General features: G+C 18.8%; 18 protein-coding genes and 5 pseudogenes across 18 annotated transcripts, besides 5 other annotated features; 19 read left to right on the forward strand and 4 right to left on the reverse strand.

The window, feature by feature from the left end:
• Window positions 1-4,505: 4,505 nt before the first annotated feature.
• On the forward strand, window positions 4,506-6,405 carry PmUG01_08061800 (PIR protein; the record flags this gene model as incomplete). Its single annotated transcript, XM_029004772.1, has 3 exons — window positions 4,506-4,529; window positions 4,674-6,113; window positions 6,244-6,405. 3 exons carry the CDS (start codon window positions 4,506-4,508, stop codon window positions 6,403-6,405), a joined length of 1,626 nt encoding a protein of 541 aa, XP_028861428.1.
• A 3,544-nt stretch (window positions 6,406-9,949) lies between these two features.
• On the forward strand, window positions 9,950-10,798 carry PmUG01_08061900 (Plasmodium exported protein, unknown function; the record flags this gene model as incomplete). Its single annotated transcript, XM_029004773.1, has 2 exons — window positions 9,950-10,036; window positions 10,157-10,798. 2 exons carry the CDS (start codon window positions 9,950-9,952, stop codon window positions 10,796-10,798), a joined length of 729 nt encoding a protein of 242 aa, XP_028861429.1.
• Window positions 10,799-12,413: 1,615 nt separating this feature from the next.
• PmUG01_08062000 lies at window positions 12,414-13,144 on the forward strand (annotated as a pseudogene).
• Window positions 12,414-13,144: a sequence feature (fam-m protein, pseudogene).
• A 4,288-nt stretch (window positions 13,145-17,432) lies between these two features.
• PmUG01_08062100 (fam-l protein) lies at window positions 17,433-18,403 on the forward strand (the record flags this gene model as incomplete). The annotated part of the gene is made up of 2 exons (XM_029004774.1): window positions 17,433-17,519; window positions 17,648-18,403. The coding sequence occupies 2 exons, from the start codon at window positions 17,433-17,435 to the stop codon at window positions 18,401-18,403; spliced, it is 843 nt and encodes a 280-aa protein (XP_028861430.1).
• Window positions 18,404-22,330: 3,927 nt separating this feature from the next.
• PmUG01_08062200 (STP1 protein) lies at window positions 22,331-24,933 on the reverse strand (the record flags this gene model as incomplete). Its single annotated transcript, XM_029004775.1, has 3 exons — window positions 22,331-23,448; window positions 23,714-24,767; window positions 24,913-24,933. The coding sequence occupies 3 exons, from the start codon at window positions 24,931-24,933 to the stop codon at window positions 22,331-22,333; spliced, it is 2,193 nt and encodes a 730-aa protein (XP_028861431.1).
• A 6,265-nt stretch (window positions 24,934-31,198) lies between these two features.
• On the forward strand, window positions 31,199-32,035 carry PmUG01_08062300 (Plasmodium exported protein, unknown function; the record flags this gene model as incomplete). The annotated part of the gene is made up of 2 exons (XM_029004776.1): window positions 31,199-31,285; window positions 31,412-32,035. The coding sequence occupies 2 exons, from the start codon at window positions 31,199-31,201 to the stop codon at window positions 32,033-32,035; spliced, it is 711 nt and encodes a 236-aa protein (XP_028861432.1).
• Window positions 32,036-38,095: 6,060 nt separating this feature from the next.
• PmUG01_08062400 (STP1 protein) lies at window positions 38,096-40,681 on the forward strand (the record flags this gene model as incomplete). Its single annotated transcript, XM_029004778.1, has 3 exons — window positions 38,096-38,116; window positions 38,245-39,333; window positions 39,551-40,681. 3 exons carry the CDS (start codon window positions 38,096-38,098, stop codon window positions 40,679-40,681), a joined length of 2,241 nt encoding a protein of 746 aa, XP_028861433.1.
• Window positions 40,682-43,020: 2,339 nt separating this feature from the next.
• On the reverse strand, window positions 43,021-44,870 carry PmUG01_08062500 (PIR protein; the record flags this gene model as incomplete). The annotated part of the gene is made up of 3 exons (XM_029004779.1): window positions 43,021-43,221; window positions 43,351-44,712; window positions 44,853-44,870. 3 exons carry the CDS (start codon window positions 44,868-44,870, stop codon window positions 43,021-43,023), a joined length of 1,581 nt encoding a protein of 526 aa, XP_028861434.1.
• A 5,067-nt stretch (window positions 44,871-49,937) lies between these two features.
• Window positions 49,938-50,757, reverse strand: PmUG01_08062600 (Plasmodium exported protein, unknown function; the record flags this gene model as incomplete). The annotated part of the gene is made up of 2 exons (XM_029004780.1): window positions 49,938-50,555; window positions 50,689-50,757. The coding sequence occupies 2 exons, from the start codon at window positions 50,755-50,757 to the stop codon at window positions 49,938-49,940; spliced, it is 687 nt and encodes a 228-aa protein (XP_028861435.1).
• Window positions 50,758-57,936: 7,179 nt separating this feature from the next.
• On the forward strand, window positions 57,937-58,980 carry PmUG01_08062700 (annotated as a pseudogene).
• Window positions 57,937-58,980: a sequence feature (fam-l protein, pseudogene).
• A 2,890-nt stretch (window positions 58,981-61,870) lies between these two features.
• PmUG01_08062800 (Plasmodium exported protein, unknown function) lies at window positions 61,871-62,681 on the forward strand (the record flags this gene model as incomplete). The annotated part of the gene is made up of 2 exons (XM_029004781.1): window positions 61,871-61,957; window positions 62,085-62,681. The coding sequence occupies 2 exons, from the start codon at window positions 61,871-61,873 to the stop codon at window positions 62,679-62,681; spliced, it is 684 nt and encodes a 227-aa protein (XP_028861436.1).
• Window positions 62,682-68,750: 6,069 nt separating this feature from the next.
• On the forward strand, window positions 68,751-69,709 carry PmUG01_08062900 (fam-l protein; the record flags this gene model as incomplete). The annotated part of the gene is made up of 2 exons (XM_029004782.1): window positions 68,751-68,837; window positions 68,966-69,709. The coding sequence occupies 2 exons, from the start codon at window positions 68,751-68,753 to the stop codon at window positions 69,707-69,709; spliced, it is 831 nt and encodes a 276-aa protein (XP_028861437.1).
• Window positions 69,710-74,029: 4,320 nt separating this feature from the next.
• On the forward strand, window positions 74,030-74,799 carry PmUG01_08063000 (Plasmodium exported protein, unknown function; the record flags this gene model as incomplete). The annotated part of the gene is made up of 2 exons (XM_029004783.1): window positions 74,030-74,116; window positions 74,254-74,799. 2 exons carry the CDS (start codon window positions 74,030-74,032, stop codon window positions 74,797-74,799), a joined length of 633 nt encoding a protein of 210 aa, XP_028861438.1.
• Window positions 74,800-78,483: 3,684 nt separating this feature from the next.
• On the forward strand, window positions 78,484-79,295 carry PmUG01_08063100 (annotated as a pseudogene).
• Window positions 78,484-79,295: a sequence feature (Plasmodium exported protein, unknown function, pseudogene).
• A 1,674-nt stretch (window positions 79,296-80,969) lies between these two features.
• On the forward strand, window positions 80,970-81,857 carry PmUG01_08063200 (annotated as a pseudogene).
• Window positions 80,970-81,857: a sequence feature (Plasmodium exported protein, unknown function, pseudogene).
• Window positions 81,858-84,934: 3,077 nt separating this feature from the next.
• Window positions 84,935-85,907, forward strand: PmUG01_08063300 (fam-l protein; the record flags this gene model as incomplete). The annotated part of the gene is made up of 2 exons (XM_029004784.1): window positions 84,935-85,021; window positions 85,149-85,907. The coding sequence occupies 2 exons, from the start codon at window positions 84,935-84,937 to the stop codon at window positions 85,905-85,907; spliced, it is 846 nt and encodes a 281-aa protein (XP_028861439.1).
• Window positions 85,908-88,580: 2,673 nt separating this feature from the next.
• Window positions 88,581-89,468, forward strand: PmUG01_08063400 (fam-m protein; the record flags this gene model as incomplete). The annotated part of the gene is made up of 2 exons (XM_029004785.1): window positions 88,581-88,642; window positions 88,805-89,468. 2 exons carry the CDS (start codon window positions 88,581-88,583, stop codon window positions 89,466-89,468), a joined length of 726 nt encoding a protein of 241 aa, XP_028861440.1.
• A 989-nt stretch (window positions 89,469-90,457) lies between these two features.
• On the reverse strand, window positions 90,458-91,259 carry PmUG01_08063500 (Plasmodium exported protein, unknown function; the record flags this gene model as incomplete). Its single annotated transcript, XM_029004786.1, has 2 exons — window positions 90,458-91,057; window positions 91,191-91,259. 2 exons carry the CDS (start codon window positions 91,257-91,259, stop codon window positions 90,458-90,460), a joined length of 669 nt encoding a protein of 222 aa, XP_028861441.1.
• Window positions 91,260-100,685: 9,426 nt separating this feature from the next.
• Window positions 100,686-101,615, forward strand: PmUG01_08063600 (fam-m protein; the record flags this gene model as incomplete). The annotated part of the gene is made up of 2 exons (XM_029004787.1): window positions 100,686-100,781; window positions 100,920-101,615. 2 exons carry the CDS (start codon window positions 100,686-100,688, stop codon window positions 101,613-101,615), a joined length of 792 nt encoding a protein of 263 aa, XP_028861442.1.
• Window positions 101,616-104,154: 2,539 nt separating this feature from the next.
• Window positions 104,155-105,128, forward strand: PmUG01_08063700 (fam-l protein; the record flags this gene model as incomplete). Its single annotated transcript, XM_029004789.1, has 2 exons — window positions 104,155-104,244; window positions 104,373-105,128. The coding sequence occupies 2 exons, from the start codon at window positions 104,155-104,157 to the stop codon at window positions 105,126-105,128; spliced, it is 846 nt and encodes a 281-aa protein (XP_028861443.1).
• Window positions 105,129-116,258: 11,130 nt separating this feature from the next.
• PmUG01_08063800 (fam-l protein) lies at window positions 116,259-117,301 on the forward strand (the record flags this gene model as incomplete). Its single annotated transcript, XM_029004790.1, has 2 exons — window positions 116,259-116,345; window positions 116,474-117,301. 2 exons carry the CDS (start codon window positions 116,259-116,261, stop codon window positions 117,299-117,301), a joined length of 915 nt encoding a protein of 304 aa, XP_028861444.1.
• A 3,447-nt stretch (window positions 117,302-120,748) lies between these two features.
• PmUG01_08063900 (fam-m protein) lies at window positions 120,749-121,643 on the forward strand (the record flags this gene model as incomplete). Its single annotated transcript, XM_029004791.1, has 2 exons — window positions 120,749-120,844; window positions 120,972-121,643. 2 exons carry the CDS (start codon window positions 120,749-120,751, stop codon window positions 121,641-121,643), a joined length of 768 nt encoding a protein of 255 aa, XP_028861445.1.
• An 11,077-nt stretch (window positions 121,644-132,720) lies between these two features.
• PmUG01_08064000 lies at window positions 132,721-133,536 on the forward strand (annotated as a pseudogene).
• Window positions 132,721-133,536: a sequence feature (fam-m protein, pseudogene).
• Window positions 133,537-136,266: the final 2,730 nt, after the last annotated feature.

Genomic DNA, 136,266 nt, shown 5'->3' on the forward strand with positions numbered 1-136,266 from the left:
TTTTATATATATATGAATGTAAAATTATAAATATATAATGAAATGATGTACTTTTTTATAAATGGATTACTTATAAATACTTAGAGAAATGAGGATTTTAAATCGCTAAAATTAAAGGAAATTTTTAAACCAACTGTTATCTTATTTTTGTATCTAATTGTAGTATTTCTTAAATAATTCACACATTACTTAAATATAAATTATATTGAAAATTATATTTAAATAATTTATATATTTTATATATCATTAAAGGAATATATTAATGGACATAAATAAATAAAACATTAATATATATTTTGTTGGATTTCTTTCTTAATGTCATATATTTTGAATTAAATAATGGAATGTTTATATAGCATTTCATAACATAATATATGCTATTACTTATGTATTTCACTAATAATTACATTATATATAATAGATAATTTAATTCATAGGCTCTGACACAATTATCGAAATGAAGACAGTATAAGAATTATTTTATCAATAATATATATTATCTATTTTGTTTTTATGTATAATTTTATTTAAGTTTTTTTTTAATATAATTTTGGGTTGTATTAATTAATAAACTTATAATAAGTGTATGGGGGCTTATATTTTACTAACTACTAAACATACATATTAGATAATACATATTAAAAGAAATATTTATATCCTATTATGAATTCATCTATTATTAAAATGTTTTATTATACTATTAATTTTTATGAATATACTAAATTTTTATATTTCCTAATAATATATATTCAATATACTAGCTAATTAGTAAATATATTGGAATGTTTTCCTTAGGTTAATTTTAATTTTGTTTAATTTATGAAGTATTGAATTCTAAACTTTACATTATGGAATATATATATATTTTTAATGTAACACTAGCATGTGGATTAAATATTTAACTAAATATTTATAGATTCCTATTGTTGGCAATATATTCCATGTAAAGCACTGAAAGTAAAATATGTTATATTAAGGATATTCTAAAAAATAAAAAATTAATAAATTTTATGTTTTATGTTTGTATATAATATATCTATATATATTATTTTATTTACAGGAAGCTAGAAACTATAATATATGTGGCTTATAATTCCGATTAAATTGTGTAAAAATATATATTAGATATATAATGAGAAACTCAGTATTGTCGAATATATAACAAAATATAATAGAAAAAATATTTTTTTATATAAGATTAGGACAAATATAAAAATGTTATATATTTAATAAATTTTTTTACATTTTTAACTAATAATGTTATTTTATTCGTTTATCTTTTTAACTAACCAAAAACATATGATTATAATTTTATGAACACGTTTATTGAATTATCTAGTAGAAATTTAACCATAAATATTGTATTTAATTATTCTATACATATAGATATATACATGGAAGAGGTTTATATAAATGTATAACATATTTAAGAATGTGGAAGAAGCTGATTTATGAAGTAAATAAGTTCCTTTAATAAACTACCCTTAATTCATTAATATAATTTTTAAATGAAACAATTTTTCGCATTATGATAATACATTCTATTGAATATATGCGACTTATTTATATTTCTAATAAAAATTCATAATTCAATAAACCGCATCTACTGTATATGCATTTATTCTTTTATATCTATGATATGTAGCTCTTAAGATACTTAAGTTATTATAAAAGTTTGTACCCGTAATATATAAAAGAAAAATAACGAGAAATTACTTTTATGACGATAAAAATAAATTGAGAAAAATAGTTTTATATGATAAGAATTTTGCATATATTTTAATAAAACATAAAAATGAAGTATACATTAGTATTTTGTTAACATATAATTTCTGTATTATTTAAAATATTTCATTAGATTTAGAAAAAAAAAATATATATTTTTTTTTTTTTTTAACATTATGTTTCAGTATTAATCTATTTCATATTACATAAATAATATTATACTTCAACACCTCTAAATATAATTATTATTTTAACTGTTATCTAAAAATATATTATAACAATTTCGTTTTCAAGGATATCTCAACATATGTAAATAAACTAAATATAAACAAAAACTTTAGATATTAAAAATGGATTTTTTTTGCTTTTAGTATATTACATTACAAAAAAAATTATTATCAGCAATAATTTATAACATATGATAAAGAAGTATCAAATTTCTTGCAAATATATTAAATTGGAGTATTTTCTAAATGTATTGTCTTGTTAATAAAATAAATTATACTTTAGTATATAAAATATATTTTATTATTACTAAAAATTCTCTTCTATTTTTAAAAGCAAATCAATATTATTAGAATTATATATCAAAAGACAAAAATATTCTTGTAATTTTACTAAAGTCCTTAGTTCCAATTTAAAAATAAAGTTTTTTATCGTAAACATTAGTATGATAAGCATTATTTATTGAAACATAACAAATTTAAAATAATAAATAAAAACAAATAAAGGTTATAAAGCAATTATACATATATTAGCTATTTTAAATTTAATATGAATACTAATTATCAAAAGAATAATTTTATAAATGTACAAAATGTGTATTCCCGTATGATAAAACAAAAATAATATATAAAAAGAAAAAAAATTGAAGATTAACTCTGAGAAAAAATATTACAAACAAAATAACTAAAATATTTTATTAGAATTATGTTTATGTTTATTAAAGCATAGTTATATTATTATGTATGATTACACTAATTACATTAAAAATACACTGAATAAGTAAAATTATTAAATCTTCATTTTAAAGAAAATATAAAACATAATAAATAAATATAATAAATGAAAATTAACAAATAAATAACCTTTAAAAAATTATTTAATTTTTTAATTTTTTTTGATTTCTGGCAAAATAATATATTAATTATTCTATATTTTTGCTTATTGAAGATACATAAAAAAATGATAAATTTATGCATATATATATTATGAAAGAAATAAATAATAATCAAAAAAAAAAAAAAGAAAAAAAAGTAACGTTATATTTCCAAATTAAAATAATGCATATTATATGTATCAATGAAGTAAGAAGAAAAAAAAAATAAATAAACAAATAAATAATATAAAATATTTCATTTTGCTTATGCTTAATTCACAATGAAATATACTTTCAATATATATATTAATCGAAGTAAATATTCCTTTTTTTCACGTTTTATATATTTATTTTACGAGATAATTTCCTAATGCTGATATTACAATAATTTTTACGAATAAATGTTTAAATTACTGCAATTCAAAGGCGTAATAGCATATTCATAATAAAATATTTTTTATTACATTCTTAATTTATTGATGTAATAAGTTATGCTTTAGTCTATTTATTATTAGAGAGAAGAAAATTATAAGAAATATTGGAGAACACATATAAATTTTTCCATATAATATTGTTACTTATAGATATAGTTTTAGTAACTATGATAAATTAAATAGATACTGTAAATATATGTTGCAAATTTAGAACATAATATTCAGATTATTTTAGGAAATTTTTAGTTAAACTTGAAATAAAATTTTCATTGTACAGCACAAATAAAAAAATGTTTTTATATTGTTTTCCATTACATTGAGTATTACTGAGTTTATCTTAAAATGCTTTACTAAAAATAACTCTCGTTTTATTAATATATATATATATATAGTCGAATTACAGAATGTAAACTTTGGGAACTGGAATATAGAATTAAAAATAAAAACTTGACTTATATTTTAAAATAGCTATTAAAGGAATGGAACAATCTGTAGTCAACTAAAAAATGCTACTTAAAAAAATATCATATAACAGTTATAATAAATATAATATAAGAAATATTATTATCATATGAAAAATCATTTATTATATATTTTTCACTGGCACTTTTTTGTTATATTCTTCTTTTATTTATATATTTTTAATTATAGTAATAAGTGTTTGGTTAATGATTATAATGCATGTATGATTATTGTAATACCCACAATATTACTGAAATATAGTTTTAATGGAATAATTGCTTCAACAAAAGGTATATTTCGTAATTCGGTTATGTGGCCATTATTTGCAATATAAAAAATATATAATAGTTAAAAAATACTTGAAAAAATATAAAGCATTAAAAATAAAAATTTTAACTTTTTATATTACATATATTATTATCGATTATAAAAACACATGCTAATAATGAATAATTACATATATGTATGTATATATTATAAAGTTGCACTATATTATATTTCTTATTTTTTACAGTTTCTTATTATACTTAATGAACGCCAAAGTTATTTACGTTTCAGTTAAAATTATTTACGTAATAAAATCTATATAATTATAATTTATTTTGTTAAATAAATTAGGTTATTCTTCTGATTGAGAAATGTGTATATATATGTAAATACCAACATAAAAAAGCAGAAATAATTCCATTTGTAAATAATTTTTCATTATTTATACATTAATATTTATATATGTACAGTTTAAATCATTAAATCTACTACATACTTTGTCAAGTTGAAGGGCAATTATGGAAATGAATGAAGAAGTTTATGTATAATTTTATTTTTCATATTACGAATAATATGATATGATTTATTTTAATAAAGTTTATCTGATATAACAACATGAATGTATATACTCTTTATAAGGTATTTACATTTATTTTAATACGTCCTTTTATTAATTCTATTTTCAGGATGAAATTTTAAAAAGTTTACCCTCATATAAAATATATGAAGAATATGGCTCTAAGGTCAGTGAAGAATCATACGGAATTAATTGTAATATATTCAATTCAGTAAAAAAAGAATACAAAAATAAATGTATTAATCTTTGTAATAAAGTTGTAAGAAATTTAGAAAATTTTCCAGAAAAAGGTAAATCCGGAAACTATAAAGACTACTGTACACATTATATATACTGGATATATAAAGAAATAAGAGAAATGTTTAAAAAAGGTGTGAATGATAATGATATAGCAGATGTCATTTCTAAATTTATTGAATTACAATCTACTATTACTGAAACTTATCGGATATATAACTGTAGTTATAAATTTGTTCATAAAAATTTAAACGAATTAAATCAGAAAAAGGAAGAGAAATACTTATATGAATATTTTACAAATTACGATATTATTAAAAGTAGAGATATTTGTACTTCTGTTGACATTAATAATTATAAAAAGTATCTTAGTTCTATTCGTGATTTATATAATAAAAAAAAGCGTGAATGTTGTGAGAAAAAAATATCAACATGCCCAGACTATTTTTTGCACTGTGGTGATGAGGTTGATCCAAAGAATCTCCTTTCTGTATTGGATTCCACAAATAACGGAGGATGTAGTGGACTAAAAAGTATTGCACCTAAAATATTTGAAAAAAATCCTGATTCTACACCATTTAATCAAGAATTTATGAAATCAATATATTTTACTGGATGTCCTGTTCTGAAAAGTGACGGATCTTCATCAAATAATGGTAGTATGTCATGTAATTTATTCCGAGCAAATGTCAATCCACGTCGTAGTATAACTGAAAATGGAAAAACGGCACAAGATATTCCTGGAGGTTTATCTTCGCAAGTACAGGTGACAACATCGAAAACATATTTAGCAGACATTCCATCTGAAAAAAATAAAAAACAAGAAGTTCCTAGTAGTCAAGGAGAAATAAATAAAACGAAATCTGAAGAAATCATAAATAATGAATTTAGATGGAATTTTGGAAAAGGAGAATTACGTTGTCCACCCAATAAACCAGAAGACGATGAATATGGAATGTGTGATTATATGGAAGAATTGGTTGAAGATAATTTTTTTGCAAAAATAAAAGATTCTAAGGATTACAAATTTAAAAGGGGCCCGTCATGGAAACACGAATACTTAGCAAGTGTAACTAGAAATAAACGACATGAAAATTTAGGTAAATCGAGTTCATTAAATTTAAAGGATTATAGACATTTACAAGCTATAGTCCATAAAAGGGCAGAAGCATTTTATGCTTCAAATTCAAGCGGAAAAGCAATTCCTGAAAAATATACAAAATATAATATTTTGCAGAACACTTTTGTTCGTATTTCCATTGTGAGTACTTTGGTAATGGGAATAATTTTTGTCTTTTTCCTTTATTTTAAAGTAAATAATAAATTTCGTTTTATATGATAAGTAAATAATAAGTTTCCTTTAATAATAAATTTATTTTAAAATGTTTTAATTGTAATATAATCAAACATTATGTGTTTTACATATTTGATTTGTTTATTAGTTTACTCCCTTTGGATCACATATAGGTAAAATTAAAAAAAGGAAAAAAAGATATAGGACTAATTTCGCTGAATTAAATACGGAAAGAATACCAAGGAGATTTATAAAACGTACTTATAGGAATTCTGAAAGAAGGAGATTTAGTGTAGTAAATATAGAATAATGAACTTCATTTCATTAATGTTATAGAGAATATCAAATAATTTAGTTTAAATATATTATAACGAGAACAAAATTGAGTTAAATATACATTTCTATTAAATAGACATATTTAAAAAAAGGCAAGAAAGAATGCACTATAGTTAAAATATATTACATTTAGTTTTTAACGTTTTATATGTATTTTGTTATATACACTTTAATAATATTATTATTAGAAATTTTTTATAATACCTTTTTTTTTATTAAATTTTTTTTTATTGAATAACTATAATTTTAGCAAATACTAATATCATTTCTACGTGTAAAAAATATATTTAATTCTGATTTTCTGTACTTATTTAAGTCTCCATTAAAGTATGAGTTGCAGATGCCTATTGGTAAAATGTTGTTGTTTGTTTTAATTACACTCAAAAATAGTTTATTAAATTAATTTTATACTTGGTTAAAGAGTTGAACATAAGTAATATGTTATAGTTATATTTGATATAAAAATAAATTTGAATTCATATATATAATGAATAAGTTCAGAACAAGTAAATTAACAAATAAAATAGGAGCTTTATGAACTTCTCAAAATGTAATATTCATGTAAAGCATCAAATAGTAATTCTTATGTAAATTCATTTTTATAAGAATCGATAAATAGAAAATTAAGTTTAAAGACTATGTTATCATATATGTGCAAATGTTTTGTATTCCTAATAAGAATTATATTTTCTTATTTTATCTTAATTTTTTGGTAAAATAATATTTCACCTGAAGAACACTGCTTTTATATATATAAATAGATGAAGTTAATGAATAATATGAACTCTGTACCATATGAGATTTTTATTATATATATCCTTAATTAATGTTGAATACTAAAGATATTAATTTATGCTTTCATTAATATATGTTATTAATAAGGGAAATATATAATAAATATACATGACAAAATGAATTAAAATAAGTTCCGTATTACAAATATTGGTATCAAAAAAAAAAAGGAAAAAGGATAAAGTAAGAATTATATATAGAAATTAAACAGTGTCCTTAAAAAATTATATATTACTGTTGTTCGGTAAAATAATTATAGATATATTTTTAAATGAAGTTCTATCAGAAATTATTATATGAAAAAACATATATTATTAAATCTTCCAATATTAATAAAATTTTTTAATTTATAATTAAAAAAAAATAATCTATAAAATAAAAAGAAAGCGCTTATAAAAAAATTTAATGAAAAAATTTAAAAAATATAATAAACAGTCAATTAAGTGTCAATCTGCAGAAAAATAAAATTTTACTTGTCAGTGATATATATAAAAAATTTTAATAGCTTTGTTTAACTTAAATAAATTATGTAATTTTATTTAACATATATGTTGCGTATATAATTTTTAGTGTTTTAAAAGAAATTATTAAATACCATTACTTTGATTTATTACATACTGTTTTAATATATTTTTGTTTTGGGTTTTTGTAAATTTTGATTTAATAATTTAATATATTTTATATAATATGTTTTTTATAAAATTTGTTTATTAAGTTATTCAAAATTACATTACAAGATTATAGGAGTTATTAATAATTTTATATTAGTTTATTTTATTATAGTTCATAATAATTTTCTAAGTAAATATTTTTGTTAACCAGATTATATTTTTGTAATATATAAAATATATTTTATGTTTTCAAAAACGATGCATAAATATTATGTGTAATAAACTTATAAATGGAAAACAATATTTAGTTATAATGAAAAAAAAATATATTAATAATTTATTTTATGCAATAATTCACTTGTTATATTATTATTCATTCATTAAATAAATTTTGTATGCTAATTACAAACTAATTCTCAATGTACGAAAAATGATATTATGAAAAAAAAGAAAAAACAATACATTATTGCAGTTGACAGTTATAAGTGAATTATATTTATTTTAAAAAATTATATATATAAAGTATTACAAGTATTCATCAGGATTTTTATTTTGTATTTTTTTCTTTTATATTGAAGATAGTTTACAAATTTTATAATTAATAAAAAAATGTATGTTTCTAATTTTGGCGCATAAGTAAAAATTCGTACATATAAGACTACTAAAATATTACAGCTAACTTTCTAATATGATTTAGTATTACAATATTGTATATAGAAATAACAGTTAATATTTTTAATATTTTACAAAAATATTAATATAAATATGAAAAAAACACAAAAGTACTATATCTATTTATCAGATAGTGAATGTTAATTATAAAAATTATCTATGGATTGATATTTTATAATTTCCATATAATTGTATATAACTGAATTATTTCAGAACTATTTGTATTAACTCTATAACTCCTTAATTTTACTTACTCTATAATATACATTATAGTAATTATATTTAAATTGTAAGAATTTTAATATATTTTTTCTTATAAAATATGCATTTATGAGTTATTAAAATAATTATTTGTTTAATTATTTAATTTCAAATAATTATAAGAATTTAAAAGTAATGTTTTATTAGACAGATAAGTATAAAAAATAGTTAATTTATTTTATATATATCAATTTACTATCATATAAAAGAATATAAACTACATTATAAACTTAAAAAAATACAATTATATTTTTTATTAGATAGGGAAATTAAAGTTTAAAACAACATATTAAAGATATATGACAAATTTTTTTATTATTATATTATCATTACTTCAATATATATATATCTTTAAAAAAAAAAAAAAAAAAAAATTGAGTTTAAAAATATTTATCTAGTAATAAATGCATAAATAATGATAATTAAAAATTAAACTTGCAACAGTTGTGTTACAAAAGTAAAAGTACCTTCTCAATTTACAATTTAAATGTATATTTTTTCTTAAACAAGTTAGTGTGCTATATATTTGATTTTTTTAAATATAATATGGGCTATGGAACAGTTCAAATATTATTTTTTAATTAATGCAATGCTGTAAATCATATGACAGAAATAGTTTTAGAAATTATATTTTTTTCTGCATTATTCATATTATTATGTGGTTATTATATCATCACAAGAACTTTTCCCATAATTTAATGTTAATAATTTAATAATTATTGATAATAAATAATCGTTAATATTATTTATAGTTTTCTTAATATAAAGTACAACAGAATATCTATATTATCTATGTTCTATATACTCCATAAATACTATATATAGAAATGTTGAGAAATCATATTTTTTTTTTTTTTTTTGAAATGGCTTAAAAATAAAATTATTTGATTACTCTAATATATTTAATTATATATTTATGAATAAATTAAAATTGTATTATTTTTATTAAGATTAGTTTTTTTGTAATTATTCTTTAAATATAAATAACATAATTCATATATAATCTAATTTTTCTGCGTAAATGTTATAAAAAAAATTATGGATATATTCATTTTATTAAGTTCATATAAAAATATAAAAAATTATAATAAATAAATAAAAAGTCCTTAATCATTAGGAGCATATAATATGACTGTTAATTTTTTAGGTATTAATTATATTTAAATTTTAAAGATCTGTAAAATGGAACAAACGATTATGTTACCATATTATATTAGGATTTGTTTGTTTATCCTATTGAGTTGCATATCTCATTTTCATCATGATATGGTATTATGATTTTATTTAGAGATATTTTTATTATTCACATTTTTTTAGTTTTATTTTTATTAATACTTGTGTTACCATAAAATTAGATATTCTTTTGAATAATAAATATTTGTTTTTTAGAGTACCTTTAATAAATATTTGGCTGGGAGAAAAAATATTGATGAAACATTAGATACAATAACTTATCGATTACTAGCAAAATATAAGCATGAAAAGGGTCCAATTATTGCACGGTTGAAAAAAGATATACCAACTATCAATGAATACTCAAAAATGTGTGTTTCAAACAATGGAAAAGTAGAAAAAGGAAAAAATAAAAGAACAAATCAATGTTTATTAAATAATATAGTAGAACATGGCCATACTAATATAAATAAATCTTCGGTATACAGTAGAAGAAATTCACATTTTGAAAAAAGGATGTTAGATAAAATATACTATAAAAATAAAGTTAGGCATTTTACAAATGCTGATTTTTTGTTTTTAAAAAATGATATAAAAGTAAACAAATCTTTTATCTGTGCTGTAACTATCTACCATTTATTTGTTTCAATAATAGGAGCTGTTTTAGTAGTATGTAAATATATAAAATTAGAATCAAATTTTACATTAGATTGGGGTCTTGGATTAGGTATATTAGGGTGTATATGCGTGTTCATAGTTATTCTAATAATGATTTATCTCCATAGACAAATTTTAAAATATGGCAAGATAAGACATATAAAGAGTGAATTGCATAATACGGCATATCCTTCTCACTGAATAGTAGTCTTTTATAACAATAAGTTTCAATAAATTTTTAAATATTATTGCCAAATAACAAACATACATATAATTACATAAATATGGCAAATCCACATGAATTTGTATTGTAAATTTGATCCTCAACAGTATAAATGTACACTTTTATTTTTATTGGTCAATTTAAAAGATTTATTTCTTTTCTCATCGTGTTTGAGAGAATTCATCAGGTTAAAACAATATTATGGTTGATATATATACTTCTATATTAATCAAAATTTTTTAGAAAAATATATATATGAACCTTAAAATTAATGTATAAAAAGACGAAATTCATATGATTTTATTGATATACTGTTCCACCTTGTATTTATTACCTTAAAAATTTGTTTTATTTTTATATTTTTGTATAGGCATAATATATTTTTTTATGTAAAGATAAAATAATAACTTATTCGTTTAATATTAAAAATGAATGTATATTATTTACAATATGATGAAAGATATGGAATGTATTTTTTTATATCCATATGTATATATATATATATACTTAAAAAGACTTAATACTCATTTTATGCGTTTTATTAAAAATATGTTATAATATGAAGTTATTGTAAAAAAATTACCTTATATATGTTTTCTTTTTTTTTTATAAGAAATAAATGTGATGTTGTAAATATATATAAAAATAATGACCATTATAAATATGAAATATTTATAATATTGTGCTAAATTGGGTATTCTGAACACTTAGAATTTAATGAAGAGTTAAAAACATATATAGATTTATTATTCCGCATAAATTTTATTTTATAAAGGTATGATGTTTCATTAACTGGGACAATAATTCTATATTTATAATTTGAACAATAATAACTAAAAACTGTATTATTTGAATATTTCATTATTCTTGGAAAAAAAAAAATATTAATAAAAATTTTATTTCTTTATTTGGTTACTATAAATTTTATTCTAATTTTTACTATTACGTTGCAATTTTTTTTCTTAAAAACAAAAATTTATTTGTAAGAACAATAGATACATATAATTACGAAAGTTACGTTTATTTAGATGCAATGGCGGATAGTTTTTTTTCTTATCATTTTATCATTGATATGAAATATTTAAATTTTATAGACAAAATCTTTCACTTTTATAATACATGTGAGAGACGTAATACTTATAAAATAGGGAATAGATTGCAGGACGAATATATAAAAATATTTAAATAAGATGTATTAGCATTGTTCTAAAAATTGGTAAATACGCAAAATGATTATAATACATATATATCTAAAAACAATATATAATATATTAACAATTATGAATTGTGAAATAATTAAAAAGTAATATTTCCTTAGGAATATTTTTACATTTTTTGTTTGATAGAATACCTTGTAGTGGTAAAAAATGTATTAACTCAGATAAGTATATTATATTATTGCAAATTATGTTCTTTTTAAATAAGATAAAATATTAAATATTTATATAATAGATAAAAAAATTAAGACAACTATATTAATTAAAACAGCTTCTTATATCATTCTAACATAGACATACAATTTTAATAGTTATGTAAGACAATAATATCATATACGTAATTTTTTATTATATATATTTTTCAAATTTTACTTTTATTATTATATATTTTAGCGTTAGTTTATTCATATTAAAAATAAATAATTTGTGTTTTTAGTGTATATTTATCAAATAAGTAAATGGAAACTTTAACTCTGGCAGAATATTAGATACAAGATATATAGGTTATTAGCAAAGTATGAACAATATAAGGATAGAAGCAATGTATGGTTAAAAGAAAAGTTTCCAAATAATAAAGTCAAACAACGGGAAAATATATCTAATAATGAAAAAGGAACTAAAAGTGAAAACAAATAATCAAATGAAACTTTATTAAATAAGGCAAACTATTTTATAGAAATTATAGATTATAATAATGGAATGATTGACGGACAACATTTCCTTTTTAAAATAATTGGATCTAAAAAAAAGTCTATGATAATTTTTACTGATAAAAACAGGAGAATTAGTAATATATCTTTAAAATAAATTAAATTTAGAAGTTACGCATTTGGAGTTTTCCTATTTTTTAATTTGTTCTTGTTAGATATAGCAATATCCTCGTTAGAAGAATAAAAACAATTGAATATTTCTTAAAGTGAAATTGAAAAAAACGAATTTTACAAGAATTTTGCGGAAGTCTCAGCAAACACATATCCAGAGGTAATATAACCATGTATAAATATTATATTAATTAGCATAATTATGGTTATATTATCAGTTATACATATAGTAGCTATTTGTATGATTTTATAAAATATTGAAAAATATAAAAGAATTATTTTAATGACTAACTAAAATGAGTAATAATGAATATATATCTTTCTGTAAGGAACTCTCATATAGGAAGTGATATCTATAATGTTTTCAGCGATATACATAAAAAGTATACATTTAATTCTAAAATGATATAAATACAAGTGTATAAGTGGTCTCTTTTATATACATTAATAAAATTATATATCCCTCTTTTTTTTGTAAATTCAAATTTGTTTATTTCATTATAATTTGTATTTTAAATTATTGTTTTTTAATTAAATGTTATGGTATAATATATACATTTGTGTATTAAAATATATTTCTATAAATATATATTTAGTCATTAAAATTAATATATTATAACAGTATACATATAATTTTATTGAACACTGATAATATATATTTATATCAAAGTGTTTTTTTTTTTATTTTTCATATTGTTCTTATCTAAAATTATTATATGAAAAGGTTCTCAGGAAAATATATTTTTGATTTAATGTTATAAATAAATGTCTTTTTTTGTATTACATGAAAAGAATTGAATGTAATTCTGTAAATTTACATACATATATATATATGTATGTCATTTACTAAAATAACGATTTAATACAGATAAATTAATTAAATTTTATTATAAGTGTCCTAAAAAACATATTTACTGTATATATCATTTTGTCAAATTTTATTTTTTTTGCATTGGCATATATGTGAAGTTCATTATATATAATAAAATGACATACATATTTAATTATCGATTATTTATAAGTGATAACTTGAAAATTATAAATTTTTAAAATATAATGATCGTTAAAAACATTTATTGTTTTATCATTATTCTTTGTAATATAATTAGTTAATTTTTGTAAAAATTACTTAAATATATATAATACAGAACAATTTTATGTTAATAAGCTATCTATATTATTTGTTCTTTAAATCATCATAAGATAAAAATAATTAATGAAGTTGAATATGGCATAAATAAGTTATTAAGTTTAATTTTTTTTTTTTTATAAATATTATTTATTTATCTGTTGTAATTTAAATTCGCTCTATTTTTGTAATTGGTACAAATTTTAAAATATTGTTGATTGTTATTAATATTTTTCAAAATAAATTTATAGGAATTATTTTATTATATTGTCAATAAAAAAATTTATGCTGTTATAATGTTTTAATAAATGAACATGATTTTATTTGTAACGAACGTATTTGTATTATACATGTCTCTTCTTCGAATACCATGATTTAGTAATTTAATAACTACAAGATATTCCTTTTCTATTATGCAAGAACATTAAGAAATATTCCAATGCAATACAAAATTTATATTTTAAAGCTTTTTAGAAATTAAATTATATTTTTTTTTAATTATATATTAATTCATTTTTCCGTTTGTTTAATGTGAGTGTTGGTATTCTTTGAATAGGACAACACAGTTGTTTTTGTACACTATAAATTAGAATAGTTGTTACTTCTTATTTTATTAATTATTTTTATTTTATTAATAATTTTATTTATTTCAATTTAAATATATGAACTCTACATTTTACATATTTTTGTTTCATTTATTCTGAATTTTTCATCAGTTTACATTTTTATGCAAAAGTTCTATTATTTTCGTTTAGTTTCTTCATTAAAGTGTAGTGCTACAATGTACAAATATATTTTACATACTTTGAGGAATATTAAGCGTATATTTGATGACATAATACAGAATATTTTTATGATATTTTATTGAGCATACATTTTAATATGTTACAAACAAAGTAGAAAGTTCTATGTCTATTTCTCTTTAAATTTGGAATTCAAAAATTTAAGGTATAGCTTATAATTTTGAATTTAGTTAAACAAAATTATATACATATTAAAAATTCTTTAATTTATATTATAATACAGCTTTTATGTAACATTTAGTTTACTCTTTTGGTACATATCTAATTATATTAATTCTAATGATTGTTTAAAAAGAAAATAAAATATTTTTATTTTTGAATATGTAATGAAAAAGTATTAAAAGAAATATATCTGTTTGCACTATTAACAATAGAAACAAAGGAATACAATAATTCTACTAGATATTATCATCTTTTACATAATGTTATTCGTGATTTAATATTTTACATCAAGTGCCCTTCTATATAAAATTTCATCAGATGTTTTTGAGAATATCAATTATATTTATAAATATTTAAGTATATAGAGTAAAAGTTTTTTTCTCAGATTACTGTAACAATATGTATTATATGGCGAAAAATCATAATAAGATATATCGTGAAATATACATATATAAATAAAAGTTATAATTATAAAAAGAAGTTAAAAGGATTGCAGTATATATATTTATTTTCCTCATGTTATTATACATAAGTATTATAATATTTAAAATTTTTTTTTTTCTTCGTTTAACTAAATGTACAAATAAAAAATGTTCTAACTAAATTATCCCATTTAAATTAAGATTATATCCAATTATAGTAATTATTGTATAAATAAGTAACGTTTAATAGTTTTTTATATTTTTTTGTTTTATTGTTGGATTTTCTACAAAAATACATTTTTATGTAATTAGATGTGTATATAAAAAAAATAATAAAAATAAATTTTGTATGCTACTTATAGTACATAAAGATTATAATATTGAATAAATCTAAATGGACGCAAAGCATAACATATTATTTGAGGAAGTAGAGTAAAAAGAAGGAATATAGAAAATGTAATAGAAATATATATAAGAAAAAAATAAAAAGAAAAATAACATATGTGAAAAAATTTATATGAAAACTTATATTAAATTTAGTAAATGTTATAATTATATATAAAAACAAATTATTCATAATAACATATAGTTTTATGAATTATTTTTTTTACTTTTTGCGCATATTTACTTTTTATTTTCTTTTAAGTTCATGTTACTTCCTAGATTTATAGTATCATTTTTAAAATATTTGCTCTGTTTTTAGTAATTTATAACATATTTTGTTTTTATATTTAGTGATTTATCTTATTAATTCTTTAAAATCGTGTTTTTCTCTTAACACTTGTTTGAATGAAATGTACAATATCTATAAAAATTAAGTTATCATATTATAAATAATGAGAAATGCCGTTATATATTAGAGTGTCAGGTTAAGATTATTCATGAAAAATGGTTCATTTTCATTGGTAGAAAATTGTTTTATGTAAGAATTGTATGATTAAGATCGTTAAAATTACGTATTATAACTATTTGCAATAAAATTAAAGTATAGTTATATTTATTATATTATTATTACAATTATGTAATTTTTATTCATTTCCATTATATAAAAATTACTTGAATACCTATGTTATAATAAATTAATAGTAACAAATAATATGAGTATGCATAATTATTGAAAGTTTAGACATGTGAATTTATAAAACAAAATTATCTTATAACATTATATTTGATAGAGGAACAACTACTTTTTATTATTATTTTTTCTTTTATTATATTATGAGATCATTTCTTTTAATTATATATAAATAAGTAAGAACAAAATTGAGAAAATTAAGTAGAATTATTTTAAAACATTAAAATTATAAATAAAAATAATGAGTGATAATTTATTTACCTTTAAAATATATAACGTTTTATATAATTTCTATTTATATTTTTTAAATATATTATAGACTATTGTAAGGAAGAATGCTATAATTAATATATCATAATATGCTTAATAATGTATTTCTTCATTAATTTACCAACACCGTTACTTTAATATTATAATAATTAATATTTATTAAGAATAATAACCAATTTTTCCAAAATATAATGTTTTAAAAATTATATTAACAGAATACATTGTTAAATTTTTTTACAATTATCTCATTATATAGTACAATATATTCTCTGTATTATCTGTATCCTATATTCTACCTATTCTATACGAGATTAATATTTAAAAATATTAATAATCATTATATTTACTTTTTATTTTATTTCAAAAAGAGTTGATAGAATTACAATTTAACTACATTTCCATTCTAAAAAAATCAAAATAATTTATATATTTAAATATTCATTAGTCAAATCATTTTAAATTATTTAAGTGTAAATTAGTTTTATATAAATAATTTTAATATATTACTTTTTTAATATTTTTTTATTGTCTTTTTCTCTGTCCCTTTTGTAAAAACCATTATACTTATATGCATTTTATTTACATATAAAAAAAAAAAAAAAACGAAAAAATAAATGAAAAATACATTATTATATATCTTAGGAAAATATTTTTTTAATTTTAATTTTAATATTTTGTTTAATGAATATATTAAAATATTAAAAATATATATAATGGAGCAAAAAATTAAGTTAATTTTATTTATTAAAATTTTTTTATTTGTATTTTTATCTTGGATGTGCCATCTTAACAGTGATCTGGTATGATTATATTATTCAAAAATATTTTAATTATTAATATTAAATGTATTCTATTTTTATTAATTCTGTTTTTTGGCATGATATTAAATATTTTTATAATAATAATTATATAAAAATTGTTTTTTTAGAGAGGGTTTGAAAGATTTTTTAATGAGAGATACATGGTTTATAGAAAATTACGTACAGGAACTTATCGATTTTTAGCAAATTGTAAGAACAATATAGAAAAAAGTATTACAGGGTTAAAAGAAGATGTAACAAATTATGGAATAAAAGAAAAAAATAATATCTACAATACTGAAAAAGGAACCAACGCAAAGAACATACATTCACATGGATTGTTATCAGAAAATGCATCGGATCGTAGAAAAGCTATGAAAAATAAGTCTTGTATATTTGAAACAGAAAAGTATTCACATTTTGAAAAAAAAATATTCAAAGAACTTGATTATCAGAATTTTCTTGAGAAAAACAAGATAATTAGTGATAAGTTGTACAAAACAATAATACGTAAAAAATACGGATTACGATTTTTTATACCTTCATTATTGTTTTTGTTGTTGTCATTAGGGCTCATATTAGATTTATCTGTTGGTTATGGGTTATTAAATGGGTTTTATTATATAATGGGTCTTATATGTTCAAAGGAATGGACAACAAATTTACGGAATTTATTGAAGCATGGATCTGTTTCTGTTTTTTTCCAGCCTATGGAACAAATAACTGAAAGTAATAAAAATTATTATATTTATACACGAGGTTTTTTTGGTACGCTAATATATTTCACATCTTTTTTTATTCTTGGAGTTACAATTATATCAGGTATTATTTATTACCATAAAAAAGTTAAAAAATATGAAAAAATTAAACTCAAAACAAGGTAAAATGAATAATAAGTATATTTGTTATGTATGTAAGCCTTTAATATAAGGTAATAACTGTATCACCTTTACATATGTACTTATTGTATATATATTTCTTTTTTTTTATAATTACGCATACCGATGTATAATCTTTCTGATGCATAAAAGAAAAAAATATATGTTTCTAGTTTGTGGTTATCAATGTTTTAATATTTCATAATTTGTATTATAAAATGATACTTATACTAAACATAATCATATGGTTTAGTATGTACATCATTGCATTTAAATAGAATTTCATTAAAAATAAATTTATATATATTAAATTAATGTATAATAGGAAAATTAGTGGAATTTTATTAATGGGTGATAATTCATAACTGAATTAAACTACTATAATTTTTGTTTTTATACATTGTTAATATAAAAATATTATTTTGGGGATTAATAGCAAAATGTGTTATTTATTTTTTTGTTAACAATAAATGTGTTTTTTTTTTTTTATTACCTATATTGTTTTTATTATAGCATATAAAATATTATATTAGCAATATATGGATGTTTTTTATCTAAAATATGATTTACAATATTAGAGTAAAAAAGGTCACATTATAAAAATAAGGATAATAAAATTATCTTATACTGTTGTTCCAGATAAAATATATTACTGAAGACATACAGAATAAAAAAAAAAAAGAACGTCTTATTTACACAAGTATATATATTCTTCTTGTACACAAATATATATAAAAAATTAATAAAAAGAATAAAATTGATAATTGAGGTATTATAAAAAACAAATGAATAATTATGCATCTTTTAGAAAATTATTTACTGAGAATATAATCATATATTTATAAAAAAGAAAAAAGAAATATATGATACTTAAAATATGTATATCACTACTAATTAAACATATAATATATTAACATTGTATACTGTTATGGAATATAAAAAACAAAAAGACCTTAGACACGGAATAACAAAATAAATTAAATAAAATTTTGAATTCACGTAAATATGTATAATTAATAAATGAAAATTAAATATCATTTAAATTTATAATATGCAAAAAGTAATTTCCAGGTGTATTTATTTTACCAGTGACCAAAAAATATTATCTGGCGAAATTAAAATTTTCAAATAAAGAATAGTGTTTTATAGGAATAATATTATAGATTTAATTTTATATCTAAAACACTTCAATTTTCAGAATAATACTTTTATTAATGGAAAATTATTCTAATTTATATGTGACTAATGTTTGTTTACATTCAGTTAATATATTATAGCAAATAGGACAAATTATAGATATAATAATATTTTTTCTTTGAAAATTTACGTAATATATTGAAATAAAAATAAAAACAAAGATACATATAGCAAAAAAAAAAATTCCGTAAAAAATGTTGTAAAAATATAAATTTGAACAAAAAAAAATTTATTTATAAAATTCTCTTGATTTATATAAAAGATATACTTTAAAAAAAAAAAAATTAACAAAAATATTATAAATATTAAAATTGTTGTAAAGAATTATATATACATAATTATTTGACAGTTTAATGTGACTTTAACTTTAAATTATTGATTATTTTGCATTATAATAAGAAAACATATGTAAAGCATATAAAAAATGAGTTAACTAAAATACATTAGAACAAAGATATCAAGATTATGGACTATAAAAAATGAAATGATAATTCGAAATAGTGAAGAAATTATTAGATAAAATCAAATATATTGTTTTTATAAAATAATACTATAAAGTTATTAATTTTTTTGGCAATTATTTATGTACTGTAATTCAATCATATAACATAATATATTATAAATATATTTCCGATTTATATAATTCTTCTGATATATGAAGTATCAATAGCGGATGATATAAAATGTCGTCTTATACATTTATTGAGTTTATATTAATCGCACATTACTACGTTTATTTAAGTTTTTCGTTTATATATATAAATATAGCTTGGTAAAAAAAATTCTATTTATATATTTAGCTGATTAAATATGTATTAATTGATATTTTTGAAGTATTTTACTTATTTTATTATATATATTTATTAAATATATAATAAATTCACATTTAAAATAATATACCTTTTTTTTTATGAATAAATTCTGGATATAGTTTGACTATGCATATATATAAATTTATAGGAAGTATTTTTCATATTTAAAAATCAAATAATAAATAACTTCATAATATTTTTGTTTTAAATTCTGTGTTTCTGTGTACTTCCTTATAAATAGATAGCATATTATTATATGAATAAAGAGTTTTTATTTTTTTAAAACAATAAAATTACTATGTAAGAAAAATAAATTTTCATAAATTTCACTAACGATAAAGTTGTTAATTATTAAAAAACATTTATACTTATGTGAATTATTAATTGACATTACTCAGTTCATTTCCTAATATCACAAAATGATCCTTAACCTGGTTCCAATAAAATAATTCATTAATGTGAACAAGAAATAACACATAGAAGTTCCCTTTTTTTTTAATTTTGTATATAACATATGAATTACTAGGTTCATTATGTGAAAAAAGTTATTTAACTGATTGCAAATTTTTATTCATGATACATTTTGAATATAATAAGTGGGAAATTAATAAATGATCAAATTATCTTTATGTGATAAAAATTTTTTAGATTACTACTCTTAAAAAAAAAAAATTATATATATATATATACATATATACGAATTCATAAATATACAATTATAAGTGTTAAAACTATCAAATTTTTTATAAAAATCTTTTTAAATTAGTTTAGAAACAATATTTATACTTTGAAGTTATCCAAAATATTATAATCTTTCGCTTTAGGTAACAGAATATCTTAGATGCGCAAAATAATTAACGAAAAAACGAAGAACATATATATTTTCCTTTTTTTTTTTTTTATTTTTGTAAACATAAAGTACCTAAAATAAAGAATGTAATATACTATTGCTATATGTGTTATATAACTGCATTATATATTTAATTTTTAAAAATGCATTATTTCCATATTACCTATTAATAAAAAAATAACTATATTTTTAAATTTCATTTAGGTTAATAAAAAATTGATTAATCTTTATATTATATTGTTTGTATCAATATATGCCTTTCAGCATAAGGTGCAACTGTGTATTTAACGTGAAACCAAATAAAATTATAAAAGAATTGTGATCATTCTTTTTTATTGTAGAGTAATATAAATGTTATTATTATTAAACATAATAAAAATTAATTCCTCTTAAGAAATACATAATATTATATTGTCGTGAATTATAAAATCTAATTAATAAATATAAGTTTAAACAAATTAATAATATAGGAAAACTGAGAAAAACTTAAAAAATAAAATAATAAATATGTAATAAAATGCTCATATAGGGTTATAATCTACTTTACAATGTTACATTTGTGAGAACCTGGTTCAGAGCATAAAAATATGTATTATTCTGAAAAATACCAAAAAATTTATGCAATTTAAAAATATAACATATAAATTTCAATATATATATTAATATATTATTGTAAGAAATTATTTATTAAGGAAAAAAATAAAAGAACTTTGCTTTAAATATCATTAATAAATGTTCTTCCATTTAATATATTAGAATTTTGCGCATATATATATATATATATATATATTAATTCCTTATTTTATTGAATCTGCTGTAATACAACATTATTAAATATATGCATAAAAAAACAAAGAAGCTATATGTCATTGAAATATTTTTAATATAAATGCATTCCCTACTTTATATTTTATGACTTATTTTCTTTTTTACATTATTCGTTACTTTACATTCTTCTTATACGTTATTTACTTTTGGTATGAAAAAATTCAGTAAGATTGTTTTATAGATATCAGATTTATCTTAAGAAACTATCGAATATATTCGTATCAATTTCTAGGATGAACTATCATGCTATTTGTCAATATTACTTACACATTCTATGGAATTTACATAAGTTACTTCTTCTCCTATCCAATCGTTCATCTCTTCCATAAAGAAGTTCTCCTCTATATTATTATGAATATTGCTATTTTTGTTATTTTCATAAACGTTACTATACTTTTCAATAAATTTATCTGAAATTTCTGGTATTTTTTCTGAATTTTTTTTAGTTTTCCTTTCATTTATGGAAGTATCTAAATGTAATTCTCTATCTTCTATATACTCCTCTTTTTTGCATTCTTCTAATATTGTCATAAGTACTAATATACAAAGTTTTGATAGTAATTTTGTTTTTATATATTTATATAATTCTTCATAATTTTTTCCGTGTTCCAATTCTTCTATATTTATTAGTAACATATCATTTACTTTTTCTTCATTTTTGTATTCATCTAACATATTCTGGTTAACATCTGATGATTCTTTAAACCAATTTTGATCAATATATTGTTTTAGAATCTTTCCCTTTTCTGATATCCACCTCCTCCATACATCTTTCTCTCTTTGCAAGAACAGAATATTTTTATATTCATTCGATGACTTATTTTTTAATTCTACCATTCCTTTTATGTATGATTTTTCTTTTTTCCAATCATTTTTCAAATTATTAAACCAGTCCACTTTTTTAAATTTATCAGAAATATTTTTATGTTTTTCTATCCACTTGTTCCATAAGATTTTTTGTTTTTCAATATGACCGCAACTTTTAACGTTTTTCATTATTAGATCATCATTTGTTAAATTAGAATGAGTTCCATATCTTTCTTTTTTTAATACATCTAGACATATTTCTAAAAATTCTCCTTTTTTGCATTCCCATTCTTCTTTTCTGTACGCTTCAAGTACTTCCAAATGTACTTCTATGATAGTTTTAGTCCTTTCATTTTTTTGCTTCTTCTCTTGTAAATTTTTTATCACGTTATTTTCAAATATTTTTATTTTTTTAGTAATTTCTTCATCATCATAACATGGGTGCTCCAAATGATTATGAGTTAAAAATTCTCTTTTTCTGCCCGAATGTGAAGGTATTAGTATTTTAAGAAATTTTGTTTGTCTTCTTTTTATCTTTTTTTTTTTTTTTAACTGTCCTATTAATGTGTACTTTCATATAAAAAATACATATTCATGAAATATATTATTGCTAAAAACTAATGATTATCATGTTTTTAATACTTAAGATTTATTTTACTTTAATAAAAAGAGAAAATACGATAATAATTAGAAAGCTTATTAAAATAGATGATATGTATTTATTAGATGAATTTCCTACTGAATCTGTAATATCATTTTAAATATATATGTCATATTTTGTTGTTAATTCAAAATTAGAAAAATAAGATGCATTACAGTCACCTGAAGTTACAGAGGGTATAGTTGAAACAAAAGAGCTTGAAGAGGATTTTGATATTGGAGAAGATAGTGTTCTTTCGGAAGGATTTTCTGGTTTTGTATCTAGCGGAACTGAAGCAGGAGATACAGATTTACCTGATACTTCTGAGGATGGTTGGGAATTTGAGAGAAGTGATGGTGTCTGAGACTGTAAAGAATTTTCAGAATTAGCTTCAACTTCCTTAGAAGGAGATTCAAGTGATGATAAATAAGTTTTTGTTTGGAGACCAGGTGGAGATTCAGATTCCTGTTTATTTATCTCCTCATGGTGATTTTGTTTTGTATCTTGATCTATATGATTACGGGTAGCTCCCTCTGTAGGTTCAGTTTGTTCGGCTTGTTTGGGTGAATCGTGTGATATAGGTGATTCTCCGTTTTTTTCTTTATCTTGTGTTTGTGAACCTATTTCTTCCTTTTCAGATTGACCTTCACGAGGTTGTAATTTATCTACTAGGGGGCAGTCAGTAAGTTTTTTGAAAGTTTGATTGTTCATTAAGTCGCATATAACTTCTGAACTTCCTTTTTTTTTTTTCTTTTTATCTTTTTTTTGGTAGCATATTCCAAAAAGGCTTCTCTTTTCCTCAAAATAGTTTTTCATTTTATCAATCCACTCATTATATTCATTACATTTGCTTGAATAACTATCAGAATTCTTTGATTTTTTACTTAAACGTTTTATTTCTTCTAGATATTCATTTTTCATTTCACAGAAATCTTCTTCATCATAGTTTAATTCTAAAATTTGTTTATCTTTTTCCTCTAAAATTAAAGGACATCGTCCATATTTGATTAGATTTTTATAGTAACCTTTTAACCAATAATTTAGTGTTCCCTTCCACGTAACTTTAAAATTTTCATAATATTTTGGTGGATTATTATTTTTAATTAGATAATCAGCCAAATATCTGCATCCCTCCCTAAATTTATTTTTATCATGCTCGTTAATTAAGGAACTGGTTTTTTGTCTTATTATATTTTCAATATTTTTAAACGTTGGTAATCGACGGACAGCGTAATTCTGTGAACCTAGGGAATCATAATACTGTTTTCAAAGGAATTATTATAATTTATTTATTAATTTTCTAGTTAGTTTTGATTATTATTTTTTTATAATAAATAAATTATGCATAAATTAAATCGTATTAAAAATCATTAAATTTTACCTTGGGAAAACAATTATCCATGGTGATTGTACCTTAATACTATAGAGCGTTATAAATAACAATCTAAGAGAAAAATACTAATTTAGTTATTTCTATTTACGAATAGGGTAATTTTAAATCATTATATCGTAATAAATGAAATTATAAAATGTTTAATTACATAAATATTTATATATGAACTATATATTAATGTAATACATTTCTATATATTTTGTAGGTTTCTAATCTTCTTTTACTTTATGAAAATATATCATAACTACAGATATATTATAATCATATTTTAATATTTATTCGGATTTATGTATATATTTTTATGTAAAAATAATATACTCATTATAAATAAACAACCAAAATATTAACAATAAAATAAATAAATATAAGTTACATGAACATGCAATATAAAAGTTAATTTGTGCAATGTTCTTTAATCTATATGTTGCTGTATTTTATTTTGTCTTAACGCAAACGCATATATATAGATATTATTTTCTATATTGATGTAGATCATTCCTTTTATTCTTACGTTTTTCCTAAAACAAATTATCTATAAAACAAATCATTATTCAAACTGATATTATGTTTTTATTTATTATTTTTTTTTTTTTAGTTTATTATAGATATAGCCTATTATAGTTTTATTATTTTGTTAAAACATTTTTTTAATTACTGCATTATATGGACGAATGAGAATTAATAATATATAAATTATACAGATTTGTAGCTATATTTGTGAATCATTCTTATTATTAAAATATACTTGTGCTAATTAATACTATACTTATATCTATTACCTAATAACTCCATACATGTGATATATATTATTCGATTGAACCGTCTTAATATGTTATATTTTATTATACAGCTATTTTCTATTGTATATGCATATTAGTCTTTTATATATGAATTTTTTTATTTGGACAAACGTTTAAATAATTAAAAGTATATTTAATTATATTTATTATTGAAAAAACGTTTGGATATTTATACAAGATATGGAAAAATGGTAAGAAATAATTATAGCTCATTTATACCAAATAGTTGAAAAAAATATAAAAATAATTATAATTGCGAAATTAAATATAATTACATAATTATGAAAGGAAAAAGAATAATAAATTAAAGTAGAAAAAATAAAAAATATTGAACATTTTTAATTACTTTTCTGTAATTTTTGATAGATATATTCTAATAAGTAGATTAAAAATACATTACTTATATTTCTTGTTGTTTTTGCATTTAATTGTAAGGAAATATGTTTTTAATACTAATATATATTTATTTAATACGCAAAATGAAAAGGATCATGAATTATTTATGATTCCCTTAAGACGTAAACAACTAAATGAAAATGTAGAACAATTTAAACTTATAACAATAAACTTAGGTTATCATATAATAGTGTAAATATATTATTATTTCTTTTAATGTTTCATCTGAAACAAGTATATGTGAGATAGAGGATGGTCAAAAAATTAAAGAATAATATACTAATAATAAATGTTTGCAACTAATTACTTAACGTATAAAATTACGATATTAGGTTATTTTTAATAAATCATTTATTTTTAAGAATTATATTTTAATTTTTTATTTTTTATGTTTTAATTTATTTATATAAAATATCTATATTCATTGTTCTACGCTTTTTACTTCAATATCTTATATACTATTCCACTTTTTAATTCTAAATATGTTACTTAATAACAATATACACCAGATTATATATAAAAATACTTTATAATGCTTTAAAATATATTTTATTTATATTTTTTTATTTGAATGTATTATATAGATAAATATAAGCATAATTTATATAATGAACATATAATTGTGGAGTAACATGTATAAAAAAAAAGCAAAATATGATTTTCTGAAATATTTTAACTCTTTTGAAAAAAACTAAGTAAAATTCGTCATAAAATATTCATAAAAATTTATTTTTTTTATTATTTTATAAATATATTAAAATTTTTTTTTTGATTTTTAATGTATTTGTAATCATCTTTTTTAATATTTTATCAGAATTTTCATATAATTCTGCAGTTTGTGTTATTTTTTTTTTTTTTTACGTAAAGATAATATCAAAATAATAACAATTTATTTGAACTATTGAGGTATCCTTCATAATACTATAAATATACTATTTACCTTTTTATTTAAAAAGATAATATTTAACATAATAATAGATAAATTTTTATGTATAATGTTAATATGATGAAAGATAATGTAAATGCTCTATGCATAAAAAGTATTACATCACGAAGACAGAAAAATACTTAAAGGTAAATTTAAGGTAGTGTATTTATTTAAATAACAAATTATAATTTTTTCTTATTTAATATGTATAAAAAAGCATCGTAAAAAGTGTGGCATATATCATTATAAAATGGCATTTATATATTTAAATTTATAGTTCATGTTATTCAAAATAATATTCACAATTATTTACATATATTTTTAGTGTAAACAGCCTTAAATAATAACATATTTTAAAAAATAAAATAAAATTTTTTAATTTCATGACAAGTACGTCATAATTTTACTAGTATTCTATTAGTTATACCAATAAATATTTAGTCGTATCATATTGTAAAAGGAACTTTTTTTTTTAAGTATTTTCAAAAGTAGATCAATAAATTATATATGTGAAGATTATTGTAATGTAAAATCTGTTATATTATTTTCATATTTTAGCTAGTAGGAATTTATCTTATTGAATTAAATAGGAACATTTTATGTATAATTTATTATTTATAAAATCGTATTGTTCTCGTGTGTTATATTTAAAATTTTGAGGTTCCTAATATATAGAATTTTTAATAATTTTATTTTATTACTATAAAAATCATTATTCATTTATTAAACCTAAATACATATATGGAATATCTTAAGTATTACTAATTTTTAATTAATTTAATTATTTTCTGTTTATCCAATACTGAAAGAAAGATCGTTATAATTATTCAATTATTAATATCCCCTTTTACTACAATATCAATTTATATATATTATATGGATTAATTCTATTTAATAAATATTATTTACACCATATTCACGTTGAATAGTAATATGGTTATTAGTTATCCAATATAATTTTTTTTTATAATTCTGTTTTTGTGTTATAATTCTACATAAAATATTCATCTTTCTATTTCATGTTTTTGCTTCTTTTTTACTTTTTTAGACTTCTTATCTTGGTCTTTATATATGAACATTTTATTGTTCTATTAGAACCATAGTAATATTATATTTGCTCTGTTATTAAAAAAAATAATACTAAGCTTATTTTTTTATTCATTGTAATATACATTTCAATTAAATTGTTCGGGAATCTATTTTATATGTAAAAAGATTTATATTATTAAACATTTATAAATTATAATTTTGTACAGTGTACGTTATATAATACCTGGTATCGGCCGAAAATGTTTGTTCTTCTATAGAAAAGTTTATCTGCATTGGGGCGTTATGTTCATATCATTAATTTTACTTTTTCTTATTGAATATTAGAGCAATTACAAATGATGTAAACTATCATTAAATAAATTGCATATTTGTATATACAATAATATTGAAACAGTAATTTCTTGTAGTAACATATATAGGGAATGTATAGAAAATTCACATTTTTGAGTAAATTAATTTATAGTTCTGAAAGAAATGAAACATGGAAAAAACTACAATATGTTTTTATGTACTAAATAAAAATAAAAAGATAAATTCATATACAGTAGCTTAAGAATGTTCTACTTGTGCCAGTAAACCAACAAAAAAGAATTCTGCTAGAACAGTTAAGTTTAAGATTCAATACCTGCATTCAGTTAGTTAATATACTTTATAAACTGTACCCTTATGAGCTTAATCATATGATATTTACGAGAGAGAGATCCATTTTTAATGTTTACTAATTGTACTCAAAAATTATTGCATTTAGTGTAAAATATCTTCTTATATAACTATTATATAAAGAATTATAATTTTCACCATAGTCATCAAGGCTATATATATAACCGAATTATAAGAACATTTTAGAAATAGTAAAACAGACAATTTATATGTTATATTATAAAAAGGGGGAAAAAGTCAAACATATCTTTTTTCTAGAAAAACAAAATATTGAATTGATTATTAAATTATGTATGAAACCATATAAAGAATATATTATTATGGATAAAAATTAAATACGTTAAAGAATACTTCATTTTTTGTAGTTACAGTATTATGCAGTTAGTACAAACATGAAAATTTTATTGTGGAACTGGAAATTTAATATCTTATTTTGATTAGCGTGCGTTATTATTAGGAAATAATAATATAATATGTTAAATATAAAAAAGATATGCTGCCAAAGTAGGTAATTATTATTGAGATATATAAATAAACGAAAAGTGCACTTATAATATATAAACGTAATAATGAAAAAAAATATATTTTACTAGGATATTAATCTATTTGTATATGACTTCCAAAATTGGGAAAAATATAAATACTTTGTACAAATAAATGTTTACTTTTTAAAAAAAAAAACTTACCAGAATATTTATAAATAACTAATGTAGTTAAAATTGATAAATCCTATTCATAAGTAAATATCTTGGATGATTTTATTATACAGTTAGTTCAATTTTGTAATATATTTTATAATTTATATGTATATAATGTTGAATACATAAAATTTTTTAGAGAATAACATATATAAAAGTACTAACTGTACTTTAAAATATGGTATTGCTATATTACAAAAAAAACTAAAAAGGAACTAAATAAGAATCTCATTACATGATTTTACGACAATAATACATATATGTATGTATATATTAAAAAAATAAAATACATTAGTGTTAATTTAAATAATTTTTTTTTTTGGAAAATTAAAAATACTATTTTAAATTTCTCTATTTTTTAATTTTTTTTTTAATACTTTTAATTGTATAGATTGAAGAATAATATTTCTTAAAGTAAAAAATAATACATAATTTTATATCGTATTATTACATTATGTTACTTATGGTATATTCATTATTGTAACACCCAATAATACAACACATAAAGTATAAAAATATTAAGTAATTATATATTTTTTTGCTAAAGTTACATTTATCAATATATTATTTATTTATATAAATTGTTTAATATGTATCTATAGAATTTATCCCTGATATTACTGATTTTGAATAGTATATAAAAAAATATATATTCTATTTAAAATTATCAGAAAAATATTACTAGAAAACATACTTTATTAAAATATACTTATCCTTACTTATAATGTACATATTATATCCCGTAAATTATTCCTATTTTCAAATGTGTTCCATTTGATATATCTTTGAGCTAAGAAAATTATATTAAATATTTTTAAGAAAATTTTACTACTTTATTTTTTTCTCCTTATATTTTGTTATATTTATATTTCTTCTATATAAATATTTTTAATTAAAAAAATGCAAAAATAAATTAATTCCTTTACAATTATTTCGTTCACTAGTAATGATATATATTAAAATTATTTAAAATTTATTATTTTCAAAATTATGCTACGAATATGAATAATTTTTTTTTTTTTTTTTAATTAACTCTGAAATATGTATTTTTTTATATATTATTGGGTATCTTATTAATATCATTTTTTAAATATATTATATATCATAATGAATTCAATTTTTATAATTAATATAATACATAATTTTTTCAAAACTTCTGTTCTATTAAATGCTATTAATACTATTATATTGTTACGATTATAAATATATTTCTACAATAATAAATATTCGTTCAATAATGTAATATTTACAAAATTATCATTATTAATAAGAAATAATTATTAAAATTAGAAATTATTTTGTTAGTATATAGTATAATCTATAATCTATATTCTATACTTTATAAGTTTAAATATATTTAATAATTTGTAATATTAAAATATCATGTATATAATTGTTTTTTCTTGTTTTTTTTTGAAAAGAATTATATAAAAAATATTTAATTACTGTACTATATTAAATTATACATTTTGGACATTTATGAATAGATACAAATTATATTATTTTTATTATAATTAATTTCTTATAAATAACATCAAGATATAAATTATGTAATACATCTTTAAATTTTTCATTGTTTGTATTTTGTGTAAAAAACGTTTTAATTATATATATGTAATTACATTATTAAAAATAAATAGAAAATTAATAAAATAAATATAGTAAACAATATAATTAGAAAATATTACATTATAGTTTGTTTTTTTCCTACTGAATATAGTACAATATTAAAATTATATATCATGGAACAAAATATTAAGTCAATCTATTTTATTAAATGTGGAGTGTTAATCCTTTTAAATTGGTTATATTATTTCTGCAATGAAGAGGTACGATAAAGTTATTTAGGAAAATTTTTATTTGTTTTTTATCCGGTTTTTATTTTTATCAAATCTAATTTTCATTTTGAGATTAATTATTCTTTTAATTAATATACATATTTTTTTTTTTATTAGTGTACTTTTAATATATCAAAGAAAGAGCATAAGTATTATATGAAATTAGATATAAAAAATGTTCGATTACTGGAAGAATGCGAAGGAAAAAATTATTCAAATTTTATAGAAACAGAAGAAGAGATAACTAACGATGAAGAGTACGATAAAAAGGCTACAAACAACAAAAGAAAGGGGATTAAAAAAACAGACATACAATCAAAAAGATGTTCATTATATAAAAAAGAATTTGATAAGCAATATAAGAAACAAAAAAAATTAATTTATAGAGGAAACAAATTATCTCACTTTGAAAGAAATTTTTTCAAGAACCTTGATTACATAGATTTTATTAAAAAAAGGCCGTCGATTAGCAATAAGACATACCAAAAGTTAGTATGTAAAAAGATTGGACATAAAATGTTTTTACCTACTTTAGTAATCTCGTGGATATTATTAGTGTCATTAGGAGCTATAATTTATGGTTTTTTTGATGAAAAGAATGTTACAGCAGATGTAAAATCTTATGATGTTACATTATTTCTCATATTATTGTGCATATTAGTTGTCATATTGATGTTAGGACTTGCTTTTACCTGTATTAAATTTAGAAAACATAAAAGAATTATGAAAAGAAAATGTTAGAATAGATAAAGTAAATATTTTTATTTATATAAATTACGAATTAATATGATTAAATAAATGTAGCATAGTTAGTTTTATATATTATAAACATATGTAGAACTGCATAAATTGTATAAATGTACGTATGAATAGCCAGAAATTTTTGACACACAAGATTAAATAAATATTTTATTACTATATTTGTAAATTTGAATTTTTGAGCGTTTTTAAATATATAATATAGAGTATTATTTCAATTTAATTAAAAAGTATGGGGTGATATATAGTCGTATATTTAAATAGATTCTTATGAAAATGTATATATGTAGGTAAAAAGTAATATATAATTGTACTGTTCATACAATTTTTTTTGTAATATTATGATTTGTATTTGATTTAAAAGCATCTCGTTTAAATTTGTTTTTTTTTCTTTGTACTAAACTAATATGATTATTTGTTGACGCAATTCCAGTAAGAAAATTATTATTTTTAAAACAAAATAAATGTAAATTTCTTAATATCTAACGTAACGAATTAAAAGTATTTTATTATATTTATATATATGTATTTATTTATGTAAAGAACACTCAATATTTAATCTATAAAAAAGTTCTATAGAATATATGTGAAATATTGTATTTAGCATAACAATCTTTTTAGCCGTATTCTGCTATTTGTTAATCATATATTTATAAATCTATGAATATATAATGGAAAAATACCTTTTTTAATTGAAAATAATTTATAACAATTAGTCACGATATATTATGTCTTTATAATTAAGTGAAACATTAATATCATTTATAATTTTATTATTGTTACTAGCTGTAGCGTTAATTAAACGTTTTATAAATTGTTTAAATATATATTATATTGAAAATTTATAATTATATATATTGTGTATCATTCAACAATTGCATCAAGGAATTAAATTTAGTAAGATATTTATCTATATTATAGAGAAAAATGTTTCTTTTATATTTTAATTGTAAATTTCAGAGAATGAGTTATATATCTATTAAAAGCTATATAATATTAGGAGAAATTAAAAAATATATATAATTTTTACAATACTTTAATAATGCCTAAGTATTTGTTTATAAGTTATTAATACTTTTCATAGTGTCTACAAATATATTAAGTAATATTTTAATATTATTTTATTAATATATAAAAATAATTATAGCTTATACTGATGATTTCTAATTCTTTCATATTTATACCTTCATTTTTTTAATAATATAAAAATAGAAGTTATATTTCTTTTTTCTCTATATAATTCATAATACAGATTCAAAATTTAAGTTATTTCTAAGAGATATTCTATAATTATTACAGAAATGTGAGTTGTAATAGAATTGTTATATACGTTATTATTTATTGTTTTAGTTATTATTCTCTTTCAATAAATGCGAGTATTAAAATTGTTTTATTTTTATTATAACACATATGTGAATTTTGAATAAATTACTCTTTATGGAATGTAAATGCGTATGTAAGATGATACATGTTTACAGCTAAAAAAAGATTTGTATTTTTCTATCGGAAAATATATGGAATTCTCCGTATTCATAAAATCTGTTTCATCATCCTTTTAGATATTTTTAATTTTTTCGATATGTGACATTTTTGCTTGTAATTTTTTATGGCTATAAATAATTTTGAGTATCAATAAATTTTGCATGCGTTTCATGTCTTTTTTATATTTAATAAATAATGTTATTATTATATAATACATATAAATAAATAAAGATAAATATAAAATAATATTGAATATCAATTTTCAAAACATTACTTCTTATTTAAAATAATTATATATTTCAATAACTAAAAAAATTGGAATACTAATTAAGAGGTTCAATTTTTAGAGAAGGAAATGTATAGTTTACATGATTTCATGTAAAATTATCTCAAATATGTATATACTTTTGTTTTCCTACAAAGAAATATTACTTGAAAAGATTTTTTTCTATATATATTTATAATATATTTTACTTGTATTACTATTCCTTAAAATATACCATATTTAAATTAATTCATGTAGTCTTTGTGTATATTCTTAGAATTAACGTTTATAATGTAATAATTTTATATAATGATATATTGCACACAATGGCAATAATTGTTGTATGAATTGCAATATTTTTAAAAGAATTTAAATACTAACAAATAAATTATGATTAAAAGCAATGTTGTATCATTCGTAAAATTTATTAATTATGTGTATAAGTTTTCTCATACTAAATAAATCCCATTTTCCTTAAAATTTTAACTGAGGCAATTACAGTGACGAGAAAAATTATTATCATGTTAATGGGTATGAATTTATTTATTTATTCTTAATAATTACTATAAAATTTGTTCCAATATTTTTCATATTTTTTATTGAGGAAAACTACAATATGTTCCATTTAGAAATATGAATCTTCTTGTACAACCTTATAATCCATTAGAACAAGAAATTATTGTTGTAAAAGTGTTGTTTTTACAAATATGTAATTTTTATAATAATGGTTTACGCTATTTGGACTTTTTTGTTATCTTGAATAGGAAAAAATAAAAATATATTGAAATATTTAGACGAACATAATGATCATTTTGCGCTAGAAGGTTCTGAAAATTATCATGAGAACTCCCGTGATATCAGATATTATATATAATATCATACTGTACTTAATTATAATATATGAATGTTAAAAATAAGATATCTATGTTAATAACAATTATAATTGTGAATAAGTTAAATGAATTTTATTTTAAAAAATACAAAAAATAAAAGTGTTACTATAAATTGTTATTAATAAGTATATTGCATGTACAGTATATGTATAGGCATAATAATAGGATAACTATAAAAAGTTCGTACATAAAGACCCACGTGATACATTTTAACAAAGTAAAAAAGAATATATATATGAAGTAAAAAGATAAATATCTTACTCAAAATTATAAGTAATTAAAACAAAGAAAATATAAAAATACATTAATTTTTTTATTGAATAAACATTATCCATGTAATTCTTGAATAGTGACATATTGAGGATACACAGTATTTATTATAGGTAACGCATTAATATAATATATATAAATGGACATGTATCAAAAAGAACAATTTAATAATTAAATATGAGCAATATGAACAGTGTTTGTAAATGAAAAAAGAATTATTATTACATTTGCTAAAATTTTGTAATAATAAGCGTATGTCATATATTATCGTAATATTAATATATATATAGTCATTTTTTTACTATTATAATTATATTATTAAAAATATGATATATTTTAGAGCTATAATTTTAAAGGATAAGATATAGAACTATATAACTTTATATTAAGTAAATTATACATAGAACAATGATATGTATTTTAATAGGATTTAATAATAATCATTAAAACAGCAATAATATTACTTGTTTTACATTAAGATGATATGGATTAATATAACGTATTGTATTTTTAATGAAATGACTTATATATGCACGTTCATTATATAGTGTGTTTCCATTTTTGCATTTATGTGTATATCTAAAGTTATATAGGTAAAACTAGCATCTATTTATGATAAAATAATTTTTTTTACTATATTTTAATAAATAATATTCTTTAAAATTACATGAATTCTGAGAATATATCAAAAATTATAAATTCTTGTGTGAAATAATATGAATTGTGAATTTAATTACATAAGTGGATTTTTATAATTTAGATAACAATTAATACATGTTAAATAAGAAAGAATTATGTTATTCAAAGTAAATAAATAATGTTAAATAGGACTTCTTTAATATAAATTTTCAGCTGCATGCTGTTCTACTTTATATATATATATATATGTATCAATTATATTAGTATATCTTATGTGAAAAATACGTATGTTCAGCATATGTATTTTAATGATAAATATTATTTTTTAAATAAATAAATAATATATTCATAGTACTACGAAGAAATATTCAATGGCTCATACGAAATGTTATTAATCTTGTATTACTTTTAATTAAATATTATAAAGTGTATTCGAATACGTTAACTTTCATAATATTTTAGAACAAAAAAATTAATAACAAATTAATAAAAAAAATAAAAAGTTCATATATTTATAAAATAGTATAAAAAAAAAAAAAAGATAAATGTGATTATACAAATATTTGAAAACAATTGTCATGTAGTTCTTCTACTATTCCTTCAAATATTTAGCAAAATCTTATATTCATTAATATTTCTATATATTATCCCACTATTTTATGTTTTTTATGTATTATGTTTACCAAATATGAAAATAACATATTAGAATACAACAATTTAAATACATAATACCATTAAAAATAATAAAAAAAAATTTATGCATAATCCCCGTGTATATAGTTGTTAAACAATTTATTTTTAAAAGAAAACAATAGAATATAAACAATTATAACATAAAAAGAGAGTAATAAACCAAAAATATATATAGAACTAAACTCAAAATTTAAAAATAAATCAAACTAATAATTTTTTAGGATAAAATATTATTTAAACATTTATATAATGGATGAATTTATTATGTGAAGCAATAATTTACAAAAATTGATTTTTAATTAATATATATATATATATACATATTTTTTTATTTTCTCACCAGTTTCTATCCCTTATGTAGACGTTTCACCATAAGCGTTAAAATTAGTAAAAACATATTTACATTATAGTATAATAACCTATATTTTTGGTAATACTTTTAATTTGTTTTGTAATTACATTTAAAATTTCATGTCCTAAAAATTTATAAAATAATACGGCAGCTTTTTAATTTTGCATGCTAATTAAATATTTATTAATATTGATAAAAATATATTTCCATTAGTTATCAATTAAAAAAAGATACAAAAAAAAAAAAATATAACATATTTCTAATCCACTTATTAAAATATATCTACTAATAACAATTATAAAATAATTACGATATCTAAATATTTTGTTGTATTATTTAATGTTGTAAATTATTCCACATACATGAAATTATAATATTATAATATTTTCTAAAAAACTTTTTATACTTCATTTTACTTTTTTAAAAAAACATAATATAATTTATTTTTGCTTAAGAATATTCTTATAATATTCAATATTTCAAAAAAGTACCTGACGTTATTGTCATTGATTAATGTATCTTAATATGTATTTTAATTTTTAAATTAATTCCTGAGAAATCATATAAATAAGTGGAAATATATATGCATTATAATTATATATTTAATAAATTATACTATTTCAAATCATTCAACGGAATAATAAATATCTTTTATAATTAACTTTTAGGTAATTGACGTGCATATATATATATATATATATATATATATATATATATAATATTGAAAGTTATATATAATTTTCAGTCGTATTTACTTTCTACAACTATAGAAACAATTTAGTAAAATATATATAATATTAATTCTTCTCCGAGTAATAACATAGTAAATATGAAGAAAAACTAAAATAATACTAATATTACAACAATGGTTTATATCAAAAATAAATAAAAAATATAACACAAAAGAAGGTATGCACTAATATACTAATAACAATTTCTTTTATAGATTAATTATTTAAAAAAAAAATAAAAGAATAAAAAGAATTAAGTATATTAATACAAGTAGTGTTATTTATATATATGTGTATTTGGTAAGAAAAAGAAAAGATATAATACATGTATTAATAATAATTTTTATATAGTAACTTTTATATCACTTATATGTAATTTTTTAATGTTAGTTATTTAACATTTTCTGTATAAGTTTTGTATAAATTTTACGTAAAAATAATTTCTCTATAGTGATTTAAAGTAAAAATAACATTAGAATATATCCTTAGTTGTAATATATTTATATAAGGTAAAAAATATTGGAAGCATATAAAATGAATATTAATTTATTATATTATTTTTTAGTGCACATATTTATTCCTTAGTTCATAATTTTGTAATTTCTATTAATATTTATTATTTTAAAATTATGCTAATGATAAATATAAGGATATATATTTGTATCTTTTTTTCAGTTTGTTATTTAAAACGAACTAAAGTAATAATGTAGAGTCAATATGGAAGGTTGTACTACCCGGGTAATAGTCATTTTTTTAATACAAATAAATTTATGGATAAATTATTTGCTTATAATAAAAAAAGTGATAATACAACTAACGCGAAAAATTAATGCTTAAAAAATTCATAATAAATTTTTCTAATATAGGACTACAGTGGTTTTGGTTTTGCAGCGGGGCAATACGTTGGGAAACCAGAATTTAGACAAATTCAAAATCAAATTTTATCTCGCCTTGCTTCTTTAGGAAAAAAGACAATTAAAGAAGAATTCAGGAAAGAATGCTTAGAACTGACTAATTTTTTAATTAAGAAAAAGGATGAATATCCTAAATATACTGATAAAAATCGTTGGGTTCCAGTACTTAGGAATTATTTTGGAAATAAATTTGACAAGCTTACTCAACATGGTGGTTGTCCTATGATTTTTGATAAGAAAGAAAAAGATCTTTTAGTATTAAAATATAATGCGTTAGACTTCTGTGAAAAAAATATATCATATAAAAATAAGCTAAATACCTTCAAAAAGGGAAGTAATACATATGATTGTAATAATGATACTCAGTGTATACAAGATTGTACAGAATATGAGAAGTGGTTTATAAGTAAAAAAGAATATTTTGAGAGTAATAGAAATCTCGTTAGTGAAAGTTGCACATTTAAAAGCTTGTCATCAGAATTTCCGACAAAACAATGCAACATAATGAATTCCAGAATGTTAAATAATATTCCTAAATGCCTATATAAGAAAACACAGGAACCTGCTAAATCTGCACCTAAAGAACAAAACGAAATAAGCAGATCCAAATTAGATCAAGTCAATGCTAAAGATTCGCCAGTATCTGAAGATCAAAGTCCATCACAAGTGGAACGTCCACCTGATGACCAACATAGTCCATCTGAACGTCAACCAAGCAGTTTACCTGAAGATCCACCTTCAAATCAAACTCAACTTCAGGAAAAAACTGAAGAGAATTTAATGGAAAATTCAACTAATTTAGATTCTGATACACAAAGTACAATTATTAAGAAACCAGATTCTCTTATACATTCATCATCCCCACAGGAAACATTAGGCATTTCTTCATTACAACCTTCAACTAGACAAGAATCAAACACAGACAATGCTATTGGAACTATTCCTGCAGCTGCTGAAGTATCACATCCTAAACTTCTTCGTACTACTCCTGTAGACTCTAAAATACAAGGTAACATTAATTCTACTTTCTTTTCTATTTTTGTAATAACTAAACAAATTAATATATACATATAATGTTAATGCAGATCCAGTAGCAAATTCACATAACCCATATGTATCATCATTTTTAACAACGTTTCTAATTATTATTGTATTTACTCTTTTTATTAAAGTAATATAAAATTAAGTATTAAAAATATTGTAAACATTAGATTATTGTAATAAATTAATTTTTAAATATATTTCTCTTGTATCGTAGTACGTTCTAATGGGAAAGTTTAAAAAAAAGAAAAATATAAGAAGACAAGTTAAATTTCTCAAAATATTGCTGCCTTCAAAATCTGACAAAATAAACAAGTTCTTATCAGATCATCATTTAGATGAGCCAATATATGATGATGAAGAAATCATAAAAAAATTAAAAATACATGAACATAACACTATAAATAATACAAATATGCTAAAGAGAAAAAAGGACAGATCCAAAACTATTATAGAAGTACATATGGAAGTACTTGAGGAATTCAGAAATGAAGAATGGGAATTAAAAAAAGGTGAATTTTTAGCAATATGTCTAGAAGTATACAAATATGAAAAACATAGAAACTATCCTAATTTAATAAATGGTGATCAAATGGAAAATATTAAATGTAGCAATGATATTGAAGAAAAAAAAATTATATGGAATAAATGGATAGAAGAGCACAGAAATCTTTCTGAAAAATTGAAAAAAGTAGATTGGTTTAATAATTTGAAAAATGAATGGAAAAAAGAAAAAGCTAAGTTAAAAGAAATAGAAAAATTAAAATGTATATCTTCAAACGAAAATCAAAAATGTTCACATTTAGAACGAGAAAAAGGTGCATGGAGAGAGTGGATATCAAACAATGGCAAAATTGTAGAACACTATCTGGAAAAGGACTGGTTTAAGGGATTAACAAACGAATTTGATAATATATTAGATGAATATGAAAATGAAGAAAATGAAGAAAATGAAAATAGTGTGTCACTAATAAATATAGAAGAAATGGAACATAAAAAAAATTGCGAAGAATTATATGAGTATATTAAAAAAAAATTATTATCAAAATTGTGTGTACTTGTATTTATGACAATATTAGAGGAATGCAAAAAAGAGAAAAATGTAGAAAATAAGGAATCATATTTAGACAGTTCAATAAATGAATGTAATTCAGAAAAAAACTCAGATAGGAAATATCACATTATAGAAAATGTTGTTGAAAAGGGAAACAATGTTTTGGAAAATAGTGAAAATACTGAAATTTTTGATTACAAGGAAGAAAATAAATTTACCGATGAAATAAAGGATTGGATAGGAGAAGATGATACACATGTAAATTCTATATATACTATGAATAAAGTAGACTAATAGGATTAATTAACACAAATGGACTACCTATAAAATGGTAAGGACATGGTCAAAACGCATCATAGCGATATTACAATGAAAACATATTAAGTCAATGAAGCAGATATCTTATAATTTTGTATATATTAGGGGAATAAAAAAAAAATAAATGAAATAAATTATCAAGCACTGTACATGACGAATAAATATAATTTTAGGACATAAACAGTATTTTTTATGACAAAATGTTATTAATTATAATTGTTCTATTTAAAAGGTATTCTATAATTTATGATCTCTAAAAGTTCACCATTCCTATTCGCATTAATATAAAGGCACCATAAAAATATATTTTGTTATAATTATGGTAGTCTCTAATTAATATATACATATATTGCACTTAATATGATTAAGTAAATAAATAAATATATATTTATTTATATTATTGAAAAGCATGCTATGAAATGTTTCCGTAAAAATAACGTTACCAAAATAGTTAAGCCTAATTGTTTAAAAAAGTTGCAAAAAAAGGAAATCAAATTTTATTTTAATTTTTTAACGCGATAACTACATACTTCCGATTATAAATAATAGAAAAATAGAGTAATCTATAGAAGTAAATTATTATACGTAAATACATTTAAACACGATTTTTCGTTTTTCCTATATTCAGTAATAATTACTAAATCCTAAATTATTAACGCATAATTATGTTGTATATATTTACATATATCATTTATTTCTATTGTAGCTACAGCGCTACTAATCGAAATAAATTGTTTAAGAAAAAAATAAGAAAATTTATAAAAAGTAATTCTTATTTTATATTTCTTATATAATATTGCATTTGAAACTATTAAAATTTTTTCTGTGATATATGTTCTATGTATACAAAGTAATTTCTCTACGATATCTTAATCATACTGACGTCTTTACACAAAATTAAATATATATTTTAATGGAAGGTTACAATTACTGGTATGTTTGTAAACATATGCAATGAATGTATCTTTCTACTTGTTTTTATAGTTGTACGTAGGAGGATGCTAAATTAACATATATTTGTGGTTTTATAATTTATTCATAGGAAACAATTTTCTGTGTTAGAAAAAATATATAAGCAAAATATATATTTGTAAAATGGTATTATTATACACTTTTTGTATTGTCAAAATATATGAAGGTTAATAATATTTTTTTTTTCCTCTTTTATTCTTTCGTTTTTGCTTATTATTTTATATATGTTTTTTTTCTGTGCCAATATGAGTTAAAATTCCTTTTTCTGAATATTAAAAGTTTAGATGATAAAACTGTTTTTATTATAATAATTTCTAATAGAATTGCTCTTAAGATTGCACTTATGTTTATATCATGGAATAAAATATTACATATTTTTTTGGGTACATTGGATTAAATTTTGAATTATAATATTTACTTTTTCATATTCGTTTTTTTGGATACAAATAATTGTATTAATATCTTTAATGATGAACTTTTTTTAGTTTACTCTTATACACTTACTATGTACTACTCTAATACTTAATATATATTACCAATAAAAAAATCCAGCAACACTTTTAATATTTCTTGTGCTCTATGTATATAATATTTACATTATATATATAAAAACTGTGTTCTTCAGATACAATGTTATTTTATCCAAAAGATTTGGTAAAATATGAATATATACATTTTATTGAAAAACCAAATAGTTTGAGTACAGATTATTATATAATATTTAATCATAATTTGATAAGTATATTTTTATGTAAAAAAAAAAAAAAAAAAAAACTGTAGGTTTTTATTTCACGAGTTACATCAATTTTTTTTACTAACGATACATTGTGCTAACTTAGGGGCCAAATTACTAGTTCCAAATAAATTCAATAAATTCAAATTTATTTTTACTTTAAATATAACTATAATATATCTCATATGTGTTATGCTTCAAGAACACATAATAAGAAGTCAGGGTACAAATTCATGAGTATAATTAAATAAAATTAAAATGCTCTGTCAATATAAGAATTTGAATTGTGGTACATTAGAATCTTAAACTATTCTTAGGTAAGAAATTTTTAGTTCTTTTTTCCATATATAAAACAAATATTATTGCAAGTTCAAATTAAATTCATTAAAAAAAAAAATTAAATAAATACAAAAAAAGTATTTGACAAAAAGTTAGAAAAAATAAGTTATTCTAAAAGGACAAATAAAAAAATATATATAAAAAGTTAAAAATAAAAGTGTCTATATTTTATTTATGCCCCTCTTTTTATTGCTTGATCTTTATCATTTCTACTTAATAGAAATGATTATATAATCCAATTTTGTGGGCTTCTTAATATCTTTGATATATATCAGTTGATATTCCGTAAATCATTTGATGAATTAAGCTCATCTTCTATATTTACTACGTTAAATCTCCTTCTATCAGAATGCCTATAAGTACGTTTTAAGAAGCGTCTTGGTCGTTTGCGTGTACTTAAATCGGTAAAATCAAGTCTATACCTTTGTTTTCTTTTTCTATGTCTACGTAAACGTGATCCGAAGGGAGTAAACTAATATATAAATGAAAGTAAAAAACATATATAATATGTTTATTTAACAATTACAGTGTTTTAAGAAAAATATATTATAAATGGTAACTAATAATGTATACATACAGCAAAAAATAATTCTGTATTTACTTTAAAAAAAAGGTAAAATATAAAAATAATTCCCATTACTAGAGTAACTCCAGTAGAAATACGGACAAAAATGTTGTTTAATATATTTGATTCATAAGTTAATCTTTTCCTTATTCTTTCACGATATACTTTTAAATCTTCAGTAGTCCATCCTTTTTTAATATCCAAAGTATACTTCTCCGTACCTTCTATTTTTTTAGCATGACCACCTTCAATCAGTTCTTCCATAAAATTGCACATTGCTAATTGAGATTTCTTTTTATTTTTACTTGAACAATTTAATTGTCCTGTTGCAGCAATTTTCCATCTAAAATCATCAGATGCGTCTATCGTAGGAGGTGCAACTTTTTTTTTTACTTCTGTCACACCAGAATACTCTTCTTTTTCTTTTGCATCAGGTTGACCTTGTAATGCATGTCCTTTTGATAGATCTCCTTCTGATTGATCTGCCCTGGACTCTGAAATCGCATTACCTGAAGAGGATCCACTAACAGATGTTCTTGATCCTTCATTTCCAGCTGTAGGCTCACTTCTAGATAACATGACAGATGCTGCTAATAAATTACAATGTTGACGTCCCATTTCACTTGGTGTAGGTTCGCCATTATCTAGATAATAGCATGTGCCATATGTAATTGAGTTTAAAAATTCTGGATCTGTTATCACAGAATTTAATTTTTCTTCATCAAAATTAGCTGTAATTCCATTTAGTCCATCACAACGCTCGCTACCTTTAGATACTAAGGCGGATAAGAGTTTACTAGGATCAAACTTATCATCGCAAGTTAAAATATAATCTGGACATTCTGTTAACCCGGACAAACAACAAGAATTATACTCTACATCATACAGTTTTTTGATAGCTTCAAGGTATGCTCTATACTTACTACCTCCAACATTACTACATTGTTTACTACTTTTAATAGTGTTATAGTTTTTAAAATAATCATACAAATATTTTTTTTCGATTTTATAATTCAATTCCTCGTAGTCATTGAGAATATATCCGTAAGAACAATTATGTTTATTGTGCTTAACAAAAAGATCACTTTGTAATTTATTAAATTTATCAATAATATGTATATCATCCGTTTGTTGACCGTTTTTAAATAATTTCCATATTTCATGATATACCCAGTATTTATAATGTGAACAATATTCCTTACTTTTTTTCAATTTATCCTTATCAAACACATATTTTAAAAGTTTTGATACTTTTTTACAAAGTGTAACATATTTTTCTTTGTGAGTAGAAGTTATTCCCTCAAATTCAGTACAATGTTGACCATCAGTCACATCTTTAACTTCATCTTCCAATTCTTTATATATATTATACGGTTTTGAATCCTTAAAAATTTCTTCCTGAAAATTGAAAGTATAAAATGAATTATTCATGTACTAAAATATTTCATACAAAGATTTATTTTTCTCATGTTACATGTGAAAAGTGATAATTTAATATAGTATAATTATCATTATTTCAACTAAAAATGAAAATATACATAATTTACAGCTTCCATTTCTATAATTTCCTTTCCCTCTTACAATGTATATACTAGATTATATAATTAAAACTATATATATATATATTTACAATTATCACATTTCAAGCATTTTCTTTTTTTTATTAGTAATTATATCCATTTACATATTTCTTAAAGAAATGTTACACTAATTTATTTTATAAAATAAATTATAACTGTATCGTTTTTATTACATTAATATTGTTCATTAAAACCGAAATAACTTTAACATTTATGCGGTATAATTGTAAATGGTAAAAGAGAAAGAATGTATTATAGAAAAAATTTATTCTCTCTCTATATATATATGTACATATGTAATTAATTGTTATTATCTAATTTTCTTTAATTGAAAATATAAATTTTAATATAAAAAATAAAAAATTGTAATGCCCTATCATATATTTTTGTTTTCAAGGATTTTTATACTTTTAAATATTTATATATATATAAATATGGTATTCCATCAAAATTACTAAATTTCCTTGTTTAGAAGTTATTTTTCTATTCGTGAATATAATCATCACACAATTAAAACTATATCTTCTACTCTATATATGCGCATTACCATAATTAACCGAGTTCATATTAGAAAGATTATAAAAATATAATTAAAAAGAGAAATATTAAGAAAAATAGAAAAGAAACACAAACAAATAAACTTTTTTTAATGATAAAAAGTTTTACTTAGAAAATTTATTTTACTTATAATTCCACTATTTAGGTAACCTATATTTAATGCAAATACAAATTATTTACCTCTATTAATGACCACAATAAACTGTAAGTAGATATTGTTTTTTTTGTTTCATTATTAAAGTTCACATAGCATATATTATGTTGTACATCAATGCGCATATGAATAAAATGAACTAATCAGATCAATCATTTTTAATAAAAATTTTAATATGTTCATTCGCTTAAGAAGAAGAATAAAAACATTTTTATTTTTCCCGCATAATAAAAATATTATTTTGAAGATAACTAAAAGGCAATTAGCATAATTCAAATATAGTTTAATATTAAATTTTTGAAATATATTTGCAATATTTATTTAATTTTTCATAGAAACTAAAAAAATATTTAAAACGAACATTATTATGAGACACAATTTGTATGGATTATTTAATACTTTTTATACATTTTCTTTTGTTTAATGATAAATGAACTAAAATATAATTTATTATATCAGTAAATTAAGAAAATATTAGAGAATGTTTTCTTATTTTTTTAAATACATATATAATATATATATATAACATTTTGTGTTTTAAAAACAAAAACGTATAAAATATTGCAATTAGGGCATAAGTCAATTATTAGCATGTTTTATTAAAATTATAACACATACAAAAAAGGAAAATAACATTACAAACTATATTGTATACATTAATATACATGGAAAGAAGATTTATTTTCTGTCAATTTTATGAATAAGAGAAAATAAATATTTTTTATGTTACATATTACATTTATATTTTATATAATTTCATTTTATTTTTTGTTTTTTTGTTTGCATAACTTGCTGGTTCGCATACTATGCCTTTGTTTTGCTACATAAATAAATTATTTTATTATGCTAATATTAATATAACTTGTTTAAGTGCAAAATAAAAATGCGAATAAAAGTATGTTTTCTTAATGAAGTTTCTTTAGAAAAAAAAATAAAACTTATAATAATACTTTCTTATACATTGAATAAAAAAAAATAATAGTACTGTATGTATTTTCAAAAGGTATCATATGTTAATTTTTATTTATTTTGTTCTTATAATTTACTTATTATGTTATATACTTTCTTTGGTTAGAGGTATTAACAGCTGTAGGATTACCTTATTGTCACTCATGAGATTACACAGAATTACCTAATAATATAATAGTGGACATTGCATAATATAAATAAAATGCTTTAATTATTTTTGTTGAAATATATCTTCCTTAATTTCATTTTAGAAAGTTTTTTCTTATTATGATAGATTATTTAGTTCATATTTTGCGAATCTCCATATGTTAAATTCCTTAATTTATACGCTTCATAATTACTAATCATAGGCATCATATAATTACCATTAGATATACAAATTATTTTTATAATCCTCGCTTATTTTTATTTATTACTTTAAATATCTTATACTTCAATATATTAGGTATACCAAGTGAACCAATTAATCCATTAATTTATTAATATTTAAGTTAAAAATTCTTCTCAGTCGTATTCCCGTTCTTGCTCTACTTTTTAGTTTAAAGTTAACTTGAAAGGACAATGATAACATTTTGTTTATTCTCGAATGTACGTAGTTATATACAGAATTTATTTTTAGAAAAATGTGCAAACAATTATTAATTACTTCACATTTTTCATATTCTAAAGAATATAATATTTTATGAACAAAGTAAAACGTTCGAAAAATATCCAAATTTAATATTTTTTCCAAAAAAACATTTTCTGATGATCATATATAATATAGTATTACTTATTATCTATTTGTTTAAAAATAAAATATTTAAAAAGAAAAAGTATCCATTTTTGTTAGCTATTTTGTAAGTTCAGTTTAAATGTAAATATTGATATACTCTTGGGGTGACCAAATTATAATATTACTCAGCAGTTAAAATAACAGATATATTTAGTGAAATATTAGATATACCATTATTAATATTGTTTTATATACATTGTCTTCGAACATTAATTTGAAAAAATATAAAAAAAAAAAAAAATTAATTTATGAATTTATTAAATTAGAAAATACGTTTCATGTAACATTTTCTTTAATTGAATGATTGTGTTAAAGGAGTATATTTTCCATATAATTCATTCATTTAAATTTACTGTTTCAAATTATATTATGTGGTATTATAATATATATCAGTGTATACAATAATGTGTAAAAAAGACATAAATACTTCATTTATTTGTTATATATTTACTAAGTCTATAAATAGATATATAAATTTATATGCATATTCCTTTGGTCAACTGAATGTATAAATGAATAAAACACCAATGTACCTCAATTATATAACATCTATTAATAAATATTTTATATTCCTATATATCTTCTACTTAAGATATATTAAAAAAATATATTATTTTACTTCACCTTTTCACCTATTGCGAAATTTTTAGTAGTTCGTTAGAGGTATAAGAAATATTATTTCAAAGTTTAATCGGAGTAATAACCTTTTGTAAATACGTAATAGATATGATGATAAAAAGACTCGTACTATTACATTATATATAATCATAAAACATATAAATAATCACAAAAGTGTTAAATTTATTAATTTATTAACTTTTTAAATTTTAGAATATCACTAATAATATATATAATGTATTTTACTTATTAATAGCATAGAGGGAATACAAAGCGAATAATAGAAATCCATACATTTCTTGTAAAATATTTATCCACAAAAACGTATTAATTTAAAATGCATATATATATATATATATATACTATTATCCTAAAATTAAAATTCTATAGAATATTGTACAAGCAAAATGATAAACAGTCCAGGGGATATATTACATTATGCTTATTGATTAACTAATTTTTTGTGTATGGAGAGATAAAATGAAAAATTCTGTATATAAGGATAAATACAAAAATTAAAACACTTGAAGAATAATTAACTAATAGTACTTTAAACATTCCCATAATTAGAATTCTCTAATATGCTTATTTAAACGATGCTAATATATATACATTACGCTCACTAGAAATAGGTAAAAAAATAACTCAATCCAAAAATTAATTTAAAAAAAAATAAGGAAACTCCTTATACAATAAAAAACCTAACACATATTATTAACAAAATAAGGCTTTTATTGTTGCTAATTCAATAATCATGGCAAATTTCATGAAATATTCAACATATTTAATGCTACTATTAGTGAAATATCAAAAGAATAGCAGAGTTCTTAGGAGTATATAAAAAATATGCTTTCCAGCATTTAAGAAAAAATTAATTAATAATATTTAAATAAATAGAAAATATATTTATATTATTCAGTTTGTATATAGCTATTATATAGCTTTCGTTTTAAATGCTTTAATATACATATACATATACATATATATATATATATGTCTTTCCTTAATTATTTTATCACATAAGCAGTGAATAACTTAAGTAAATGAAGAACATATATACATTTTATATAACACTATATGAACATTATCACCTAATGTATTTCTTATACATATTTAACAGAACATTTTAGACTAGTTGATAATAATAAAACAATTCTTTATAAATTATTCGAATTTCACTAATGATGCGAATTCCTATAAATATATGTTCTACTTACGCCTTATCTAATTAATATTAGAAATAAGAAAGGGAAATTTTTTAAGTTTTTTTTATTTTAAAGCAAAACATGAATCTATACATAGAAAAATTATAGCTATCTCCATATAAAGGATATACTGAATTATATAAAAACTGATTATTAAAGTGAATATTACATAATTTGTAAATATTTTACTATTTAACTTGTGTAAATATGATTATAATATTCTGAAATGTAATATTATTCTTTATATAAATATTTTTAATTGTATATATTAAATATGTAAACGTCATAATACGAATAATAAGCAAAATTCATTAAAGTATATATATATATATCGCTGGAAAGTAAATTTTTAATTATATTTTAAATCTTTAATAATTTAAACTAAGAATTAAAGTACAGAATATATACTTATATTACAAGAAATATAAAATTATATAAAGACAATTTTTTAATAATAAATGAAAAAAAATATAAAAAATTCATATATATTAGATAATTGTATTGGTGTCATACATTTTTTTACAATTGAATAGATAAAATTATATTTTCTTTCAGATTACTAAAATAAATTTATAGAATTAAATTTTTGCAATAAATAATTGTTTCTCACTTTTTACTAGACTTAGATTAATTTATGAGATAGTTTTATGTATATTAATTTAAAACAGTTGTATTCTCCGAGGAAGCAGAATGAAATATGAAAACAATTTTACTAGTAATACAAATATATAATGGATTATAATATGCACTAATAAGAGACATAATTATTCTTGGAATTCTCCGTTACTACAACACAAAATAAAAAACGCAGTAAACGGAAAAAACGCAAGTGCTATAAGCATAGTAATCAAAAAAAAAATTGCAGATTTTACTGGATGTTTTTTCTGATAGTTTATAATAGCATTAATTTTATCTTCATTAATAATACAATTACGTTTATTACTTGAGTTCATATGGTCTAAAGATGAATCATTCTCTGAGTATAAATTTTTCAAAGATTTGTGTAGGTTTTTATTGTTCTGAATATTATTATAATGTTCTAATGTAGGATATTTTTCTTTTAAATTATTCTTAACGTTAGAAGCTCCAATTTTTTGAGGTTTTTTACGTGGCATAAAATAATTCAATTCTTCTTGATACGTATCATTGTATATTGATTCATTATCTTCTTCTTGAAAAAAGTTATATTGCTTTAATGTATATGGTTTTTTTTCAAATGATGCAGTACTTTTTCCTTTTAAATCATATATTTTTCCTTTTAAACATTTATGTTTATCATCCGGCGATGCTCTTATTTCACTGCTTAACAATCTGCTATATTTAATATTTAATATGTTATTTCTGTTCAATTTTTTGTTCCGCGTTTTATCGTAGATATTTGACTATAAGTATACGTTCATAGTAAATATTAAAAAAATGTATATTTATATATTATATGAAAAAAATATTCCTCTCATTTAAAAACATAAAATAAAAAAGAAAAAGGGAAAAAATTAAGTATAATAACTATGATACCTCGTCAGAATATTTGAATATCCATATTAGACAGGAAAAAATAAAGGCTCTAATAAAAATAATGATCATTTGTGTATTTTGTTTTATAATGGATATTTTAAAGTTGTAAAAGCTTATATAATATTTTACTAGATATATTTAATATTTTTCAAAAAAATATAAGTGCATGAATAACTTAGAACTTGATGTATATATTTTATATATTGTCTATACAACAGTTCTTTAAATTTTTTTTAAAATAAATATAAATGTAGTATTTAATGAAGTACAATAAAAAAGTTATAATTAAAAAAAATATTTTCGTAAAAGCTATAATTAAAATACTATTAATTAATATTATTTAAATAAAACAAATAAAAAACTATTTAATGAGCACGTTACGGAAATAATTGTGTTAATATTATAATTCACCATACAAAATTTCATTTCGAAAAAAAATTATATATTTATATACATAATGTATATTGATAAAATATTGCTTTAATTAGGATATAATACGAGAAAAAATTCTAAAAATAAAATATGTATTAGAATATATTTAGAAAATATTTTTAGAACAGTTATATTTTGATCTATTGTTAAAAAATATACTGTAATATTTTTTTAGAAAATATCTACTATCTTGTAATTATTTTTGAAAATATTTTTTATAAAAATTATTAATTAAAAAACAGAAGGAATATATATAGCAGTAACAAAATTATAATATATTATAATTACATTTATATAATATATAGCATTATATTTTGATATAATTTGATATAGCTTAATTATTAAATGCTTAGTTGATAAAAAATATTATTGCTTTACATATACATAGTTATATTTTTATTTTATATAAGATATATGACAATTTTATTTATTATAATATCTTCAATTTTGCTGTAATCTGTGAGGATAATGTACATTTATATTTTAAATCAATAATTCCAATAATATAGTTATATAAATGTATATTAAAACAATAATATTTGAGCGGTTATTATACCTTATTTTATAAAATTTTCAATAATAAATAATATATGATAAATTAAAAACAATAATAATTAAATTAAAATTTGATTATTAAAAGTATACATTTTAATTTTTAACATTTTACTAGTATTATTTGAGTACATTATTTTTTTTTATTTCAAGCTGTTTTTTTTTTTATGCACTAATGTTATTTGTTTTCTCTTAATATTATATTTATTTTAACATTTCGAAGACTACATTTAAAAATATTGGTAAAGTGCCATATTCTTTAAATGTATTACAACAAAATCTTTGAATAATCATTTTTTATTAAATAAAATGAAAATTAACAGAAAAAAGAAAAGAGTATAATGAAAGAGTTTTATATTGGATTTATATGAAATATTTTATTTATTTATTATTATTTGTTTTTAGATTTTGATATATGTTTACTATAACGTATATAAAATAATATTTATAATTTATAAAAATAATTTTAAAATAAAATTTTATAAAGTTAAAATTAAAAAGGCTTCAAAATAAAAGAACAAATAAAATTTATAATTGTGCTATTATATGTAATGTGATGCTGATGGACATGTTCACCATAAAAAAAAAAACTAAAAGAATCTTTCCCATTTTACTTTATATTTATATTATATATATATATGTATATATAATTAATAAAAAAATGTAAATAAAATATTTTGTATTATATATAACAAATTAATATCTATTTTTTTTATTAAAGAAATTTATAGTGAAAGTACTTATTTTTGTATAGTGGTAAGTAAAAAGAAAAAAAAGGAATAAGTGTCATTGTTAATTTTTTAGTTATTCTACGCTTACCATTTTGCATTATTTTATTAAGTTAATGTATTTTTTAATTATAGAATAATTAGTTTAATATTAAAAAAAACTAAAATTCAAAGTTTTATGTATGTGCATGTATTTCTTATAAAGAAGAAAAATAAAATAGAATAAAACAAAGAAGCAAATAATAAAGTGGATACAATTATACTTTATTTTTAAAATATAACCTAAAAAGAAAACTTTAATTATGATCGTGTCATATTTAAAATATATAAAATAGAAATAATTAATATGTGTATTAAATAATTTAATTTTATTTATCATTTAAATATTCTTTAAAAATATGAGTATTTCATGTAATATTTAAACTAGAAATAAGTAGAAAAGTTTGTTTAGTTGTATTTTTTCGATGGTTTAATCATTTTGTTTGTAGAGGAATTATAACATTATACTATAGTTACATCAAATATCAGTAGAAATAGTGATATTTTTGTATTTCAAAAATCATGGTTTATTTCTGAAAAAAAATAAAACAAAACAAAATAGACATGAAAATAAAATTTCTAAAAAATATATTTTTTAATTTTATCTGAATTTTGTTTTTATTTATGTTATTTATTTTTTATGTATAAAGGTAATTTTTTTATTCCAGAAATTATGTATTATAGAAAAATAAACTTTCTAATAAATTTTGGATTAGTTCCTGCACTAATTTGTATAGATTATATTAAAAATATATTAACGGATATTAAGTAAAAATATAAAGAAATATTACTATATAATTATTGTATTTTTCTTCTTTATGTTATCATTTAAAACACAATGTGTACATATATATATATATATATATATATATAGTTAAATAATTAATATCTATAAACTAAAATATATGATTAAAATGTTAGAAGAGTTTAAATAAAGATTTTTAATTAAATAGAATTATGATCATTATAATGAACAGTTACTTTTATACGAAATTTATGTGTAATATGGAAAAATGTCACGAAAAAAAAAATCAAGTTCCTTCTCATCATAAAATTTTATTAGTTTGTCCATTGTAGATGATGTTGTCAATGTAATAATAATATGATATAGTATAATTAAAATATTCATACTTGGTTTTTTTCTTTTTGTTTATTATTTTTTGTTTTTTTATTTTTGCTGTTGTTTGCTTCATTTTTGTAAGCAGAATTTTCTTATTATGAGGTAAAACACATTATGAATTTATAAAATATATTTTTAAGTCTTATTTTTATTTCCAGATTAGAAAAACTATAAACCAGGGGAACAATAGGAACTTTTAAATAGATTACAAAAATATTATATAAAAAGAAAAATACATGAGGGAAAATGAAGCAAAAAATGCAATTTTGAAAAAGCAGACACCTGAATAAGTTTGATATGGAAATAGAGAAAACGAAGAAAAGAAAAAAAAAAATAAATAGAAAAAATAAACCTACATTAGAAAAGATTATATTAAACAATAATTTAAAGAATATAGAAGGACTAATTAAATTAAAAGATATAAGGAAAAACTTAAATAAAAATATAAAAAATTAAAACACAAATTAAGGGCTGTAAATCGGAATAGATTTACTACTGAAAAAATAAGTTATACTTTAAAATCCTTCAGCAAATATATTTTTAGAATTGTGCATTGGATATACCGTGCTATAAAGATGAAAATAAAAAAGACCAAAATTTAATTAAAATATTTATAATAAAATACATTTATGCGATTTACAAATATTACTTGCTGAATCACTTTTGATATTATTAATCTTGTTTCTTTGTTTCAAAAAGACACTTTATAAAGTTTTCATTTTTGCTAGTATATGTCATGTAACATTTACATAACTTTACTAGAACATTAAAATAGGATGTCATCAAAAAGAAGAGTTAGCTTTATTTTTAAGCATAACATATTTCAGCAAAAAGTTATTTATTACATAGTATAAAACAATATATAGTACTATTACTAATAATACACCGTAGATGTATATTCAGAAAATATGTAACCATTATAAAATCAGCAAGATATACTTAAATGTTTTGATATACAGTAAGATGATTAATGTGAATTATAAAATTTTAATATATTCTGATATATTATCTTCCTATTTGTTTTATATAGTATTTTTTTAAACTGCGTAAATGTTGTTATATATATATATATATGTATGCATTTAATAATAATAATCATTTATGATATATATATTTATTTAGTAACAACTTAAATATATCGAGAATAAGATTAAATTATTTATATATGATACGTATATTTGGATAAATATGAGCAATTAATTTAAAATGCCGCTAATATTTTTATTGGATATAAAAATAAAAAAAAATATATAGGAAAAAATAAGTTTTGCTAAAAATAAACATCTCAATTAGTTACATGAGTACGCGGAAATCTTTTATTAAATAAAAAGTTATATTTATAAATAGTTCGTATCATTATGTATTTCTCATAATATACAGCACTATTAATTAAAATACACTTTTATATTTTTTTGTATAAATGGAAATTTGTAATATTCGAAAATTAAGAGAAAGATAAGTAATGGAATATATTGTGGTTATGAACCGATTATCTTTCCAAATACATTATATTTATAATATATATAAATATATATTTAACATGTATATAAAAGCATAAAATAAAAAAATAATTATCTTATTTTAAGGTCAGTGCCACAGGATAGTATGAATCACATGGCGTAATTAAAAATATAATATGATTTTTATTTTAATTTATAATTTATTTTTTAGAACAGTAATATAATTTGTCATATTAATAAGAATTTACTATTGCATAATAAAAAAATATATTTAATATATAATATTTTTGATTTTTTTATGTTTATTTCATTTAGATTTGTATGATTTTTTTAATACAATATATTATTTTTCGTAGTAAAAATTTATATATAAATAAAATATAAACCATTGTTTCTTTCATTTATAGAATTTTCAAGGAAAAAAACTATATATCGAATATTTATCTAAATTATAATATATTATCCTTAACATTTCGTAACGATTATATCTTATATCGTAGGCAATTTTATTTAAAATTCTTTTAAATTATCATAATTATTAAAGGTGTTTGTATACAATGTTTACTTTTATATATTTTTTTTTCTTTTAAATATGCATAATTTGTCAAAGATATAAATTTTTTTATATTTGGAAAAAAAAAAAAATAGAAAATAACGAAAATAAATGAACTCTTATTTTTAAAAAATTTACTTTTAGTAATAATAAATAAAATATATTTATATAAATTATATAGTAATTATTAGGTTTTATTTATAATTATTAAGTATAAAATTATAAAACCACTAATTTGGATTTACCCTTTAAATATATCTATCATAAATTTTGTTTTTTTGCATCATAAAAGAATGAATTTATAAATACTAAAAGAACAGGCAAGTTAAATATATATCATCTATAATTATTTTCTAAATTGGGATTATATATCATTACAGTTAAATGAAAAATTAAAAATATTTATCAATTTATTATTGTTCTTTATTATTGTGTTAATTAATAATTAAAATATTTAATTAAATTTATATTAAACTGAAAATTTATATATAAATATAGTATACTATTTTTCAATTATTATGTCATTAAAATATTAAATAAATGAATCAAATTGAATCACATATCAAAAGATAGTATGCACAAATCCTTTTTTTTACATATGTATAGTAGTGAATTTCAAAAAATGTGACATATATCTACAAAAATTTATATCTACATTAAAAAAAACTAAAACAAATCTATAATTCATACAACGGTTTAATCATGTATAGGTATTTATTTATGCATTGGAGATATATCTTATTGTTGTCTATAAATGTTTTAAGTTTTCATTTTATTTTAGGAATATATAAATATACATAGAATTTATATTAACTATTAGTAAATCCTTCGTATATATAATTTATATTTTTTTTAATAAAATAAAAGTAAAAAAATAAGAATTTTTTTCATATGCAATGCATAAGTATAATATTAATTTTTAATTTATTTTTCAAAGGTCAGTTCTCGGACGATTTCTAAGAAAAATTCAAAATTTATTCATGTTAATTTAATTTTAGTAGTAATTAAATGTATGGAATTATTAATTTTGTGTAGTACTCTTCTTTTCCAATAAGTAGTAGGATACCAATATTTATTAATTTATTTTTTATATAAGTAATTTTGATTTAATTATATTTTATAAATATTGCTATAATCTATATACTATAGTAAATTAATGAAACAATAATTTTTTTTATTTTTATTGTTCACAAAATTATATAAACCTATTTTCTAATTTAGGTTATTCTGATATTTGCACATATTATACAAGTTTTAAATTTTTTATTTTTTAATGCTTACATATATATACATTTAATTTAAAAAAGTAGTAATTAGATACATTCATTTACATGCATTCCTTTTAGAAATAATGATATAATTTAAAGTGTAATAAAAATTATAATTTTCAAGAATAATTATAAAAAAATAAAAAATCACTTTTTTTATACACATAAAACATTTATTTTTACTTATGATATGTAGTATATTAGTAAAAGGTTTTTTGAAATATATAAAAGATAATATAAGAATGAAAATGCCCATGTACTAACTAATGTAAATAATATAATTAATATAATACATAAAATTATAAGTAGTATTATTTTTTACATTTATTATTAATATTATAATATTGTTATAATAATCAATATTATATTAGCTATAAAAATGTTTTCCAAGTATAATGTATATAATATTATAAGTATTAATAAGAAAACATTTTAAATATTAGAAATTATGTTATCAATATGCATAGAAGTGTATTATTTCAATTCTCTACACTATAACAAGGAAATACATCAAAAAATTAAAAAATGATATATATATATACATATTTTATTCTAAAAGTAATCAAAAAACAAGTTATTTAATTAATTTGTTATATTAAATAAACAAATAATGTATTTTGAATATTTTTCAATAATTCAATTTATATTATTTTAGTAAATTTTAGTTTTTCGTATATAACATTAAGATAAAAACTTTACATTATATTTCTAAAGTTAATTTTCAGTCAATTCGTTGTAAAAAAACTAGTGTTATATATATTTTATTTCATTTTTATGAAAATAGAAAAAAGTTAAATAAATAATTATATGGTTTTTTGTCATTAACAGTGTATTTTATTATTTCTAACTGATTATATAATTAATATATTACATTATTAAGATTATACAACAAGAAACAAAATATTACGATACTTTTATTTATTAAAATTTTTGTGTTTATCCTTTCAACTTGGATATCCATTTTAACAATGATTTGGTATAATAATATTATTTAACCATATTTTACATATTCCTATATTTGATTTTTTATGTTTGTTAATAATATTTTTTTATGATGATATCATTTATCTTTAAATTACAAATGTTATCTTCGTTTTTTCAATGTATGTATAATATATATTGTAGGAATAAATGCATCCTTATTAGAAAATTAGGTTTAAGGAATTGTAGATTATTAGCAAAATGCAAGAGATATAATGATCAATTTATTAGAGTTTTTATAGAAGATATACCACATAATGAAGAGTGCGAAAAAAAAGATATATATTATAATAAAAAAGACATTATAACAATGAAAAAACAAACGTATAGAAATACATTAAATTATGCTAGTGAGAACAAAAAGGCTACGAAAAATAAATCTTGTATATTTGAAACAAAATAATATACTCATTTAAAGAAAAAAATATTTAAAGAACTAGACTATATGAATTTTCTTAAAAATAACAAAGCAGTGAGTGATAGGATATATAAAAAAATTATATTTAAAAAGTGCGGACTACAGGTTCTTTTACCTTCCTTGCTGTTTTTGTTTTTCTTGATAGTATTCATAGTAGAATTAGCACTAGGTTTGTCAGGTAAAGATTGTTTATTGTCTTACTTCGGTTTGAAAAAACTCATTTAGAAAAATTAGTAAATTAGAGTGAGGGACCATTATATACATTTGTAAGTGTGTTGAAAAAGATAACTGTTTTTTGGAAGTACTCGGAAATTTTGGATTCTTGGCCAACATGTACGTTGTACAGTGATACAACAGTTACTGATGCGTGCATATTAGGTCCAGTGTTCCGTATTTTAATATATACGGTACCGTTCGTTATATTAGGTATCACAATTATATCGTGCGTTTTTTATTATCATAAAAACGCTAAGAAATATGAAAAAATTAAGTGCAGAAAAAGTAAAATATGTAGTAAATAATATGTCTCTTTTTATAAAATCATTTCTAGTGTGGAATAATAAGAGTAACATATTTAGTTATATGCTTATTAAAGGTTCCCACAGTTTATTATTTTTTTATTTTTGTACACAGTTTCTCGTGATCTTTTTGGTAAACAAAGTAAAAAATTATGACTTAGTTTTTTTTGTAAATTAAAATGTTTTAATACCTTGCATTTTATATTTTAAGGTTTTTTTTTAGTATAATTAATTATTTTTTTTTAATAATTGTATTTATATATTTAAATAGATATTTATAAAAAAAAAATGTGCGTTAAAATTAATATATCTAAAAGGAAAGTACATATAATTTTATTGAAATCGTGTGCTCATATATAGTTGAATTACAAGAAATACTACATTCATAACATTATCCTTTCATATATTATTATTATTATTATTAGTTAATTAGGAAAATGCGTTGTGTGTTTTATATTAAAAATAAATGTGTCTTGTTTTGTATTTAATGGAACTACAGTCATGTATTTTTCTGTATCCTTATACATATAAATATATTATTTTTTTTAGTATAAAAAACTTAATTATTTTTCTGTAAATAATATTTTACGAGAAATGCATCATGAAATATATTTGTTGTAAAATTATTTTTTATATAAACTTACCTCTTTTTTTTTTTGAAATCTTATGTGAAGTTATAAATATATTATAAAATAATGTTTTTTATATATATATATTATTCATAATAGTTCAACGAATTATTGTTTCTAAATATTTAAAATTAAATTAGGACTTAAAAACATTTACTATACTATTATTGTGATTAATTGTAGTGTTAGTTTAATTTTAGTAGAATGAATTAAATATATATATATTGAAAATTTATTAATATACATTATATATTTTTTATTTTTACAACAATAAAATTTTAAATTAATAAAATGAACTTGTATATTAATAGATATTGTTTCGTAATTTATTCCTTTTTTTATCTTTGATTTTTTATGGTTATACGCTTATAAAAATGTATTATATATCTATATAAATGAAATTTTTCACTAAGTGTAATGAGAATCAATATGTTCTTTTGTGAAATAATGGAATGATAAGTAGATAAATATATATACCTATGTTATATTTTTTGATCTTATTTATAAATATATAGTTTATAGTGTTAACGTCATTTTTTGGATATCAAAATATACATATAGTTTGAAATAACTAGTAATTTCTTCAATAAATTAAGATAATTTAAAAAAAAAAATGAAAGTAAAAAATTGAATTATATTTTTTGGTAATTTATAAGTACGTAATACTATTTCTCTTTTTTAGAAAAGTTTTAATAAGATATATAAAAAAGGTTACTATATTTTTTTTATAATATTCAACTAAATAGGTGTAATATATAAGGTTCAAATGCAGCTGTTCTTAGAGTAATTTTCATTATTAAATTTGGTTCTTTATAGATCCAAATGAAAGTGAAAATATAATATTAATACATGTTTTAGTAATAATAATTACACAAATATTAAATAGTATTATTTAATCAATTTTATAACACATAGATATATTTTTCTTGTAGAAGAGTACTTAGGAATTAAGAAAATGAGACCCTCATATTTGAAAAATATTGTATTCACAAAATAAATATGTTGCAGTGAGATTTTTAATTGAACGTATATATTTTTTTTTTTTTGTTACTATTCATTATTATTATATTTTAATGAAATATTTTTTCCATAAAAATTATATATATATATTATAATTCTACTTTATATTTTTTTTTTCTTTTATGATGTGTTTTAATATTATTTTGTTTATAATAATTCTTTATTTATTAGTAGCTGTATTGTAATCTAAAAAGAATAAAAAAATAAAATATAAAATATCTTACTTATATTAAGATAAATTTTTATTATGTAAAAATTTTAAACATTCATGTGGTTTAAAAAACATATTTGTAATTTATTTATTTATAAAAAAACAATACAATATAAATTATTTCTATATTTTTTCATCAAAGAAATTACTAAATCTTTCATATACCAATTTTCAATTTTTTTTTATCTATTCTTTTGTATATCACAAAATTATATTGTTAATGTTACTTTTATTTGTTATATTAAATTGCTACAAATATTTCTGAAATTATTGGATTGCACAAAATTGTTTTATATGCTAATTTTATTTTTATCTTCGTTCTGTTTTTTTTCTGATATATTAATATTTTTCAAAATATATATTTCTTTACATTTTTAAAAGAATATAAAAAAAAAAAAAAAAAAAAAAAAGCTAATTTGTACATTTTTAAAATTTACACTAGATAAAAATAAATTTCATTTAGAATTAGATACAAATTTTACAATTGTAAAAATTATTATACAAAAATATGATAATTATTATGGTACTTTTAAAAATATATACATAATTTCATAGATTTTTTAATAACTAAAAATTTTATTTCCTTAATATATAAAAATTTATATAAGAAAAAATTGTAGTTAAATAATAACGAATATACGATAAAAAAAAAATATTTTTTCCTATCTTCATATTTTTTTTCTATTATTTTTACGGTAACAATAATCAATTTATTTAACTAGAAGGTGGAGTAATACAAAAATACATGTATAAAATAAGAATTACTTCTTAGAAGGAACACAAAAATTCATAATTATTGTGTGAATATATATTAGTATACATTTTCTACGTACAGTTCTTTCTTTTGTATGAATGAAAACATGTTATCACTGAATAAATAATATTTGTTTTCATATCATCTTAATAATTTTCTTCGTATTATATTTTTTTTTTTAAACTAATTTATAAAAAAAAATTTAATCTTTTTGCTATTAAATAATTAATTTAAATATTATGTACAATTATCATTTATTTTTATTAAATTTTATTTCTATAATAATCTATATTGAAATTGTTCTAAATTCTAAAATTATTTTGTGTTTGTGAAAAATATATGAAGTATATATATAATAATTCATTTTATAAAGTTTAAAATAAATTAAATAAATAAAAATAAAATAAAACATGAATGGCTTCTTTTATCATTTTCAACATATAAAACTATAGTTATTTTTTGTATTAGTTAATATATAATAAAATTAATGATGTATACAATGAAAAAAAATTTCAATTCCATCATTTTTATTAAAATCTTTATCTTTACTCTTTTATTTTGGATAATTCGTTATAACAATGATTTGGTATTATAATAATATTTCGTATAATACTTTATTTTTTGTTACTGAATATTTTATCTTTAAAAATAACATTTTCTTAGCATAGAAACATATGTTCTTATAAATAATATGTTTACTTTTTTTTTTTTAGAAGAGCTGCAATGGGTTATTGGATGAGAAGTATAAGTTAGATAGAGATTTAAACTTAACTACTAATCGACAGTTAGCACATCATTCAGTGAATAGAAATTTTGATGGACGATATAATAAAGTGCTAGATGAAGAACATATATCTAAAAATAAAAAAGATATATTATCACAAAACAAAGAATTAAAAGAAAGTGAATTAAAAAGAGAAATACGGCATAAAGTGCATAGAAGTAGTAATTGTTCGTTATCTAGTAGAGCGGATGTATTTTGTGAAAAAAAAATATTCAGCGTATTACATTCCATTGACAAAATAAAGAATAACGAAGAAATGACCGAATGGGAAAAGTGTACAGCCATAAATAGAAAGAAGATAAAATTATTATTAATTCCTGCCTCAGTTTTATTATTGGTATTATTAGTATATTCAAAATTAGGGACTATGTCAAAGGATACAGTTAATATAGGAAATGCATATTCTTATCTTATCTATATAATTTTTTTAGGTTTTGCATTCGCGATATATTTATCTGTTGCATTAGGCATTATTTATACCTATAGAAAAATTAAAAAATATAGAATTATAAATAAATATAAGTAACAAATTTATAATAATGGTAGGGTTCATTTATAAAAAAAACTTTTAAATTCCAAAAAATAGTTATGTAGCATTCTTAAGAATATTATGCTCACAAGAAGAGTACATGAAGTTACATTATTTTTATAATACCACCTGAACTTGCATATTTGTTTTTATATAAAATATAATAATATATATTCATAACCTTTATTGAATTTGATTGATTTATTTTATAAATTTGTATTTTAATATTTTCCTTGTGTTTAATTTAATACATCGATCATACAATATATATTATTTTAATTATATTTTTGTTTGTAAAATATATGTATGTTTCATAAAATTCATAAAAAATCAGCTTTTATTATAATTGTGTTAAATTGGTAGGAAATTCATGTTATTACATTAGAATGTGCACTTATTTTGTTTCCATTTCCTTTATTCTTTTTAGTAAAATAGGATTATTTCGTCATTCAATTAAAAAAAGAATCTATGATATTTTTATAAATTAAATGTAGATGTCTTTTCTTAATAATATATAATAAATAAATAGTATTTATTTAATTTTGTAATAAAATTGTAATTTATATGTAATATAATGTTTATTATGTTAAATATATTAATATATGTATTTGGAACAAAATGATTTTTAAGGATTGTTTAAATTTTTTAAGGTTTTAAATTATTAGTTATAAATGTGTAACAGTATCATATTTTTTCAAAAAATATGTTAGTTGTTTTTGGTAAATAATTTGCGGGAACATTAATAAACGTAACTAAATAAAAAATTAATATTCTAAATAATATGATTCCATAAAATGTTATTTTAATTCAATGTATAAAAATTACTTGAATATATATTGTAAAGAAGAATTATAAATATATATTCCACTTCCATTTTTGTTTTTTCTTAACTGCCACATATGAGCGTACCAGTGAAAAAGGATTAAACGTTTATTAACTCTTCCTGTAGTAATGTACCTTATTTTGTTTCGTAATAATCATCATTTTTCTGTTTATACTACTATGTAGTTTTGTATACAAGTGTGAAAAAAGTAGTGTTATTAATGATTACATATATTTAAAAATGTGCAAAAATATGTTTATTATTACCAATATTTTGATACTAATAATACATTTTTTTTTTAAATAATAAAAATGAATATAGGCTTATTTCATTTGTGCTTTATTTACAATTATGTCCTTTTAATTTTATTAATTTTATACGTTATAATACGATTGAAGAGACGTATAATAATACATCTATAAAATATACTTTTTAAAAAGGAATAAATGTAGGATTATGTTCTCAGTATACGCGTGAAAACTTTATATATTTAGATTTAGTAAATGCAGTACTCTTCCTTATGAATTGTAATATATATGAAAATTATGTTTACCATTTGTTTCAGTTGTCTGGGTTATATACGTTAATATTTCTATTTGTTGGCAATGAAACTATAAATATTTGTCTTTCAATTTAACATATTTTTTTTGTATCTAGTAAGACATTATACATTAATCTTTATATATGAATTTTTTATAATCCTATTAGAATCATATTCATATACTATTACTTTTGTAGTGTTATTAAAAAAATTATTCTAATGTTTTTTTTTTTTTTATTGTTTTTAATATAAATACCATTTACAATATACAGGATTCTATTTTATATGTACAAAGACATATATTATTGAGCATTTATAAATAGTAATTCTGTAAAGTATATGTTCTATAATAAGTGTGGTTAGCATAATACTGGCTTATAACTTGCAGAATCATTTATCCGTATAGCAGAATTTTTTTCATTATATATTTATATTTGTTTTTATTGAATGTCGAAGATAAGTACAAGTGATATAAACTAGTATTAAATAATTTTTATATTAGTATATACAACATTATTAAAACAGGAACTTCTTGTAGGAACATTTTAAAAGTAATGCGTAGAATACTCTACCTTTGAGTAAAATAATTTATAGTGCTAGAAAAAAGGAAAAATATGAAAAATACTGTAATAAATGTTAATGTAATTATTGAAAATAAAAAGATAAATTCTTACACAAAAGTATCAGGAGTGGCTTCATTTTGCTGAATTAAACAAACGAACAAGGATATTTGTAGAATGGCATATCGTTCGGATTCTCAAGATTCATTTAATTCATTAACATATTTTAAGGAGTGTACAAATTTTCGATTAATAATATGATATTTACTAGAAGTACATATATAATAAATATTATCAAATTGTATACATAAATTATTTCATTTTGTATAACATATATATTTATGTTAGTGTTATATAATTATTAACATTTGTTAACATAGATGAGAAGGCATTACGTGTTAATTGAATTATGAACACTTTTTAGACACAATAAAACAGATAATTTATATTTGAAAATATAGAAAAGGATAAAAATTCAAATATTTTTTCTTTGTAGGAAAGCAAAATGTAAGTTTTCGCCATAAAATATATATGAATCTAAATAAAGTTTATATTATTTTCAATAAAATATGAACATGTATATTTTATTTTTTGTACCTATGGTATTATATAACTAGTATAAATATAAAAATTATATAGTAGAAATAGAAAATTAATATAGATCCTTTATTAACTTTGTAATTTTGTATTAATAATAATATAATTTATTAAATATATAATATATACGATGAAAAAGTAGAAAAAGGCTATTGAGATACATACAAAAAAAGAAAAAAAGAAAAATACAGTTATGTTATATATATCTAATAATGAAACTATAAAGTATTCTCCTAAAACTTTAATCTATTGGTATATGACTTAACATTTTTGGAAAAAATAAATAATTTATACAAATATGTATTTACTTTTTAAAAAAAGTCTTAAAATAGTATTAAAAAATAATGAATATGGTTAAAATAGGAAAATCTGCTTTATAGGTAAAAGGGTTAGAGTATTTTACTATAAAAAAGGTTCAATTTTTTAATATACTTTATAAGTTATATGAATATTCTTATGAATATAAAAAATGCTTTAGCGAACAATTTATATAAAAACACTAACTGTACTTAAAAATGTGACATAGCAATATTCAGAAACAAATATAAAAGAAACTAAATGTCTGAGTATATTATGTCACGGAAATAATATATATATATATATATATTAAAAGAAAAAAGCATGTTAGTGTTAATTTAAATGTTTTTTTTTGTAATTTAATTATAGTTTTTTAAATTTAGCTATATTTTTATATAGTTTTTTAATTCTATTAATTGGTTAATTTAAAGAATAATATTTATTAAAGTAAACAGTAATATAAAGTTTTATTATTGGATGATTACAATATGTTTCTTTGTATATGATATATTAATAATTGTCTTACCAAAGATTACTATACATAAAATAGAAAATTATTAAGAAATAGTATATTTTTTTAAAGTTATATTTAATAATATATTAATTATTTATGATCATTGTTTAATTTATAACCTTATCGTTTGTTCCTGATATTATTAATTTTCAAAAAAATAAATAAAAAGATAATATATTCTATCTAATATAATGAGAATAATATTACTAGAAAACATATTATATTAAAATATACTTTATTTATTATGTATATATTATATCGTGTAAATTATTCTTATTTTTAAATTTATTTCATTTGATATGCATTAGAACTGAAGAAATCATATTAAATATTTTTAAGGAAATTATATTTTTTATCCATTTTTTACTCATTATTATTTACTATATATATTTCTACTTAATATTTATTTTTAATAAAAAAACAGCAAAGAGAAATTAATTACATGAATTTAAAAGAATTTCATTGACAAATAATGATATATATTAAAATTATTTAAATTTTCTTATTTTCAAAATTATGCTACAAAAATGAATAATTATTTTTTTCTTTTTTTTTAATTACTGTAGAAATATTTATTTTTATATATATTGTTAGGTATCTTATTAATATGATTTTTTAAACACATAATATAACATAAAGAATTCTATTTTTATAATTAATATAATACATAATTTTTGTAAAATTCTACTTTTTTAAATCACTATTATTACTATCTTGCTGTTATGATAATGAATATTTTTTCAATAATAATAAACATTTGTTCTAAAATATAGTATTTACAAAATTAGTATTATTAATAAGAAAAACTTATTAAAATTTGAAATGAGTTTCTTAATATATAATATAATACGTAATCTATGATGTATACATTTTACATTTAAAATATATATAATATAATGAAATATTAAATAATATATATATGTTTTTTTTTTTTTTTTTTTTTTTTAAAAGAATTATATAAGAATATTTAATTTCTGTACTATATTGAATTATATATTTTGAATATTTAGAAATAAGCAGTTCTTCTAAAACTGAGAAAGCGTATTTATAGATTAATTTTTAGAGAAAATAAATTACATAGTTTATTTTATATTTATATTTTTGTAAATATAAAAAATAGGTTATATTAAAAATAGGTTATCATATTCTTTATGTAGTAATATTACTTGTAAAAAACTAAGACAAAAAAATTGTGCGAAAAACTAAATGAAGCTAAATAAGATTCTTTATCATTCTTGTAAGAAGTAGATTAGATATACATTAAAATAATACAAATATAATTATGCAAATTTATATAATTTAAAAATAATGTTATAAATTTAGCTATTTGTTTTCTTTTTTAAATTTTTAATTATAATTCGAAAAAAATACTTGTTAAGGAGAATATTATAATGTTATATTTTACAGGATTAATATAATTTTTGGTATATATACAATAATTTTAAAATTATCATTCTCTTCGAAAAATCATAGAACGAACAACATATTGTAGGAATAATATATTTATGATTTTAATAGTATTTTTCATAAAATATTATTCACTTATATATTGGCGTCGATCGATTATGCATCGCCAAAAAAATATGTTCCTTATATTATGTATCTTTAAAAGAATAAATAAAAAAAATATATATTCCTTCTAAAATTATAAGCAGAAAAATTACAAAACCATATATATTAGTAAAATATATTGTTATTCATTTTCATTTCTTATGTATATATTACATCATGCATATACTATAATTATTTGTAAATTTACTTCATTTTATATATTTTTAAATTAATAAAATTATTTGTAATATTTCTATACCATTTTTGATTCTAGTTCTTTTTTTTTTTTTTTCTTATTTAATATTTTTTCTAAATATATATAATTAATTAATAGAGAATATATAAAATTATGTAAATTAATGTAGGGATTTCTAATTCAGAAACAGTGATATAAATTAAACTTAATTAAAGGAGCAATATTAAGGAATTATAGTAAAACAATAAAAAATTACTCCTTATTTGTTTTTTAGAATATATATTTCTTCATATATTAGGTAGATCGCTAGATATTTCCTTTAAAAAAATATTATACACTAAAAAAAAATTGTGTCTACTTAGGGATGAATTAATGCATTTTTTATAATTAAATTAAAAAAAATATTTATTTTCTTCATTATTTCTATTATTGTATTATTATAATAATCAATATTTCATTCAAAATTAGAACTTTTTATAAAATAAATATTATAAAATTTAAATTTAATATGGTATAGCTTTCTTAACATAAGTAATTATTTTAATATATACAGGAATATATAATATATGTATTCTCTACATTCTATATACTATATAAAATAAATATTCAAATATAAAAAGTATTTAAGTATTTATTTCAGAATTTATTAAGAAAACAACAAATAAATTATTATATAATTAGTTTCCTATATTAATAATTAGATTAGATATTATAAATATTTATTAGTTAATTCAAATTATTTCTTTTTAAAAAAAGTTAGTTTTTCTTAATTATGACTATGATAAATATTATACAATACATTTTAAATTTATTTTTGTATCATAGATGTTTTGAAGTATATTATAGCTATGTATATTTTTTACGTACTTAAGGAGCAATGATAAAAAAAGAATTTTAAAAAGAATTTTGCTTTTTATTATTAGATGTATATTATAATATTATTAACTTCTTTATATTGATTAAATTGTAGTACTAATTATCTATATAATGGGAAAAAAACAAAAGACAATCATATTTATTAATTTTTTTGGGTTTATCCTTTTATCTTGGATATGTTCTTTTTACATTGATGTTGTATGATAATATTATTTAAGGATATTTGAAATACTAATATTTTTCTGTTTTTTTTGTTAATACTTTTTTTTTTCCTTCTAGCTTATTTATACTATTAAATAACAAATATTTACATATTATTTTTTTAGAGCATGTTCAATATATCATTGGATAAGTACTGCGAGATTAAGAAAATACTAAAAACAAGGAATTATAGATTACTAGGAAAGTATACACATAATATGGATTTAAATTTTATATGTACAAAAGAAGAAATACCAAATATTGGATTAAATATTAGAAACGATATATGTAATAATGAAGAAAGTGTGAAAACACAAATGAAGCAGTCAAATGGAAGTTCACCAGGAAATACAAGAGGTCATAAAAAACATATGAAAAATAAAACTTGTACGTTTGAAACAAAAAAATATTCTCATATGGAGAAAAAGATATTCAAGGAACTTGATTATCAGGATTTTCTTAAAAACAACAGAACAATTAGTGATAAGTTGTACAAAAAAGTAATAATTAAAAAATACAGATTACGGTTTGCTTTGCCTTTAGTATTGTTTTTATTGTTCTCATTAGGACTAATATTAGATTTTACTTGTAATTGTGGCCTTAGGAGGGGGTTATATAAGTTATTGAGATTTTCATTAGGTCTGTCAATAATGACGAAGTTTCACTGTTATTTGAAAACCGCTGTAGGCTCGTTTTTCAAGTATACCAATGGTAATAATAGTAGTGAAGATTTTTATATAACACCGTTTTTTGATTTTCTAATATATTGCGTACTCTTCTTTATATTTGGTATAACTCTTATATCAGGAATTATTTATTACCATAAAAAAGTAAAAAAATTTGAAAAAATTAAATTTAGGAAAAGGTAAAATTAGTTATAACAGATATCTTTCAACTTACAAAGAAGTCTTTAATATGAAAAAAAAAATGTAATATCTTTAATTTTTACACTTATCAAACTTATATATATATTGGTGTTTTTTTGTAAATTTACCTATATACACATGATTTTTCTGATACACTACAATAAAAAAAATTAAATTTTTAGTTTTTTTAACATTGCAATTGTTTTAATATTTTTTAAATTGTATTATAATGAATGATTTTGAATCAAGTATATATTATGGTTTCATAAATGCATTTTTGTATTTAAGTAGAACTATATGAAAAATATATGTTTGAGAGTTAATTATATATACAACAATGCTACATATATTATTTTACTAATGTGTGATAATTTATATTTGAAATAAAAAATGGTAACTTTTATTACATGTATGTTGTTCTAGTCTAAAATAATTGTGTTTTTTTTTTATGTTATAAAGAAAATGTGTTATTAGTTTAAAATTAATAACAAATATGTCTTTTTCTGTATATAATGTAAGGAATATAATATATTTGTTCTACTGATATGTATGTATATATATATACTAAAGAATAAAATTAATATTTATTATATAACATATTTTTTATACGAAATATGTTATTAGATATATTTTTCAAAATTTTTTTAATGTACTATTAGTTTTTTTTGCATGATATAAATATAAAGTTATAAAAATATAACAAAAATATATCATAATTAGAAATGAATCATTTATAATTATTTAAAAATTCTTAAATTATTTATCCTTTCAATCTAATGAATGGTTCAAATAACATAGAATTGTTGTATTAATTCATTTTTGAAAAAATGTATTAAATGTTTGCTATATTGAAATTATATAAGTAAATAAATTAAATATGCATATTATTATATTATTAAAATATAAAATTAATGGATTAAATATAATCATATATTAATATATTTTATGTATAAATTTTATGTTTTTCTTTATAATATATAATATATTAAAAAGTTTTACATATATCTATATTAATTATATTATGTTTAATGGTAACGAAAATAATTATATTTTTACCATTAATATAATAATGTGTTGGTATTTCTTTATATATTTATTCTATTTATTATATTTATACAAAAGTATATTAATTTCTATGTTACTGTACTAAAATTGTATAGAATTATAATATTTTATAAAGGAAATTTCTATTTCTTTTGTGTTTATAACACACATTAAGTGAAATAAAAGTTAAAAAATAAAATTTTTTTTTTTTTTATTGTAATTAATAAATAACTAATGATATTTATTGTTGTTAGATAAGTTTTATGAAGTTATCATTAGATAATTATTCTAATTTTTTTATGAGGTATGATTAAATAAGTGAATGACATAATGTTTCCCATGAACATTTTTGCTCGTTATATTAATGAAAAAGTTTCATTTATTAAATATTCTTTTTTAAAGATTTAAATGATAATTATTATATAAAATTAATATACATTTTAGTTATTACACTTTCTTACATTTAAATAGTATTTTTAGTCAATAAAATTACGCATGCATATAAATTTTTTTTTTTTTAATGTACTGTAAGAACGTAGAGAATATAAGACTAGTGTATACGCATAATCGACATGTGTTAAATGAAAATATTGCTAATAGGGAATTTAATAAAAAAAAAATTTTTAATTTCAGATGGCAAGAATTTTTATTTTGTATTAATATTTAAGTTACCACTGAAAAAATATTAGAACTGCAGTTACACATATTATAATTAAATTATAAAATATATTTATTAAATATGCATTATCATCTATAAATAAGCTTAATTGAATTAAATAAATGTACTGCATCACTGAAAACAAAAATATTTTATAACATTATTATTTTAATAATATTTAAATGAATTTTATTATTATTGTTCAGGATAAAAAATAGAGCATCTAATTTTATTTGATTTTGAAATTTTATATGATGTAAAGTAATATAAATTTTAATATTAAATTATAAGTAATATATTTTTAAAAAATAAAATAAAGTGTGATATTATGATAATTTAATATGCAATAAGCAAGTTATATTTTAGCTGGGGAATGAGTATTGAAGTTAAAACATTAAAATTTTATAATCATAGTAATTTAAGTATATTTTAAATTTTGTTCTATATGATTAAATAATCAATTTTGTTATATATGATTCAGTGTGAATTTATAAAAAATAACATAATCGCTACTCAGAACATTTAATGTAATTCAATAAATAAAAATAATTAGTTCTCATATGAATCTGAATAATATAAGATAATTATAAAATAAAATTGTTAAGTACGAAACATAATTTTAACTTATGTGTATGAAAAAACTACATTGCACTGTCTTATAAGCACTACTATAAGAAATAAAAAAAAAAAAAAAAAAAGAATATAAAAAAAATGAAAAATTGAAAGTTCAGTTCATATGCATACGTTAGTGCACGTGAGAAAATTTTATTCAATTATATGTAATGTTATATATTTATTACATAATTATTACTTAATCATGGTAATGTATATTCATGTTTAAATATAATATCTAAGAAGTAAAATTACTTAAAATTTAATTACATAATAAATTAGATATAATATATATATATATAAAAGAAAGAAAATAGCTTATATATTTTAAATTATTCTAAGTTTAATGTACGTAAAACATAAGTATTCAGAATCATTTTATAGTATAAGTGATATATACATTTAAAATGTATCTCATAATGTAATACAATATGCAAATTCTTACTAATTATTAAAATAGTTTGAGGATTATCTTTTAAAAATGTATGTTTTGAATGAATCCAAATATACGTAGACCATATAATGAAATACAGAAAGTAAACAAAATATATACTTTTCTAGCTCATAAAATAACTATATATAACTAATGTTATGGAATAATAATTTTATTATGTTAATTACCGTGTTATTATTTTTGTAATTAAAATATTGTAGCTTAAATATAATCGTATTCTTTTTACTTTTTTGTTTATTAATTTTTTTTTAAGGAACTACGAAGTTTTTCATGTATTATTGAAAAAATATATTGTTCTTATTATATTTTAAATATTTTACTCGTATTGATTATAATAATTAACAATAATAATAGGATTTGCATTATTATATTTACTAAATGAATTTCGATAAACAATATTAACTTGATTCTGAATTTCTTTTTCTTTAAATATTTTAGTCATAGTATGTTTTTATAAGGAACCAAGTAATTAACTATGAATTTGTCGAAAGTTTTCATAATAAAAAATAATTAACGATAATTTTTGTGGAGCTTCTTATCATTTTATTATATACATTAACAGAAAAATTATATATATAAATTTTATTTTTAGAGATATACAGAATGAAATTTTTTTGAAATTATTGTTACTGCATGCAGAGGATAATTAATTTATTTTAAGATATATTCATTTTTATATACATAAATATAAATATTAATTTTTGTTTTATGAATATTTTGTAAAATTATTGTGAATTAATAAATTCATAATATATTATTGGTCATTATTAAAATGTATTCTAAAAAATGAACAATATATTTTATATATTTATGATAAAAGAATAATTATTATTGTTTAAACTTTTTATATTATAAAAATTTTCAGAAATTATGTATTACGAAAAAAAATATTTAGAATAATATATTATATTTTATGCATATATTAATTTAAATATAATTATTTCGGAATAACCTATAGTTTTTTAAAATGGAAAATTGTTTTTTTAAATATTAATTTTTAATTATTATTTTATATTAACTACCCTCAATTATATGAGTGAACAACTATATGACAAAGTTTGTATAAATTAGCATGACTAGTTCAATATATATTTTAAATTTATAATTAAAACATTAATGTATATTATTATTTAGTCTCCACATTATATATGTTTGATATGATAAATAGAAACAATATTTAAAAATATGTCGAAATAAATGTTTTTATTTTATTTTTTCATTATTCCATATAATACGTTAATAATTACTGTAGTGCTAAATAATTAATTTTTATATTTTGGATATTTAAGTTAAAATACTAATTATATTATTATAATTGGAGATACTTTATTATAAAAAACATAATGATAAATATTTTAAGTTATTTTTTTAAATTAAATTTTTTTATACTATGCAATATATTATTCTCACATTTTAGTGCGAATTTATGAAAATATAAAAAATGTTGAAACAAAAATAAAATATTGAAAGTTGCATCCTTATATATTTGGTGTATATTACAGAATTGCTAATTATTTTTCATTCTGAATATATTAAAATATCAAGAATATGTATCATGGAGCAAAATTTTGTGCAATATTTATTAATTAAAACTGCGGTATTTATCCTTTTATATTGGATATGTCATTTTAACAATGATATGGTATGATTATATTATTAAATTATATTTATATTTCCCATATTTTTTAAATTTTATATTTATTAATTCTTTTTTTTAAGCAAGATATTACATATTTCTTTAAATAACAAATATTTTTTTTTTTTTCGATCCCTTATCAGAGATTGACATATGATAATAGCAAATTTATTATAAAATTAGATGTGAGATTGTGTCGAATGATGGCGGCACATAAAAAGGAAAAACATTCAAATATTAAATGCATAAAGAAAAAAATGAAAAATAATAGAGAATACAAAAATGAGGAATCATCTAATAATAAAACGGCAATCACAGTAAAAAATAGAAAGCTAGACAAAATATATTATAAAAATTTAGTTAGTTATATGGCAAATGCTGATTTTAAGTATTTAAGAAAAAGCATGAAAAAAAAAGTATTTCAGATTTGTGTTTTAGCTAGCTTCCATATATTACTTGGAATACTATTAATTGTTTTAGAAAAATTAAATTATTTAAATGTTTTAAAGTTATTTGATCCTTTACATTTATCAACTCTAGGATTTGTGATATTCATGTTTATAGTTATACTAAGTATGTTTTATTTTTACAAAAAATTTAAAACATATATAAAGTTAACACGTATAAAAGATGATATATATAATACGGCATATCCTTCTTTCCGTCAAGTAGGCTTTTATAAAGATTAATATCTATAAGTTCCCATTTTATATACATAAATAATAAGTATACATTTAATTGCTTTTATTTGAACGATGGTTCTTCTCTTAGCTGACCATTTTGATATGCAATAAACAAAATAGACGCTAATATTTGCTTTGTTCATTTGAATATTATTATTTCCTTTTCTTTGTTTATTATATTATTTTTAATCCTTAATAAATTGTTGTGTTTTACGTATATATTTTGTATATAACTATATTTTTATGAAAAATACTATATATGCTTAAAAATTAATATAGAAAATAACAGTTTATATTATTTTGTTGTCATGATGTGTGAATTTTGATTTTTACTGTAAAATATAGTGTTCATATTTTTTTATCTTGTACTCAACTAAATGAATGTTTGATAAGGTAATTAAAATAGTGTATTATTTGTATCTAATTAAAAGTAAATGTGTCTTTTGATTAATATGAAAATTCAAGAAATTTGAATGTAGTTATATAGTTATATCTTTTATTTTGTTTAAATAAACAAAACTAATTAATTATAGATTCAATAGAGTTAATTTTTTATGTCTAAATTGACGTGTAATATAAAGATACTTTGTGTAAGCTAAAAATAAATTTTCAAAAAGGAAACCATTGAAACATAATAAATTATTTTATGTGAGAATTTTAAAATAATATATATAGTAGTTACTTTTAATTATTTTTTTCTTTTGATGTTTTTTATTATTATGAAATAATTTGTTTAGTTAATACTTAAAATTTATAAAAGTATAAAAAGGCGTAAATTATTTTTAGGATATTTTATAGTAGTAAATAAATTTAAACAGCTTTTTTCTTTTATTAACAATTTTATTGTGATATAAACTCTAATTGTCTTATTAATATTATTAAAATTTACATATTATTATTACGTATATTATATAGTTAATATTACTTTCTGTTATATAATATAACATACAATTTTTTTTTTTTAGTTGGTTTTGAATGAGTTCGCTTAATAACATATATACATAAAAAAAAAACAAAATATTTAGTAAATAAAATATCTTATTTTACATATATTAGTTCTACTTGTTACATATAATTAATGAATCATTAATTTTATGATGGTCTAATTTAGTAGACTTTTTTTTTTTTTTTTGGATTATGATTATATTGAATAATTATATATAAAACCGTATCAACTATGAATTTGTTAAATATTTTTTAGCCATAGGAAATTAAATGATAAAAATAAGTACCAATTATATATTATAGTTAAATGAAAAATATGTCACTGTAAGAAAAATTGCAAATGAATCCTGAAATGATAAGTTTTAATAGAATTATTAGCAGTAATAGAGTAATGAACAAGAACAAATTTCTGTACAGTAAAGATCATTCTAAAAATGTTACTTAAAGAAACAGTAATATAATAACATTTTGAATTTAAATATATATGTTATGACATCATATTATTTTAAACAAAATTATAAAATAAAATAAGCTATACTCCACCGTTATATAATATTAATAACGGTATATATTAGAAAAAACATGAACTACTATTATAAAGGTTTTAATTAAGATAAATGAATACTATAAATGATGCCGTATTAAAAAGATATAAAAAATTAATGGATTAATATATACATATATATATATTAATTAAAATATTTTCCTATATACAAAAAATACATATGAATAAATATTTATGAAATAAACCTATTAATGTGTGATATATCCATTTATTCAATGGAAGAATATTTATTTAGCTAAAAATTGAAATTTTTTTATAAATGATATTTCCATTTAGATGAAAGTGTATAATTAATTATGACTGATATAAATGTTTTTAATAAATATATCATTTAAAAATAAAATTTAGCAGAAAAAGGAATAATCCTAAAATGTCAAACCATATACTTGACATGATGATTTAAAAACTATTGATTAGATAAAAGATTATAGTTTTATCTAACTTCTTTGATTAAGTAATCTGAATAAGATATAGTATTAATAAATAAGGTAATACGTTATATTTTTTATATAAATTAAAATATGCAATATATGATAACGTAAGAATCTCTCGAAGGTGTAGGACTAATTATCTTACTAATATTCATTATAAATATATTTATAATAGATTTATACATTATATAAATATGAAATCGTGAAATACATAAATTCCTTATTTTAATACTGTTTTTCTTAGAGTAATACTATATATAGCGGTTATAATGAATTAATTTTTTTATATTGTTTTTATATAAACTATTTTTTTTAAGGAGATTAAATTAATTAAAAAAATTAGTAACAATTTATTATTTATATTATTAAAATAATATATTTAATATTTAATAATTTCATAATTAACTCAAGACTATAGGTGAAAAATAGAAAACGAATAAATATTGATATACACTTATATGTAATTTTCTAGCATATTTCAATATAGCTTCTCATTTATTTTATATACATTACATAAATAATGGTTATACTTAAATATGTTAATTTGGTAGAATTTTTTATAAATTAATAAAAAATAATTAACAAGTTTTTTCCTTTTTTAAAATTTTCGGAAAAAAATTAATATGTTAAAAATTTTTATATGTTTATTGTATATATACTATATAATAACTTATAGAACGTTTTAAATGTAAATTATTATACGTTTTTTTTTTACGTTATATATTTTTGGAATTTCCATTGAATTATCTAAATTACTAAAAGATTTTTTTGCTAAATACGTTTTTACATTTTTTTATTAACGCTAATATTTCCGCAGAATTTTTAAATATATAATATTTTAATATAACTAAAAAAAATATATTTATAAATAACTGAATTATCACAGTTAATGTATGCATTATTGGTAATGATAAATAAATACATTTTTTTAAATTATATATAAATTACTGTATATTTCTTTTATTAATATGTTACAAATGTTTAAATTCAGCAATTTGGATTGTGTTATTTAAATACCAAAATTTTGTATCTGAATTACATCTTACAATCATATTTTTACGAAAAGAATGTTTAAGCTTTTTACATATTCAAAGGCATTTATCATATCTTGGATCATAATTTATACGATAAAAAAAAATTTGTATTTTTTTATTTTTCTTTACATTTCTGTCATTGTAATTATATTATATATGTGAAATTTACGTTTTTTAAATAAAAATTAATGCTTAGAAAAAAAAATATGTAAAAATTACTGATGTTATTTACAGGATATTTATCAAAAAAATAATAATTATATTAATGTTATGTGATAATATATTTATTCTTATCACATAAACTGTTTTGTTTTATATATAAAGAAAAATCATAAGGAAACCAAAAATTTATTTTATTTATTTTTTTTGTTTGAAATGTATTAACAATGAAATTTAGTATTACTCTGTTAAGAAGCTAAAATGTAAATATATTTTAACATTTATTAAAAATTAGGGCTACTAAAAATTATTATAATTAATGTTTATTTTTTAATAAGTAAATTTATTGAAATATTTACTAAAATTTTTTTTATATTATTTTTTTTTTAAATTTTTCTTTTTATTTTTTTTTTTTCTGAATTTATTACTCTTTCAATGCATAAAATCAGATAACAAAGGAAATGAAAAAATATTTTTATTACGATTTTGTAAATATATAGTAAATTATTAACATGTTTAAAGACATTAAGCAAAATAATTTTGGAATGAATATAAAATGATATCTTTTATTTTAGATAAAAATATTATATTTATATTTTTTTTTGGATATATTACTATTTCTGTGATGCGGTATAATTATAACATTGCAGAAAATTTCTCCATATTTTATGATGATTCATGTTATATATACACATATATCAACTGAAACAAAATATTTAGTTTGTGCGTAGAAAATTATATCAAACTATAAAAAATTAAAACATTTTATTTTCCTTGTAGCATAACTTTGGTGAAATTTTAGATATGAAAACTATTCAAAATATATCATTATATTCAAGAACTTATAGATTATTATCAAAATTTAACAATGAAAAAATAAAGGTTTCATTAGAACGTAACTTACCTAGAAATGGATATAACGATATAAAAAAAAAAAAAAAAATTGTCAATTAAAAAATTATGGTAATAATGCTGGAGCGGAATACATGGAAAGGGCAGAACTAAAAATAAATGTAATTCAGGATTTGAGGAAAAAAATTACTGAGGAAGTGCATATATGTATTATGTAAACCATTTGTAGAAATAGATAAAATATTTGAAAAATTAATTTATAAAGGATTTATTGCAATATATGAATATAGGAAATGTACAGATTCTATCCAAAAAAAAAATTTGAAATTTTCAGCGTGTAAGAGTGCTGTTTTAACTTTTGCTCTACCATCAATAATTTTTTTTACAGTACTTTCATTACTTTTGATAGTTTGTCCTCCGTTAGGTACATCATTATTGGGGCAACATAGTCAATCTTTTCAAGGATTTATGACAAAATCTGAATGCAAGCGTTTTTATTGTCGTTATTTATATTGAGTATCTTCATGGTAATTTATATACTGGTAAAATTTATAAATTATGTAATAGAAGTAGGGGGAGAAGAAATAGAAAACTAGATATAATGAATACATTGGTTTCGGAAAATTTTTGTTTTTGTAAATAATGAAGATTTACTATTAGCTTAATGAAATTATGAATTAAATTTTTTGTTTTGTTTTGTTTTCATTATTATATTAAACTAGATAGATGTCATGCACTTATATATAACTATAAAAATGTACATATTTATTATTTACACTATTTATAGTTTTTCGAAAATTTTTTTCCCATAATAATATATTCTTTTGAAGGAACTTAATACGTTCATTTGGTGCAATTACATAAATGTAAAAAATATGAAAGCATGAAATAAAAAAATTATTATCTTATTTATGTAGTGTTCCAGAGTAATATGTGCTATATATTATATTAAATATTATTATAATTCTTTTCTCTTATTTTCAATTAATAATTTTTTAGAAAAGTAACTTAATTAGATATATTAGTACCAATTAATTAATTATAATTAAAATAATTTATTTAATATATAATATTTTTATAATTAGTTGAAGTTATCAAATGCAAAAAATAGGAATGGATGAAAATGTTGGATATTAGTTTTTCTTCTTTTACTTATAAATTATTAAATGGATATTTTATATAGCTTGAATTAGTTTCTCTAAAATTATTTAATGTAAAATTATTTTATTTGGAATTTATTTTTATATTTCATAATTGGTAAGAATATTTTTCATTAAATTTACTTTTATATTTTTCTTTTTTCTATTTTTTTTATATTATTATTTTTATATAACTTATAATTTGCAATATTTTAACAAGAAATAAAAAAATATATAAGTGAACTCATATAGTGTATTAATTTTTAACGATAATAAATAATATATATTTTTAAATTATATTAAAATTATCATGTAATACTTATATTAATATGGCCAAAACCTATAAACAGATAATTTGAGTTTACTTTTTAAAATACAAAAGTTTGTATGTTTATTAATCCTCCAATGAAACCTCTACAATTAAAATGCATGAATATACTAAAGATTCAAGTATGTATCAGATGGAACTTTATAATTTTTACAATAACAAAAATATGTAGTTTTTTTTTTTCATATATTACAGGAATTATATTCATATAATTTAAGATCTTTTAATAAGTGTACAAAACTACGTTTATTTATACGAATCTAGACACTTCAATTGCTATATTTCCGATGTATATTAATGTGATCATTTATATCGGATTTTTTTTATTTTTATATATAAAACAAAATTTTAAGAATGGGAAATCTTTTTTTTTTTTTCTTAAGTTAATTAACAGTAGCATTTAATATTTGTTTTTAGACGAATCAGAATAGTTTATATATATATTAGTAGATTTATTAATAAAATTATTTCTACCAAATTTATTTTAATTGAATTTTTTTATAAATAAATTCAATGGAGTTATTTAGAAACGCCTTTATAGTGTTGACATTTCTCTATTATTTATATTTTTGTTTTATTTAAAAAATTTGATTCTATTTATGGAAAAGAAATATGATAAATTAAAATAACAAATGAAAAAGAATATTTTTCAACGACGTTTCTCGAATATGAAGCCTTTTTTCTTACATAAATAAATATATTATAACAATTAATTATGGAAAAATGAAGGGGAAAAATAACTATTTTATTTCCGTTAAAACCATAATATTTATCATTTTTAATTTTTACTCTTATATTAATAATTTGGTATCACTATTACATCCATATAATTTCCTTTATATTTTTAATATTCACGTTATATATGTATGCATATATATATATATGTATTTAACGGAAATTTTTCTTTAAGTGTAAGAAAATATATCACATTATATACACATAATATTTTTTTTTTTTGTAGTGCAATTCTGATAAATCTTTATACTATAGAAACTGTATAAGTAGCATATTAAATTCAAGAAATAATAGAATATTATCAAAAGTTAAGAATAAAACAATCAATTGGGATTCAAATATAAATTAGACCTAAAGAAAAATTATTATTTAGAAAATAAGAAATACGTTGGTGAATCAGATTGTGGTGAAAGAAGTGCATCTACGGAAAAATATAATTCAAAATTTGCAGCCAAATCATTAGTTAAGAAATGTACATCCGTTATATGTAAACTACATATATTAATACATACTTTTTTTGAAAAATTATTATACAGGGTATTTTGTACTATATATAAATATAGGAAATGTACAGATCATACGCAGAAAAAAAGTTTAAAACGTTCTGTATTTATAAAAACAGCTTTGATATTTGCTGTACCAGTAATAATTTTTTTAACTGCATCTGTAATATATATTTTAGCGCAATTTTTCTCCGGAACATGGAAGGATCTTATTCCAATTACCGATACAAATAGTTTATCACATAGTATACGTGAAAACGTAAAGTTTATTGCATTATCATTCGCTATTTTAAGTGTTTCAATGGTTATTTATACGCTAGTAAAATTCTTAAAATATGTAATTGATGTAAGAAAAAGAAAAGTTAAAACTTAGTTATAATGAATATAATGATTTAAAAAATGGTTTTCATTTAACTGTTAAAGATATGCTTTATGTTTAAGAAAATTATAAGCTTAAAAAAGTCTTTTAATAAAATATTATGATTCAACCTATAATATAAAAATGTACATTAATACAGAAGAGTGAGAAAAAAAAATATAATTATATATTAAAATACTCATAATATTTTTTGTTTGTACTTCTTTATTTATCTTAATGTTTCTCTAATATAATTTAATACTCTAATTTAGGATATATATATAATATATTAAATATCTTTGTGATTCATAAAAATGCGAAGTAAAATTTTTCATATTTAGAATATAACATTTTTATATGAAAAAATATTTGTACAAATTTATGTAAATAATTATTATAATAAAAAAAGAATTATTTAATTTAAATATAAAATATTCTCTACTCCAACTTGACTTATGTAGCGAGGTGATTTATATTTTTATGAATCATGCATTTTATTTTTTTTTTTTATAGTTTTATTTAATTATTTGATTGTGTTTTAAAATCTACATATTAGGTTTTGCTTTCAAATTATATATATAATGGTGTTTTTCATTTAAGAAAACAAAATTCAATTTTTTTTTTGTTCAAGTCTATTTTTTAATAAAATTAGAACTAAACAAATAATCTTTGTTAAAACAATTATTATAGGAAACGAATATTTAAAATTTACTTTCATATAAGCATTTATTTATCAGTTCCTTAGATTTTTTTGCATAGTTTTTGTGTGACATTTTAATTATATAACATTATGTTATTACTTTTAAGAATGAATTATGAATACCACATTATTAGTTTTAGAATTCATGAAGCTTTATAATTATGTAAAGAAATCTGCACCGATTTATTATTTTTAAAATAATTATTGTATATAAAACATTTTTATAAACTTTACCTACATATCTATAAGGAAACAAAATTATACATATCTGTATAAAAAAAAAATCCAGTTAGTATAATTATTGAATAACATTAGTCAATATTGGATTGTATTATACTACGATTACACATTTTGTTCTGTCTAAAAAAACACTACCCTAGTAAAAATAAATGATGTATTATTAATAATATTCATTTAACCGTTAAATAAAATGTGAATATGTTTTAATTATAAATGTAGTTCTTCTAGTAACATAATTATATATGGATAATTATTTATACATTTGTGTTACTTGAAATTTTTGCTTTATATATTTATTTACCTCATGAGTAGAAGTAACTTATGTGCAAAAACATACAGAATTTATATTAAGAACCAAAAATGTTTTTGAAAATATATAATCTACCTCTTTTTAATAATATAATATTAAGTAAAAGAAAATTAATCTCATAAGTTAATTCGAATAATGGTTATTGTTCTTTCACTAGTGCTGTAAGAGTTAATATATATTCATTAAAATGTTAATCTATTTTTATAAATTTTTTTATAAAATAAGAATATATTTGCATGGTTCTTGGCTGCATTTATTTATAAGATTCTTACCTTATAAACGATAATTTTTTAAAAGCGTTTTTCCATAAATTCATTTTGAACTCCAAATTAAAACTAATATTTGATATACTAACCATTCGGTATATATATAATTGAAATAATATTTTTTATTTTATGAAAAATATAAAAAATTTTATTTTTATGCGAAAATATACAGGGACTTAAATATCTTAAGATACATATTTGGAAATATATGCACAAAGTAATTGATCGCTTTGCTAATAAAAAATTTAAAGCTTTTAATATTTAATTTTTTATTTAATATTAAAAATATAACATTTTATGAAGTTATATACTTTTACATAAATTATACATATTTGTATTTAAGATTTTGGATATGTGTTAATATTATTTTGTAGGAAATTTTCAAAATATGTTTTTATATTTATAATTTATATAAGGTACATATGTAGGAAAATATTAATTTTTTTAGTATAATGTTTTAACAATAAATGATATAATAGTGCATATGTTATATTATTGTTACACTAAAGTAATTCTTGATTTAGTTCTTCTTTAAATAAATTACTTAAAAATATATAGTTATATGTATACATATAAAAAATAATAATATGAGTATTAGTGCTAGAAATGACCTATATATAATAAAAATTATATTTTTAGGATATTGGTACATTTTAGACAACGATAGATATTTTTTTTTTTACTATATTGATATTCTAATAAAAATTTATATTTAATTAAGGAAAAGAAACTAAACAGAAGAATTTTAAAATATTTCATTTGCAAATAATATTACAAATTAAAATTAATTAAAAATTATACTTTTTTAATATTATTATACAAAAATAATTAATTATAATTTATTTACTTTTTAAAAATATTATTTTTCATAGTTTATTTATTATCATAATTTTTATATGTTAAACATATTGTAGACTATAAAAGAATTCATATATTTAATTAGTACATAAAGATATCGTTACAATTTATATATCATAAAAAATTGATTTTTTCATTTGATATTAGAAATATTATATTTTAATACTATTTAATATATTTTGGCTATAATAGTCTGTTTTTCAAAATTGATATGTTAATCAGATTAGAAATATTAATAGGAATACATAATTAAAATTAGCAGTTATTCTCTGAATATACGTAACAGTGCATTATTTATATTCCCTACTTTCTTTATTCCATAAAAATTCAATATGTAGATATAATAAAAATGGAATATATATTTTATTTTTCTTATTGTGAATAAAATTAATAAAGAATTATATAATTATTCTGCTGTATTAAATAATTTTTATATTAATTTAGAATATTTATTGATGAATTCAATTTATATAATTTTAATTAAGTTTATTTTTTTATATATAACATTAATATAAAAACACTATAGTTTATTTCTATGGCTATTTTTCCTTATCTCTGTTGTAAACAAAATTACACTATAGAAATATTATAATGATTGTACGAAAATATAAAAAACAAATTAAATAAAAAATAATAGTGTCTTTTATCATACATCATATATTGTATTATTGTTAATTTTATTCTTTCCCTTTATATTACCGTTTAAAATTTCTATAACATGGAACACAAAATTAAGTTAATGATATTTATTAAGATTTCTACGTTTATATTTTTAAGTTGGAAATATTATTTGTGTACTTATATGGTATGATAAAGTTATATACTAATATTTGTATTAACTATATTTTTCATGTTTTATATATGTTAATACTTTTTTTTACTGTGAAATTATTCATTTGTTTAAATGATAAATTTTGCTTTTGTTTTTTCAGAGTACGCATAACAGATCTTTGATTAAATTCTACAATCATGATAAAAAATTATTTACAAGAAATTATCGTTTGCTGGAAAAATATAAGAAGAATATGAATGCGGGTATTATATGTTTAAAAGAAGAGATACAAAGTGGAGTGAATGATAAAAATGATATATCTTATTATGAAAAATGCATCTTAGAAAAAAAGAAACAATCCAATGAGAAACTACCAAGAAATGCAAGACGATATGAAAAAAATGTGAAAAATAAATCTTGTATACTTGTAACAAAAAAATGTTCTTATTTAGAAAAAAAAATATTCAAAGAACTGGATTATGTAAATTTTCTTAAAAATAACAGAACATTGAGTGATAAGTTTTATAAAAAAATAATACTTAAAAAACACAAATTACGATTTTTTTTACCTTTATCTTTATTATTGTTGTTATCTGTATCAATCATATTAGATTATTCTAGTGATTTGGGACTTGTGAGGGGGTTATTTTGGATAGTGAATACGTGCTATGTAAATAATAGTTGGCAAAGTATTTTGGGTAAATTGTTAAAAAAGACATCACCTTTGAATGAGATTTTCAAAATTATTAAAAGTAATAGTAAGGATGCAAACTTATATGTAACAAGTTTATTTTGGACGTCAATATACTGCATATCCTTCCTCATGTTAGGCATTACAATTATATTAGGTGTTGTTTATTATCATAAAAAAGTTAAAAAATATGAAGAAATTAAGTTCAGGAAAAGGTATAATGAATAATAAGGTATAGTTATCATTCTACAAAGAAATATCCAACATTATCTAATATATAATATCTTTAGTGATATTTTTAATAAACATATACGTAACTGCATAAATTTTATAAGTAAATTTACATAAATATACGCGTTCTGATACACAACTGTAAAAAAATATGTTTTAATTTTTTTTCTTTATTTATATATTTTAAGTTTTTTAAATGTGAACATTAATATATTACGTCTGTTTTATGAAATATTTTTGGTTTTATAGATACACTTGTGTATATAAATAGGTTTTTAAGAAAAATAAATTTTATTAAGTTAAAATTAATATATATTAAGACAATTCGCATAATTATATTGAAGTCGCGTGTGAACTCATGCATGAAACATAAAAAATTCTACTTTATATTTTTCTATAGCTCAAGTCTAAAATTATAGTTTGTTGAAGGAATATATGAAATGCATAAATATATTTAAATTATCTATAAATGTATCATATTTTATGTAATGAAGTGAATCTATTTTGTAGCATTTATATATACATATTTATATCTAATAAAAACATGATATATACTATCTAAAATAAATTTTATGAAAAATGATCTATAGAATATAATTTTTGTAAATGACTTTTTAAAAAAGTTGAGTTATTTTTAGATGGTATAAAAGAGAAAATATAAATATATAATTAAATAATATAAACATTAAATATTGGTTAGATTTAATAGTTTTTTAGGTTTGGAATTCTAAATATTTAAAATTAAATAAATAGCTAAATGTATTTAATTTATTATTAGTATATTTGGCTGAGATGTTACAGAAATTTTGGAAAGTTTAATTAAATACATATTATAATGAAAATATATAAATTATGTGATTATTGTTAACTTTGTTTTTACTATAATATAATAAAGGAATTGTATATAAGGAAATTATATATGAATATATGCCATAATGGAATTCTTTTCTTTTTTTTTTTAATAATAATATATCCTTTAAATATTTTATATATTTATAAAAATAAAAATTACCTTTAAGGGTAACGAATCTATATATATTTTTTTTTGAAATAATATAATGATGCTAGTATAAATATTTTTATATATATTTTATGAACTAGGATTTCATATAATTATATAATGTGTAAAATGTTGAACACATTATAAATATATATCAAAATATGTGTAGTTTATATATAGAATTAGTAACTTCTACAATTTAATTATAATATATAAAACAAAATAAAAGAGAAAAGAAAAAATATTTTATAGATAATTTTTAGATACTTATTATGGTTATTATTTGTTAGTTAAGTTTTAATAATATATATGTAAAAAGTTATATGTATTTTTATTGTTTTTCATTGAATAAGTTTAATACATATATTGAGCACGCATTCGTTTTTCGAATATTTTTATTTATTTAAATTGATTCTACATATATAAAAATAAAAACAAAAGCATAATATTAACATATATTTTAGTTATTACTCTTAAACATAAATTTAAAAGATATTGTTATGTAAATAAAACACCTCATTCATATATATTTCTTTGTAATAAGCATATTTAAGATAAGGGCAACATAAGATAAACATGTAGATGTTGCTCCTAGGAAACTGAATATAATTCCAACATAAATTTTAAATAAAATATCAGTTATTTTTATTTTTTATTTAATTTGTGTTAATTCTACCCTTTAATATAATATGTTGGAATATTTAAATCGGTTCAAAAAAAATATATATCTATTGATATATCAAATAATTGTATTATAGAAATAGTTTTCTTTTTCTTTTTATTATTATATTATTGTTTCTTCAGAATATATATAATTAAAAAAAATATTAAAACATTTGGTACATATTTATAACAATTTTTCATTAAAATATTATATTACCAATTAAAAGCAAATATGACAACTTTTAAAAATTAATGGAACAAAAATAAAACTCAACCTCTAAATTAACTTTAAAATAGATAATAGTTCATATATTAAGTAGAAAAAAATAAATTTAATGTTTTAAATATATTATACACTGTAAAATAGTATATGTATTTAAGTAGTATTTAAATGTGTTATTAATTAAAATAAAAAAAACTTAGATATTTTTTATTTATTTGTTTTTATTATTATACTATAATAATTGATATTTATCCGGAATAATAAAAAGTTGCTTCATATAATGCTTATAATATTTAATTTTCAATAAGATAACATTATTATAATTAGTAATTAAAGTTTTAATAATAAGGAAATATACTATATATGTACTCTATATGTTGTATATTTTAAAGAAATTCAATAATTCCAAATAGTAAGAAATCCAATTTTTTTTTTCATTTATTCTGAAAAGGATTAGAAAAAATACTATTTAATTAGTAAAATAAATGAAAAAATTAAATGATATATTTTGAATAATTATGATTAAATTTAAATTATTTTATTTTAATCAAAGTATATTTTGCATAAATATTATTAAGGTAAAATTTTTATAATACCTTTTTTTATATATATTTACCTTTTTATATATATTGTAAAATATATTTCAGTTATATATATTTCACTAAGTATTTACAAAGAAATAATTTTTTTTTTATTAACAAATATACTATAGTACATTAAAGGAAGTATATTATTATTAATTTTTTTTTGTATCGAATATATTATTATATCAAAGATGTATATTATGGAACAAAATATCAAACCTCTGTTTTTAATTAAAATTTCTGCATTTATTCTTTTAACATGGTTATGCCATTTATAAATGATATCGTATGATATTATAAGAATGTTTTATCATATACCTTCTGATGGTGTTTTTTTTTATTTTATTAATAATACTTTTTATAATGGAATAATTTATTACGTTAAATATGAAATATTTACCTTTTATTATTTTTTTTGGAATAGGCTTATCAAATCTTCAAATGAGATCTATAACTTTAGTAGAAATTTAATTAGAAGAAACTATAGATTACTAGCTGAATATAAACTAAATAAGTGTTCAAATGTTGTTGTATTAAAAGAAGATAGACCAAATTATAGAGAGTATAAAAAGAAATATATATCTAATAATATAAAAGGTGGAATACGAAGAAGCGAAGAATCTAATAAATCATTAAATAATGAGAGACTCTATAAACAAGTTACTGGTTGTAATAAGGAAACATTAGATAGAATATATTATCGTTTTAAAAACAAATGGGTTAATAAAAAAGATTATGAGATTTCTCAAAAACAGAATAGAAGAATTTGCAATATAAACTTAAAAAAAATTAAATTTAGAAGTTACGGATTTGCATTTGCTATTTTTTCACTTTTTTTCACGTTTGGAATAGGATTCCCTATATTACAAGCATTAGAGCTTCTGGGACCTTTAGAAAAGAATATTCTAGGAATAGTAGGTTATTTGATTGATCCTACTTCAATAAAAGACTATATCTCGCTAATATTTTTTGGAGTACTTATCATTATATTAGCTATCACAATTATGATAACGATACCTAAGATCTTAATAAATAATGAAAAATATGAAAAAATTAAGTTGATGGATATACAAATGAACAATATGTAATATGCTTTTTTTTGTAGGGAAGTTATTAATATAAAGTAACAATTATAATATATTTAGATATATATCCTTATTAGGCATAGATATATTGAAATATTTTTATAGTTGTACATATGTATATCATATCATATTTCTACGAAAAGTAAGAAATTATATTATTAAAATTTTTGTGAATTTGAAAGTTTTAACGATTTCCATTTTGAATTATAAATTGTTGTTTAAGAATAAATAAATACTATTGTTTAAAAGATATATTTTTTCTTTAAAATAGATTCTTATATAGAATATATACCTTGCAGTTAAAATTATTATATATTATACTAAATAATAAATTTTCATTCATTTTTTATAATATATATTTTAAATTTTATATGATGGTGACCCCTTTTTTGCCTTATTCCAGTTTAAAATTATTATTTGTACACATATTAAGACAAATGAATAATTAACTTTATATTAAATATATATATGTCTTTTTTTATATTTATTGGAGCAAACTGAACATATATTATAACATTGATATGTATATATAAAACTTGAGAAAGTATATTTTTACATAAATTTTGAAACATTAATAATTTAAAATAAAAATAAAAATAAAAATAATTTACTTATATTACAAGAAATATAAAATTATATGAAGCCGATTTTTTGGGTGAAATGTAAAAAAGCAAATAATTTACATATTATATTAATGTACTGGCGGCATATATTTTTTTACAATTGAACATTTAAAATTTTAGTCACATTAGAATTATTATAATAAATTTATAAAATTAATTTTTTGCAATAAATACTTTTTCTTCATTTTATATTAAACTTAGTTTAATTTATCAGATAATTTTATGCATATTAATTTAATAAAACTGTATTATCCAAAGAAGCAGAACAAAATATTTAAAAAATTTTACTAGAAATACCAATGAATAGTTGGTTATAATATAAAATAGTAACAGGCATAATTATTACAAAAGTCCAACTTAAACAAATATTTAAACAAGGCATTCACATAAGTATCCAATTAAGAGGATAAATATTGTTAATGATAAAAAAATGTAAAAGGACAAATTCTCATGTTTGGATGAGTGTTTTTGCTTATTCTTTTCAGTAGCTTTAAGTTTATCTTCATAATTAAAAAAATTACATATTTTCCGTGAATTCATATGGAACAAAGATGAGTCATTCTTTGAGGGAAATTTGTTAAAAGCCATGTGTACATTTTTATTGTTCTGAATATTATCATAACGTTCTAATGAAGGCAATTTTTCTTTTAAATTATTCTTAAATTTAGAAGCTCCATGTTTTTGAGGTTTTCTACGTTGAATCAAATAATTCATTTCTTCTTGATAAGTATCACTGTATATTGATTCATTATCCTTTTTTTGGAAAAGATTATTATGCTCTAATACATATGGCTTTTTTTCAAATGTTTCAGTACTTTTGCCTTTTAAATCATTTATTTTTTCTTTGGAATATTTATATTCATCTTCCACAGATGTTTTTGTTTCATTACATAATCGCCTGTTAAATTTATCTGTTAATATTTTATTTCGGTTCAATTTCTCGTTCCATGTTTTATCATAGATAATTCTCTAAAAGTAAAGGTTCAAATGAAATTTTCTAAAAATATATTTTTATATATTTTATGAATAATATTTTTTTGTTATATAGAAAAATAAAATAAAAAGAAACAAGAAATAAATGTAAGTATAATAACTATGATACCTCGTTAGAATATTTTAAAATCCATATTAGACAGAAAAAAATAAAATCTTTAATGAAAAAGACAAGCATTTTTTTATTTTGTTTTATAATGATTTTTTTTAAAATTGTAAAAACTTATATAATAATTTACTAGATATACTTGATATTTTCGAAAAGAAGAAGTAAATGATTAATTTACAATTTGTCTAATTGTTTTCTATATTATCGATGTAACAAGTCTTTAGATTTTTTTTTTTAAGTAAATATAACTGTAGTACATATTGAAGTACAAGAATAAAGTTATAATTAAAAAAAATATACTTTAGAAATAGCTAATTTTAAAAATATTATTAATTAATATTATTCAATGTAAACAAATAAAAAAGGATTTAATATGTATTTTAAGACAAAAATGTATTAATATTATAACTGAATATACAAAAATTTTATTTCAAAAAAAACAAAAATATATATATATATATATTACATACATTTATAATGTATTGCTTTAATGCGGACATAATATGAGATGAAATTCTAATAATAATATAAGCATTAGAATACAATGGAAACATATTTTTAGAACAAATATATTTAGTTCTGTTGTTAAAAAATTTATTGTAAAAATTGTTTATTAGTTATATACTAAATATACAATTGTAATTATTTTTGATAATAATTATTAATTAAAAAATTGGACTATAAAGAGAAGTAATTAAATTATAATATACATACATTATTTATATTGTAAATAGTATTTGATTTTGAAATAATTTGATCTAGAGTAATTAATAAAACCTAGGTTGAGAAAATATAATTATTTAACATGTATAAATTATTATTTTTATGTTATAAATAATATATGAAATATTTATTTTGAATAATAATTTAAAACTTGCTTTATTCACTTCACTTAATGTATAATTATATTTATGTCAATAATTCCAATGATATAGTAATAAAAATTCATATTAAAACTATAATATTTGAGAGATTAATATACCTTATTTTATAAAAGTTTCAGTAATATAACAATATATAATATATTAAAAACAAAAACAATTAAATTATACGTTGTATATTTTAAATGTACTCTATTTTTTTTTAATATTTTATTGGTATTATTTGGTATAATATTTTTATTCTTTCATTTTTTTTTTCATGTAATAAGATCATTTGTTTTTTGTTAATTATAATTATATATATTTTTTCATTACCAAGATTATTATCAAAAATTTTGATAAAGAAAAATATTGGTTAGATATATATCAGCAAAATCTTTGAATAAGGATAGTTTATTAGATCATATGACTAGTAGAAAAAAAAAAAAAGGAAAAGTATACTGAAAGGGTTTTATTTGAGATTTATATGAAATATTTTTATTTTATTTTATTTTTTTTTTTGTTTTAGATTTGTTTTTACTATAACTTATAAAAAATCATATTTGTAATTTATAAAAATTTTTTTAAAATAAATTTTTATAAAGTTAAAATTAAGATGGCTTAAAAATAAAAGTAAAAATATAAATAAAAACTTTAGCGTGCACTTTTATTATATGTAATGTGATGCTTAAAAGATGTACATGATAAAAAAAAAAAAAAAAAACTTTGGGTCTTTTACCTTGTATATATACATAATATATATATATATAATTAATAAAAGAAATATAATTAAAGTATTTGGCATTATTAATAACAAATAAACATTTACACTTTTTTAATGAAAAAATTTATTCTGAAAGTACTTGACTTGAATAAAGATAAAAAGAAAAAACAATAAAAACAATAGGTTTTAGTGTTAATTTTTTAATTACTCTACTCTTAAGAATTTACTTTATTATATTAGCTTTATGTATTTTTTAATTATAGAATCATAAGTTTGATATTAAAAAATAAATCATTCACGGTTTTACGTATATATAAGTATTTTTTTATTTATTAAGACAAATAATAAAGTAAAATAATATAAAGGAGGAAATATGAAATTTAATACAAATGTACTAGATTTTTAAAATAGGCATGTAAAAAGAGGACTTTTATTTTGTTCATGTGATATTCAAAATACACAGAATACAAAGTTTTTATTCTTTGTTAAAACTTTATATTTAATATAATATTTATATATACTATAAAAATGTGAATATTGCATCTAATTCTTATAATGAGTATACATAAATTTGTTACATTATTTTGATGCATTAACTATTTTTCCTGAAATGGAATCATAAAATTATTAAAGAATTATAACCTGTAGTAGTAGAATTAGTGACACTGTGCTTATTTGAAGAATAATATTTTGTTACAAGAATAAAAAAACACTAAGTAAATTGATATGTAAACAAAAATTTTTAAATATATTTTTTTAAATTTTAATAAAATATTTTTTATTTATGTTTTATACTTTTTATATAAAAATGATTGTAATTTTTTTATTATTGAAATTATTATTTATAATGAAACCGTCCTTTTAGTATAATTTTGATTTGGTTTCTTTTCTAAGTAACTAAATTTTATAGATTATGTTAAAAATAAGTTAAGTTGCTATTATATAAGCAAATTTATAAGGAAATGTTACTACATAATTATTATGTTTTTATTGTTATTTATGCTATCATCGAATACACTATGTGTATGTATATATATCGATATATATATATATATAGTTTACTAAATAATTTTGATAAATTTAAAACAATGAGTAAAATTATATAAGAGATTAAATAAAGACTTTTAATTAAATAGGAGTACGAAATGTATACTGAACACATTCTTTCGTACTAAATTTATGATTACTATAGAAAAATAGTGTAAAAAATAAAATTAAGTTTCTCCTCATGAAAATTTAATTTTTCCTTTTTATATGAACTTATCACTGTTACAATAATATGATATAATTACAATAAACACATTTTATGTTTTATCATTTTATTTATTATTTATATTTTTCTGTTGTTCTTTGATTCATTTTTGTAAATGAATTTTTCTCATTATGTACTAAAACACTTTTTGAAATAGTAAAATATATTTTTAAGTTGTATTTTGAGTTACCGATTAGAAAATCTATGAACTATAGGAACAAAAGGGATTCTTCTCTGCATTGAAAAAATGGTATACTATTAGTACATTACGTAAAAGAATTTGAAGAAAAAAATGTAATTTTGAAAAGAAAGGTATCATCAAATGATGAATAAGTAAATATTGAAAAGAAAAAAATTAACACAAGTTAGAAAAAACTAGACAAAATAATAATTAAAGAAAAGTACAAGGACTAATTAAATTAAAAAATATAAGGACTAACTTAATCTGGAATAAAAAAAAGTATAACATACATTGATGGTTGTAAATGGTGAATAAATTTTTTACTACAAAAACGAGTTATATGTCAGATTCTCTTAGAAAAAGTAGAAAATATATTGTGAAAACTGTATATTCGATGTACTGTGCTATAAGGATGGAAATAAAAAAGGTATAAATTTAATTAAAATAATTAGAATGATGTACATTTAAGATATTTATAAATATTACTTGTAACACCACGTTTGTGATTATTAATCTTGCTTCTCTGTTTTATAAATCCAATGTATGAAGATTTAATATATTTTAGTTATGTATTTTAACATTCACCTAACATTACTATATACTGTAAAATATAATCTCTCATCAAAAACAATAGTTAGCACTGTTTTTAAGCATAATATTTTCCTGTAAAGAGGTATTTATATCAGAAATTATTGAAAGTTATTGTATTCTAACTAATAATAAATCCTGGAGATATATTGAGGAAATATTTAATAATTATAAAATTATCTAGATATACTTAAATGTTTTGATATAGAATAAAAAGATTAATGTGTTCTTAAATTTTATTAGAATTAGGATATATTTTTTTCCTATTTATTTTATATGGTATATTCTTAATATATCTAAATGTTTTTATATAATATATATATATATATATATATATATATATTCATTTAACAATATTAATTATTTCTGATATATATATTTACTTATAAACAGGTTAAATATATTGAGAATAAATGTAAATTATTTATATATATACTTTTATTTGGTTGAATATGAATAATTAATTTAAAATTACGTGAATATATTTATTAGATAAAAAATTCAAAAAATTATTTAGAAAAAAATATGTACTCCTATATATAAATATCTCACTTATTTACATAAAAATCTAAAAAATATTTATTAATTAAAAAGTTATATTTTTACATAATTTGTATCATTATTAATTTCTTGTAATATATAACTCCAGTTATTATGATACGTCCTTACATTTCTTTATATAAATGAAAATTTGTAATATTCATAAATTAAGGTGAAGTGAAGTAATAAAATATTTTATGGTAACGAACGCATTATCTTTACAAATACTTTTTAATTATATATATAATATATATAAATACATGTTCTACACACATATAAATGAATGAAATAAAAAAAATATTATCCTATTTAAGTTCTGTGTCATAGGATAATATGAATTATATGACATAAACAATAATATAATATGATTTTTTTTTTAATTAATTATTTATTTTTTAGAAGAGAAATTTAATATATCAAATCAATATTAGTCTATTGTTGGGTAATTAAAAAATTAAATTTAATATACAATATTTTTATAATTATCGAAATTAACCAAGTGGAACATATAGTAATGTAAAAAAGAATCCTAATATATATATTTTTGCATTCATAGGTTTTTTTCATAAAAAATATAATTTGTTTTATTTAAATTAGTTTTATAAAATTTTTAATATAATATATAATATTTTGCAGAAATCATTTATAAAAATAACGTTCTGAACTATATAAAATTTTCAAGAAAAAAAATAATATATTAAACATTTTCCTAAATTTTATTTTATATAATACTTCACATTTCATAACAATATTATTTTATACTGTATGTAGTTTTAGTTGAAATTATTTTAACTTATCATAATAATAGAAGGAACGTTCGTGAAAATTTTATTATTATATTTTTATTTCTTTTCTATTATATAAATTTCTGTCGAAGATATAAATTTTTTTATTTTTAATGAAAAAAATAAAAAGAAAATAAGGAAATAAATGATTTCATAATTTTAAAAAATTTACTTTTAGTAATAAAAAATAAATTGTAATAAGATAAATTTCATAATGATAATAAGATTCTGTTTATATCTATTAGATATAAAATTGTAAAGCCTCTCATTTGGATTTTCCATTTTATAGTATAAAATTTTTATAGGAGTTTTAAATTCAAGAATATAAAATTTAATATAATAGTGAATACGTGTTCCATTTATACTAAGTATATTTTATTTCTAGCTTATAATATGTGGAACAAAGCAAATATTTATCTTATTTTTATTTTTTTTCACTTCCTATAATAATCAATAAATTTCATATATAGTTTAAGTTTTCTAATAAATAAATAATGTTTAAGAATTATAATTAGTACACAGATCTATTTTTACTAATAGAAAATAAGAAAAAAATGAATATTTATATTACTAATATATATGTTAATGTGCATATTCGCGATATATGTTGTATATTTTAAATATAAAATCAAATAATTAAACACCATAAGATCAATTTTATTTTATTTCTAAAAATTATAAATAACAAAAAATTTTAATTCTTCTATCGGGAAATATACATATATATATATATATATTTCAAACATTTATCAATAAAATTTAATATATCAGAACTTGTAAAAATGTTACTTTTTTTATTAATAACGATATTGCAAATCTTAATTAAAATATTTTTAAAGTTAACTTTGCTTTTTTAAAGATTTAGTACATAAAAATTATAAAATTTGATACTTTTTTGAAAAGAAAAATAATAAAATTTATAATTTAATTGACCGTATACTTTCATTAGTACCTTATGAAATTTTAACGAATTTTTTATAAGTGTAAAAACAATATAAAATTAAATAATTACAACATTAAAAACAAAATGAAAATTTTTACTTATTTTAGTAAAAATTTCTTTATTTCTTCTATATAAGTGCTCATGGTTTAATTACTACAAAGTAGTATAATAATATAATGTAAGAAATTTTACTTAATATTCCTTGTTGCTTTATATTATGTATATATATATAACAATAATAGTATATTAAAGAGTATATAAGCATATCACATTGTTAATAATTAAAATATTTTATTTTCATTGTATTGGTCTTTGATAAATTTTTAGATATTATGAATAGTATCCGTAAAACATTATATTCAAAAACTGATATTTTGTTGTTAGAGAATAAGATATAGACAGAAAATTTAGAATTGAAAGCTACGTTATTCGGAAATAGGTATTATGATACAAAAAATGAAGACGATAAATATATTTCAGAATTTAATGGAAAATAAAAATATATGAATATAAATAATACAAAAGCTTCATTCAGAATATTAGTCACAAAATTTACATCAATTATATGTAAACCGTTTGAAGAGATAATTAATTTTTTTATGAAAATATTATATAGGGCATTTAGTCATATATATAAATATAGGAGATGTAAGGATTCTTCCCAGAATAAAAGTTTAATACGTTGAGAATATAAAAGTACAGCTTTGATATTTGAGCTATATGCAATAATTTTTTTAATGGTATTTCTATTATTTATTTTAATAATTTATTTTGGAGTTATTATTTAAGGCTTTAACAATCCTTGGCTTATAGTTGAAAATATATAATTGTTATTTATTAGTAATAATGGAGATATACTTGAATTATCGTAGTCTAGTATAAGTATTTCTACGTTTATTTATATTCTAGTAATATTATTCAAATAAATAATTTATATTCAAGGAAATGAATATAAAGACTAGTATTAAATTCATCGATTAAAGAAAAGAGTTTTTTCATATAATTAGTAAAGGTATTCTTTATGCTTAATGATATTATCTTCGCAAAAACACCTGTGTCTTGTATGTACATAAATTTTATTATAATTCATATATAATATATATATGTACTCACCCATAAAAGTAAAAGGTATTTATTAAATATTTATTATGGTTCTATTTTTCATTTACTATTATACTGTATTTTTATGAGTTAATTTATTATTGTCACTTGTTATACATATATATATATATTGTTTCATTGTAATATTAAATACGTATAACTAAATATTTCTGACAAAAGTAAGAACTATATGTGAGAAAATTATATGCATAAAGTTTTAATGTAAAATTTTATCATATAGTATATGATCGCCATTTATTTGATATACAAGTTTGGAATTAATACAAATTCACTCAATTATTAAGGTAATATAGGTTATTAAGAATTTTATATTTTTATAGTCTTTTTTATGGTTATAATTGATTATATGTAGAATTTCTTAAAGAAATTTATTATATAATCGTTTTAATTTAAATATATATTGTTGTTTCTTATATACTAAAACTAAAACTATATGATCTATTTTTTGTCAGTATGTATATTTTATAGAAATATTAAGAAATATTCTTTGGAAATTATTATGAGAGGTAGATGTTTCAAAGATTATTTCATATAAAAATATTTTTAATATATTTTTCGATTTTATGTATACTTTAGAATGAAATTAAAAATATAAACTAATAATATTTTTGTTTTATAAATTAATTCTTAGTAGTACATTACAAATTTTGGAATTAATGAAAGTTTATAAATAAATGAATGGCTTAAAATACATGTATCATTATATAACTTGCATAATGATTAGATAAAAAACTATTTGATAAGAATTACTTAGATATCTGTAAATAAATAAATTTATTAATTAAAATTTATTATATTTTTTTGTTTTTAATTGTATAAAGACAAAAGTTTTTTTGTATGAATATTAATCTATAATTAGCAAGCTTTATAGAATACTTATTCGTTTTGTTCTGTCTTAAATAATATGCATTTTATAAAAAAAAATAATATAGATATAATAATGTTTAATTAAACAATTTGAAAATAAATTTTAAGGTAAGTAAACTTTTTTCATAACATCATAATATGTAGATAATCAATGATATATTTGTGGTACTTTACATTTTTCTTCTTTACGTTTGTTTACAGCAGAAATTGTAGATACCAAAATATGTTCTAAAGGATAAGGATTATACATTAATAACAAAGAATTTTATTGGATGTTTTTAATATTTTTTTAATAATATAAACTTATGTAAACAAAAATCCAAGTTATATTATATGCTAATTAATAAAAATATTATACTTTTATGAAAACTATAAGCCGCAGTATATTTTAATCTTAATATTATACTGTCTTTTGACTAAAAGTTTCAATTATATGAGGATAATATATATTATTTTTCATTAAATTTATATATGAACATTTACGTTATATAAGTTAAGTTTTTTAAAAAATGCCATTATGTAAATTAAAGTTTATTCCTAAAATTAAAACCAATATTTTGTTAGTTACCATACGACATGGGCATTTAAAAATATATTGCATAACGTGTGAAAGAACCTATGTATTTACATTTTTCGAAAAAACACGCGTAGTTCTAGAAAATTTGGCATAATATTTAAATAAACATTAATAAAAAAGTTCACTTCTAAAAAAAATTTCATTATGTTTCTTTATAATTTCTATTTTTTTAATATATTACTTTTAAATATATATATTTATTTAAAAAAAAAAAAAACACATTAAATTGAAAATTTTAAATTATTTTGTTTATAAAAAATATTATAAGTTAAACTTAATTTAAAATAATAAATTTCAAAAATTATCATACAAAAATAAAATATCAATCAAAATTTTTATTTAAAAAATATTTTTCTTCATTGATTAGATAGTATATAATAAATTTTATTTTTTATATATCTTATAGTATATAAAATACAGTATATGATTAATCAGTAAATAAATAATGTGTTATAATTCACATAACATATAATGTTGTTTTTTTCATATAATATAACAGTTATTTTAGTTATATTATTAATATGTTTAATAATATTTACATGTAATTCTAAAATAGAATCTTAATAAAATTCGATTTTTTAATAGAATAAAATTCGAAATATTTGTAATTATTTTGTATTACGTAGATAAATGTATAATATATATATTATATACCTACTACATATTCTATATAAGCTCAATATTTCTAAATATTAATGGAACATATACTTTTCTTTTTACATTATTATGAAAAGGATTAAAAAAAAAATATTTTAATCAATACATTACGTTAAATATTTAAATAACATGTTCTGATTATTTATGAATGTATTCAATTTATTTATTTAAAATGAACGTTTATTTTTTTTATAGTAGCTTTAACATAAAATTTTAATAGTATAATTTTTCGATTATTTCTTTTTGTAAATGTAATATTTATTATAGTTATATATATTTTATTAAGTATTCACATAGAGGTAAAAATAAGAGATTTTAAAATATATATAGCATACCTTGTATTAGCAAGTATATAATAATATTATTATTATTTTATTTAATATATAAAATAAAATATTAATGACGAATATTATGGAACAAAAAATTAATCTAATATTATTTATTAAAATTACTGCGTTTTTCCTATTAACATGGATATGTCATTTTAACCGTTATGTAGTATGATAGTATTATTTAAGGATATTTGTATTATATTTATTCTCAGTATTTTATATTTATTAATAATAATTTTTTTTTTACGTTAGTTTTTACATTCTACTAAATAGTACATATTTAATTTTTTTTTTTTTTTAGAGGATTTTTAACAGATCTGTGAATGAGAAATTGGACTTTGATCATAAATTCGGCACAATAAATCATCGATTACTAGGAAAACATAAACAGTATATGAGTTCAAATAATATAGGGTTAAAGGACGATATGTCAAATTATGGGGAATGGAAAAAAAGAAATTTATCTAATAATGAAAAAGGGTCGAAAGAAATAAAAAAACAAGCTAATAGAAGCATACTAGATAAGGCGCAATACTATACAGAAGTATTAGATTATAATAATGGAATGTTTGATGGAAAGTATTTTCATTTTGAAAAAAAATGGATAAAAAAAAAAGATTATGACGCTTTTCTTGAAAAAAACAGGAGAATTCAAAATATAGCTTTAAAAAAAATAAAATTTAGAAGTTACGGATGTGGAATTACTATAATCTTTTTTTTTTTCTTATTGGGAATAGGATTACCCATATTACGTGTGTATGAATCAGTTAAGGAGGCACTTTTTACACCATTTAAAACTTGTTGGGAATTTATATACACCACATTAGGTCTAGGAGGTGTTGCAGAAGCACAAGCAGTAATACCAGGAGTAGAACATTTTTTTCTAGCAACATTTGTCATAATTACCATTATATTAGCTGTTTTAATCATATTAATTATCCCTAAGATCTTACGAAATAATGAAAAATATAAGAAAATTAAGTATATATCTGAGTAGCATGAATAATTATAAGTATGTATTTTTTTGTAATAAAGTTATTAATATAATATGATATTTTTGATATTTTTAATTTTATGTTATTAATAGATATGACTATGATTATTCTAACTTTACAAATACATGTGTTGCATAAACGGGATTTTTTATGACCGCAGTAAAAAATTAACTTTTTAATTTTTCTAAGAATCATAACATTCTAATGTCTTAAATTATATATTTTAATGTATTAATTAATCTTTATTAAATTCATTTGATAAAATATATATATTTATGTATTTATATGCATTTTTATGAAAATTAATCTATTGTTCTTTAAATTAAATGTATACTGTCGCAATAGATATATCCTTTTTGAATATTGTGATAATTTGTATTTTAATAAATAAGTGCTTTTTTATATTTTATATCTTGTTCTAGACTAAAATTGTTACTTGTTAACGTTAAGTAAATGTTTTATTATATTAAGGTTAACACTAAATGTGACTTGTTTTGTATTTTATTAAAGGTATTGAAGATATATAATTATATTGATATGTGCGTATTATATATATTTTTAATTTATGCAAGAACTTAATACTCTATTTATATGTTATAATTTATGTAAAATATTTTATAAAAAGTACTTACTATTAAAATATCCTTAATACCTTTTAATTCCTTATGCATTGCATAAATGCGAAATTATATATATAATGAAAAAAATATCCATATTAAATAGGGATTATTTATAATATTGTACTAAATATGTTATTCTAAACCAATGTATTTAATTGAAGAATCAAAAATATTTATCATTTTTTATTATGCTTAATTATAGCATTAATTAAATTTTGCAAAAATTAAATAAATATATTTTAAATTGAAACATAATAAAGAAATATATTTTATATTTAATTTTTTATGTAGCCCGTAGATTAAATTAGTTAATTAAATTTAATCATATATTTATATTAGTACGTACGAATCCTTTTTTTTGCGTTCTAATAATAGTGAATTTCTGATAATGTAATATATAATTGTAAAATTCTAAATTATCTGTAATATTAATGAAAATAAATAAATATTTTATAGATACTTATCATTTTATGTAGGTATTTATTTCTATTTTTGTTCCATATTTGTCATTTCCTATATATGTATTTAGTAATGCTTACGTTATATTTTAAATATATATTATATATATACTTATAGATTATATTGACTATTAGTAATTCCTTAATACTTAAAACATTAATTTTTTAAATAAAATAAAGTAAAAATATAGGAATTTTTATTTTAAACAATTCGTAAATAAAGGTTTATATTTTCAGTTATGTTTCATGGATCAGTGTTTATTTTATTTCTATGTAGTCACTACATATTTTTACAATTTTAGTTTTTTTATAGATTTTATGAAGGAGTTATCTTTGAGTATTACAAAGATGCTCTAATATATATACTGATATTCTCTCATACTTTTTTACTATTACGCTTGTGTATATTTTGATTCAATTTCATTATAAATAATCACTTAAGAATTTATTATAATATAAAAATATAAGAAAAATAAATATTAATTTTCATTCTTGAAAAAATGAAAAATATATATTAATGAACCATTATTACACTACTAATAATACTTTGCATACAAGATTTATCGATTTCTTTTATTTTATTAAATCAGAACTCCATCTAAATGTAAATATTTTATTAAAAATAAAAAGAATAAAGTTGAAAATTTAAAAACATATTTTTTACAAATTATGAAATGAATTTAGCTTAATTAAAAATAATAATTTTCAAAAACACTCATACAAAGATTTTAGTATATGTACATTTGACATAATATTGTTTCATATATTTTGTATCTTTCTATAATTTATATTTTTTAAATATATTTTAGCCTTTTAAAAAATGAAAGGGTCATAATATGACATTGAATACTGTACAACATGATGTTATCTTCATTTAGAATTTCTATTATTCGGTTATTATAATAATTAACATTATTTATGTATAATATTAAACTTTTGGAAAAATATATATTTTTAAAATTAAAATTGTTAATGTAAATATATTGTTAAAATTAATTATAATAAAAATATATTGATAATTATATTATCTATATTCTATACATACTATATTCTGTATATTCCATGTACTACATAAACTGAATATTCCGAAATATTAAGCAATCTTATATTTTTTTATTTTTAAATATTAATACTGCATTATTTAATTTCACTAATATATTAAATAATTATATTATGTATGTCATTTTACTATGAATGAATTTAGAATATTTTATTTCAATGAAAATTTATTTTTTAGAACAAAAATTAATATAAAAATTACATAATATATTTAAATGTTATATATCTTTGTATGAGTTGTGGAAAACATTATAGATATATATAATCTATTAACATTTTACGAATGAAAACCTAAATAAAGATATTTTAAATAAATATATCATTATTTATCCTCAGAAGTCTATTATTCAATTATTTATATTTACTATACTTAATACGTTACAATAATATATATATATATATATATGATGGAAAAATATATTATGTTTCCCTTATTTATTAATTTTTCTGCTTTTATTGTTTTAATTTGGATATGTAATTTCAGCAATGACACTGTATGATATAAACATATATGCATATTTATATTATTCTTATTTTTCTTGTTTCGTTTTTATTAATGCTGTTTTTCATCTTTAGATTATTTATTCTTTTAAATGACAAACATTACCTGTTTTTTTTAAAGCATAACAAATCAATAGGTGAAAATCCGAATATATATGGAAAATTAGATTTAAGAACATATAGATTACTTGCAAATTGTAACAAGCATAAAGATTCAAGTGTTACAGGACTAAAAGAATGTATATCATATAATGCAGGGAACGAAAATAAAAATATGTATAGTGATGAAAAATGGATCAATACAAAAAACGAATATTCAAATGCAAGTTCAACAAAGAATAAGATATATCACAAACAAACTATGAAAAATAAATCTAATATATTTGAAACAAAAAAATATTCTTATCTTGAAAAAAAAATATTCAAGGAAATAGATTATTTCAATTTTCTTAAAATGAACAGAACAATTAATAATAAAGTCTACGAAAAAGCAGTACTTAAAAAATGCAGATTAAGAATTTTTATACCTGTAATATTGTTAATGTTGTTATCAATATTCCTCCTATTAGACATTTTTTGCGGTAACGGACTTTTGGGAGGAATGTATTGGTTACTGCATCAGTTTTCACCTGGATGGTCTAAAACATTAAATAATATATTGAAAGAATCCCCCTTAAAATCGTTATTAGAGTATACGTATGAAATGCTGAAAGATAATGGAAAAAAAGTAAGTGTTACTTCTTATTCTGGACCTTTTCTGATGAACCTCTTATATTTTGTACCCCTAATTTTATTATGTATAATATGTATATTAACAATTGTTTATTACCATAAAAAAGTTAAGAAATATGAAAAAATTAAGTTTAGAAAAAGGTAAAACGAATAATAAGGTATATGTTTTTTTATGTAACGAATTATTTGTTATAAGGAAATACCTATATTATATATAGCTATGCACTTAAATATTTATACAATTGTTTTAACTTTATGAATATAACTGCATATAAATAGATTTTTTGATAAAAAAATGTTTAAAACTATATTCTTATTTTTTCCTTGAATTTATATGTATTCATATTTTTCAAAATAAACTTTAATTTATTATTTAAATTTATTTAAAAATTATGCTTTATTATATATATTTGCGTAATTATATAAGTATTTATGAAAAATACATATCTATGAGTTATACATAATATGTAATTGTACTATTCATAAAAGTTTATTAAAATTGTGTGTTAATTTATATTTGAACTATAAGAAATGGCATTGCATGTTTTTCATTAAATTCCAATCTAATTTTATTATTTGTTATAACAATTAAAAAAATGCATCATTATTATTGAATTAAAAATTTATGTGGCTTGTTTTATATTTATTGGAACGAAGTAAATATATTTGGTTTGAAAGATAAAAATAATTGTATATATATATAATTCTAATGTTTATTATATATAATAAGTTTTTATAAGAAATCTTTTATAGAATATATTTATTCTAATAACTTATTAAGAGTAATTTACATTTATTTTTTTTTGCATGATATAAAAGGTAGAATACATTCATATAATAAAATATTATTTTCATGAATGTGTTCTATTTGTAGTTGCTTAATAACGAAAGAATTATAAATACTTCACAATAGAATTAATAATTAAAACAAATTAATTTATTATTATTAATCGCATTTTTAATTAAATTTCGGTAACTATAATTAAATATATATTTAATGAAAATCTGCAATCACTTAAAATATATATACGTATAATTTATATTCATTATTATTGGATACGATTAATGAAATAAAGGTAGTTATTCATTAATAGACGATGCGTTGAATTTGTTTATCTTTTTCTTTTTTTTTTTTTCGTAATGATAGTCCTATAAATATGTTTTATATATCTACAAAAATTCTCATATTAAGGGTAAAGAAAATAAAGATATATTCCAAACAAACATGCAAATAATATTCATGTATTATCTATAGATTTTTTCCTTTCCTTATTTTTGTAAATGTATTATGTAAAGTGTTAATATAATTTAAAAAGTATATAAAAATATATATACTATGTATTATAGATTAGTAATTTTTTTAAATTAATATCTATAATATTTAAATCAAAATTAAGCTGAAAATAAGAATTATATTTTTATTCATAACTTATAAATACATAACATGATATGTGTGTGTTATTTAAATTTTAATATGTTGTATTTAAAATTACTCTATATTTTTTTTTACTATATTTCATAAAATAAGTATAATGTATGAGGTACATTATAAAAATATTTTTTGAGTTAATTTAGTAAATATATTTCATTTTATTAAATAAAGTTTTTCATAGATTCTAATGGAATTTACAATTTAATATTAATGTATGTTTTAATTGCTATAACTGAAAATATTTTAAAAAGTATTCTTTAATCAATTAAATAACACATGCACCCATTTTTAGTTATAAATGAATACTTAAATTTTGGAGATTTTGATATTAGCATTTAGGTAAAATTATGCATGAATGTAATAAAAAGCATGTTAATAAAATATTTAATAAAAAACGCATATACATATTTTTTAATATTAAATATATTTATTTACTCAGGTATCTTATATTAATGTATACAATGTGGAATAATCTATTGCATTAATATGTTTTTTTTTTTGTATAAATTTTAATATAAACAAAAATAATTATTTGAACGGGAACTAATTCTTTCTCATTTAGTACTCGACTAGGAACAATATAAAAATGCAAAATATCCATGCATATTCACTATATATTAGATGGAAACTATTGTAATATAAACTATTACGGTCATTTTGCTTCATGTATATAATATTATAATTATTCTTATTTTGTTACTAGTAAGTTGAAATATGCATTTGTTAGAATATATATTATTTTTTTACTTGCTTTTAGACTATACATTATTATAAAAGATTTTCATAAATTTTAAAAACGTTTGAAAACAATTTACATATATTATATGAATATGTTTTTAAATAACATTCTGATAATTACCATTAACTACTATGTATTGAAGGAAATCAGACAATACCAAGTAAATATAAGTTTCTAATTAAGATTAAATGAAATAACATTTGGGATTAATCTTAATTGTAATTAAAATATAATTTTCATTTATTACAAGACCAAATTTATAGAAATAGAATTCCATGTAATGTGTCATTTTTGTTTTATCGGTTTTACTTATCCATGGAACTTATAGAATGTATAATACTAACAACCCAATTAAAATATTATAATGTATCTTGATTATAAATTCAGCAATCTAATATTATTTTTGATTATGCTTCTTATGCATGGTTTTGCGTCAAGAGTTATAGGTATATAAAAATTTTATTCTTATAATATAAGAAAACAAAATTTCTGCTACATAATACTTTTATAGCGCCAATTTTTATTAGATGAGATACTTTATGGTAATACACAATCCTTATATATCCATCTATAATATTTTTCAAATTTAGATAATATAATAAGTTAAAAAATATAGAATTTAAAAATACTGTATAAATTCAAGTAAGGAGAGTTAACTATACTAGTTAAAAAAGTAATGTAAAAAATCATTAAACTGAAATTTGTCAATTAAATATTATATGGTATTACAATTTACATATATTAGCGTAGAAAATCAAATAAATATATATACGAATTAGTAACGAAATAATTTATATATTGTTAAAGTATTATATAGGAATTTATTTGACATTTAACAAATATATAAATGGATTAGTACTTTTTATTTTTGATATATATAATAGACTTATATGTATATATTTATATAAATCTAAGTTCCTAATCACTCCTTTAAAATATAAAAAATAATTAAGATTATATAATATTCCCATTTAATAAAGGATATAACTAGAATATGATATAATAAATTAAGAAATTTATTTAAATAATTGTTTTAATGTCATAATTATTTTTTACTTCCTTGAAATATAATAATAAATTGCATACTATATATGTTATACAAGATAAAAAAAAAATTCTTTTTAACATCTGTGCATTTATAAATTTCAGAATCAGAATATAGTTACAGAATTGAACTGAAACATCTTTTACTTTTCTTTCTTCCTTCTTTATTTATGTAATCTGCTGTATATATTAAAATTTTTAGTTTATTTTATTCTATATGTATTATGTAATTTTTTAGTCTCTTCAATTTTTATTCTGATATTTAGTTTTTTATTTTATTACCTATTTAGGAACTACTTTCAAATATATACATATATATATGTGTAACAAATATAAAAAACATATGTAATGTATCTTTAAAATTTTCTTTACTTCAAATTTTCACTTCTCCCTTTTACCTATATTTTATAATAATATTTTATTTATTTGTTTTCTTTTTGGAATTACTATTTTAAAAATTAGATTCATAAAATAAAAAATTATTAAATATTAATGGAATTTCTTAATGAAGGATTATTAAAATTAATAAAGAGTACAATTTATGTTCAGTTATTGTGACACAGTCACTGAATAGTGAATATTTATTTAATCTGTTATAATAATATTTTTGATATATGTAATTATAATTGAAAAAAATTATTTTATTTTTTTCTATTTCTGTAAAGTTATTAGTAGTATGTTTATGTATTGACAGATTCTGCATGTATAAATTTCTATAAAAAAAAAAAAAATTTAGTTAATATGTACATTGCATATCTATATGAACATCATTAAAAATACGCATTAAATTTATTAGATCACTTATATCTCTATCGAGGGGACTTATTCTTAGTAAAAAAATGTTAATATGAAAAAGGGGAGAATGGGAAATAAGGAAAACAATAAATGACCGAGCCATGGAAAGGTGCCCACAAAAAAAATAAAAAAAGAAAAATGTTAAAAGAAAAAAATCATAAAATATAGTTAAGTACAATAATATATATGTGAATGTAATTCCCATTTAAAAACTTTTTTTTTATTATCATGTTTATCCTTTTAAGGAGAAAACTGAAAAGATGTATTCTACAATCAAAGGACGAATATACACATAAATAGTAAATAAAAAGTGGTAATTAATGAAAAACACAAAAAGGGAGTGTATCAGTTTACAGTAATGTTTTACTTTATTTTTTTGTTCTTATTTAATTTATGAAATAGAGAAAAAACAAAATAAATCTATAATTATGTATCTTCTTTGGAATTGGTAATATAAGAATTGAACAAAAGAATTTTGAAGAATTTTTATGTGTCACGTATGTTGCTATACTGTATACATATATGTGTACATGCTTATGTTCATAATGATATGCATGTATATATATATACAATCCATATGGTGATCTGTCAATATACATACTTTCGTATATGTACCTTTTTATAATTCTCAAGATGCATGTTTGCTTTTATACCTTTTAAAATACTTTATGTTACTTTACAATAATATTAAAAGGATTAATGTAAAAATCTATCTGCTCAAAATAAGAGAATATTAAAAATTTAAAGCAGATAAACGAAATAAAATGCATTTTATATGGTATGCTTTATATTTATCTTCTTATGACTGCATTTCGATTATATATTATTGTGACTGAGTACGATACATATATATATTTATTTATGTTGTCTCCCCCTGTGGATGCGACACGAATAAAGAAATCCTATTAGAAAAATATTTTTATAAAGGTATTGATGTATAAATAATCCATTTAAAATAAAATAAATTGAATATTATATTTATTTTAAGAAGATAACTTTATGTATATAAGTAACTGATATGAGTGCACAATTGTATTCATGTCTGTGTATATGCATCGGATAGCATTATTCATAAGGAATTGCTTATTTATGAATATAACACGCATGTATTTATATTTCGTATACTACCTTTTCTTATATATAATAGAATGTTTATATTGAAAAACTTTAACTGAAAGTACATATATGCATACATGTACCCATACATACATGTACATATACATACAAGTACACATACATAAATGTATACGTAAATACATATATACATGGACACATTTGGATATTGGAAGTTTGTTTATGTGTTATTGCTCACAGTACGTTCTTATGATACCCCTTTATACTTGTTTACATGTAATTGGAAGTTTATGTTTACTGGAAATAATAGAACAAATAATAAAATTCTCATAAATGCCATAGGTGTAGAACAGCCATGAATGATGAACATTGCAGGAAGTACTTCTGTTAAGGAAGTAATTAAAAAAAAAGAAAAGAAAGAAAGTATATGTTAAAGCACTTTAACGTGGTGTTGCTTTAATTAATTAGTTTCACAGAATACTTGTTTAAGAGTAGCCCATTTTATATCGCGTTTGAATTATAAATGTACTTTTTATTAACTTTATTAAAGGTTCTTATAAAATTTTTTAATTGGTACACCTGTAGTAACAACATAGAAAGTACAAACGCTAGAATAAAAAAGAAAATGCACAATATGAACATGCATAAAGCTAAAACTTATATAATTATTAATTCATCGTACTATAATGAAGCAGAGTTTATGTGTACTCGTAGGAGTGAATATAAATATGATGGACTTATGATTGTATACACATGTTTTCAATAATCACAGCGCATAAATATGCATGTAAAGAGTATGAACATTTAATAAAAAATAAATATGAACAAACAACCTGCGCATGAAAATTTTAATATGAAATATTAGTTAAAATGGAACATAAAAAAAAAGACAGTTACTCAATAATTTTTGTTGTTTTATTTTGTAAAAAATACATAAGATAAATGTATCTAAACTTATTTGTAATATGAAAGTTTTAAATATATTTAAAAAAAAATAAACCAATTAGAAAAATTAAATGTCATTAAATCACCAGAGTACAATGTAACATAGAAGGATAAAACTCGTAATCATCTACATTATTGCGCTCATTTTAGCATATATATGTTTGTGTGGACATTATTCATAGAACTCCTTGTAGTATTACTTTTGAAAAGTTCTAATAGTTCTATAGTAAGAATTCTTAAAGAAATATTAACGAAATAATAGAAAAATAATAATTTCGATGAAAATATAGACAACAAGTATTAATATATTTTTAAATCAAATATTGAAATAAAAGAAGTCATATACCCTATTATTATTGTAACTTTCATAACATCTATTAAAAAAAATATAAAATAATATTATAACCTTATATTTGGGAGAAATGGTTATTGTAGGTGATACTATATCTGTAAAACGACAAAAAACATAAAGGGAGTATTATATATATATTAATTTATTTGTATACAATATACAATAAGTTATATTTTTAATAAGTTAATTCATTTATTCTGTAAAAATTTACAAAGGAGCTAATAACAAATTTCAAGAAAATATGAGAATTATTTATAGATTATTTGTTTATGTTGTCGTATACGCATACTTAATTAATTTAAATTGATGTAAATATATTTAATAAATATAACATGCATAATACGTTTTAGGTGGAAATAATTACTCCTAAAGTTTGGCAACTAAGTTAAATGAAAATCTAGAATATAATTTTTTACTAGAAGCTTATAAATTTAAATATTTTTTATTATATATTCACTATAATAGATAGTATTATTTATTGTGATTCGCTGATATACATTTTTATATAAACATAATTTGTAAATTTTTACGAACGGATAACTAAATGATAGAACCAATTAACGGTACAATATCAAGAATACTTTTTAATTATAATTATATTTCTGTATATAAATATATATTCTGCGTACATATGAAAACCTAAAACAAAAAAGATTATTATCATATTTTTGTGAAATATTAAAATATAGTATGTATTATATAACCTATTATAAATTTAAAGATTTTTTTTACTTTTCTTTAATTAAATTTAATTTTTTAGAAAAGTAATTTTATTATGTATATTTGGGACAATTTATTATTATACTATAAAAATAATATGTTATTACATTGTTTTTTTTTTTAATTATGTGTATTTACCATATTAAACTAACATTAATGATTATAACTATTTCTGCTTTTATAGCTACTTTTAATAATACATCTAATATGTTTTATGTTAATGTATGTAATTTCATGTATGATTTGGGTAATATTTCTATTTAAGTCAATGCAAAATATATAAGTTATTATTTAATCCATAAGTATGTCAAAATTTAAAGTATACATTATATATTTTCCTAAATTTTATTATATGTTTTTTTTTATTTTATCTTTTTGTATATCTTAAGGATATTACTTTTTGTTGTATATTATTTTATTTGCAGTGATTTTTTATTAGAATTTTTTTTTTTAAGTAACATATTTACTAAAATATTATTTTATTAAATTCTTCTTTTTTTTTTTAATATTATTATTTCTATAGAACTTATAAATTTATAATTTTTTTTTTTTTAAATAAAATAATAAAAAAATATAAATTGCTTTATTTTTAAATGTAATAAATTTCACCTCAGTTATGGGAAAAAAAATGTATTATTTTAAATTATATAAAAATTATAGTATATCGTTTATAACACAATGGTAAAAATATATTAAACTGTTAAATTGGATAGTATTTTGTAATAAAAATTTGTACTTTATTTAAATCTTAGAATGTAATTTTTATATGATTACAGTATAAATGCTGTACGTGTAGTAGGTTTATAAAATATATTATACAGCAACATGTGCCATATAATAAATTTGTCTTTTTTTTATTTTTTTTTTCTCTTTCATTCCTATTAATACTTTTGTATACTATAGAATAATTTGTCTTTTTCTATTATAATATAATGTTTTAAAAGCATAAACTATATAAAAAGTAAGCTCATTCTTAAGTTGCTAAACAACAAATTAATGACTATATTACTAGTATAAGCTAATGTATCTATTCTCACCGCATATATATTTTTTATTTTAGTTGTAAAATAGAATCCTTATCAACTAAAAAATCCATTTTATTTTAATGTTATTATGAAAATTACTTATAATAAACACTTATACTTGTTCTGTTAGAGTATTAATATATATATATATTTTTTGAGAATTTATGAATAATATTACATTTACAGAAAGTTATTTATTTATATTGCCTTTTTTATAATAACTTTCTTGGAAATATTTACAAAAGTATATTTAAAATTCTATTTGCTTTAATATACTCTATACATGTATTTTATTTATGAAGTTTTTTGCTCTTTTAAAAAATATAATAATAATGAAAATAAATATACCTTTTCATTATTATCTAGTGGATAAACAGTTATAATATTAAAGAAAAAATGTATTCTTTTATTTTATTAAAAACTCCTATAATTATATTTCTTATTTTGGGATGTTCTAATTTATACCGTAATGTATAGCGATGACATCACTGAAAACTTGCCTTATATTTTTTGTTAACTGACATTAAATGTACTTATATGAAAATTTCCATTATAGGTTGATTCATCATATAATAAATAATAAAAATATTATTTTTTTCATTATGATGTACTTTAGATAAACCTTTAGATAATTAAAACAGTAATTATAGAACCTTATATGCAATAAATGGTATTTGACTGTTAGAAAATAAGAAAGTAACGGGCGATACACGATTAAGTATATATTATATGGAATTAGATAAGATGATTCCGATAATGAAATCGATCATATTTATCAGCATATGGTGGAAAAGATTAGTGTAAGGTTATAGATAATTCAAATGCTTCAGCAAGAAAATTAGTCAAGAAATGAGAATCTTCTATATATAATCCATTTGCAATGATAAATATATTTTTTTTTTTTTTGGAAATCTATTATATAGATGATCTTATTATATATATTGTCGGAAATATATAAATAATACCCAAAGTATAAAATATTCATCGTGTATAAATATCTCTTTATTATTTACTCTATATGAATACATTCATATATAATGTTATTGTTATTTTTTTTATATCTTATTCCATTAAAAAATTTATTGTCTATTAGGGAATGAATTACAAAGATGATTATTATACTCTAGTGAAAGAACCATAACTGTATTTTATTTCATTTCTTCATTATATATTTTAGTGTTAATTTATGTATTGGTAAAATTTTTAAAATAAAGTGTTGCAGTATGAGGAAATGAAATTATATCCTATATACATTTCATATATTGTTTTCAGAAATAATATTTTTCATGAATCCAATGAAATTTCGCTTTATGCTTAATGAAATTATAATCTCACATAAAACAATTATTGTATAATTTAAACTATTTTCTTATGCGCCCTAGATAATAAGCAAATATATATTGTCGCACAAAAGTAAAGAAAAATATATTAAATATTTTTAAAAGTTCGCGTGTTTTTATTTTAGCGTTATTATAATAATTAATTATTTTGGTGTAATTTAATACGTTTGTGCATTTCATGTAAATATATATTTTTCTGAACATATAAATGTGAAATTGATATTTTTCTATATTAACAATACAAATATGTGCTTAATAAGCAAAAATTATTTGTACAATATGTATCATGTATATTTACATTGTGATAAGTATGTGATCGTTTAATTTAATATGTAGGATTACAGATAATATAACTTCTCTAACCTAGTGAATTAATTTATATTTTTAAAAATTATATAATTTTTTTTTTTTTTTTTCTAAGTGATCACTCGAATGAACTTTTAAAAACGTATTTTATACATTAATTTTAATTTCCATATATTACGCTGTTTTTATATAGATAAAACAAAACCATATTAGTTTTTGTGTTTGAATGTATTTTTTATTTAGAAGTAAATATAACACGTCATATTTATATAAAAATATTATGTGAAATACAGATTTCATAACTTATATGATGTAAAGTTTTTTTCAGTAGATTTTTTATATATTTCAAGTATGAAATTATTAATAAATAATAACATAATTCTACATTAATGTATCAATTATTAATGGAACATCATCTATTTAAAAATTCTTGAATTATTATTTATAAATGACGGGATTAATCGTTTTTCAGATTAGTTATTATCTTATGTAATTTTTGGAGTTAAAAACTTTTTTAAAAAATTATTTAAATATATATGAAATATATATTGATAAAAAAAAATATTCATTTTATTATCGAATTAAATAACTAAAGTATATTTTCTATAACATTTTTATGTTATATACTTTGTACAAAATGACTCTATAAATATTTATTTCTTTTTTTCTGTATTTCTTATAAATATATATATTACATTACAAAAATAAAAAGTAATATAAAAAAAGTAGATAAACCTATAGACTATACTTTTATACAAAATAGTATAAATTATATTTAATTAGATACAATAACCTTCAACAATTATTATTAAGAAGTAAATGATAAGCTTTTATATACCTTTTGAATATATACTTATTAAGTCATACGCTAAAAATTTAATGTTATATATTATAAATCATATAATAAAGAATATATATATGGGGTAACTAGTGACAAGAGGAAAAATAAAATAAAATAAAAAGTTGTATAATGTATTCTTTTCTTTCTTTATTATTATACTGTTATAATAATTAATAAGAAAAAATCAATTAAATAAGTAATACTTCTTTTAATGTAGATAATTAACTATTTTCTATATTCTCTACATTCTATATTCTATATATATATTCTACTTGGAAATATTATGAAATCATATATATATATATATATAATTTTATTTAGAAAATTAAAAAAATAGTAATTTAATTAATTTACTATTTTGGATAAATAATTTTCATATTTTGAATATTTATTACCGAATTCATGTTATATTATATTATATAAATTACACTTTTATAAATAATATTAATATAATAATTTTTGTATATATTTTTAAGGTTACTTTTATTTATCTCTGTCGTAAAACAATTTATAGGTGCATACATTTAATTTTGTTTTATGAAAATATAATAAAAAAAGAAGATAAATAAATAATAATAGTGCCCCTTATCATTAAGAATATATTATATTATTATTAATTATATACTTTTTCATTATATTGTACAATATAAAAGGTCTGTGTCATGGAACAACAAATTAAGTCACTGTTATTTATTAAAATTTTTACTTTTAGCCTTTTATTTTGGATATGCCATTTTTACATATATATGGTATATTAATATTACTTCAGGAAATTTGTATTATTTATACGTTTTTTGTTGTGTTTTTTTTAATGCTGTTTTTTAGAATGATAATATTTAATCGTATACATAATAATTATTGATATTATTTTTTTTAGATGGCATTTAACAATCTTTTTAATATTAACTACAATCAACGTAGAGAATTATATACAAGAAATTATCGTTCAATGGCAAAACATAAACAGTATAATCATTCAAGTATTACATGTATTAATGAACAGTTACAGAGCAGAGTAAAAAATAAAAGTAATATAACTAGTAAAGAAAAATATGGTGAAAGAAAAAAAAAATATTCAAATAGAACTTTACCAACTAATGCAAGAAGTCATAGAAAAGATACAAAAAGTAAATCTTGTATATTTGAAACAAAAAAATATTCCCATTTAGAAAAAAAAATATTCAAAGAACTTGATTATGCAGATTTTCTTAAAAAAAACAAAACAATTAGTGATAAGATTTATAAAAAAATAATATTTAAAAAATGCGGATTACGAGTAGCCTTACCAATATTACTGTTTTTTGTATTAGCGATATCGTTCATATTAGATAATTTTTGTGGATATGGGCTTACATATGGTTTGCTTAAAGTGATACTTCTCTTTTCACCTGTTGTACAAGTTAATCAATTACGTACTATTCCATATCTTAAGCATATTACAAATCTTTCAGTTTTGTATAAAGAACCTGCTTCTCCGGCCTTAGTACATTTATATGTCATTTTGAACAAACCTCCTTTAAAATGGTTCACAGAAGCTTTGGCAGAGAAATCTAATAAAACATTTAACTACTGTGTAACAGGTTTTTTGGGATTTCTAATATATTTTGTGCCTTTATTCATATTAGGTATCATACTTATATCAGCGATTTTTTATTATCATAAAAAAGTTAAAAAATATGAAAAAATTAAGTTCAGAAAAAGGTAAATGAATAATAATTAATATTTTTCTTTGCGTAATGAAATATTCAATATGAACAGTTAACTGTAATATCGTGAATTGTATTCATAATATGAATACTCATAGTTAAATAAATATTATAGGTGTAAATACTTATACCAATTCTAAAGGATACACACCATTAAAAAAAAATATTATTTTTTTTGTGAATTATAATATATAATATTTTTTAGTTTGTTATTTAAGGTATCGTTTTATCCAAATTGAATATTTTGAGTTATTAAATATATTTGTATATTTTCATATATTTGTATGAAAAATATTTCTTTGTGTGTTATTATTAATATTAAGTGGGACAATTTATATAATTTTATTTATTGCTTGTGTTAATTTATATTTTAAATATAAAAATACTTTTTTATATGTTTTTATTTTTCTCTAGTTTAATATGGATATTTGTTGGCATAATTTGAAATATATTTTATTATAATTAATATAAAACAAAATACGTCTTCATTTATTTTTATTGACACGATGAAGATGTATTTCGTTGAATTGCAGTACATATATATATTGTATAAAAAAAAACATAATATTCATTATATAAAATAAGTTTTATGATAAATAAACTGTGGAAATTTTGCGTTGTAAATTCTTTTTTAACGGATTTTTATTTTTTTTTTTTTTTTGCTTGACATGAAAAATAAAATATAAATATAATATCTTTATTAAATTTCAGGTACTTATAATAGTTAAATAACTTATTAATACTAAATATCCACAATTAATTGAAAGGTAAACTATTTATTATTTACCTTAATTGTAGAGTTAATTTTATATATGAATAATTAATCAAATATATATTACATGGGAAATTTATAAATATACCATATATATTTTATAATTTTTACAGTATTAAACGTTTAAATTAATGAATTAAATGTAATCAAATATTAAAAAATGAAATGCATAAATAATTTTTTTTTTTCATAACATTAAAATTTTATATACATTCATATCTATGGAAAAAGGTATATTATCATTACGGGTAATGAAGAACTATGTAATTTTTATAATTTTATATAATAATCTATCTGTGTTTTTTATTTATATTTCCTCATTTTTTATGTCCAATAATATATTATTTAAATAGTTAATATTATATTATAGATGCATAGAAATATATGTAGTTTATATTGAAAATTACTAATTAATTTATATTGGTAACACATTTTTTTAAAATAAAATTAAATTAAAAAAAAAGAGTAACTTTTTTTTAAATAATACATATGTACATTAATTTTTTTTTTTGGTTACATAGCTTTTAACTGAGTCTGTTAAAATAAATTTCCATATATCTTTATAGATGTTTTAATTAAAGAAGTGTAATAATTTAATATTAAGTATATGAAGAATTTGTAATCGTTAAAAAATAATAAAATGTTGTAAAATTACTGTTGTAAATGTAAGAATATGTTAATTGCCTTTTATACGATAATAATGAGGGAAAAAAAAAAATTTACTTTAAATGCTTATATATTTGAAAATTCCATAAACTGAAAGTATAATTTATATTGGTATAAATAATAGATTTATAAGATAATCTTGAAAAAATTAATATTGAATCAACAAATGAATGAAATAATAATAAATTGTTTATACCAATATATATATAATAGAACAGTTCACATATGATATATATATATTAAAAGTACAAAAGAATAAATGATTTATAAAGTAATTAATCTATTTTTACATTATTACATAATTTAGCAAAAACATAAATAATCTAGAAAATCATTTATTATTTTAATAATAACTGCTCGAAAAACCTTTAGAAATCATGAATATTTCTAAAATATAAAAAGTTACTAATAAGTAATTGTTTAACATAATTAAAATAGAAAACGTACTTTTTATAATTTTAGAATTTATATATGGAGGGTTTAACTCTTTATTTAGTAATATCAGATATGGAAAAAAGTGTTGAACGTTTAATTCATAGTAACAGTTCAAGGTAGATTAATAATAGTCTTCATAGAAATAACGATAAATGCATATATTGTGTAAATATATGAAATTTTAATGAAAACATTTGTAATAACCTTTTTCTAATTTTTTAATTATGATTTTGAGAAAATCATATTTTCTAAGAACAATAGCATTATGTTATATTTCAGACGATTAAATAAATTTTTATACAAAATATTATTTTAATATTTATCACTCCTAGTGGTTCAATGCATAAGGTAATAAATATTACTATATTATAAAATTTTGTTGTTAAATACATTTTTAAAATAATATTATTTATTTATATATTCTGGTTGATTTACTATTTTGTATCTTTGAAATGCGTTCGTAATCTTATATATTTGTAACGGAATAAATGAAAAATAACTTGTTAGTTAAAAATTGCAGCAAAAAAATACTAAAAAATACATTTTAATAAATTGCATTATTATTCCTTCTTATTTTGTTATGTATATATTATACGCAATATATATTATCCTTATTTTTAAATTTACTTCTTCCAGAAAAACCTTAAATTAATGCTAGTGCATATGATGTCTGTAGAGGTTTTTCCCTTAATATATATATTTTTTTTTCTTTTTTTAATATATTAGTATATCTTCTATGAGTATATAATTAATTAAAAAGAAATTAAAGTTTTAAATATATGAATATTCAAAATTTTCATTTATAAAATAATTGAATAAATTAAAAAGTGTAACTTTTAAAATTTATACTACAAAAGAAAAAAAAATTAGTTTGTATTTTCTTTAAGAATTGACAGTACTTCGTAGATTATGTAGATCATATAAATTTGATTTTTTAAAAAAAATAGAAACACTAAACAATTTTATGTGTTTGAGTACTAATTAATAGAAGTGCTATAATTAACATTTCATATGTTATTTTTTTCTTTTATAATTAATTTTATTATAATTATACATAATTAGTTTTTGAAAAAAGTGTTTACAAAATATGAATTATTAATAGGATGCCATTCTTAGAATTGATAATTGTTATCCTATTATGTCGAGATATATATTTTATATATTCTCTACATTATGTACAATAGATAAACTTAATATTTACATAAAATAAGAAATCGCATATTTATTTTTCTATATTTTCTGAAAATTATTAATAAAAGAATCGTTTAATTAGTTCACTACATTATATAAATAAATTATATATTGCATATATTTATGAATCAATTCAAATTTTTTTATTTTAATGAAAGTTTTTTTTATTGTATTAGAATTAAATTAAAAATCTCATAATCTATTTTTAAAGTTATGTTACGTTGAATATGTGGAAAAGCACAATATATTTATGTATATTTACTATATCTTTACGAAGAAATAATAAAAATAATTTTTTTAATAAATATAGATTTTCGTATCACTAGAAGAATATAATATTATTATTAATTTTTTCTTTACCTAATATATTGGAATATTTAACATGTATATATTGAAACTAAATATGAAGATAATTATATTTACTAATATTGGTGCGTTTATTCTTTTAACTTGGATATATCATTTTAACATTGATGTGGTATGATAACGTTATTTTAATATTTTTGTATTATTCTTAACTTTTATGTTTTATATTTATTAATAATATTTTGTAATAATAGTTTATTTATATATTTAAATAATAAATATCTACTTTGTTCATTTAGAGATATTTTAGTAAATTTTTGGAAGACAATTATTACCACAGTAATAAATTAGATGCAAGAACTTATAGATTACTAGGAGAATATGAAAAGCTCAAAGATTCAAAAATTGTATATTTAAAAAAGGATGTACCACATAATGTAAAATACGAAAAAAAAAATATATGTAATAATGAAAAATGGACGGAAAAAAAAGAATCTAATAGAAATTTATTGAATATGGCTCATTATTATACTCAAGTTACAGATTACAATAATGGAATATTTGATGGGAAGCATTTCCATTTTGAAAGAAAATGGATTAAAAATAAAGATTATGAACATTTTCTTGAAAAAAAAAGAAGAATTTGTGATATATCCTTAAGAAAAATAAAACTTAGAAAATACAAAGTTGGAATTGATCTATTTTTACTTTTTTTCTTTTTGGGAATAGGATTATCCGTATTACCACGATTACCATTTATGGAAACTGTAGATAAATGGATGGAAAATGACTCATTATTAAAAGGCTTTCATAGTGCTCTAAATAGCCTGGGAAATAAAGGAAATTTCTATATTTATATAGGATTATTCAGTGTAATTATCATAATATTATCAGTAATAGTTATAATAGCCATTTATAAAATTTTAAGAAACAATGAAAAATATAATAGAGTTAAGTTAATGACGGAGTAAAATGTATAAAAATGGATGTCTATATTTCTGTAAAACCTTTAATATGAAGTAATAAATTAAACAACTTTATTGATATACTTAATATGAATATATATATTTTCTAATGTATTATAATGCTACATGTATATATAGTCTCTTTGATACAAAGCAACAGAAATATATATTCTTTCTTTTTTGTCAATTTTAATGTATTAATGTTTTTGAATTTTCATTTTAAATTATTATTATAGCTCAAATATTATGGCATAGCACATATATTTATGATAATAAATATATATCTATGATATATATTTGGTTTTGCTTTAATAAGAATATATAATAGCATAATTTACATAATTATATTGAAGTTGGATAATTTGGAAGTATACTAATAAATTTTGATTTCTTTATTGAATCTGAATGCAATCTAAAATTATTATTTGTTCAAGTAATTAAAAAAAGTTTTTATTTTTAAATTAACAATGAATGTGTGTTGTTTTGTATTTAATGAAAAAAAGCATATGTATTTCGTTATATTGATACATATATATATATATTTTTTTTCTCTTAGGAAAGAACTGAATATTTTTTGCATAAAATATGTCCATGTAAAACATATTATAAAACAAATATATTGAAAAAATATGTTTAACATACTTTTAGCTTATTTTATGCCGAGGAAATGTAAAAATATAGATATATAGTTAAATAATATATGTTTTAATTATAGATTAACTATAATATCATACTAAATTTAAGATTATCAATCGCTAAGTTTAAATGAATTTTTTAAATTATTTGTCCTATTAATTTTGTTCCTAACTGTTGTTCTAACTGGAGTCTGAGTAAAATATTTATATATAAGCTATGTTGAAAATTTATAATTAAATATAGAGCATGTAGTTCTTATTTTTCATGTTGTACTCTTATTAATCTAATGAATTAATTTCAATAGATATTAATAAATCATCTTTTGAAATTCTTTTTTTCTTTTTTATATATTATTTATAAAATTTATGTCTACTTTTTTAACATATATCTTTTTATTTTACTAGTTGGTACTAATTTTAAATATCTATAGTTTTCATTAATTATTTCTCAAAAAAAATTACATAACTTATGAGATAGTATATTGTGAATAAATAAAAACTAGGCAGATGTTTTTTACTTACATAAAACAAAACTCTTCTTTCTAGCAAAAAGGTGTTTATTGAAAATTTAACATCATAGTTTACAGTTATTAAATAATTTTATATCTACAAAATATTTTTTTTTAAGTATGAGTAAATATTAGTAATTTTATTCATGAGGCACTAAATTCATATTTTAAATATTTTAAAATTAAATTTTTTATATTTTTCGATTTTATATGAATTAAAATTCCATCTTTTTTACTTAACGTTTGAATAAGGTATTTAATATTTTCCTTGCAAACTATACAGTAGAAAAGTTACTACTATATACATAAATCATAATTTCCGCGTTATTAAGAATTCCATATTTCTATAGTCTTATGTATGAATACTTTATTTAAAGTATTTTTTAAATATTCCTTTCCATTATTTTTTGAATTTTTTATGAGTTCAACAATAAATTATAAGTCTTTATAATTTTATTTTTGTTTCTACCTCGGAATATGGTAGTGCAGAGATCATCATATATTACGTACTTTCTATAACATTATGTATTAATACAATACCATTATTTATAAATTCTTTATGATATTTCTTTTTAGTAATTTGTTTCATTTTTTTTTCTGTATAGTAGAAAATTATACATTTATGTATCTTGGTGTATGTAAAATATATGAATTTAAAAATGAGTTCATTCTTCTGAATGTAGATAATTCAGGGAAAAATTCTATTAATAATTTTTCGGTTTATATATTAGTAGTTCTTCTAAAAATGAGGTATTTAAATTTTTTTGAGAATACATAATTATATTATTTTTAGTGTGCGTATAAAATGAAAAAATTTTATTTTTTTTTTTATTTTACTGTAAAACATTTGGAATATGCAATAAAACATATATATTTCTACAATATATTAACAACAAAATAGGAGTATTTCATGATGATAATATGAAGTTCTAACTTTTACAAAATATTGTTCATCATTAAATATTTTATATTGAGTACTCACATAAATATGCATACAGTTATAATAAGTTGCTCCTATTATATATTAATATAATTAATCAAGTATTAAAAATACTCTGAGTTTGTTGTAATGGTAGTATTATTATGAGAAAATACTATAGTACCATATGTAAAGAAAAAATTATATACATGAAATACATACCAGTAGCATTAAAAAGTTTAAAAAAATTATATATCTTTGTTGTTTACGTATAATATTTCATAAAGATTTGTATCATTTCCTAATTTTTTATTTTGATGAATAAAAAAAAAATAAACATGCTATAAGGTTTTCTTAACTAAAATTTTTAAAGTAAATTAAGGATATATATAAGTGTATTATTTTCATCGGATCCGTGAGTTTTGGAATTGTTATGTGTACTTTTTTTTTTTTGTGTAGAGTAATTTTTATATAGTTAAATTTCTAAGAAATAGAAAAGAAATGAGATATAAAAATAGAAAAATAATTAATTTCATTAGATCATAATATTATACATATATACATGTAGGAAAACTAAAATAAGTAAATGTTTAGTTAATATTCGAACAATACTGATACTTACTTCATATCGTTACCTTTATATTAATTGTTATGTATTAATTGTCGCTTTATTCAAAATGTAATCATATTTTAATAAATGTTTTTTTTTTTAGAATTTGTAGATAATTAATTATTTCTTGTTTCTGTAAAAAAATTACACTAAAATTACGTCGTCCTAATTTTTTTTATTTGTATGGAAATATTTAAAACAGTTAATAATAAAAATGCATATATTATATAGAATTACAAAATACAACAAAATTGAAGAGCATACTTACAGATTAACATAATGAAAAATATTACAGAAATATTCTTTTGTATAAGGAATAAAAATTATTTATATAAAAACTGCATAAACGAAATAGTAAATATGATAATAAAATTTTTATACAATTGAAAAAAACTGTTTTTATATATTTATGCTTGTTCCTTAGTGCTATTAGCTCTTAATTTTTTTGTTTTTTTATAGAATACATTAATTACAAACAACAAATTTCTCTTTTACTAGAAGCCACCAAAGGAAAAGATAATTATATATTTTTGGGCAGGTATAACCTTAATACCTTAAAAAAGTTAAATTATTCGCCAAAAAAGTAAAAGAAAATGCTTTTTTTTGAATCATCGGCATATTATGTTTTTAATTTTTATACATTATAATTGTGCTTTAAAATATATATTTTTTTTTTTCAACTCACTTCTTAATAGATTATAAGTATTTACATGTTTACATGTGTGCATATATTCCTTAAACGTTCTTTTATATACATTCATATCTACCTCTTATCTCACGTTTGTATTTCTCCCTTTTACATCATTTGATTCTGCTTTTCTTTTTTCTATAATTAATTTCTGAAAAATTAAAATTCAAAAATAAGAAATTATTAAACGTTAATGGAATTTACACGCGAGTTTTTAAAAATATTGTAGAGCCAAATTTGGGTTTTACAGTTGTGGTAATGTCACCGAATTGTGAACATAACTTTGAACTTATGTAATAATTGTTATTATATGCGCAATTAAAAATGGAAATTTTTTTTTATTTTCTATACTTAGGGTATCAATTTTCATTATATCTATAAGAATTAACGTAATGCACGCACGAGTACCTTAATAAATATAAAATAAGAGAACTAAGTGAATTAATATTATGTATATCTAAAAATTATCAGTATTATATTAATGAGATGTACGCTTTCTTTTTTTAAGTTTTTTTCACTATTATCAAGATGTCTTATTTATCCAGAAAGCAGGTTATGTTAAGAAAGGAGAGAACGTAGGAGAAGAAAATCATTTTCTGACAAGGCCGTGCAAAACTCTAAGGATATAAAAAAAAGGTAAATAACATAAAACGTGATTGATATTGATTCAAAAACATATGTATAACTTGGTATTTTAAGAAAACTTTTTCTGTCACTATTTATTTCATTGTTCAAATAGATATTACGAATTTTTTTTGAAAACGAAGTTGCATATACATATAAATGTGTTATTCAAAAAGGACAAACCAAAAATGTTAGTGTATCTTTTTACACCATTTTTCTAATTTATTTTTTCTTTCCATTGTATGTATGAAAGTGCAAAAATTCGAAAAAATAAACCTATAATTATGTAGTTTCTTGGGAATCGGTGACATAAGAGTTGAACAAAATTATTTTCAAAAAATTTATATGTGTGAATCATGCTGATATACTGTGTACATATGTATGTGCATACATTTGTGTATATTTACATGTGCATAAGAATATGTATGTATGTATGTAAATGCATATAGGAGTGTGCGTACATGTACATATGTATACTTACATAATGTAAGGTACGAATTTATATACTTAAACACATATACTTTCTTATATTTTAAAAATCGCATATTTATTTTTAAACATGAAAAATTACTTTGAATTAATTATCTATGTTATTAACATGATTTATGGAAGCATCTTTTCTTACATAAAAGCAATAATATCTAATAAAACAAATAAGATTCACTTTTTACAGCTTGATTTATCTATTTCATTTATGTAATCAATAAAGCAACTCGTTATTATTTCTGAGCTTCGTACATATATGTATACATTTTTTTATTATGTTGTTGTACCATGCACGTGTAACGTGAATAAATAAATCCATGGGAATAATACATTCATAAAGTTACTAATGCTCATTTAATTTATTAAAATAAAGATAAATAGAATAAGGAATTTATAATAGGAATTCAATTTTGTGTCAATAAGTAAAACAATTTGAGAACACTACTGAGTTAATATCTATTCACGTTAATAGGATAGAATTATTCATGTTAAGATGCTTATCTGTGAATAACATATACCCGTATATATATAAGTTTTTCTATACTATCTTTCCTTGTATATGTTAGATTATTTATAATGAAAAGTCATAAAATGGGAAACATGCACATATATATACATATATATATAAACATACTTTTGCATATAGGAAATTTATTTACATGACATTACTAACATTACCAATTTATGTTCATGTGTTATAGATGTGAACAATCTAGAATAAGTTCATATACTTAAGAGGGAATGGGACGGATAATAAAATTCATATAAATGACAATGGAGAATACTAACAATGCAAGAATAACTTTGAAAACGTTGCTTTTCTTAAGGATGTTACTAAAGAAAAGAGATTAAAAAAAAAAAATGCATTATAAGTCACTTGAACGCGAGCTCTTTAAATTAATTAGTTGGAAGAGAAATTCGTTTAAATGAAGCCCATTTTCTATTATGCAAAAATTGTTAACGTACTTTTGATTACATCTGTTAAAGATCTTTAAATGGAGATTAATTAGTGAATTAATCGTAAGCATGCATATAGAAAATAAAAGAATGTACAAAATACAAAAGTATAGTGACTAAAGTTATATGTGGAACCCGAAAAAGAATTAGTTTGTTGTAATGTGATGAAAATATTTAATATATGTAAATAAGTGTATATATACATAAACTCTAATTTATGTTGATGCATATGTTCATAATTTTCACCATAGATAAGCAAGTATGTAAGGATGCATAAACATATAATAGTAAATAGTATGCATATGGAAATTTTGAATGCAATTATGAATATAAAGAATGAACACATTAGGAACATAAATAAAGGTAACAGTTATACTTTAATTTTTTTTTTTCTTATAAGAATTACATTAGGTATATATATGTAAGTATATATATAATGTAAAACTGTTAATAATGTATAGAAAAAGTAAATTTCACTAAGGCCATATAGCAGCATAAAACAGTCAGAGAAAAATCTCGTAATGGTAAGCATTTTAGCGATTAATTTAACATATATATGTTTGCGTAGAGATAATTCAGTAGATATCACATTAGTAATTGTATTGTAGTAAAAGTTTGGTACTTCTATAATAAAGTAATTGTAAAAATATTACTTAATGAAAAAATTTGAAAATAATAATTTTTCTGAAAATAATATATTACATACTTTAATTTATACTTAACCAAAATTCTGATATGTACAAAGTCATATAACTCATTGTTATTGTAATATATAGAACATAAACAAATAAAAGAAACATAATGTATTATAATAAAAGGAATATTTATGAAAAAAAATAATTACAAGTGACATTATATCTACAAGAAGGAAAAAAATATTTAGGAATTAACTAAATATACATAATATGAATTAATAGATATACATATATAAAACAAATATATATCTTTAATAATCGCATTCATTTATGCTGTATACATTTACTCAAAAACTAATTAAATATTTCAAGAAAAAATGACAATTATTTATTGATTATTCATTCATTTTGATTCATGTAAATAATTATTTAAATCTTATAGGAGTGAATATTTTTAATAAATATAAACTCCATAAAATAATTTAAAAAGTGCTAATAAATATAAAAATTGACAACTAGATAAGATATTTTAAAATTTAGTAAATAATTATTCAAAAGGAGCTTATAAGTTTATGTAATTATTATGAATACATATTCTACACAATAGATGGTATTATATATTAAGTTGAGTTGTTATACTCTTTTATATAAGCACAAAATTGTATATATTGACAGAAGGTAATCCAAATGAAACAACCATTTAATGTTCTTAATCCAAGAACCTTATTAAATATGTGTATATCTATCTATATAAATATATGCACTATATCCATATAATCACATGAATTAATAAAATAATTACCTTACATTTTTGTAGTAGTGTTAAGTAATATATATTTTATAACATAATAAAAATTTAAAGATTTTTTACGTACATTTTTAATTATTTTTTAGAAAATTAATTTGATAAGAAAAGTTAATATCAATATTTTATAATAAAATTAGAAATATATTTAATATATTATATTTTTACAATTATCTACATTCATTATATTAGGAAAACAAAATGTAGTATAAATATTTCTTATTTATAGATATATTTTACCAAATATATAATATATTATATTTAAGTTATTTACATAAATATTGCAATTTAGTATAAGATTCTATGTATTATATATTTATACATAAATAAAAAATAAGTACAGCATTTACATCTCTATAAAAATTCCGAGAAAATGAATTATTATATCGTTTTGATCCCTTGATTTTTACTACATAATATATTATATATAATTTTTTCGAATTTCTTAGATATTTTATTTTTAGAGGTAAGTTATTTTATACAAAATATTCTTTAATTATAATTTTTTTTTATAATTATCATGATATTTAAAATTTTTTTTTTTATTTCCTAAATTTATATTTTTATTCTGTTTTTTTAATGTTACATTTTCAAGGAAATTATAAATTTATATATTTTTTAAGGAAAAAAAAAAATATTATTGATATTTAAATTTTATAAATTTTATTTTACTCATAATAAATATTATGCATTATTTTAAATAATACAAAAACTATAGTATCCCTTTTATAATAATATAATAAGAAAATATAACTGCTAATTTAGATAGTACTTTTTTAAACATAAAAAATTTGTAAGTGAATTAGATGATAAAAAATTTTTTTTAAATTATTTGGTTATAAATATTCTACATGATGTAGATATATGATGCGTGTTATATTATTATTTGTGCTATAAGGATATTTATTTTGTTTTATTTTTTTCCATTATTTGAATATTATTATATGTTATAAAAATAGATTATGTTTTTCAATTATAAAACATAAATAAAATACGTAATATTTACAATAAAGTAAACTTATAATTAGGAAAGGTAAAATTAAAATAAATAACTATGCTCCTAATATATGTTAATGTATCTATTCTTACCAAATATTTTTTTCTATTTTAAATATAAAATAAAATATATGCACGTTCCAAAAAATCATTTTATTTTATGTTTATTCTGAGAAATATTCATAATATTAATACAGAATTGTTCTGATAGAATGTTAAAATATGTATACATATTGAGCGATTATGAATAAAATTAGTTTTGCTAAAATTTATTTTATCAATTTTTTTTTTTTTTAAAGTAACGTTACTGGAATTAATTACAAAAATATTTTAAATATTTCCTTTTGTTTTTTATAGATTATATTTGCGCTTTATTTATACAGTTTAATACGTTTTTTTGAAAAAAAAATGTATTATATAAGAATGAAAATATGTATACGCTTTTGTAACTATCTTGTAAATATACATTAAATTTTGTACCTAATTATGTATGCTATAAAACTAAATAATTCTAACATGAATGGAAGTAAAAAAAAATTTATTTTAGTTAAAACTGTTAATTTTATCCTTATTATTTGCGTACGTTATCATTTCAGATACTTGGTATAATAATATTATAAAAATTTTATTTTTATGTTTTGACGCTTCGTGATATTATATAATTATAAAAATATTATCATTACGCATACGTAAATTTATCCCATACTAGTAATTATGACATTTACTTTTCAATGTAGTGTATCTTTGATAAATATTTAGATAATTATAACCGTACAAATGAAATATTATATTGAAGAAGTTATATATTATTAGCGGAAAATAAAAAGGAAATAAGTAATAAAGAATTAAAGATATGTTATTTTAAGAAGGATATGTTAATTAAGACAATGTAAATAATAATGTTGAATCAGAATATGATAGAAAGGGTTAGTATAAGGATAACAATAGTTCAAGCGATGAAGGCAACAAATTATACAACAAATGGATATCTGTTTTATGTAAGACACTTGCAGTGATAAATATATTTGTTTTGAAAAACTATTATAGATTGGATTTAGTACTATATATATATTAAAGGTAATATACGGATTTTACCTAGAACAAATGTTTTAAATATTCATTATATATGAAAATTATATTATTATTTACTGTACAAAAATTTATTCACCTATATTTTTTTTATTACATTTTTTACTAAATTAGGAAATTTTTTATATATATTATAATTAAAAGTGCTAAGAACATTATTTAATGCTAAGGGGATATAACTGTATTATTGTTACTTGGTTATACATTTTACTGGTTATTTTTATTCTTGTAAAATTCTTTAAAAATATGTCATATATTTAGGATAAAATTAAATTAAATCCTAGTTATAATTAATATCCTGTTATTAGAAACAATATTTTTCATGTATTTCGTGAATTTATCAACTATGCTTAATGAAATTTTATGCTTAAAAAAAATTAAATGTTTAATGTTTATAAATTTTTGTTTATGGAACCTGGATAATATAAAAAAAAATTTTAATCCCCAAAATTAAGGAAATATATGATAAATATTTTTAACAGTTTACATGTTTCTATATTTGTTTTAGTATTATATTTTATTCTTTTAAATTAATTTAGTTCTCATGTTATATATGCATTATATATTTTTGTTGAGTCATAAATACTTAAAAAATATATTGTTAAATATCCATTATAAAAATGTGCGCTTTCTATATAATAATTATGTATAAATGTATGATATATTTTTTTATTAATTAAATATATAATGGTTTAATGTGATATATAAAATCACAATTATTATAACTTAATTCGTGCAGTAGAGTAAATTTTATTTTAAACAATTTTTTTTTTTTTTTTTTTTGGTTGTAACCGATCATTTAAATTATATTTTTAAAAAATTTGTATAAGTTCTATGTGCTTTACAATTAATTTGATGTAAAAAAATTTGTGCTAAATTAAAAAAATTTCTTTATAGCTGAAGAATGAAGTTATTATATAATTATAATAAAATGATCCTCCAAAGTATTAGTTATTAATATAACGTTATCAATGTTTCAATTAGTAAAGATTTGTATTTAAATAGGTGTTTTAAATATAATTCCTCATTTATATTTTATCTTAAGTGATTTCCGGAGTTATAGATTTACTATACAATTTATATATATATGATAAAAAATATTGGTAAAAAGAAAATATATAAATCTATACAAATGGTATTCTTAAATAACTGCATTATTCTTAGAATATTTTTCATGTGTTAGTGCATTTGATATATTTACTCCATGCTTGATATATTTATTATTTTATTATCATAATTTTCCTAAGTATACATATTAAGTTAAATGAAAAAATAAAATAAGTTGATAAAATTACAAACTTTTCGTTTAGAATTAATAGTATAAATTATATCTAATTGAATTTTATAACATTTAAATTTTATATTACAAAAATTAATGTTATATCTTTATTTACGTTCAAAATATATACTTTTAGTGTATGTTCGGTAATTTGCTGTAAACTTTATTTCTTAGAAGTATTATCGACCAAAAAAGAATTCATATGTTTGCTCATAAACTAAGAGAAATACTATAAAAAGAATAAAATAGAATAAAAAGTTGTAAAAATATTGTTTACTTTATAGTTATTTTTATTTCCTTGTTATATTAATATTTTTTTGAGATTATCTAGATTTCTGAAATATAATTTCTATAAATTTAGAATTATAAATAGTAAAACATCGTTGAAATAATTAATATTTCTCTTATAATGGAAAATAATGAATTCTCTATATTCTTTACTATCTATATTCTCTATAAATTCCATATTTTAATATATTAAGAAATTATAAATATGCTTTTTTATTTTGTTTTTAACAGAATTAATAAAAAAATCGTTTGCTCTACAATATTAAATAAAAAATATATATATATTTTTAATATTTATTAATGAACTAAAATTTTATTATTTTTATTAAAATTATTTTTTCATAATTAACATTAAAAAAAAAAATCTATAGTATATTTTTAAGCTTAGTTTGCTATACTTCTACTGAAAAAGAAATTGTAGATACATATTTTTAATTTTTTTTTTATGAAAAATACTAAAAAAATTAAATAAAGGATAATATCATGCTTTATGACTAAACGAATATTATATTATTGTTAAATATATTTTTGATTGTTATATTACCGCATTAAAGATATATATAATGGAACGAAAAATTAAGTTACTATTATTTATTAAAATTTCTACGATTTTTCTTCTAAAATGGATGCGTCATTTTAACAATGATCTGGTATGATAATATTATTTAAGGATAGTCTTCTTGTTTATATTCGTATTTTTTATTTATATTAATGCTCATTTTAGAAGGAAATTATTTATTTATTAAATAACCATTATATATGTTTGTTTTATTAGAATATTCTTTACAAATCTTTGTATCAGAATTGCGATCATGATAAAATATTAGAAAGAAAAAATCACAGATTACTAGCAAAATACAAACAAGATAAAGAATCAAATATTGGAAGACCAAAAGGATGGCAACGAAATTATGAAGAATACCAAAAGCAAGATATATCTTATAATGAAAAACGAGTTAAAGATAAAAATAAACAATCAAATAGAAGTTTACTAAATAAAGAGGAATACTATACAGAAGTTGTAGATAATAATATGGAATGTTTGAAAAGTATTTCCATTTTGAAAAAAATTGATCAAAAATAAAGATTATAATCATTTTCTTGAAAAAAAAAGGAGAATTTGTGATATAGATTTAAAAAAATTAAAATTTAGAAGTTACGGATTTGGTGTTGCTATATTTTTTCTTTTTTTCTTGTCAGGAATAGGATTACCTGTACTGCGCGCATATGAATTGGTTAAAGATTCTAGCTTTACACCATTTAAAATTTGTTGGGAATTTATATATAGCACATTAAATCTAGAAACTATTATACCAAAAGGAACGCCAGTTGCACAAGGAACCGCAGCACCAATACCAGGAGTGGAATATTTTATCTAGTAATATTTGTCGTACTTATAATTTCATTGGGAATCTTACTTATAGTGGCGATTCCTAAGATCTTACGAAATAATGAAAAAATAAAAAATTAAGTCCATGACTGAGTGAAATAAATAATATGTGTGTATTTTTGTGCAAAAATGTTAACAATATTATATAAATTTTTGATATCATTAATGGTATATTCGTAACACAATAAAACATTGATTACCATAATTTTTTAAATGCATGTGTTGTATACATGAGATTTTTGATGAAGCAGAATAAAAAATTAACTTATTAATTTTGTTGTGAATTAGAACATTTTATTGTGTGGGAATGCGTCTTAATATATTAGTCACAATATATAAATATATTTGTCATAATACATATATTGTATTTATATTGATTTTTATGAAAATATATGCTTGTCCTTTAAGGAATATATAAAATCACACTGAATATACCTTTTTTGAATATTGTAATAATTTTTAATTTAATAAATAAGTGCTATTATTTTATATTTTTTTCTCGACTAAAATTTACTTATTAGAGGCATTAAGTAAATGTTCTATTATTTTACTGTTAACAAAAAGTGTGACATACTTTGTATTTTATGAAAGTAAATTGATACATATAATTATCGATATATGGTTTATATATACATTTTTAAAATATTAAAAACTCAATATATATTTTGTATTATAAGTATTTTGTAAAATATATTATAGAATGTGATAATTGTAAAAATATATTTAACAGAATTATAGTTATTTTACTGTTGTAACAAGGTAAAATTATATATATATATATATACATACAATTGAAAAACATACATGTTAAATATCAATTATTTACAGTTTTCTTTAATAACCGTGTTATACTAAATCATTACAATTAAATGAAAAATTTAAAAAAAATTATATCTTTATAATTATGCTTAATTATTTTTTTAATTCAATTTTGCTTATATTAATTAAATATAGGTTAAATTAAAAATTAATTAATAAATAAATTGTGTAATTATTGGTTATATTTCTAAAGATATATAAAATACATATAGTTTATATTGGCTGCTGAAAATGCCTTATTATTTATAATGCTAATTTTTTATATAAAATAATAATAAATGGAAAAAAAAATTATTTTTTCATATATAATTTATATATATAGGATAAGGTTTTAACTTCGTTATTCAGATTATATCTATGATATAAACAAATATTATTAGAGTAATTTCTTATTTGGTAAAAGTTTTAAGTATGATATCATTCATTTTGTGTGTAATTATATTGTTAAAATGAATAATAAGATACAAATATTTATTATTTTCTTATAACTATTACCTAATTTTTTAGTTAACTGTTTTTTATAAATATTACATCAATATATATGATAAAAATAAGTTATTAAGAAAAAAATTGTTTATAGTTATATTATTAAAGGAATTAAACTATTGCATTAAATAGTACATTCATTCGGATAATTGAATAGGTAATATAAGAATTACACTATATTTGCTTATTATATTTTTTTGTAAATATTCATATCTAATTAAAGAAAAAAAAAAGTAGAAAAAGTTTAAAATATTTTTTATACAAATAATGGTGTAGGATAAATTGAAAATTATAAATTATAAACATCACTATTCTAAAAGAAAAAATTATAATTTTTTAACTATAAAATACGTAATGATTTATATATTTGGTAGTACATTATAAATTCAGTTATTTAAATATAATATGTGTTATAAAAGAATGCATAAGCTTAAGCAATAATTAATACAAGGACTGTAAATAATATAATTCAAAAAGTTACATATAATATGTTTATTTTATTCCTTATATCTATTATTATATTAACGTAATAATTAATATTATTTATGATATATAACATGCTCTTACAAAACATAGCTTTGATAAATTATATTTATTAGTAAAAGAAGATTGTTTAATTAGTTGTTATTGTACAAATATATGGAGCAATAAATAATCGACATTCTATATGTTCTATAGTATATATTTTTTGTACTCTCTATATTCTACATAATGTCAATATTTTAAAATATTACGAAATTATATATTTACGTTTTTTTTTATTTTCAAAAAAAATTTAATAAAGAATTATTCAATTGCTTTATTATATTAAATAGTAAAATTATATATAATAAGTATTTATTAACTCAAATTTGTTTTTTAAGTGTAAAATTAAAAAACAATTCTATATTATATATTAGATGTTATTTTTCTTTATCTCTGTTGTCAATTGTATAATTATTACATACATTTCAGTATGTTTTTACAAAGCAATAATAAAATTTTTTTTTAAAATTAATTAAACATAATTTATTATTAGTTGTATATTGTACTGTCGGTGATTTAATTTCGCATTAAATATATTAAAAATATTGGGATCTAAATAATGGAACAAAAAATTAAATTACTTTTTTATATTAAAATTTATATCTTTATCTTTTTAATCTGGATACGTCATTTTCCTATAGATATAGTATGATAATATTATTCAAAAATAACTATATTATTAATATTTTTAGTGTTTATTAGAATAATAATGTCTATTGATATAAATGCTAAATGCTTAATTTGTTCTCTAGAGTAATGGTAATAAATCCCTATACGAGAAGCAGAACAACAGAAGTAAAATATATATAATAATTTATAGATCACTGGGAATATATATACAGGATAAGGATTCAAATATAATACAGCTAAAGACAGATATACCAAATAA

This window comes from Plasmodium malariae (genome assembly GCF_900090045.1).
Source record: "Plasmodium malariae genome assembly, chromosome: 8".
Classification (NCBI taxonomy): domain Eukaryota; phylum Apicomplexa; class Aconoidasida; order Haemosporida; family Plasmodiidae; genus Plasmodium; species Plasmodium malariae.